The sequence below is a fragment of the Cetorhinus maximus genome, chromosome 24 (genome assembly GCF_964194155.1).
Source record: "Cetorhinus maximus chromosome 24, sCetMax3.hap1.1, whole genome shotgun sequence".
Classification (NCBI taxonomy): Eukaryota; Metazoa; Chordata; class Chondrichthyes; order Lamniformes; family Cetorhinidae; genus Cetorhinus; species Cetorhinus maximus.
Genome location: NC_135902.1, coordinates 23,596,563 through 23,737,795, shown reverse-complemented (window position 1 = coordinate 23,737,795; position 141,233 = coordinate 23,596,563). Strand labels below are relative to the sequence as shown.

Genomic DNA, 141,233 nt, shown 5'->3' with positions numbered 1-141,233 from the left:
TTCAGTTATAGTAGGGCAAGATTCCTGTTCTGAACCATTTTTGTGTAATATTCTAATTGTAACTAGAATTACATTGGTTCGTGTTTTTATCCTCATTATCTGAAATGCCGTTGGAGAGGATACTCGCACACAACATCCGGACATCAGCACAGAGGTGTTATCAACTTGTTTGCGAGTGTGTATCCATTGTTATTTGGCCAATTTTCCCCACCCTTAGTCAAGCATTGACACTGGCTAGGGTACAGATCGACAAGGACCTGATATTCTCTAGTGTACCTCCCCAGGTTACTCTTCGTTTGTGAGCCTGCCCTGAGGATGTGGTAGAATCTTGCACAACAGAAGGAGGCCATTCAAACTATCGTGCTTGTGCTGGCTCTTTGACAGAGCTTTCCAATTAGTCCCACTCCCCTGTCCTTACCCCATATTCCTACATATGTTCCTGTTTTTAGTCAGCAGATTACTTGATTTCTTAGATGGTGAAGAAGGTACTCCCTCCAATCCAGCAACTACCACATAGGCCAGTTGAAGAGGAGAAATTACAATCCCCGAACACACAGTGACCACAGACACTCGGGCTTCCTTTAACCGGTTTTATTCAAGCATATGCAAGGGAGCCACAATCATTCCTAAGAATGAAGACCCAGCTCCCAGACTGATTACATTTCATTACTTTTCTTATCATAATACATTTGAGTACATCCAATCGGTAACCGACACACAGGTACCATGTTAAAACTATCCTATTGAGTACATAAACATGTGATTTTAACCAATTATTCTAAAGGGTGTACGCATAATTATATTATCCAATCAAAATTAAAACACGTACGCAAAGACCTTGGTTCTCACAGCTCAAGACTGTTCGTGTTTCATCAAAGCCCCCTCTTTCTCCATTGTATGTCTTCCCATACCTAAGCTAAAACCATCTGCCCCTTCCCTATGTGAGACGGGAGTACATCTAATCTAATTTATGTCCTTTCTTGTGTCTCTAGTCTGACTCTCAAGGCTGTGCAATGTTCATCTGGTAATCGTCAACTCTTAATATGCTTGGCAGCCATGTCTGCCTGGAGATTTTAGGTGTTCTTCAGTAAATTCTTAGTGTTCTCTTTTAGCATTTTTAATTTTCCCCTAACAGATGGGATTACAGTCTGGCCCAATCCAGCCCTCACCTGACATCAACAAGCTCACTTTTTGGCCTGGTGGCAATCAGGAATGGAAATTCTAACTATAAGCAGGCTCCCTGACTGAAATAAGTTAACTTGACGATGACTGGCAATTGAACTTGGAACCGTCTACTCTGTACATATATGTTCCTTGTATAAACTGAAGCAGTGGTCCACTTTCCTTGTAAGTATGGGTATTGCTTTTTTTAAAATAAGCCCCACCCCCCGCCCCTCCCTCCCTTCCGCCACCCCAATTTTCTCCTCTCCTGAAAGCGCTGATTCACGTTGGGTTGCAGATATGTCAGCAAGCTTTGTTCCACTGTGTGTTCTTCAACTGTGAGCCCAGACAGAGTTCTAGCAAGCTGTTCAGTGTCCATGATGTGTCCGGCCTCTTTCTACTGCCGCCACTCCCCACCCCCCCTCCCAATTATAAGCATATTCATAAGCAGCCAGAGTCTCTGATGCAGTAAAGCCCGCACCCTGATGGAAGCTCCGAGTGTGGTAATGCCAGAGTCTAATGACTCCTTAACCATGAAACATTGCATTAAATACTCACCATAAGCTTCTGTCTCCTCCGAAAGGCATTAAAGACTGTTGCAGACAAACCATTATGTTCAAGTTAAAGCTAACAAGAGTTGGGTAGAAGTAAGATGATTACACAGGAACAGTAAGACGCATTAAAAAGACTAGTACAATACTCATAGAAAATATAAATTGTTTCAAAACAAAAGAATAAGTGAGATTCTCAGTTCTCTGTAGCTTTTGACTGAGTCACTGGATGTCATACTGGTGATCAGCTCCTGTTGTCCCATTCATTTGTTATAAGCAATGCAAAGCAAGAAAGCTGGGACCACAGGGCTACTGGTTATCTATTGCGGATCAAATGAATTCTTTGCACTGGTTGGGTAATTGAGGTGTAGGCCATTTCTAACATTGAAGTCGAAACCCAAAACAAAACGTCTGCTGTTAGATGTGATTTCGTGATTGGTCAGCACTTGCTGAGCAATTTAAAGCTGTAGCTATGAGGTAATGGTTAATGTTACACAGTAAAGTGAAGAGAAGGGAACTGATCTAGTTGTTGGTAGAACGTTTGGACCTCACGTTACCAATGGAGCAGTTAGATATAGAGCACACCAAGACTCCAAATCCCCTCCCCTAGCTAAATTTAAGCTGGAAAAGCTCAGAATTCAGCTAGAATTTGAGAGGAAAAGAGAGGGAGAGAGAGAGAGAAAGGGAAGTTCAGGAGAGAGAAAGAGAGGCTCATGAGAGGGAACAAGAAAGGGAAAGAGAATTCCAGATCCAAAAATTGGAAACGGAGTTAACAATTCAAAAGGAGAGACCAAACAGCTGGAAGCCGCGAGGGAAAATCTCTCTGCCAGGTAGTACCTCCTACCTCCCTAACCCAGAATTACCCTGAGGCCCTCAAGTATGCTAGATTCACTCCCAAATTCGAAGAGTGATGTGGAGAAATTTTTTACCACTTCAGCTAAAATGGCCATCAGATAGCTGGACCTTTTTAATTCAAGGGCAGCTGTCAGGGAGAGCCCAAGAGGTCTACTCCATGCTGACTCTTGATGTGTCCATGAATTATGAGCAGCAAGTCTACCACCCTAAATGCCTACAAATTAGTCCCGGAGGCATATTGGCAGCAATTCCAGAATGTTCGTAAGGAGCCCACACAAACCGACATCAAGTTCAAATGGCTGAAGCAAATTGCATTTGACAGATGGATAGGATTCCTAAGAATCCCACGCATCTATGAGGTGTTCCATGCATTGGTATTGCTGGAGGAATTCAAAAATTGCTTGCCCTCCAACCTGCAGATGCACTTAGAAGAGCAGAGAATCCTCACAGCCAGGGATGCCACAGTCACAGTAGACAGCTACAATATCACCCATGTGCCTGGAAACTCAGGAAGACCCTTTCCAGACCATTCCCATGAACATTGGAAAGATAAGTAGGGCGTTTTCCATCCCCCCACCCCCACCAACCCAGAAAGAAAGCACAAAGAAGGGTGCGAGAAGCCCTCCTGCAGTCCAAAAGAAGACTGGTGTGTTCCCATTGCAACAAAATAGGCCATTCCAGACCCAAATGCTCGAGATTGCAAGGGAACCCTGTAGGGCTAATATGGTTCCATATGAGTAGTCCCCTCAAGGCCGCCCCTATGGGTAGCACAACAGAGCGGGCTGAGATTCTCACTACTGAAACCTACCCTTTGGAGGGCATGGCACTGTGTCCCCAAGCCGGACAAACTCCTAGAGAGCTTCCAGAGTTTTGTCCTTTCAGACAGTGTCCCCATACCCATCCCAGGATGTGAGCAAGTCAGAGCTCACAGGAGACAGGGCCCACTCAGTCCTTGATGTTGGAGGGAAGCCTCCCAGAAGGCTAAAGCACTGATCAGTGGAGAGGGAGGAGGATAGAGTCATTTACAGCACAGAAGGAGGGCAATTGACCCAGAGAGTCCGTGTTGGCTCCATATGGAGCAATCCCCAGTTAGTCCCACTTCCCTGCTCAATCCCCATAACCCTGGCAAGTTAATTTCCTTCAAATGTCCATCCAATTTCCATTAGAAATCATTTGATTGTTTTCGCTTGCATCACTATCATGAACAGTGAGTGCAAGGTCATTACCACTCGCTGCGTAAAAATGTTCTTCCTCACATTTCCCCTTGCATCTCTTGCCCAAAATCTTAAATCTGTGTCCCCTAGTCCTCCTACCATCAGCTAATGGGAAGAATTTTTCCTTGTCTACCTAATCCATAATCTTATACACCTCTATCAAATCTTCTCTCAATCTTCTTTGTTCCAAGAGAACAACTGACATGTGGGGGGCTTTCAAACGTCAGTTGATAAGAATTCAGGACCGGCATATTCCTGCTAGGATGAAGGATAAGTATGGCAAGTTTCAGGAACCTTGGATAACGAAGAATATTGTGAGATTAGTCAAAAAGAAAAGGGAAGCATTTGTAAGGGCTAGAAGGCTGGGAACAGATGAAGCTCGTGGAGAATATAAAGAAAGTAGGAAGAAACTTAAGCAAGGAGTCAGGAGGGCTAAAAGGGGTCATGAAAAGTCATTGGCAACCAGGATTAAGGAAAATCCCAAGGCCTTTTATACATATGTAAAAAGCAAGAGGGTAGCCAGGGAAAGGGTACTCAGGAACAGAAGTGGGAATCTGTGTGTGGAGCCAGAAGAAATGGGAGAGATACTAAATGAGTACTTCTCATCAGTATTCACCAAAGAGAAGGACTTAGCGGTCAATTTGTCTAGGGAAGAGTGTGTAGATAGCCTGGATCATGTTGAGATCAAAAAAGAGGTGTTAAGCGTCTTGAAGAATATTAAAGTGGATAAGTCCCCAGGGCCAGATGGGATCTATCCCAGAGTACTGAGGGAGGCAAGGGAGGAGATTGCTGGGGCCTTGACAGAAATCTTTGTATCCTCACTGACTACAGGTGAGGTCTCAGAGGACAGGGGAATGGCCAATGTTGTTCCATTGTTTAAGAAGGGTAGCAGGGATAATCCAGGAAATTACAGGCCGGTGAGCCTTACATCAGTGGTAGGGAAATTATTGGAGAAGATTCTTCGTGACAGGATTTACTACCATTTGGAAGCAAATGGGCGTATTAGTGAGAGGCAGCATGGTTTTGTGAAGGGGAGGTCGTGTCTCACTAACTTGATCGAGTTTGTCGAGGAAGTGACAAAGTTGATATTCAATGGAAGGGCAGTGGATGTTATCTACATGGATTTCAGTAAGGCATTTGACAAGGTCCCTCATGGCAGACTGGTACAGAAGGTAAAGTCGCACGGGATCAGAGGTGAGCTGGCAAGATGGATACAGAATTGGCTTGGTCATAGAAGACAAAGGGTAGCAGTAGAAGGGTGCTTTTCTGAATAGAGCGCTGTGACTAGTGGTGTTCCGCAGGGATCAGTGCTGGGACCTTTGCTGTTTGTAGTATACGTAAATGATTTGGAGGAAAATGTAACTGGGCTAATTAGTAGGTTTGCAGATGACACTAAGGTTGGAGGAGTTGCAGATAGTGAAGAGGATTGTCAAAGGATACAACGGGATATAGATCGTTTGGAGACTTGGGTGGAGAAATGGCAGATGGAGTTTAATCCGGACAAATGCGAGGTAATGCATTTTGGAAGGTCTAATACAGGTAGGAATTATACAGTAAATGGCAGAACCCTTAAGTGCATCAACGGGCAGAGGGATCTGGGTGTACAGGTCCACAGGTCACTGAAAGTGGCAACGCAGGTGGATAAGGTAGTCAGGAAGGCATATGGCATGCTTGCCTTCATCGGCAGGGGTATTGAGTATAAAAGCTGGGAAGTCATGCTGCAGCTGTATAGAACCTTGGTTAGACCACACTTGGAATATTGCGTGCAATTCTGGTCGCCACATTACCAGAAGGATATGGGGGCATTGGAGAGGGTGCAGAGGAGGTTTACCAGGATGCTGCCTGGTCTGGAGGTTATTAGCTATGAGGAGAGGTTGGAGAAACTTGGATTGTTCTCACTGGAGCGACGGAGATTGAGGGGCGACATGATAGAAGTTTACAAAATTATGAGTGGCATGGACAGAGTAGATAGTCAGAAGCTTTTTCCCAGGGTGGAAGAGTTAATTTACTAGGGGACATAGATTTAAGGTGAGTGGAGAAAACTATGGAGGAGATGTGCAGGGCAAGTTTTTTACACAGGGTAGTGAGTGTCTGGAATTCACTGCCAGAGGAGGTGGTGGAAGCAGGTACGATATTGGTGTTTAAGAGGTAGCTTGACAAATACATGAATAGGATGGGAATAGAGGGATACGGACCCCGGAAGTGCAAAATGTTTTAGTTTGACGGGCAATATGATCGGCGCAGGCTTGGAGGACCAAAAGGCCTGTTCCTGTGCTGTACTTTTCTTTGTTCTTAGAACCACCCCAGCTTCTCCAACATAACCTAGCTAAAATCCCCCATCCCTGCAATCATTGTGGTAAATCTACTCTGCATCCTCTCAAGGACCTTTCTTAAAGTGTAGTGACCAGAACTGAACACACTACCCTAGTTGGGGCCTAACCAAAGCTTTATAAAGGTTCAACATAACATACGGTTGAGATAGAAAGACAAGATGTTTGGTCTCTTGGGGATTCAAGGGACATGGGAAGCGGAGAGAAAAGTGGAGTTGAAGTCGAAGACCAGCCGTGATCGCGCTGAATGGCAGTGTAGACCCAAGTGCCAAATGATCTACTCCTACTCCCATCTTCTATGCTCTAACAATATTTGGCGGTCAATGGACAGTAGATTTGGGAGCATTGTCTCTGACCCATGTGACTACTGATTTAGATGGTAGATGAGTGGCAATGCTGTAGGAACAGATCTGTGTTTGCACCCCTCCATAAGGTCCACCTAGTGTGTGACCTTGTTTCAGGCCCCATTACGGTAGGGGTTGTCCCTGAACTACCAGTAACAGGAATTGATTTCCTCTTTGGAAACAATTTGGCCAGCAGCAAGGTGTTAGCCAGTGGACAAAAAGAGGCCCATATCAGCCAGCAGAAATCTGCAGGAGAGCAGAAAGCTGGGGAAGAGCCAAAGGTCCAAAAGGATGAAATAGCAAGCATAAATATTGAGCAAGAGCTTCTTGAATGTAGCACAGCTGAAGCCAGGCCAGTAAAGTTGAAAGATGAAATGGCTTCACAGAATATCCCCAAATTAAATCTGCACCAGAGAAGTCAGCGAGCAGAGAAGAGATGGTAGGGGTAGCCAAAGAGCCTGAAGGAGGACAAGCTATTAATCTCAGAATCCTTACAGTGCAGAAGGAGGCCATTCAGCCCATTAAGTCTGCACTGGCCCTCTGAAAGAGCATTCTACCTAGTCCCACTCCCCTGCTTTATCCCCATAACCTTGCATATTTTCTCTTTTCAGATAGCAATCCAATTCCTTTTTGAATATCTTGATTGAACCTGCCTCCACACCCTCTCAGGAAGTTTGTTCCAGACTCCATACGCCCTCTGGGTGAAAACATTTTTCCTCGCATCACTTTTACTCCTTTTACCAATTATTTTGAATCTGTGCCCTCGGGTTCTTGATGCTCTCGAGTGGGAACAGTTTTTCACTATTTGCCCTGTCCATATCCCTCAGGATCTTAAATACCTCTATCAAGTCTCCTCAGCCTTCTTCTCTCCAAGGAAAACAGTCCCAACCTCTCCAATCTATCCTCATAGCTACAGTTCTTTATTCCTGGAATCATTCTTGTGAATCTCCTCTGTACTCTCTCCAATGCCTTCACATTCTCCCTCAAGTATGGCACCCAGAACTGGACACAGTCCTCCAGATTAGGCCTAACTAGCATCTTGTACAAGTTCAACAGGATCTCCTTACTCTTGTACTCAATACCCCTATTAATAAAGCCTAAAATACTATTTGCTTTATTAACTGCTCTCCCTTCTTCTTCAATGATTTATATACATATACACTGAGGTCCCTCTGTTCCTGCACCTCCTTTAGAGTTTCTTCCTTTATGCTGTCTCTCCATATTCTTTCTGCCAAAGTGAATCACTTCACACTTCTCTGCATTGAATTTCATCTGTCACTTGTCTGCCCAATCTACCAACACGTATATATCCTTTTGAAGTTCAAGACTATCCTCATCACAGATGACGTTACCAATTTTTGTATCATCTGCAAATTTTGAAATCATGCCCTGAACACAAAAGTCTAGGTTATTAATATATTTCAGGAAGAGCAAGGATCGCAACACTGACCTTTGGGGAATTCCACTACAAACCTTACTCCAATCTGAAAAACAATCATCAGAAAAACAAACATTTATCACCACTCAGTTTCCTGTCACTCAGCCAATTTCTTATCCAAGTGCCTACTTCCCTTTTTATTCCATGACCTAGAATTTTGCTCACAAGTCTGCACTGCATCAAATGCCTTTTGAAAATCCATGTACACTACATCAACAGTATTTCCCTTGTCAACCTTCTCTGTTACCTCCTCCAAAAATTCCAGCAAGTTAAACATGCTTTTCCTTAATGAATCCATGCTGGCTTTCCTTAGTTATCCTGCATTTGTCTAAGTGAGTATTGATTTTGTCCAAACTATAGTTTCCAGAAGTTTCCCTACCACCCCACATTTCCTTCTTTTCCTGTCTCTCCTAAATACCTTGAACCCAGGAATATTTAACGCCCAGTCCTGCCCTTCTTTGAGCCAGGTCTCTTGTTATAGCAATAATAACACAATTCCATTTGTCAACCTGTGTCTGTAGTTCAAAAATCTAATTAACCACACTCGGTGCATTCACATACATGCATATTAACCCTGATTTAGGCTTTACTTTCCCCCTAACTCTGACCCCATCAAATGACTTATTATTGCCTAGTCTAATTCTATCAAACTCTCCCAAGTATTCTATTTACCTTGATACTGCTCTCTGATATATCCTCCTTATCGGTTAATACTTCTCTACTTCCCACTGCCAGTTTTTCTCCTCTCCACTCTGAATTTCAGGTTCTAGGTTCCCTCAGGTTCCCACCCCCCCTGCCAATCTAGTTAAAACCCTCACTAACAGCACTAGTAAACCTTCCGCAAGGACATTAGTCCCAGTCCTGTTAAGGTCTTAACCTGTCGTCCTTGTACACATCCTACCTGCCCCAGATGCAGGCTCAATGCCTCAGAAATCTAAAGCCCTCCCTCGTACTCCATTTCTCAGGTGGAGGTGCAGCTCCAGCTACACTCCCTTCTGGCTTTTAGACTGGGGAAGACATCTCGCTCCCTATCCGCTCATTGGTTTGGGAACTCCCTTTGTCTCTATTTAATATCGGAAAGAAGATTTGTGCCAGCTTCTGGCAATTCCTTAACCTTTGTCTTTCCTGGTTTAATTGTCCCTTGTTTAAAAAAAAAAGAGTAAAGGGTCACGGTCAGTAAGGGAGACACGCCTGAATGAGACAGAGACACAGAGTGAGTACTTGGGAATTTGAATCAAAATGGGAATTCAATGCATGAGGGGAAAGAGGTAAGGTTTATCGCAAGAATTAGAGCTTGCTGAGTTGGGAGTTTGGTGAAGTGGGGGGAGGAGGTGCTCCTTTCTTCTTTTTTTCAGCCTGCAGCATTTGATTTTCACTTTAGTGTTGAATTGCTCAATCTTCCTATTTTTATTCTTACTGGCACATGGCACCGAGAGTAATCCTGAGATTACTGCTCTTGAGGTATTGCTTTTTAATTCCCTTCCTAACTTCCTAAAATCTGCTTTCAGGATCTCATCCCTTTTCTTACATATGACATTGGGCCCAATGTTGACCACGACCTCTTGCTGTTCCCCCAAAAGAATGTCCTACAGCCGCTCTGTAACATCCTTGACTCTGGCACCAGCGAAGCAACATACCATCCTAGAGTCACTTCTATGGCCGCAGAAACATCTGTCTGCTCCCCTAACTATGGAATCTTCTACCGCTATAGCTCTTCCACTTTTTCTCTTCCTTTCCTGTGCAGCTAAGCCACTCACGGTGCCACAAACCTGGCTCTTGCTGCAGTCCTCTGAGGAACCATCTCACTCACCAGTATCCAAAATGGAAAAGCGAGATAGCCTCAGGGATTCCCGCTTGTTTCTCTTAGGTATTCTGGCAGTCATCCATTCCCTTGCTACCTGTGTACTACTTAGCTGCGATATGACCACCTCTCTAAACATGCTATCCATGTGATCCTCAGCCTTGCGGATGCACCAGTAACTCCGCAAACCGGAGCTCAAGTTTCTGCAGCTGGTGACAGTTCCTGCAAATGTAATCATCGAGGGCACTTTGTGCCTGCATGACTTCCCACATCCCACAAGATGCACATTCCACATGGCCAAGCTGCACTGACATACCTTAAACTTTATATAAAGTGTTTACTACAGTATGGTATAATAACTCATCTGTCCCTCATCGATCGTCTCGTCTGTGCCGAGTCTGGGTAGGCCTATACTTACCAACCAATCAACTTACAGGACTCCTGTGATGTCACTTTTAGATTTTATCTGTAAACTCCCGGCTCTATGTCTCTGCTGCTTTAAGCTCTTGGACCTCCCCAGTTAATTACCAGTTACTGATTAACCTACTCCTTCTGCTGCGCCAAAGTGGAAATCAAATGTGGAGGCTGAAAAAAGAGTAGAAGAAAGCAGCACCTCCCCCAAAGTCCCCTTCAGCGAACTCCCAACTTAGCAAAACAAAACAAAAACAGAATTACCTGGAAAAACTCAGCAAGTCTGGCAGCATCGGCGGAGAAGAAATCAGTCAACGTTTCGAGCCTCCATGGCCCTTCGGCAGAACTGCAGCATAGTTTCAACAAGGGAGAAATATAAATTGGTTTAAGGTGGGTGGGGGGGCGGGGGGGGAAGAGACACATTGAGGGTGTGGTGTGAGCAGATAATAATCAAAAGATGTCAGAGACAAAAGGGTCAAAGAGGTGTTGAAGGTGGTGGTCTTTGAGAAAAGTGCTAATTAAGAATGGAAAACAGGATATTCAAAGTACAGCTCTAGTGGGGGTGGGGTGGAAAGACTAAAGGTTTTAGTTTTAGATTTAAAAATAATGGAAATAGGTGGGGAAAGAAGAATCTATATAAATTATTATTATTATTTATTATTATTTTATAAATTATTTTATTAATTATTATTTTATATAGATTCTTCTTTCCCCACCTATTTCCATTATTTTTAAATCTAAAACTAAAACCTTTAGTCTTTCCACCCCACCCCCACTAGAGCTGTACTTTGAATATCCTGTTTTCCATTCTTAATTAGCACTTTTCTCAGACAAAGACCACCACCTTCAACACCTCTTTGACCCTTTTGTCTCTGACATCTTTTGATTATTATCTGCTCACACCACACCCTCAATGTGTCTCTTCCCCCCCCGCCCCCCCACCCACCTTAAACCAATTTATATTTCTCCCTTGTTGAAACTATGCTGCAGTTCTGCCGAAGGGCCATGGAGGCTCGAAACGTTGACTGATTTCTTCTCCGCCGATGCTGCCAGACTTGCTGAGTTTTTCCAGGTAATTCTGTTTTTGTTTTGTTTTGGATTTCCAGCATCCGCAGTAGCTTTTAGCTTTTTGTTTTTATCCCAACTTAGCAAGCTCTACTTCTTGCAATAAACCTTACCTGAAGCACCTCTTTCCCCAATGCACTGAATTCCCATTTTGAATCAAATTCCCAAGTACTCAGTCTCCATCTCACATAGGCAGAGTCTCCCTTACTGACCATGCCCCTTACTCTTTTTTTAAACAAGAAACAATTAAACCAGGAAAGACAAAGGTTAAGGAATTGCCAGAAGTCTGGCTGGCAGAAACCTTCTTTCTGATATTAAATAGGGACAAAGGGAGTGAGCAGATGGGGAGTATGATGACAAGGGAATGTAGCTGGAGCTGCACTTCCACCCGAGAGCAGTGGTGTTTCAGGCGACATGGAACAAGTTAGGAGAGTGCCCCCTCCCAATCCACATGGCTGAGAAGCCATTGACTGGTCTGACCAGTAGCTTTATGGAGAATTTAAATGGGTACCAGGAAAGTTCCCAAATTGACCCAGAATGAGGGTGATGCCTCACTTAATCGAAAAGCCACTAGGAGGTACAGCGAAAGCTGACCATCCACCAGAAGGCAGCAGAGTACCAAAAGACCTGGAGTCTACTACTCAACTGAGTAGCAGCGGGATCACAACCAGATTGGATCCCATACTCACCCACCTTTCATTGTTTCCTCAAATTCTCTATCTCCCTCCTCATACAAGGTTCCCCTATCTTTCCTCCTTGTTGGAATGGACCAAACCTGTACCTGAAAAATCATCTTAAAGATATCACATTACAGTTTTTCCTGTCAGTCTCTGATTCCACTTTACCCTGGTTCAATACCCTCTAATCCAATTGTAGTTAGCCATCTACCAATTTAGAATTCCACTTTAGATTATTCCTTGCTCTTTTCCATTACTAATCAAACCTTATGATACAATAATTACTCTTAACCAAATGTTTCCCACAGACAATTGATTCACTTGGCCCACCTCATGCCCCTGCAGATCCAGCAATGTCTCCTTTCTAGTTAGACAGAGCACATACTGCTCAAGGAGCGTCTGAACACATTTCAGAAATTCCTCCCCTCCTTACCCTTTAGCATCGTCCGCAGTGACTCCAGCTACTCCACAAGCTCAGAAATCCTGAGCTCAAGCTCAAGCAGCTGGAGACACTTCCTCACAAGTGGTGCCCCCAGATACATGCAACTTAGAAAGTTCAATGCTTGAGTTGGGGTGGGTGCTAAGGACATCCACAATGATTGCCGTGAATAAGATCAGGAGACAGGAAATCTCGTCTGTTATGCATTGTCTTTGCCAATTGAGACCAGGCAGAACTCTGGATATGATACAAAAGCCAAACAATATGGAGGCTGGAAATCTGAAATAATGACAGAACATGCTGGAAATACTCATTATCTGTGGAGAGAGGAACAGTCAATATTTCTGGTCAATGAGCCTTCATCAGAACTTCTCCATGTTAGAAACCCTGCTTTACTTGATATGTATTAATGCCCTAGACTGAGGCATGCATGGCACAATTTCAATTTTCAAATGACACAAAACTTGGATGTATTGTGAACTGTGAGGAATATAGTGATGAACTTCTAAAGGACATAGACTGGTGGAATGGGTGGATAAGTGGCAGGTGAAATTTAATGCAGAGAAGTGTTAAGTGATTTATTTTGTTAGGAGGAACAGGATAGGCAATATAAAATAAAAGGTATAGTTCTAAAGGGGGTGCAGCAGTAAAGGGACCTGGGGACTACAGTAGAAAGCTTCAGTTGGACTTTAGTGACTAAGGGAACTTAAGGGTTAAATTTTATCTAAAGTCTAGTCTTTCTTTAATTTAACAATTAACTAAAAGTTGCTGTTAGGGTTGGAAGAAGGTGAGTTTTAGTCCAGCCTTAAAACAGGGCTCATACAAGCTCCGCTTGCAGCTGCAATTAGTTAATTAGATAACCAGCTTAATCAGGTTTTCAGAGCCTAGGTTCAGAGAGCACAGTGATGACTTTGTCTGCACTGGAGTGCTGTTTTGGGCTGCAGTAGAGTACTTCAGTTGGATTCTGGTGACTGAGGGAGTTCGGTGAGGAGGAAGGAGGTGCTCCTTCCCTTCTCTAACTTTCCTCAGAAAGAGGAGCAGCGGCCTTGGTAAGTAGTACCTGCAAAATAACAAAGTCTAATTTTTAAACAAGTTGCTATACTTCGATTTAACTGAGAAGTGCCATGAATAAGGGAAATTTAGGGCCAATATAGTAAAGTAATATAAATAATCCAAAGTAGAATAAAGTTAACATAAGGGAAGTAGACTTAAGACATGGAAGAAACATAGAAACTAGGAGCAAGGAGTAGGCCATTTGGCCCTTCAAGCCTGCTCCGCCATTCAATATGATCATGGCTGATCCTCTAACTCAACACCATATTCCCGCTTTTTCTTCATACCCCTCGATGCCCCTAATATACAAAAATTTATCCATTTCTTTCTTGAATATACTCAGTGACCCAGTCTCCACAGCCATCTATGGTAGAGAATTCCACACGCTTACCACCCTGAGTGAAGAAATCTTTCTTCATCTCAGTCCTAAATGGCCTGCCTCATATCCTGAGATTGTGGCCCCTGGTTCTAGACTTCCCAACCAAGGGAAACATCCTCCCTGCATCCAGTCTGTCTAGCCCTGTTAGAGCCATAGTCATAGAGGTCTACAGCACAGAAAAAGGCCCTTCGGCCCATCGAGTCTGCGCTGGTCAAACAAGTACCTAACTATTCTAATCCCATTTTCCAGCACTAGGCCCATAACCATGGCATCACAAGTGCACATCCAAATACTTCTTAAATGTTATGAGTGTTTCTGCCTCTACCACCCTTTCAGGCAGTGAGTTACAGATTGCCACCACCCTCTGGGTGAAAAAATTCTTCCTCACATCCCCTCTAAACCTCCTGCCCCTTACCTTAAATTTATGCTCCCTGGTTATTGATCCCTCCACCAAGGGGAACTGATCCTTCCTGTCTACCCTATCTATGCCCCTCATAATTTTATACACCTCAATCATGTCCCCCTTCAATCTCCTCTACTCCAGGGAAAATAACCCCAGTCTATCCAACCTCTCATAACTAAAACTCTCCAGCCCAGGCAACATCCTGGTAAATCTCCTCTGCACTCAGTCTAGTGCAATCACATCCTTCCTATAATGTGGATTCCAGAACTGCATGCAATACTCCAGCGTTTTATACAGTTCCAACATAACCTCCCTGCTCTTATATTCTGTGCCTCAGCCAATAAAGGCAAGTACCCCATATGCCGCCTTAACCGTCTTATCTACCTGTCATAAAAACAAAAAGCTACTGCGGATGCTGGAAATCCAAAACAAAAACAGAATTACCTGGAAAAACTCAGCAGGTCTGGCAGCATCGGTGGAGAAGAAAGGAGTAGGGTCATGTGGACTCGAAATGTCAACTCTTTCCTTCTCCACCGATGCTGCCAGACCTGCTGAGTTTTTCAAGGTAATTCTGTTTTTGTTATCTACCTGTCCTGCTACCTTAAGGGACCGGTGGATATGCACACCAAGGTCCCTCTGATCCTTGGTACTTCCCAGGGTCCTACCATTCATCATGTATTCCTTTCCCTTGTTTGTCCTGCCCAAGTGCATCACTTCACACTTATCCGGATTAAATTCCATTTACTACTGATCAGCCCATCTGACCAGCCCGCCTATATCTTTCTGTAATCTAAGGCTATCCTCCTCACTATTTGCCGCCCCATCAATTTTCGTGTCATCCGCGAACTTACTGATCAACCCTCCTACATTCAAGTCTAAATCATTTATATATACCACAAACAGCAAGGGACCCAACACCGATCCCTGTGGAACTTCTGGATACAGGTATCCAGTCACAAAAACACCCCTCGACCATTACCCTCTGCTTCCTGCCACTCAGCCAATTCTGGGTCCAATTTGCCAAACTGCCTTGGATCCCATGCGCACCTACCTTCGTTATTAGTCTCCCATACAGGATCTTATCAAAAGCTTTGCTGAAGTCCAACTGGACTACGTCAACTGCATTGCCCTCATCTACACACCTGGTCTCCTCTTCAAAAAATTCAATCAAATTGGTCACACATGACCTCCCCTTATCAAAACCCTGCTGACTGTCCTTCATTAATCCCTTCCTCTCCAAGTGTAGATTAATTCTGTCCCTCAAAATTGCTTCCAATAGTTTCCCCACAACTGAGGTTAGACTGATTGGCCTGTAGTTCCCTGGTTTATCCCTTCCTCCCTTCTTGAATAACAGTACCACATTGGCTATCCTCCAGTCCTCTGGCACCTCTCCTGTGGCCAGAGAAGCATTGAAAATTATTGCCAGTGCCCCTGCTATCTCCTCCCTTGCCTCACTCAACAGCCTGGGATACATTTCATCTGGGCCTGGAGATTTATCTACTTTTAAGCCTGCCAGACCACTTAGAATCTCCTCCCTTTCTGTACTAATTTCTTTAATTATATCACAGTCCTTCTGCCTGATTTCCATACCCACGCCATCCCTCTCACTTACGAACACCGACACAAAGTATTCATTTGAAACCCTACCTACATCTTCCGGCTCCACACACAAATTACCACTATGGTCCTTAATGGGCCCTACTCTTTCCCTAGTTACCCTCTTACTCTTAATGTACTTGTAAAATAACTTTGGATTTTCCTTGATTTTACCTGCCAATGTTTTTTCACGCCCCCTTTTGCTTTCCTAATTTCCTTTTTAAGCTGCCCCCTACACGTTCTATACTCCTCCTGGGCTTCTGCTGCTTTGAGCCCTCGGTATCTGCCATAAGCCTCCCTTTTTCTCTTTATCCAATCCTGTATATCCCTCGCCATCCAGGGTTCCCTCGATTTGTTGGTCCCACCCTTTATCTTTACTGGAATATGTTGGCCCTGTACACTCCCTATTTCCTTCTTGAATGAGTCCCACTGCTCTAACGCAGATTTATCTAAAAGTAGCTGCTCCCAGTCCATTCTGGAAAAATCACATCTGATCTTATTAAAATCAGCCCTCTCCCAATCTAGAACTCTGATTTCTGGCCCATGCTTACCCTTTTCCATAACAATCTTGAATCTAACGGAGTTATGATCACTGTCTGCAAAATGCTCCCCCACTGTTAGCTCTGCCACTTGCCCACCTTCATTCCCTAAAATTAAGTCCAGGACCTCTGTTGGACCTTCTACTCTCTTGTAGGACCTTCTACGTATTGGCTTAAAAAGCTCCCCTGGATGCGTTTTAAGAATTCCTCTCCCTCTAAACCTATCACACTATGACTAACGCAGTTAATATTGGGGAAGTTGAAATCCCCCACTATTACCACCCTATTATTTTTATACTTCTCTGAAATTTGCCTACATATCTGCTCTTCTATTTCTCTCTGACTGTTTGGGGGCCTATAGTACACTCCCAGCAATGTGATTGCTCCTTTTTTGTTATTAATTTAATTTGAGGGGGCTTCTAAGATGTCATCCTCTTTACTGCTATAATTGATTCCTTGATCAATATTGCGATATCCCCCTCCTCTTTTACCTCCTTCCCTGTCTCGCCTGAAGACCCTATATCCTGGAATATTGAGCTGCCAATCCTGCCCCTCTCTCAATCATGTCTCTGTGACAGCAATGACATCATACTTCCATGTGTTAATTTGTGCCCTCAACTCATTTGCCTTATTCGTCAGACTCCTTGCATTAAAATAAATAGCATCCAACCTTGCCAAACTCCCTTGTGCCTTAACTGGCCTATAACTTCTATGCCTTCCAGACGCACTTGCTCTCTCTTCTAATTTTGGCTGCGCATCTCCCCCTGCTGAACCTCCTCTCAGGATCCCATCCCCCTGCCAAGTTAGTTTAAACGCTCCCCAACAGCACAAGCAAACCTCCCTGCAAGGATGTTGGTCCCATTCCGGTTCAGGTGCAATGCATCCGCCTTGTACAGGTCCCACCACCCCCAGAAATGGTCCCAATGTCCCAGAAATCTAAAGCCCTCCCTCCTGCACCATCTCTCCAGCCACCCATTCATCTGAACCTGAACTAACCTCCTATTTCTATACTCTCTAGCGCGTGGCACCAGAAGTAATCCAGAGATTACTACCTTTGAGGTTCTGTTTTTTAACCTGCTTCTTAGCTCCCTAAATTCTGTTTGCAGGACCTCATCCCTCTTTCTACCTATGTCGTTGGTATCAAAATGTACCACGATCTCTGTCTGTTTGCCCTCCCCCTTTAGAAATTCCTGCAGCCATTCAGTGACATCCTTAACCCTGACACCAGGGAGGCAACATACCATCCTGGAGTCATGTCTATGGCTGCAGAAATGCCTGTCTGTTCCCCTTACTATCAAGTCTCCTACTACTATTGCTCTTCCTTTCTTTTTCCTCCCCCCCCCACCGCCCATGCAGCTGAGCCACTCACAGTGCCATGAGAGGAACCGTCACTCTCACCATTTTCCAACACAGAAAAATGGTTCTTGAGTGAGATGCACCCTGGTGTTTCAATCAGATCCCCTCTCATTCTTCTAAACTCTTGTGAACCCAGTCGAACCAATCTCTCCTGCCATCCCTGGTATCAGCCTAGTGAACCTTCACTGCACTCTCTCTATGGCAAGTATATCATGTGTTTGCCCACACACACAACTTGTCTAAATCACCCTGAAGCCCCCTTGCATCCTCCTCACAACCCCGCTCAGTTTGTGACATCAGTAAACTTGGAAATATTGCATTTGGTTCCCTCAACCAAGTAATTTATATATATATTGTAAATAGCTGGGGCCCTGCAGTACATCACTAGTTATCGCCTACCACCTGGAAAAAGACCCATTTATTCCCACTCTCTGTTTCCGGTCTGCCAACCAATTCTCAATCCATGCCAACATATTACCCCCAATCGCATGTGCTTTAATTTTGCCCACTAGCCTCTTATGTGGGACCTTATCAAAGCCTTCTTGAAATCCAAATACACACATCACTGGTTCTCCCTTGTCTATTCTACTAGTTACATCCTCAAAAAACTCCAGTAGATTAGTTAAGCATAATTTCCCTTTCATAAACCCACTAACTTTGTCTAATCCATTAATGCTTTCCAAGTGTTCTGTTACTACATCTTTTAAATTAGACTCTAGCATTTTCCCCACTACTGATGTTAGGCTGACTGGTCTTTAATTCTCTGTTTATTCTCTCCCTCCTTTTTTAAATAGTGGCGTTACATTTGCCACCCTCCAATCTGTAGGAACTGCTCCGGAGTCTATAGAATTTTGGAAGAGGGCCACCAATGCATCCAATATTTCCAGGGCCACTTCCTTTAGTACTCTGGGATGTAGATTATCAGGCCCTGGGGATTTTTCAACCTTTAACCCCATTAATTTCTCTAGCACCACTTTTTTTTTACTAATACTGATTTTCTTCAATTCCTCTCTCTCACTAGACCCTTGGATCCCTAACATTTCTGGGAAATTATTTGTGTCCTCTTTTGTTAAGACAGAACCAAAATGTGTTCAATTCTTCTGCCATTATAATTTCCCCCGTTTCTGACTGTAAGGGACCTAAATTTGTCTTCGCTAATCTTTTTCTCTTCACATATTTATAGAAGCTTTTATAGTCAGTTTTTATGTTCCTTGCAAGTTTACTCTCATATTTCATTTTCCCCCTCTTGATCAATCTTTTTGTCCACTTTTGTTGAATTCTAAACTGCTCCCAATCCTCAGGCTTGCTGCTTTTCCTGGCAATTTTATATGTCTCCTCTTTAGATCTGAAACTATCGCTAATTTCTTTCATAAGCCATGGTTCAGTCAACTTTTCTGTTTTACTTTTGTGTTAGACAGGATTGAATAATTGTTGTAATTCATGCATACATTCCTTAAATATTAGCCACTGCCTATCCACTGTCAACCATTTTAGTAAGGTTCCCCAATCCATCACTGCCAACTCGCACCTCATACCCTTGTAGTTCCCTTTTATTTAGATTTAGGACCCTTGTTTCAGATTCCACTTCTTCACTCTCCATCCTAATGTACAATTCTATCATTTTATGGTCGCTCTTCCCCCAGGGACCCCGCACAACAAGACTGTTAATTAATCCTTTCTCATTGCACAATAGCCAGTCTAGGATAACCTGCTCTCTAGTTGGTTCCTCAAAGCATTGGTCTAAAAAACCATCATGTACACACTCCAGGAAATAATCCTCCACAGAATTATTGCTAGTTTGGTTTGTCCAATCTATATGTAGATTAAAGTCACCCATGACTACAGTTGTACCCTATTGCATGTGTATCTGATATCCTGTTTAATGCCTTCCCTTACATCTCCATTACTGTTTGGGTGCCTTTAGACAACCTCCGCCATCATTTTCTGCCCCTTGGTGTTTCTTATCTCCACCCAGATTCCACATCATGATTTTCCAAGCCAATATCCTTCCTCACAATTGCATTGAGTTCCTCCTTTACTAACAATGCTACCTCACTTCCTTTCCTTATTTGTCTGTACTTCCTAAATATTGAATACCCCTGGATATTCAGTTCCCATCCTTGGTCACCCTGCAGCTCAGTCAAATGGAATGCATGTCCTGTAATATGTATGAAGTCATGGATGCTACCAGTGTCCTAGATGACCACGTGCAGGAAGTGCTTCCAGCTGCAGAAACTTGAGCTCCAGGTTTCAGAGCTTGAGCGGCGGCTGGAGTCATTGGCGCATCCACGAGACTGAGAGCTACGTGGATGCCTCAGAGGTGGTCACACTGCAGCTTAAGGGCCTGGAGGCAGAGAGAGAATGGGTGACCACCAGGCAGTCCAAGAGAAGTAGGCAGGTAGTGCAGGAGTCCCCTAGGGTCCTGCTCACAAACCAGTTTTCCATTTTGGAAGCTCCTCAGATGAGTGTAGTCAAAGCCAAGTTTGTGGCACCATGAGCAGCTCAGCTGTACAGGAGGGGGGAAGTAAGAAGAAAGGAAGAGCAATAGTGATAGGGGATTCATTGGTTAGGGGAACAGACAAGCATTTCTGTGGCCATAGATGTGACTCCAGGATGGTATGTTGCCACCCTGGTGCCAGGGTCAAGAATTTAGAGTGACTGCAGGACATTCTTCTGGGGAAGGGTGATCAGCCAGAGGTCATGGTCCACATGGTACCAATGACTTGGGTAGGAAGGGGGATGTGGTCCTGCAATCAGAATTTAGGGAGCTGGGAGGAATTTAGCAAGCAGGACCTCAAATGTAGTAATTTCTGGATTACTCCCATTGCCACATTCCAGTGAGTACAGAAATGGGAGGATAAGATAGATGAATGCGTGGCTGGGAAGGTGGTGCAGGAGGTAGGGCTTTAGATTCCTGGGACACTGGGACTGGCTCTGGGGGAGATGGCATCTGTAAAAGCCTGACGGGTTGCACCCGAACAGAGCTGGGACTGAGTTCCTTGCTAGTGGTGTTGGGAGGGCTTTAAACTAACTCGGCAGGGGTGTGGGAACCAAGAGAAAATATTAGAGAGGAATAGCAGGGTGCACAAAATACTGGGAGGGACAGATAGCACTAGTATAGAGAATAGTAATTTAATAGGTAGAATTGGGGTAACGGAGAAAGTAACAAAATCTAAATCAGGGTTACTATGCATGTATGTGAATGCACGGAGTATAGTAAATAAGATTGGGGAGTTACAGGCACAGATTGCCATGTGGAAATGTGACGTTGTGGCGATAACAGAGACCTGGCTCAAGGAAGAGCAGAACTGGGTGTTAAATATTACCAGGTACAAGGTGCTCAGAAAAGATAGGAAAGGAAGGAAAGGAGGTGGGGAGGGGTTGTATTGAATAGATTAAGGAGAGCATTACAGTGCTGGAGAAAGAGGATGTCCCAGAGGGTTCAAGGACAGAATCAATTTGGCTAGAGCTAAGGAACAAAAAAGGTGCAATTACATTGCTCGGTGTTATCCATAGACCACCAAATAGTGAGAAGGATGTAGAAGAAGAAATCTGCAGGGAAATTACAGAGATACAAGCATTATAGAGTAATTATAATTAATTACCCGAATGTAGACTGGTACAGTGGTAGTGTAAAGGGTGGAGAGGGGCAAAAGTTCCTAGATTGTGTTCAGGGAAGTTTTCTACAGCAGTATGTGTCCAATCCAACAAGAAAAGACGCACTGTTAGACCTAGTTCTTAAAAATGAGGTGGGCCAAGTAGATCAAGTGTCAGTAGCGGAACATTTAGGAGACAGTGATCATTATATTGTATGTTTTAAGATGATGATAGGAAAGGACGATAGACAATCCAGAGTAAGCATAATTAACTGGATGAGAGCCAACTTTGATGGGGCAAGAATGGAGCTGGGCCAGATAGACTGGAACAAAAGATTGGCAGGAAAAACTGTAGCAATGGGCTACCTTCAAAAAAGAATTGGTTCAGGCACATTTGAGGAATATTCCACTGAGAGGGAAATGTAGGACAAACAAATCCAGAGTTGCCTGGATGAAAAAGGAGATAGAAATTAAGATAAAGAAGTAAAAGGGCGCTTATGACAAGTGTCAGGTAGAAAATACAATTGAGAACCAAAAGGAACACCAAGGTTTCGAGGGGAGGTGAAAAAACATATTAGAGAAGCGAAGTGGGGTTATGAGAAAAGACTGGCAGCCAACAGAAAGGGGAATCCCAAAGTATTCTGTAGGCATATAAATAGTAAAAGGTGGTAAAAGGAGGGGTAGGGCCAATTAGGGACCTAAAAGGGAGTTTACACATGGATGAAGGGGCCATGGTATTAAATAAATACTTTGCATCCGTATTTACCAAGGAGGTAGATGCTATCCAGGCCATGGTGACAGACGAGGAAACTCTGTCACTAGAAGGGTTCAAAATTGATAAGGAGGAAGTGTTGAACAGACTGTCGGTACTTAAAGTTGACAAAGCACCGGGACCAGATTAGATGTATCCAAGGATATTGAAGGAAGTGAGAGTAGAAATTGCAGGGGCATTGGCCATAATCTTTCAGTCTTCTCTAGACTCAGGGGTAGTGCCAGAGGACTGGAAAATTGCAAACATTACATCCTTGTTCAAAAAAAGGTTGTAAGGATAAACCCAGCAATTATAGACCAGTCAGTTTAACTTCAGTGGTGGGCAAGATTCTAAAAACAATTATTCAGGATAAAATTAATAGTCACATGGAGAAATATGGGTTGGGTTGATGAGGAAGAGCGAGCGTGAATTTCTAAAGGGGAAATCATTTTTAACTAACTTCCTGCAGTTTTTTGAAGACATAACAGAAAATGAAGGTAATGCTGTTGATGTGGTGTACATGCACTTTGGAAAGGCATTTGATACAGTGCCACACAACAGACTTGTGAGGAAAGTTATTGCTCATGGAATAAAAGGGACAGTAGCAACATGGATACAAAATTGGCTGAAAAGTAGGAATGGCCAATGGATATTTTTCGGGCTGGAGGAAGGTTTGTAGTGGAGTTCCCCAGGGGCCAGTATTTGGACCCTTGCTTTTCCTGATATATGTTAATGATCTAGATTTTGGTGTGCAAGGGACAATTTCAAAGTTTACGGATGATTTGAAGCATGGAAGTGTTGTGAACTGCGAGGACGACGATGTGGAACTTCAAGAGGACATAGACAAGTTGGTGGAGGGGGCAAATAGGTGGCAGATGAAGTTCAGTACGGAGAAGTGGGAGGTGATGTATTTTGGTAGGAAGAACATGGAGAGACAATATAAAATAAGGGGTGAAATTTGAAGGGGGTGCAGCAGCAGAAAGACCTGAGTGTATATGTGCATAGATCATAGAAGGTGGCAGGACAGGTGGAGAGAGCAGTTAATAAAGCTTATAGTATTCTGGGCTTTATTAATAGGGGCATAGAGTACAAGAGTAATGAGGTTATCCTGAATTTATAAAAGACACTCGTTAGACCACAGCTGGAGTATTGTGTACAGTTCTGGGCGCCACATTTATAGGAAGGATGTGAACACATTGGAGTGTGTGCAGAAGAGGTTTACAAGAATGGTTCCAGGGACGAGAAACTTCAGCTATGAGGATAGATTGGAGAGGTTGGAACTGTTCTCCTTGGAGAGAAGAAGGCTGAGAAGAGATTTGATAGAGATGCTCAAAATCATGAGGGGGCTGGACAGAGTAGATAGGGAGAAGCTGTTCCCGCTCGTAAAAGAAGCAAATGTGTCTTGAGAAAAAACTTTGTCACACAACGAGTGGTTCGGGTCTGGAATGCATTGCCTGGAAGTGTGATGAAGGCAGGTTCAGCCAAGGCATTCAAGAGGGCATTAGATGGTTACTTGAATAGAAGCAATGTGCAGGGATATGGGGAAAAGGCAGGGCAATGGTAGTAAGTCATACTGCTCATTTGGAGAGCCAGTGCAGACATGATCGGCCAAATAGCCTCCTGTGCTGTTAAAATTCTGATTCTGTGAAATCATTACAGGTTGTAGGGCAGGTTGAAAAAGTGATTAATAAAGCAAACAGACTTTATAAATAGGGACATTGAGTACAAAAGCAAAGAAGTTATGATAAACCTGTATAAAATAGGTTTGGCCTGAACTCCATCGTGCTTTTGGTACCATTAGAGAGGGTGCTGAAAAGCTTCAGTTATGTACTGCACTCAGTATCGACCTCAGTTATGTATTCCACTCAGTATCAGCCTCAGTTAGTTACTCCACCCTGTATCAACCACTGGTTAAATACTCTGACTGAAGTCAGCCATCAGTTATAAATTCTGTTCACCCAGCCTTGCCAAAATTAAGGCTGCTTGCCATCTGGCCTTAATAATGAGACTGATGGGAGGAGTTCAGGGACAGGGGGATGTCCAGCCGGTCACTATGCTTGGGCCTCATGCAGGAAGGTAGGGGGCACCTCCCTCGAGGACCCTCCTCTCACATCAGTCGCAACCCTCCCAGGTGCTTTTGGGTGCTCCCTCTCCTCCAGTTATATACCACTGGTTATATACTCTCCTCAGGATTAATCAGCAATATATACTCCACCCAGTACCATCCGCTGATTATATACTTCACCCAGTATAAGCCGCTGGTTATATACTCCACCCAATATCAGCCGCTGGTCATATACTTAGCTGTTGGTTATATATTCCATCCAGTATATGCCAGTGGTTACATACAAAGACTGAAATCATCTGTCAGTTATATACCCCATCCAGTATTCTCCAACTGAAATCAGCTGCTGGCCATATACTCAGCCCAATATCAGCCACTGGTTACATACTCCAACTGAACTTGTGTCCAGTCTTAGCACCAGTTATGTACTCCACTCAGTATCAGAGCCAATTATGTATTCCACCCAGTATCAGCTGCTGGTTATTTACTCCATCCAGTATGAACCACTGGATGTATACTGCAACCAGTATCAGCCATTGGTTATATATTCCACCCAGTATCAGTCATTGGTTATATACTCCACCTGGTATCCACTGCTGATTATAACTGCATCCAGTATATGCCACTGGTTACAAATTCTTGACTGAAGTCAGCTGTTGGTGATATACTCCACCCAGTATCTGCAATGGTTACATATTCCACCCCACATCAGTGCTGGTTATGTATCACCCAGTATCAGCCACTGGTTGCATATTCCGACTGATGTCAGCCACTGATTATATACTCTGCTCAGTATCATCTGTCAGTTATATACTTCACCCAGTTTCAGCCACTGGTCATTCACTCTGACTGAAATCAGTCGCCAGTTATATACTCCACACAGTTTTCCTTTCCATTTGTTAGAGGATTGGTGCAAGTGTGTGTGTTGCAAACCAGTCCCATTATTAAATGTCACATGTCACACATTTATTAAGCATACGATTATTAATCATGCAGTTGGCAACAGTACAGACAACATGAATTTGTGAGAGTCGTAGCTGTGAATTTTAACAGAGAGTTCTGAGCTCAGTCAAATCGATTAAACATTCATCAAATTCTAAAGTTTCAACACACGTATAAAATGTTTTCTAACCTCATGAATCATGACAGTTTGCATGTTTCATTTTATGGGTCATTTAATACAAATCTGTTTCTAGCTCCCTTTCCTTGATTATACTCACTCACTCTCCAGCACCTGGTCGATGTATTTCTCAGGCTGGTAATCATCTTCAAGGTCTCCAACTTAATCAATGAATAAAGAGAATATATCTGCCTGTCCTTTGTCTGACCCCTTGTTTCTTTCTAAATTTAAAAAAAATATTCATGAATGGGATGTGGACATCACTGGCAAGGCCAGCATTTATTGCCTATCCTGAATTGCCCTTGAGAAGGTGGTGGTAAGCTGCCGCCTTGAACAGTTGCAGTCCATGTGGTGTAGGTACACCCACAGTGCTGTTAGGGAGGGAGTTCCAGGATTTTGACCCAGCGAGAGTTAAGAAACAGTGATATATTTCCAAGTCAGAATGGTTTGTGGCTTGGAGGGGAACTTCCAAGTAGTGGTGTTTCCATGTGTCTGCTGCCCTTGTCCTTCTTGATGGTACTGGTCATTAGTTTGGAAGGTGCTGTTGAGGAGTCTTGGTGAGTTCCTGCAGTGCATCTTGTAGATGGTACACACCGCTGCCAATGTGCATCGGTGAAGGGGTCCATGTCCTAAAGCAGCAAGAAAGGGAGTGAATATTTATGGTGGGGTGCCAATTAAGCGGGCTGCTTTGTCCTGGATGGTGTTGAGCTTCTTGAGTGTTGTAGATGGTGGATAGGCATTGGGGGAGGGGAAGTCAGGAGGTGAGTTACTCACCACAGGATTCCTAGCCTCTGATCTGCTCTTGTAGCCACAGAATTTATATGGCTATCCAGTTCAGTTTCTAGTCAATGGTAACCTCCCCAGGATGTTGAGAGTGTGGGATTCAGCGATGGTAGGGTCATTGAACATCAAGGGGTGATAGTTGGATTCTCTCTTGTTGGAATGGCCAATGCCTAGCACTTGTGAGACACGAATGTTGCTTGCCACTCGTCAGCCCAAGCCTGGATATTGTGCAGGTCTTGCTGCATTCGGACATGGACAGCTTCAGCATCTGCGGAGTTGCAAATGGTGCTGAACATTGTGCAATCATCAGCGAACATCTCCACTTCTGACCTTATGATGGAATGAAGGTCATTGATGAAGCAGCTGAAGATGGTTGGGCCTAGGACACTTCCCTGAGGAACTCCTGCAGTGATGTCCTGGAACTGAGATGATTGACTTCCAACAACCACAACCATCTTCCTTTGTGCTAGGTATGGCTCCAACCAGCAGAGAGGTATCTCCCGGATTCCCATTGACTCCAGTTTTGCTAGGGCTCCTTGTTTCCTATTAACTTTTCTCATCAAGTACAACCTGAGAATTGCTGTAGTTCTCACCATATTAAGTTATTATAAGTTAAGAATCATACTTTGTTATCTTAATAATCTCACTCTTGTTACCATTCTACTAAATGAAACTTCTAATTCTAAATCTGTACCATTCTATATCAATTTCCATCTTCTAAAACATATGACAATTTCCTTCTGCACAACTTGCTATCAACTGATGAATGTTCTCTGCAGTTTGTACAGGAATATCTTTAATGAGGTTTGATATATAAACTGGCCATTGCTTTAAGATCAATCTGAATTGAACAGTTTAGTGATCGCTGCATCTAAATTGACTTATATTTTCCCACTGAACAGGCAACAGCTAAAGGTTACAATTACTACAATATAGCAGAATAGGAACAGGAGGACGCCATTCAGTTCCTCAATACTGTTCCACCACTCAGTTGGCTGATCACGACTGATCTGTATCCCAACTCATCTAGCCTGTCTCAGTTCCATAACCCTTAACATCTTTGCCTAACAACAATCTGCCAGTTTCAGTTTTAGCATATTCAACTGACCTTCAACCTCAACAGCTTTTAGGGGAAAGAGAATTCCAAATTTCCACTACCCTTTGTGTGATGAAGTGCTTCCTCACATCACCCCTGAACAGCCTGGCTCTAATTTTAAGGTTCTGTTCCCTTGTTCTGAATTCCTCCATCAGAAGAAAGTGTTTCTATCTAACCTATAGAATCCTTAACTCTGTTTAAACACCTCAATTAAATTACCCCTTATTGCCTATATTTAAACTGTCTTCATAATTTAACACTTTTTGGGCCTGATTTCATCCTGGTGAAACTGCACTCCAAGACCAGTATGGTGTAGTGTGCAGAACTGAATACTGTACTCTAAATAGGTTTCATCAGAGCTTAGAAACAAAAAGCTAAAAGCTACTGCGGATGCTGGAAATCCAAAACAAAAACAGAATTACCTGGAAAAACTCAGCAGGTCTGGCAGCATCGGTGGAGAAGAAATCAGTTAACATTTCGAGTCTTCATGACCCTTCGGCAGAGCTTTATATAGCTGTAACATTCTTCCACCCCCATTGTATCCCTGCTTCTTAGAAATAAAAGTCAACATTCTATTTGCCTTTTTAATAATTTATGCTCCTGTCTATTTGCTTTTAATGATCCCTGTACTTCAATCCCTCTCTGCTCTTCCACCATTCAGAAAATACTCATCTCACCTACCTTTCTTAGGTCCAAACTGAATTACCCCCAAAGTGAGTCCCTACTCACTTAGTCACTGTTCCTCCTCTGAATGCATTGTGGAAATAAGAGGCGAAAATGAAACTGTCTTGAACAAAGCATTATCACTTTTTCACTAGGATGCCTCCCCAAATTTGCGGATGGAATCCCGAGAGACAGATATGAGTCTGAATGGATCTGATGTATCTGTGTGTATCCACATTGACAAGTGTTCAAAAAGTGTAAGACAATTGAGAGATGTTAGTCAGGATGTTACCACAGTCAGAAAGAGGACCTATTCTGTTTTAATATCAATGCTGTAAGCTTCAGGTTTGTTTTGTTCTGAGGTCAAACCATACTGAGGCAAGCCAACTCAAATGTGAAGTGTTTGTAAATGCAATGTAGCAGTCCCAAAATAACACCTTGGAGTGACAGTGTAATGCCTAAGTGTGCCCATGTATCATCTCAGGGTGCGTGTGCATTTTCTCAGGGTGCCATTGTAGTTTCTCGCAGTGTAAGTATAAAGCCTTGGGGCACCAATGTAGTGTCTCAGGGTGCCAGTGCATCATGGAGGAGTGCCAGTTTAGTGTCTCCGGGCCAATGAACCATTGAGTCGATGCCACTATAGTGTTGCAGTTTGTCAGTGTATCATCTTGAACTGCAAGTATAATGTTTTGGGGCACCAGTGTAGTGTCTCAGGGTGCCTGGGTAGTGCATTGTTTCAGATTGCCAGTTTAGTGCTTCAGAGGTGCCAGCATATTGCCCTAGGTGTTTCACCTCATTGTGTTTTGCACTGTAAGTATAATGTTTTGGGGCATCAATGTAGTGTTCAATGCCTCAGGGAGCCAGGGTAGTGTCCTCGGGATGCCAGTGTAATGTCTCAGGGAGCTAGGGTAGTGTCCTCGGGATGCAAGTGTAATGTCTCAAGGAGCCAGGGTAGTGTCCTAGGGATGCCAGTGTACTATCTTCTGGGTGCCAATGTATTTCTCCTGGTTGACGTGGGGGGGTGGAAAAGCTGCTGTCTGATAATTGGATGTCCGTTCAAGGCTCCTCATTGCTTTATGGGCCTCTCTGCAATAAGGGAAACAATTGATTATTTACATATTATAAATAAGAATCATGTAATAATTTTAAATTCTGAACCAAAACTAAAGATTCTGTGGATTCAATGAATCAAAGAAAGATCTCTACATAAAGACCCCATTGAAATAGATTTATAGAAGGGCTCCCACTAACACCAGGGTTGAATTCTTATTTCAGTTGAGTTTAATATTGGTACAGCCTGCTGCTGGAAACACTTTTAGCTGTTGGATTATAACTTAAAATTATCTGATATTGCTCTTCGTGAATTGAGGTGGCAAAAAAGTAACAGTGTGACGCTCTGCTGCAGTAATGGCACAAGTGTAGACCCTACTCACAATCACTGTTCCCAGTTTCACAGGAGAAAACAGTCTGCGCAGAAAAGCTGTTCCCAACAACAAAAGATCACTGAGGGACAATTAGAGATACCAGAGGCAGCTGAGCAAAATGTACGTTTAAAAGAAGACTTGTTCTTGGGATGTAGGCTGCGAGGTCCATTCCCAGTTGTCGTAAGGGCATCAAGAGCCAACCCCTTAGTGTGAGACTGGAATCACGTGAGAGCCAGACCAGTTGGGACCATCAGTGATCCAGTTGGATTTTCAAAACAACAAAAAATTTACATTTCTATAAAGCCTTTCATGTCTTTAGGATGTCTCCAAGTGCTTCACAGCCAGTGCTTTTTAAAGTGTAATTGCTGCTGTAATGTAAAGTAAAACCTTCACACAGCATCCGACACTCTAGTGATGTTGACTGAGGGATAACTGTTGGCCAGGAAACTGGGAAAACACCACTCCTCTTGCTTAAAATAATACTGTGGAATCTTTTTCTTGCCAATGGGCCTTCAGTTTAATGTCTCATCTGAAATATGACTTCTCTGACAGTGCAATGTCAGCCTAGATTTGGTGCACAAGTGTGGTTTGAAGGCACAATCTTCTGACTTGAGGAGAGTGTTACCAACTGAGTCATAATCCTAATAGCTTCTAATAGGTGATGGCATAGTGATATTGTCATGAACTAATATTCCAGAAATTTGTGAAGGCAGATAGTGAAATTTGAATTCAATAAAAATCTGGAATTAAGAGTTTGATAACCATTGTTGAAAAAACTCATCTGGTTCACTAACATCCTTTAGGGAAGGAAATCTGTTATCCTTACCTGGTCTGGCCTAGATGTGACTCCAGACCCAGTGGACTCTTAAGTGCCCTCTGAACAATTAGGGATGGACAATAAATGCTGGCCTAGCCAGTGACACCCACATCCCATGAATGAATATTAAAAAAATTTCTGGTGCCAACCCAGAAACTTACAGAATTCAATTTCAAACTGTGCCATGGTGGAATTTCAACTCATGACCTTGGGGTTGCAATCATACCAAATCCACTTCAGAAAATTATTTTTTTTTCCTATTCTTTCATGAAATGTGGGTGTCACTGGCTAGGCCAGCATTTATTGCCCATTCCTAATTGCCCTTGAGAAAGTGGTGGTGAGCTGCCTTCTTGAACCTCTGCAGTCCATGTGTTATATGTACACCCACAGTACTGTTAGGGAGGGAGTTCCAGGATTTTGACCCAGCAACAAAGAATAAACAGCGATATATTTTCAAGTCAGGATGACGAGTGGCTTGGAGGGGATTTCCAGGTGGTGGTGTTCCTATGTATTTGCTGCCCTTGTCCTTCTAGATGGTAGTGGTCGTGGGTTTGGAAGGTGCTGTCTAAGGAGCCTTGCTGAGTTCCTGCAGTACATCTTGTAGATGGTACACACTGCTGCCACTATGCGTTGATAGTGGAGAGAGCGAATGTTTGTGGAAGGGGTGCGAATTAGGCAGACTGCTTTGTCCTGGATGATGTCAAGCTTCTTAAGTTGATGGAGCCGCACTCATCCAGGCAAGTGGAAAGTATTCCATCACACTCCTGACTTGTAGATGATGGACAGGCTTTGGAGAGTCAGGAGATGAGTTGCTCACCGCAGGATTCCTAGTCTCTGACCTGCTCTTGTAGCCACAGTATAGCTAGTTCAGTTTAGCTTCTGGTCAATGGTAACCCCCAGGATGTTGATAGTGGGGGATTCAGCAAGGGTAATGCCACTGAATGTTGAGGGGCAATGGTTAAATTCTCTCTTGTTGGAGATGGTCCTTGCCTGGCACTTGTGTAGCACAAATGTTACTTGCTACTTGTCAGCCCAAGCCAGGATATTGTCCAGGTCTTGCTGCATTTGGACATGGACTGTTTCTATACAGGTTTTAGAATTAAGCAGTATGGCTAACACAGGCATCATGGGTAAGTAGTTCACCTGAGAAGTCATGTAGTGTTTGACATCAAACCAGCCACAAAATGGGAAACAATGTTTTTGAGCCAGAACAGAAAGATAAGGTTAAGCAGCAGAGGGCTAATAGAAAATACTAGACAAAGAAAGAAATGAATTCAGTCTCCAATTTTGAAAAAGCTAAGCTTCTTAGCTTCTTGAAACCTCTGCAATAACTATAGATCTACTCTTGTGTTGTTAATAGAGAGCATTGGGCCTCAGCCAGCTGAAGAATGTAACAATGAGAATAGTTGTCATAAAGGAAGAGGCAGATTCCTCACTGACAATCAGAGAGAACAGAATTTAGACTGAGGGGATGAGGTGTCCCAGGCTGTGATTATATAATGGATAGAAAGCTCATTACTTGTCAAATAAGTACATTGCCATCTATGAGTGTGGTGCTTAATAGAGATATATACTGAGATAAGTATCTTGAATCAGCTGATGTGTCATTATTTGTGCCCAACACCCATAAGCTGGTACACAATGCTGACAATGTTTATGGTGACATGTGGGTTTGCCCAACATGATGTCCAATCTTAGCCAATGCCAAGTCTAGAAATGATTAAACAGTTACAATGCTCTTCCCTGGACAATGCTTAGTGCCTGTGGTGCAACTTCTAATGACTGGTTTAGGAGTAGCAGCTCACCAACCTGCTCTCTCATACTGTCTGGTGCAGGGCATGAATAAGCAAAAGGAAAGGAGGGAGAGTGGCATATCTTAAAGGAGAAACAGCCTTTCTCATTTTAGCGTTAACTTTTAATATTCTCTTCTAATTTTTTCTCTTCCTGAGACTGCCAGCACATGCTGGGAGCCCTCTGTTCCCTACAAAGTGGCCATTCCCTGCCCGTGAACCTAGACAGTGAGTAGCTGCTAGTTGTTTGGCCCTGGTGGAGAAAAGGCATGATTTCCAAGCCTGAAAGACCCTGACATGCACACCCAGATACTTCCCAGCAGAACCACTTGATTAGGAGTGGAGACCTGGGCTGATTTCTCCATTCTCTAAGTCAGTGAATGGAAGTGACTCTAGTTGAGATCAGCTAACTTCACACCTACTGGAAAAAGAATCCAGGGTCCTGTTCTCTGCATTCACCAATTAAGCTAGACAGAGTTGAGTCCTTCTTCTGTATGTGACCCTTCAGCTCTTTCCCCCTACAGTACCTGGCCAGTGGTCCCTCTCCAAGCTGTCGATTCAACAAACTACGCTTCACATGCACATTATCCAGATGCAGTCGAGCAAAGGTCCGTATTATCTGCAAGAAATAGGACACAATGTAGAATTCAGGCACAGTGGATTTCAGCTAGCTGCAGGAGGACAGGACAGATTGTGCATGTAAAATCAAAACAAATAAAAGTTAAAGAATGTGCCCAACAGCATGACAGAGCACTTAGCTCTTGCTTCCTTTGACTTCATCAAAGTGGGGGGTATTGGGGTCAGAAAACTGGGCATAAGGTAGGTACATCAAGGGATAGATACAGAGTAAAGCTTCCTCAACAATGTCCCCATCAAACATTCCCAGGGCAGGTAGAGCACAGGTTAGATACAGAATAAAACTCATTCTACACTGTCCCATTTGTGCTGTATAACTCTGAAACACTGACCAGGGCAGGTGCAGCATGAGTTAGATATAGAGTAAAGCTCCATCCACACTGTATCCAACCTCATGATAGTCCCATCTACTGAACCAATATGACATTTTCCCATTTTCCATACAAACCACCCTTTGACCCCCTGTGAATGAGATTTTGTGCAGAATTAGAGGAGGTTTACTGCTGTGCCCCTTGCTCATCGAGAAGCTCACTCCAGCAAGCCACCTCCCCCCTCCTCCACTCAGCCAAACTGACTCCCCAGTCTCCCCCTTGGGGAGGGGACACGGAGGTCAATTGGGACAGTCCAGGGTATGACTCTAGCTAGGATGAACTAACTCAGCATAGGCTCTTTGTAGTTGGAACCACACTGGGAAATGCCTTTCCCAGCTAAGCCACTGGAGCTGAGTTGAGTCCTCATTACAATCAGCTCCATTTATTGGTACAGTCAAAATATCAAAGAAAGCCTATAGCACAAAAACACACAGATACTGCAGCGGTTAGAAATCAGAAATAGAAAATGTTGGAAACATTCAGTAGGTCAGACAGTATCTGTGGAGATAAAAGGTTAAAATATTAGGTACTGGTCTGACTTCTTCATCAAATCACTTGGAGTCTACAGACCATTTGGCCCAACTGATCTATGCTGGTATCTACAGAGCACACAAGCCTCATTCCACCCACTGCCCGTATTCCTATATTCCCATCCTCTCTCATGGCTTTCTCTTCTCCCTCCCTCCATATCAAGCCTCCTCTTAAATGTATCTGCTTCAACCATGTGGCTGCGAGTTTCACACTCTCCCCATACTCTGTGTAAAGAAATTCTTGTTTCTTTATTTGATTTGTTAGTGACTGTGTTTTGTATTTATTCCACCTTGTTCTTGTCTCAGCCATAAGTCAAAACATTTTCTCCACACCCACCCTATTAAATTCCTTGATAATTTCATCATGTTTCCTCTTAGTTTTATCTTTCATAGAGAAAGGTGCCACAGTCTGCTCAGTTTTTCCTAATAACTTTCATCCTGGTAATATCCTTGTAAATCTTTTCTCCACTTACTCTGTATCCTTCTTGCAGTAGAGAACAGAACTGCACACAGTACTCCAAGTGTGGTCTAAACAGAGTTTTATATGAATTGAATCTTACTTCCCTGTGAAGTTCTTGCATAGAGACAGTAAGATTCAGTGAGAAACAGAACTGGTGCCCATGCTGTTAAAATATGGATCCCCTTTAATCTTTTTTCCCTTCCTCTGCTGGTACATGTGAGTATGGCAGCTTCAAGTTGAAAAATGCGCAATGCAATTTTCAATAGCATGTTTCAAAGGTTCGTTTCAAAAAGTGTAAGCAATTAACATAAATTGAATATTCAACTTTACCAGTAATATTACTACATATGAAAACTTACATTAATTTAACAAAGCACTCAGTCATATACAATGAGATGAAAGATTTGTTCACCAACTGAAAATAGTTTGCATCATAAAATAATCACATGGGTATGGTGGACATTTTCTCTTATGAGTAGGATATTCTGACATCAGGTGTGGCCTAATTTCACTCATGTTCTTCATCGGATATGTTGACGTCAGAATCAGATTCCATGCCTATGAATGGTTTAATCGCTGCTTTGAAGAACGACGCGCTACATGTTTTTTTATATTTGTTCATGGGATGAGGGGTAAGTCAGCATTTATTGCCCATCCTTAATTGCTCTTGAGAAGGAGGTGGTGAGCTGCCTTCTTGAACCGCTGCAGTGCATGTGATGTAGGTACACCCACAGTGCTGTTAGGAAGGGAGTTCCAGGATTTTGATACAGCGACAGTGAAGGAACGCTGATATATTTTCAAGTCAGGACCTTGAGTGGCTTGGAGGGGAATTTCCAGGTGGTGGTGTTCCCATGTGATGATTTACAAGCTGCGCTTAGTGATCATTGATCTTTGTGTCGTTCACAACAAATGGCTGGATGTCATAGTGGGGTGCTTGCTTTCCAACATGACCATCATGTTTCACAAGCACCTGGCTCAAGCAGTGTAGCTCAAAATTTCATATTTTGCTCTGCATTTACTTTTGTTTGTTCCTTCTGTCCTTGATCGTGTTCATGTACATGTTGATCTTTAGCTCTGTGGGTAGCTCAAGAAGATACGTGCACATAGGATGTGTAAAGATGAATATACCTGGAAGCTTTCCAGTAGTCGTGATAAGTCACTTTTCAAAGAAAGTGATACAACTCTTGCTTCAAGGACTTTCTCAGTTGTAGCTACATATCATGTTTCTAAAGTTACACATAAATCTCTTGACTTCTCCATTAGCACTTAGCCAACAGGGTGTGATTTTTCAATGAATGAACACAGATAGTTCACAAATATACTGAATTTATCACTGTTGAGTGGGGTCCATTGTCACTTCTCACTGTTTGGAGGACTCCAAACAAAGCAAAAATCTGGTCAAGCTTTGGGATGACTGCTTTCGGTGAAATTGACATAACTATTTCAATGACTGGGAATCTGTCAGTGACAACAAGTAGGTGTTTATCAGTGGGCAAATCTGCAAAATTAACCTCAGTCCATTGTCCTGGAGGTAGTTAAGACATCTTGAGAGGATCACTAAGATTTGACACTGTGGTTACTTGACATGGCAAACACTGATTGATTTTGTTCTCTACTATGCAGTCAATCCCTAGGAACCATAACTTTTCCCAAAGGAGTTATTTGGTTTAACAATTCCTGGTAACCTCCAGGTGCTATATTGACAACACATTCACTCACTGATGGTGGAATGACAATACAGTTATTGCATAACACAAGATCAGATGTGACTGTGATAGTGAGCTCATTTCGAACATTGTGACGACCTTGTACTGTGTGAGCGATTGCATTTGTAGACACTCTATCGATCACATCTTTCCAGTTTCATGATTCTGTAGCAGTCACACATAGTTGCATGCCTCATTTGTTTTGTTGCCACTTTGATCTCAGCTAGTTTTAACAGCTTTGGCACCATACTTAGACACAAGTAGTTAAGATAAAAACAGAATTACCTGGAAAAACTCAGCAGGTCTGGCAGCATTGGCGGAGAAGAAAAGAGTTGATGTTTCGAGTCCTCATGACCCTTCAGCAGAACTGAGTAAAGTTAGGAGAGGGGTGAAATAAAAGCTGGTTTAAGGTTGGGGGGGGCGAGTTGGGGGGGGCGGGGTGGTTGTAGGGACAAGCAAGCAGTGATAGGAGCAGATAATCAAAAGATGTCACAGACAAAGGTACAAAGACGTGTAAAAGGTGGTGATATTATCTAAACGAATGTGCTAATTAAGAATGGATGGCAGGACACTCAAGGTACAGCTCTAGTGGGGGTGGGGTGGAAAGACTGACAGGGCATTACAGTTATAGATTTAAAAATAATGGAAATAGGTGGGAAAAGGAAAATCTATATAGATTATTGGAAAAAACAAAAGGGAGGGGGAAGAAACGGAAAGAGGGTGGGGATGGGGGAGGGAGTTCAAGATCTAAAGTTGTTGAATTCAATATTCAGTCTGGAAGGCTGTAAAGTGCCTAGTCGGAAGATGAGGTGCTGTTCCTCCAGTTTGCATTGGGCTTCACTGGAACAATGCAGCAAGCCAAGGACAGACATGTGGGCAAGAGAGTAGGGTGGAGTGTTAAAATGGCAAGAGACAGGGAGGTTTGGGTCTTTCTTGCGGACAGACTGCAGGTGTTCTGCAAAGCGGTCGCCCAGTTTGCGTTTGGTCTCTCCAATGTAGAGGAGACCGCATTGGGAGCAACGAATGCAGTAGACTAAGTTAGGGGAAATGCAAGTGAAATGCTGCTTCACTTGAAAGGAGTGTTTGGGCCCTTGGACGGTGAGGAGAGAGGAAGTGAAGGGGCAGGTGTTGCATCTTCTGCGTGGGCATGGGGAGGTGCCGTAGGTGGGGGTTGAGGAGTAGGGGGTGATGGAGGAGTGGACCAGGGTGTCCCGGAGGGAACGATCCCTACGGAATGCCGCCGGGGGGGTGAAGGGAAGATGTGTTTGGTGGTGGCATCATGCTGGAGTTGGCGGAAATGGCAGAGGATGATCCTTTGAATGCTAGTGGGGTGATAAGTGAAGACAAGGGGGACCCTATCATGTTTCTAGGAGGGAGGAGAAGGCGTGAGGGCGGATGCGCGGGAGATGGGCCGGACACGGTTGAGGGCCCTGTCAACGACCGTGGGTGGAAAACCTCAGTTAAGGAAGGAGGAGGACATGTCAGAGGAACTGTTTTTGAAGGTAGCATCATCAGAACAGATGCGACGGAGGCGAAGGAACTGAGAGAATGGGATGGAGTCCTTACAGGAAGCGGGGTGTGAGGAGCTGTAGTCGAGGTAGCTGTGGGAGTCGGTAGGCTTGTAATGGATATTGGTGGACAGTCTATCACCAGAAATTGAGACAGAGAGGTCAAGGAAGGGAAGAGAAGTGTCAGAGATGGACCATGTGAAAATGATGGAGGGGTGGAGATTGGAAGCAAAATTAATAAATTTTTCCAGGTCCCGACGAGAGCATGAAGCAGCACCGAAGTAATCATCGATGTACTGGAGAAAGAGTTGTGGGAGGGGGCCAGAGTAGGACTGGAAAAAGGAATGTTCCACATACCCCATAAAGAGACAGGCATAGCTGGGGCCCATGCGGGTACCCATAGCCACACCTTTTATTTGGAGGAAGTGAGAGGAGTTAAAGGAGAAATTGTTCAGTGTGAGAACAAGTTCAGCCAGACGGAGGAGAGTAGTGGTGGATGGGGATTGTTGGGGCCTCTGTTCAAGGAAGAAACTAAGGGCCCTCAGACCATCCTGGTGGGGGATGGAGGTGAAGAGGGATTGGATGTCCATGGTGAAGAGGAAGCGGTTGGGGCCAGGGAACTGGAAATTGTTGCTGTGACGTAAGGTGTCAGAGGAATCACGGATGTAGGCGGGAAGGGACTTGACAAGGGGAGAGAGAAGGGAGTCAAGATAACGAGAAATGAGTTCCATGGGGCAGGAACAGGCTGACACGATCGGTCTGCTGGGACAATTCTGTTTGTGGATTTTGGGTAGGAGGTAGAAGCGGGCCGTCCGAGGTTGGGCGACTATCAGGTTGGAAGCTGTGGGAGCAAGATCTCCAGAGGAGATGAGGTCAGTGACAGTCCTGGAAACAATGGCTTGATGTTCAGTGGTGGGGTCATGGTCCAGGGAGAGGTAGGAGGAAGTGTCTGCAAGTTGACGCTCAGCCTCCGCGAGGTAGAGGTCAGTGCGCCAGACAACAACAGCACCACCCTTGTCAGCGGGTTTGATGACAATGTTGGGGTTGGACCTGAGAGAACGGAGTGCAGTAAGTTCAGAGAGAGACAGATTAGAATGGGTGAGAGGAGCAGAGAAATTGAGACGACTAATATCACGCTGACAGTTCTCAATGAAAAGATCAAGAGAAGGTAAGAATCCAGAGGGAGGGCTCCAGGTGGAGGGAGAATATTGGAGGTGGGTAAAAGGATCCGTTGAACGGGGAGAGGACTCCTGCCCAAAGAAGTGAACACGGAGACGAAGACGGCAGAAGAAGAGTTCAGCATCGTGCCGAGCCCGAAGTTCATTGAGATGAGGGCGTAAGGGTATGGATCTAAGTCCTTTGCTGAGCACTGAACGTTCAGCATCGGAGAGGGGAAGGTCAGGGGGTATAGTGAATACACGGCTGGGGCTGGGATTGGAAGATGGGGTGGTGACGGAGGGACAAGCAGGGGTGGAGGGTCCTAGTAGAAATGCATTGCTCTGCCTCCCAGCCGCCTGTCTCTTTTCACAGCCATATTTCCTTTCTCAGTGACTGTCTCCATCTCCGACTCACCCCACGTGGATTTCAACTGAAATTTCATCCCTCTTGTTTCGAAAAAGGGTGCGGCGGTGCTGCTGGAGGGAGAGGTCGAGTGTGTTCATATGGCGGCGCATGGCACTGAGTGTGGATATCAGAATGCGACAGGAACAGCAGTCCGAGAAACGTTTTATGTCCCGGAGATATCTGTAATCCTGGGTGGGTTCGAAACAAGAGGGATGAAATTTCAGTTGAAATCCACGTGGGGTGAGTCGGAGATGGAGACAGTCACTGAGAAAGGAAATATGGCTGTGAAAGTGGGTTTTAGTAAACACCTTGTCAAACACCAGGAGAGAAATGGAAAGCAATGAAGGTGAACAAGGCAGAAGAGACAGGCGGAAATCCTGTTGGAGAGCAGAGCAATACTTCTTCAAGGTAGGCATTTCTTGCAGAGGAGTGGCAATCAATTAAACATAGAGATAAAAACAAAAAACTACTGCGGATGCTGGAAATCCAAAGCAAAAACAGAATTACCTGGAAAAACTCAGCAGGTCTGGCAGCATCGGCGGAGAAGAAAAGAGTTGACGTTTCGAGTCCTCATGACCCTTCAGCAGAACTGAGTAAAGTTAGGAGCGGGATAGATAGTGGCGGGATACACGTCGTGGCGGAGCCGTAAAATCCTAGCCCATGTGTCGAAACCAGTTGCTGAGTTGACTCCAAAGTATATTGTATCGGAAAAGTCCAATATGAGTGGAGAATACTGTAATACTTGATTCTTCTGCCAGCTCAATTCGATGCTTCGACATCAAGTTTAGCAAAGCTTTTAACACTATTCACTTTCACTATGATATCATCGATTTTTGGTGCCAAGTGTCTTTCTTGTTCTATGGCTTGGTTTGGTGATCAATGCAGATTCTAATCTGGCTCTCACTCTTGGGTTCTTGATAACTAGTATGGGTGAAACCCAAGGGGCTCATTCCCAACTTTCTCAATAGTGTCAAGGTGAAGTAGATGCTGAAGTTCCTTCGCTGTCTGCTTTCTGACATGAAATTATAATCATCATGCAGCTTGCATGTAATACCTTTCAGTTTGCTCTTAGCAGTGAAATGGTCAGCATACAATTTGAGAATGTTGCTGATATGTGTGGGAATCACGTATGTGGCTGTAATCATGTGCAGTGTGGAAACTGATAAATTATTCTCCAGATATGACACAGAATATTTGTTCTAATGACTTTGAACGAGATTGGCATTTCAAAAGTCCTGAGAACTTGCCGTGGTTTGTCGCTGTTGCAGGGAAAATGTTCATATTCCCTGGTTTGCAGAGAATGGGGCAATCCTGAAGTTTGTTCAATCTCTTGTCTCCTATGACATTGACAGATGCTCCTGGTGAGAGCATCTACTTTTGAGCAGCCAATGATGGCTGTCACACGTGGCTGGTTGTCCTGTCCAAAAGACAGAACAAAAGTATATTCAGGGTCATCTGCCTCTATATTGGCTACATTCTCTCACCTTTTTGCTGTGGTACGCATGCACATCACACTTCTGTTGGTATTGGTCTTAGTAGTTGAGTTTGCTGATGAGCAACAAACACGAGCAAAGTAGTTGGGTTTTCTACAGGCTTTACACAGTTTACCAGTAGTATGACATCCTTTCTGGTGTGGGTGAGCACCACCACTGTGGAACCATAGGGCGGAATTCTCCCATCTGGGACTAAGTCCTGGGGCAGAGGCAGGGATGGGGAGTGTTTCCTGCTGCAGAGGCCAAATCCCACAGTATCTTGTGGCCCCAGCATCATTAATCAAGCAGCTGGAAGTTTCTTGACATCTTGCGCGGTGGGGCGGGCTGGATGGCACGCACCACGCCATCATATTTGGGTGTTATATTTAAAAGGCACCTGAACATCCTCACTGTCAAAACGAACCACAGAGATATCTGGAAGGGGAGGTGAAGGTTCAGCACCGAAGTTCAGTGATGCCTCCCTGTGCATCCTCCTAGACTACGTCGAGGGCCTGAGGAGTGTACTGTACCCGACTGATGTGAGGAGGCAGCCAAGCAGGAAAATCAACTCTGCCTAGGCACAGGTGGCCAATGCTGTCAGTGCCCAGGTTGTCCGCAGCAGGTTAGCAATACAATGTCACAAAAGGATGAACAACCCTCATTCACTCTGCCAGGGTAAGTAAAGCTTCAGCTGCTTGCACAAACCACAATGAGACCAATATGTCAGAGTACATGGGTCTCAGTGACAATGGCATAGTCATGCCTCAAAGACGCACTGCAGCGCATCCACTCTGGGGTGGGGTGACCACTGTGCCTCCTTTATCCTTCCACATACAGAGATCACTGTATGGAAGGAGCAGGGTCGGTGGTGGGAGAAATAGACTTAGTCGCAGACAGCACCAGCAACCTCTGCAAATCAGACGCCTGTCTGAGCCTTCTCCTTGCATGTGGATGGGCTCAGTGCTGTGGGGAGAGCTGGCCCCAACCCTTCTGGACAACTTGCAGCGTGGTAATCCATGCCACACAACGCTGGGCTATCTTAAGAGTGGAAGAATGAGAATTGAATGTCAAAATGTAATGTACAAATGGATGCAACATACAACTCCTCTCAAACATATTTTCTGTTGTCTTTGAGCAGGAGAAGATGAGGCACAACTGTTGGGGATGGGAGCCCACATCTGTGGCCTCTCATGGGGTTCGAGGAGAGGGCAGCTCAGCTGGCAGATGTGAAGCAGGACCGGGAAGTTGGCGATGGGTGCTTAGACTTGGGTATCCACCCAGTAAGGATCTATCCATGGTATAGACACCTGAGGGCCAAATGTGCCTCCTTGTTTGAGGCAGCTCATGCTGCCACTTGCTCTCTCCTCTGTCACCAGGAAGAAGCCAAGGCCTGAGGATGAGGAATCCCTGTTAGGTCTTAGCAGAAGCCTTAGCCCAGAGACAAGACAAGAGAGAAGAGAAGAGGAGAGATGTGCACCTATAAAGACGTCACAGCAGACTTGGTGGGTATTAGTTCTAGCCTAGGAAGGGTCTCACAATCTGGTGGTCACTGCACGGACACATGTCTGCAACAGGAGGAGACAGGTTCAGCCAAGCTCACCAGCACTTGGAGGACTGCTGGGGAACAGGCATCTGCGAGGTCTGAGTCTGATGACAAGCCTCTGGAATTGGCCTTACAACAATGGTGGAGAGTCAGCAAGAGGTGGGGGATCAGGCAGAGGTGTTGAAGGCCCTCAACAAAGTGGTTCGCGAGTTGGAGGAGTCTATCTGACTGCTCCCTGATGAAGTGGTGCCGGCCTGTGTGCACAGCGAGGTCTCCATGGGAAGGATGGCAGGCTCCATGGAGATTCTATTCCAGAAGATCCTGCCAAAGATGAGAGCATACCTGCACTCCCCCACGGTAGCCATGAGGAGCATTGGCAGCTTGCACACGAGAGGGAGATGGTGCACCTCAACCTCCCTCCAGGTGCCCCTTCAAGGAGTTAGGCCGGGGCCTTTGGGCCCCTAAGGCAGGAGGAGCAGCAGCTGGACACCCCTGGGTCATCCACTTGGGGATCTCAGAGGTTGTCCGGACCTTCCAAATCCCCTTTGCCTGTGACCCTTCAACCATGTCCTCTGTCATGGCAGAGGGAGCAGCTATCCCACAAGAGGAGAGCCGAAGGAAGCCAGGGCCCTCCAGACTTCAGCTCTCTAGAGGACGGCCGCTTAAGTCATCAAAGGCAACTGGGCAAACTAATGAGCATGCTGCCTCCAATCCTGCTGTGGATGTTGGGGGCACACCAAGAAGAAGTAGTAGGCCACAGAAAATAAGGAAATTTTGATCACAACTGGTTGCACTGTTGGGTGAACAAATCATTGACACAATTCTAACTTCTGTAAATATAATCACTTTCACTGCTATCATGTCTACTGTTTTTTTTCAGTGTGGTTCTTAGGGCTTAGTGAATGACCCAGACCCCAGCACCTCTCCTGCATGCACCTGACCCTCCAAGTGAGTCTGTAGGAAGAAGGGTATGTGGCAGGGCCTTTGCAAGCCATGTGCAAGCACTCACCGTGCACACTGAGCCTTCCTCTGTCAAACTCATATCCCAGATCCCTAGCATTGTCAATACTGCCAGCTGGGGTTCCCTTTCAGCTGACATAACCTGCATCTCTGCCCACCCACTGACCCAACTCCCATGCAGCATCTTGGGCCATCCAACATAAGGTTTTGCTTAGTTTCGACCAGACCAGCATGGTAGTTTTGACCTCTGGCACTGTTTCCCCTCCCCCATGTCACCCACGCCCTTTCCCCCATCACCACTGACCCCCACCTCCCAGCATTACTTTCGACCTCTCACTGTTACCCTCCAACCCAAACCCTTTTCCTTTGATAATGTCCAGTTTCCCTTCCTCCCCAAAAATCCCACCTCTGTACACTTTGACCTGTCTGACCTCCTCCTGCCCACCCTCCCCTAGTCCATGTCTACCTCCATGTCCTTGCTGCCCCTTCATGTGACATTGTCGCACCCTCACCCTCCCACCCTACCGGCTCCCTCTACCCCTTGTAACCTTGACCATTCCCTCCTACCACGCCCACACCGCCACCACATCTTCAGTCCTCCTTGCCTTCTTTAACACCCCCCCACAACACTCCATTGCCACCCAACAGTACCTCCTGCTGCCTTCCATCTTGCAGCTCGAGAATCTGATCCCATGGCGACATCCCTGGATAAGTGTCTGAACCCACTGCAAAGTACCTGGAAGAAGGTCCAAAGCCTGAGCGAGGTTGCTGCGTGGAGAATTCCCATCTTCTGAAAGCCACTTCGCGGAACAGCCATGTGCATGAAGCTCTGCCCAACCTGTGCTGCACCTGGTGCTCCAAGATCTGGTAGCTGGAGGCCTCCCTCTTGTCATCGGATGTCCACAAACTCACCAAGGCCCTTAAGGTAAGTCCTGACTTTTGCACACAACGTTGCTCCGGACGTGTTCTCAACCAGCATATTTTCCTGCTGGTGTCGTGGAGAATCGGAGGTGGGGGGAAGATTCCGCTTGGGCTTCATCTGCATCCCATTAGCGGGATTCAAATCGGTTTCGTGCTGATCTCCAGCGAGAATCATAATCTTCCATGGTGGGCAGTATCCGAAGATCCCGCTGTCATTCCAGAACCAGGTTCTTTCAAAGAAAAACTTCGCTGTAATGATCTGAGATTGACTTTTTTTTTGATTGGATGGTTAAATTGGCGAAATCAGTGTGTGTGTCTAACACAGCCTCTGTCCTGAAATCTCCAACTTAAGATGCTGTCTGCAGAAAGTAGACAAACACCTTCCAAAAGTTTCATATCTAAAAGCAATGTCTTCTATTTTCCACCATCCTCACTATCATTGTGAAGTTGTTGGGTAAAAACAGTAAGATTCAGCTACATTCCAGTAAGAAACAGAACTGCTGCGTGTGTTGTTAAAACATGAATCCTTTTTAATCTCTTTTTACTCCTTCCGCTGATACAGGAATGTATGGTAGCTTCAAGTGGACAAAATGGACAATGAAATTTTCAATACACTACACTATCTGCTCTTATATTCTATTTCTCCAGATATAAGCCCTTTTTGTACTCTTTATTGCTTTATTAATCTATTTACTACTTTAATGATTTATTTATCTGAGTTTCCAGATTTCTTGAATCTTGTACCCCTTTAGTTCATCACTAGTAAAGGACTAAGTAGTCCCTTTATTCCATCCACTCACTCTGCAACCTGATTATGTTATGGAATCATAATATTTTACAGGACAGAAGAAGGCCATTGGCTTATCAGTACTGGCTCTTTGAAAGAGCTATCCAGTTAGCCCCATGTCCCTGGTTAATGCTATAGTCTGCAATTTTCTCCCCTTCAATTATTTATTCAGTTCTCTTTTGAAAGTTCTTACTGAATCTGCTTCCACCACCCTTTCAGACAGTGCATTCCAGATCATAACAATGTGCTGCAGATCACAACAATGTGCTGCATAAAAAGTTCTCCTGATCTCCCATCTATTTATTTTGTCAATTAGCATAAATTCAAATGCTCTCAGTATTTTGGTGCAGTCTTCCATATTATTTGCTATAACTGTTGATTTGGTATCATTTGCAAATTTCAAAACCATACTGATGATTCCTGAGTCTAAATCATTTTGTATGTGGTAAAAAGTGGTAGCTGCTGAGAGGCAGCTGCAGAGTTAGTTAATTAAGTAGCATGTTAGAACTGATTTCCTAGCAAGTAGTAACAGACTCAGCTTACTGGAATCTCATCTAGTATAAATAGAAGAGGTTTAGCAGATGCATGAAGTAAGTAATGTGAAGTGTTGCTTTGTCTGAGTGCAGTGAGGCCGATGCATAACCCTGGGAATTCAATACAGTAAGAGAGGAGGTATTGCCTGGTCTTTGACAAAAATTAAGTGGTCAGAGACAGGGAACCAAAAACAGTGAGACCTGAGAGCTGAAGCTTGGGAGTATTAATTAGGTGAACAGGGAGGTGATTTGAGAGCTTTAACTTTTTTACTTCTCTCTAAACTGGAGCACTAGTTTAAACTGGTACTGGAGAGATATAAGTAGTGTATTAGATTTGTAGCTCCATAACTCCATAACATAGCTACAGGCAATCATTGAGATTATTTCTAAACTTGAAACCTAATTGGTTAAATAAAGATGGCAGGGCAGGGGAGATTTCAGGACACACTGGGAGGTGTCAGCTGTGGCTCAGTTCATAGCACCCTCGCCTTTGAATCAGATGGTTGTGGGTTCATGTCCCACTCCCGGAAAACCAAGAACTGTGATTGTACTCGAAAGAGTTGCAATCTGTGACTGTTGATAACTCGAAAGAGTTTCAGGACACACTGAGGCTGTGTTAGACGCACACACACACTGATTTCATCAATTTAACCATCCAATCAAAAAAAAGTTAATCTCAGATCATTACAGCAAAGTTTTTCTTTGAAAGAACCTGGTCCCGAATCCTTGATCATGCACTATCACTGCATTGCTGACGAATATGGTGTTACCTCTGCTCAATCTACCACTTTTTGATGTGCATACAGTCATCATCTGTATTTCCATATTGGCAAAAGTGGCTGTGATGTTTCGAACACATGTGTTGCAGCTGTAGCATGTGGAAGCTGGTGGACACCAGTGTGATCCACAGCAACTACATCTGCAGTGAGTGTCTCCAGCTTGAGGAACTTCAGCTCAGAGTTGATGAGCTGGAGTCTAAGCTTGGAACATGACGGTGCATCAGAGAGGGGGAAAGTTACCTGGACACTTTGTTCCAGGAGATGGTCACACTCCTTAGGTTGGATACTTGGTCTGTGCTCAGGGACAGGAGGGTGTGACTGCAAGTGAGGCAGGTATGGGGACCCAGAAGGTAGCAATGGAGGAGCCTCAACTATTGTAATAGTCCAACAGGTTTGATGTTCTTGCAGCTTTTGTGGACAAGAGCAGGGAGGGTTAGCAAACTGGCCAGGGCACCATGATGGAGGGGGGCATTCAAGTGGGAGGAGTAAAACACAATGCAGTTGTAGTAGAAGACAGTAAAATTAGGGGTAGATAGATACTGTTCTCTGCAGCTGAGAGGGTGAGTCCCAAAGGCTGTGCTGCCTGCCCGGTGCCAAAGTTAAGGGCATCTCCCTCATGGCTGGAGAGCAACTTGGAGTGGGAGGAGAAGGATCCAGTTGTTGTAGTCCATGTGAGTACCAACAACAGAGGTAGAACTAAGAAAGAGGTTCTGCTGAGGGGGTATGAGCAACTAGGGACTAAATTAAAAAGCAGACCAACAAAAGTAACCTCTGGATTATTCCCTGAGCCACGAGCAAATTGGCATAGGGTAAATAAGATCAGAAAATTGAAAGCATGGCTCAATGATTGACGTGATTTTGATTCATGGGGCACTGGCACCATACTGGGGAGAAAGGGAGCTGTACCGTTAGGACATCATCCACTTGATCTGCACTGGAACCAGTGTTCTGGCAAATCATACAACCAGGATATTAGAGGGGGCTTTAAACTAAATAGTGGGGTGGGGGCGGGGTTCACAAGAGGGGAGATTTAGAAAGAGATTTGAAGAGGAAGAACAATGCCGTTTGGCAATACAGGTTATGATAACCAGAGTGTGACAGGAAGGGGCAAGAGTGTATAAACATAAGAGTGCACCAGCTAATAAGGTCAGAGTAGATAAAACCGGTAAAAAGACAGAATTGAAGGCTGTTTATCTGAATGCACGCAACACTCGTAACAAGATGGATGAATTGATAGCAGAATTAGAAATAAATGAGTATGATTTTACAGCCTTTGCAGAAACATGGTTGCAAAGTGATCACGACTGGGACCTGAATATTTAAGGATGTTTGACATTTCAGATGGACAGGAAGAAAAGGAGGTGGAGTAGCTGTGTTAATAAAGGATGAGATTAGTACAGTATTGACAAAATCTTGGGTCAGAGGATCAAGATGTAGAATCAGATTGTGTGGAGAACAGAAATAGCAAAGGGAAGTAGTCGCTGGTAGGAGTAGTTTATAGGTCCCCTGAAGGTAGCTAATCTGAAAAGCAGAGTATAAATCAAGAAACAATAGGGGTTTGTAAGAAAGGTACTGCAATAATCATTGGAGATTTTAATCATCATGTAGATTAGACAAATTAAATTGGCAAAGGTAGCCTGGAGAATGAGTTTATGGAGTGTATTCAGGATAGTTTCTTAGAACAATACGTTCTGGAACAAACCAGAGAAGATTTTAGGCTATTTTAGACCTGGTAATGTGTAATGAGACAGGATTAATTAATTACTTCAAAGTAAAGGATCCTCTTAGTAAGAGTGATCATAACGGGATAGAATGTCACATTCAGTTTGAGGGTAAGAAAAGTGGGTCTGAAACTACAGTCTTAAACTTAAACTAAAAACAAACAAATACAAGGGTATGAAGACCAATCAGAGTTAATCTGCCTGGTTTGAATTTAAACAAAGCTTGGCAGTTAACTGTCAGTCATCAGTTAACTGGTGCATTCTCCATGGCAATGCCCCTACCAAGCACAGTCCACTTGCCAACCAATTGGCAGTCTCTTCTCATGAAGCATAAATTGTGTTACATTCGTTTACATTTGATATTCTTGCAAGTGTCCTGATGGGTGCAAGAGGAAAAGCTTTGATGTCTCTTTGTTCAGCAATAATCAAGTCCTGCACTACCAAACGACTAAAGGTGTATTCCATTGAGAAAGAAAGGCCATGAGAAGGATGCACCATCCCTTGCTAACTAAGGAAGTTAATGATGGTATCAAATTGAAAGAAAAGGCATACAATGCTGTGAAGATTAGTGGCAGACCAGGCAATTGGGAAAATTTTATAAACCAACAAAGGATGACTAAAAGAACATAGAAAACATAGAAAATTGGAGCAGGAGTCAGTTGGCCATTCGAGACTGCTCCGCCATTTGATGTGACCATGGCAGATCCTCTACCTCAACACCATACACCCGCACTCTCGCCATACCCCTTGGTACCTTCAGAGTCTAGAAATCTATCTATTTCCTTCTTAAATACATTCAGTGACTTGGCCTCCATAGCCTTCTGTGGTAGAGAATTCTACAGGTCCATCACACTCTGAGTGAAGAAGTTTCTCTCATCTCAGTCATAAATGGTCTACCCCATATCCTAACACTGCGACCTTGTTCTAGACCCTCCCTGCATCCAGTCTATCTGACCCAGGCAGAATTTTATATGTTTCAATGAGAACCCCTCTCATTCTTCCAAATTCCACTGAATATAGGCCTAGTCGACTCAATACGGGGTCCTCTCTCCTCATACGACAATCCTGCCATCCCAGGAATCAGTCCAGTGAACCTTCACTGCACTCCCTCTATTTCAAGTATATCCTTCCTTAGGTAAGGAGACCAAAACTGCAACAATACTCCAGGTGTGGTCTCATCCTGGCCCTTTACAGCTGCAGTAAGACATCCTTGCTCCTGTACTCAAGTCCTCTCTCAATGAAGGGCAACATACCATTTGCCTTCCTAACTGCTTGCTGCACCTGCATACTTGCCTTCAGTGACTGGTGTACAAGACCACCCAGGTCCCTTTGAACATCAATATTTCCCAATCTATCACCATTTAAATAATACTCTACCATTCTGTTTTTCCTACCGAAGTGCATAACTTCACACTAATCCATGTTATACTGCATCTGCCATGTATTTACCCACTCACTCAACTTCTCTACATCGTCTTGAAGCCTCTTAACATCCTCCTTACCACTCACATTCCCACCTAGTTTTGTGTTGTCAGGAAACTTGGAAATATTACATTTGGTCCCTCATCCAAATCATTGATATATTGTGAATAGCTGGGGCCCAAGCACTGATCCCTGTCGTACCCGACTAATTACCACTTGCTACTGCGAAAAAGACCCGTTTATTCCTACTCTCTGTTTCTTGTCTGTTAACCAATTCTCACTCCATGCCAGTATATTACCCCCAATCCCATGTGCTTTGATTTTGCACACTAACCTCTCACAGGGACTTTATGAAAAGCTTTCTGAAAATGCAAATACACCACATCCACTGGTTCTCCCTTATCTATTCTGCTAGTTACATCCTCAAAAACTCCAGCAAGTTTGTCAAAAATGATTTCGCTTTCATAAATCCATGTTGACTTTGTCTAATCCTGTTGATATTTTCTAAATGGCAGTTAATTGGCCAGCCAGTGTGAATTCGCGGTCGAGGGCCGATCGTGAGCGGCGGAGCTTTTCCTGGCCTCTCCTGGGTCCGCCCAACAAAGAGAAAATCCTGCCCAAAATCTCTATTTGCTGTTTTCAATCCATTCTGCTACCTGGCCCTGACTCTACACACCAACCTTCATTACGAGCCTCTTATGTGACATCTTATTGACGGCCTTCTGAAAGTCCATAGAACATAAGAAATAGGAACAAGAGTAGACCATTCGGCCCCTTGAGCCTGCTCTGCCATTCAATAAGATCATGGCTGATCTTCTTGTGTTTCGATTTCCACATCCCCATCTAACCCTGATAACCTTTGATTCCCTTGCCTAACAAGAATTTATCTATCTCTGCCTTAAAAATATTCAATGACCCTGCCTCCACCACCTTCTGAGGCAGAGAATTCCAAAGTTGCACAACCCTCAGGAAAAAATTCCCCTCATCTCTGTTCTAAAAGGGCGACCCCTAATTTTAAAACAGTGCCCCTTAGTTCTGGACTCATCCACAAGAGGAAACATCCTTTTGAAGTCCACCTTGTCAAGGCCGTTCAGGATCTTGTATACTTCGATCAAATCACCCCTCACTTTTCTAAACTCCAGTGGAAACAAGCCCAGTCTGTCCAACCTTTTCTCATAAGACAACCCGCTCATTCCAGGTATCAATCTAGTAAACCTCCTTTGAACCACCTCCAATGCATTTACATGCTTCCTCAAATAAGGAGACCAAAACTAAACACAGTATTCGAGGTGCAGTCTCACCAATGCCCTGTAAAACTGAAGCATAACATCCTTACTTTTATGTTCAATTCCTCTCGTAATAAAGGATAGCATTCCATTAGCCTTCTTAATTGCTTGCTGTACCTGCATACTAACTTTTTGTGATTCATGCACTAGAACGCCTAGATCCCTCTGCACCTCAGAATTATGCAGCCATTCTCCATTTAAGTAATACTCTGCTATTTTGTTCTTCCTGCCAAGGTAAGCAACTTTACATGTTCCCATATTAAACTCCATTTGCCAGATCAATGCCCACTCACTCAACTATATCTATCTGCAACCTCATGTCCTCTTCACAACCTTTTTTGCAACAACAATTCTTCAAAGAATTCAATAAAATTGGTTTAACAGGACCTAAAAACTTTATTCCTTTTTGAAATCTATACCAGTTTTAATTATATTTTCTGTCTCTAGCTGGTTTGTCATCTTTTAGTGAAGATTCTAGTATTTTTCCTGCTGCTGATAAGCTAGCAAGCCAATGTTTCCCTGGATTAGTCTGTCTCCCCTTCAGAAGATGGGAATCATGTTTGTTGTCATCTGTTCTCTGGCAATATTCATTCTGCTATTGAATTATTACCTATGGGTACTGGTGCTACTATCTCTCTCCAAGTTTGAGGAGCCTAGGTTTCAATCCATCTGGAGCCAGGGATTTGTTCTGTCCTTTTGGTTTGATGAATATCTTCATCATATTCTATTAACCATCATACTAACCCTCTCAGCTATCTTCTAGTCTTGTCATTTTCTCTTTTTTAGTCTCTTTTGTGAAAACAGAGGCAAATTGTCTTCGGTATCCCTGTCATTTCAGGATTGTCTCCTTTCAGTTTATCTTTCTCACTCCTTAGTAGCTCTGTCCCTATCTAAATTTTCCTTTTAATAATTAGTGCCCGAGAAACACTTTATTGTTTCTTGTTATATTCCTTGATAGTAACATTTCATATTTTCTCTTTGGCATCATAATTACTGAGCTGGAGTGTTTCAAGCCAGAGACTTTTACCACAGATATGATCATCCAGGACATTCTGGAGTCCTGACACACTACCTGTGCTGCCATTCTCTATTCTATAAGTTCATACTTAGATGTTATATGCCCCTTTATCATCCAGCCTTTACTGCAGTATTTCTTATGACCAGGGCTATTGAGGCCCAGGGTGAAGGACTAACCTGGAATCGCACATACTGACTCAAGTCTATCTCCACCATCTCAAGCAGCAAGTGGAGCACTTTGTTGTTAGGTAGTCCAAGGACACTCTGTAAACAAAAAGGTCAAAAGTCACTATTTTCATTTATTTCAGATAAATTATTAAAATTGAAATAATTAATGCAATTAAAAATAGCTAATTAACTAACCAAATAAATAAATTTAGATAGAGATGGAAAGGTAGGTGATTTGCTGTCACTGCAACATGTGGGAGTATGTGGAGAGAATTGTGATCCCAGACAACTATGTATGCATTTGGTGTCCACACCTCAAGGAGCTTTAAACTGGATTTTGAACTGCAGACATTGTGAGCATCAGGGTGGGGGAGAGTTACTTGGACATCCTCAAGTTAAATGGAACTTTAGAGTTGGTCAATGGTCAGTGACGTGAGTCTGTGACTGTGAGTCAGGCAGGAATGCAGATCCAGTATGCAATGATGGAGGAGCCTCAGCCCCTTATTTTGTCCAACAAATACGAGGTGCTTGCTAACTGTGTGGATCAGAACAAGGACTGCAAAGTTGATGGACAAACTGATCTTTGGACAAGAAACCATTCACATGGGGGAATGAAAAGGTATGTAGTGATATGGGGGCAATATAGACTGGGGGATAGATATTGTTCTCCGCAGCTGCGAATGGGAGTTCCAAATGTTGTGTTGCCTGCCTAGTGCCAGGGATGAGGAGATCTGCTCACATCTGAAGACAAACCTGGAGTGGGAGGGTGAGAATCTAATTGTTGTGATCCACATAGGAGACAAAAACATAGGTAGAACTTATTCTGCTAGGAGAATTTCAGGAGCTGGCGTCCAAATTAAAATGCAGAACCTCAAAAGTAATAACCTCTGGATTGTTACCTGAGCCAAGGGCTAACTGGGACAAGGATAAACAGATTAGAAGGTTAAATACCAGCTGAAGGAGTGGTGTGGGGAACAGGGGTTTTGTTTCATGGGCCACTGGACCAGTACTGTGGAAGGGGGGGACCTGCTCTGTTGGTCTCCAGTTAAACCAGGCTGGCACCAATGGCCTGGTCAATTAAATAGTGATTGAAATTAATAACAATGGGTGGGAGGATTCAGGAAAGTGTCAATTCAAAAGCAACACAGGAAATATCAAGGCTCTAGATCAGAGCAGGGATTTAGGTAAAAATAAGCAGAGTGGGTCATGAAGGAACAGTGACTAAGGTGACATCAGAGAAAATTAGAAAAAAGTCAAATCTAAAGGTACTATATCTGAATGTGCAAAGCATTTGCAACAATTAGATGAATTAATAGCACAGATGGAAATGAATTGATTTGGTCTAATAGCCATTATGGAGTTTTGGTTACAAAATGTCCAAGATGGGAACTGAATATTCCATGACATTTAACTTTTAGATCAAGATAGGCAAAATGGAAAAGGAGGAGGGGTAGCCCTGATATTAAAAGATGAGACAAAGACAGTTAAGAGTAAGGTTCTTAGCTGAGAAAATGAAGAAGTAGAATCAGTTTGGGTGGAGCTAAGAAACAGCAAGAGGCAGAAAACATTGGTGGGAGTTGATTATAGGCCTCCCGATAGCAGTTGTAATGTAGGATACAGTATACGTGAGAAAATTAAAGATGTGTGTAAGAAGGGTAATACAGTAATCATGGGAAGGCTTTAATCATCTTATACTGGGCAAACCAAATTCTCATTAATAGTATGGATGATGAGTTCATGGGATGTTTACAAGAGCATTTTCGAGATTTGTATGTTGAGGAACCAACTAGGAAAAGAGCTATTTTGAATTATGCAATGAGAATGGGTTAATTAATTAACCTTGTAATAAAGGAGCTTCTAGGGAAGTGTTCCCATGATGTGATAGAATTTTATATTGAGTTTTGAAGTGATTTACTTAAGTCTGAAACAGGTCTCAGGCAAAGCAGATACTAGGTGTGAAGGATGAGTTGGCTAAGGTAGTTTGGGAAACAACATTAAAAGATATGATGGTAGAGAAGTAATGGTTAGCAGTTATAGAATAAATACACAATTTGTAACAAATATATATGTTCCTTTAAGGCATGAAAAAGATCAGAAAAAGTGGTCCAACAGTGGCTAACTTGAGGACTTAAAGATAGTATTAGATCGAAGGATGAGACTTATAATGTTGCCAAAATGAAGAGTAAGGCTGAGGATTGGGAAGATTTTAGAACTCAGCAAAGGAGGACCAATAAATCAGTAAAGGAGGAGAATATGAGAGTGAACTAACGAGAGACATAAAAACAGAATGTAGCCGTTTCTCGATGTCTGGAAATAGGAAAAAATTAGTGAAAGTAAATGTGGGCCCTTCAGAAGCAGAGATGGATAATAGAGAATAAGAAAATGGCAGAGACATTAAACAAATATTCTGAGCTGAATGTTTTTGGGAGTGTTGTGAACCTGCTGTCAGGTTGATTTCTGGGACCTGACACCACTCCATGAAGCAACACACCTTCCAGTGAAATTTTATGTAAGGCAGCCAATTAATACATCACCTCCGCATTTGTTGTCCAATTAGGGGTGGTGGGTAGGATCAGGAGGCAGGAGGTGCAAAAAACTGGAAGGACAGCCGGCAACCTTCACAGTGCCACCAGTGAGAACACTGCTGAGGGCCAGGCAGCAGGAGCAGCAGGAGCAGCAGTGATGCAATGGAGCCACCATCATTATCAGGGTCAATGCATCAGTCCTAGGACTATCAGAGACATCAGTGTCTAGGGAATCCTCACTCAATGACAATTTTCTGACATGGAAATACATCAGCCTCCCCTGCCTCCAAGGGGCTGCTTAAAATCCCCCATTTCTATCTAGCTTTAGGTAAAAGAGACAAAAAACAATGGGAAACCAGGAGTCTAGCGAGAAAGAGGATTTTAAAAAAATCAGTATAGTTACAGAAATAGAAAAGAAACATGGACTTGGGCCTAAAGGCCTCCTTTTGTGCCCGTATGACTCTATGAAGAAATTAATGGGGTTAAGTGGCGACAAATCCTCTGAACCTGATGATCTGTGACCTTGGTCTGTAGCTGCAGAGATAGTGGATCCGTTAATTTTAATCTTCCAGAATTCCTTACATTCTAGAACAGTTCAAGAATTGGAAGGTAGCAAACATAACCCCACTATTTAAGAGAGGAGGAAAAGAGAAAATGGGGAACTTTAGGTTGGTTAGCCGAATGCCAGCATTGCCAAAATGCTAGAATTTACTTTAAGAGACATTGTAACAGAGCACTTAGAAAATTACAAAGTAATTAAGCAGCATCGACACGGATTTATGAAAGGGAAATCATAGTTGCCGAATCTTTTAGAATTTTTTGAGGATGGATAAGGGGGAAGCAGTGGAGGTAGTGTATTTGGATTTGCAAAAAGCATTTGATAAGGTGAAACAAAAGAGGTTATTACACAAAATTAGGATTTTGGGCATAATAATATGTGCATGGATTGGGATTAGTTAATGGAGAAAAACAGAGAGAAGGAATAAATGGGATAATTTTGGGTTGGCAGACTATAACTAGCAATATCGCAAGGATCAGAACTTAGTCCTCAGCTATTTACAATCTATATTAATGATTACAAAAGGATTGGAATCTAACAGTAACAAAGTCTTACTACAGCTATATGGACATTGGTAAGGCCAAATCTAGAATATGGTGTGCAGTTCTGGTCTCCCTACCTCAGAAAGGACATACTTCCCCAGAGCGAGAGCAGCTAAGGTTCACTAGGCTGGTTCCTGAGCTGAGGGGATTGCCCTATGACCACAGATTGAATAGACCAGGCCTAGTCTAGATAAAATGAGAGGTGATCTAATTGAAACATGTAAAATTCTTAAGGGGCTTGATAGGATCGATGCTGAGAAAATGTTTCCCCTGGCTGGGGAAGCTAGAACATGGGCAGAGTCTCAGAATAAGGGATCAGCCATCTAAGGCTGAGGTGAGGAGAAATTTCTTCAATGGTTATGAATCTTTGGAAATCTGTATGCCAGAGAGCTGTGGATGTTCAGTTGATGTGTATATTCAAGAGAGAGGTTGACAGATTTATGGGTATTAAAGGAATTAAGGAATACAAGGATCATACAGCAACGTAGAGTTGAGGTCGACTTCTAATTGAATGGCAGAGCAGGCTTCAAAGGCTAAATGACGTGCTACAGCCTCAATTTCTTATGTTCAGTCTTATGTCTACTTTTTGTCACGCCAGACAACATGGTTGCCACCTATCCAGTATGGCTGTGAAAATTTCTAAAATACAAACTTGCCTTAAAAATCTGCTTTTTCATTATCAAATCCATGTCTCAGGTTGTGGAGACTAATGTTTTAATTTTATTTCAATCATTGGCAGAATCAAGGACTCTTGTCCTGCTGTACCCCAAACCAGGACCCCCCACCATATCCCATTCTAAATCCCCCACACCTTATCCCACCCTCTGAACCCTCAGTACATACCATCCCTGAACCCCCATATACCCCACCCCATTAACTCCACACATATCCCACCCCCAAAATTCCACACATTTCCCACACCTTGAAGACAGCCACCTGCTCCATAATGTAGCTTCACTCTGCATATAATCTGTGCTATACCTGCCCTGGGAGTATTTGATGGGACAGTGTAGAAGGAGCTTTACTCTGTACCTAACCTGTGCTGATCCTGAGCTACGAGTGTTTGATGCTGACATTGGGAGTTATAATCCCAGCACAATCATCTCTCACCTTCACTAGCATAGTGTAAAACTAAAGTAATCTCCATGAAAACAGATTGAAGAAATGTTGCCTTACCAGTGACATGACTGCCCTGCCTCTGAGTTCTGCATCATTATCTTTCAGCTGTCTATCAAACAGAAAGAAAATATATCATTCTGCTGGCAAGAGGGTGACATTTGTTGGCTGTCCTCTGAGGTGTCTGTTTTCTTTTCTTTTATTCATTCTTGGGTTGTGAGCTTTTCTGGCAAGATAGACATTTATTGTCCAACCCTAATTGTCCTTCACAAGGTGGAGGTGAGCTGCCTTCTTGAATCACTGCAGTGCAGTGGTATAGGTACACCCACGGAACTGTTAGAGAAGGGTTTCCAGGATTTTGACCCTAGTGATAGTGACCACAACATGGTACAGTTTAAGTTTGTTATGGACAAAGAAATTGACAAATTGCAAAAAAATGTTTTGGATTGGGGAAGAGTGGATTTTAGTAAAATAAGGCAGGATCTGGCCAAGGTAGACTGGGAACAGTTACTTGTGGGAAAATCTACAGGGCAGAAGTGGGGGGTGTTCAAAAAGGAAATGGGGAGGGTACAGGCTCAACATGTTCCTTCTTAGGTGATAGGAAGGAGTAACAAGCCCAGAGAACCATGGATGACCAGAGATATTCAGATTATGATGAGAAGGAAAAGAGAGGCTTTTAGCAGGTACAAGGGAAGCAAATCAGCAGAGGCATTAGTGGAGTACAGAAAGTGCAGGGTGGAGCTTAAGAAAGCAATTAGGAGATCAAAGAGGGGATATGAGAAAGCTCTGGCTGGTAAAAGTAGGGAAAATCCCAAGATATTCTATAAGTATATCAATGGGAAGAGGATAACCAGGGAAAGAGTAGGGCCCATAAGGGACCAAGGGGGCAATCTATGGGTGGAGCCAGAGGACATCGCTAGAGTGTTGAATGAATACTTCACATCTGTCTTCACCCAACAGAATGAGGATGAAGGTATCGAACTTGGGGAGAGAGACTGCAAGGTTCTTAAGCAAATTGATATAGGGAGTGACAAGGTATTGGAGGTGTTGGCAGGCTTAAAAGTGGACAAATCTCCAGGTCCAGATGATTTGTGTCCCAGACTGCTGAGGGAGGCAAGGGAGGAGATCGCAGGGGCTCTGACCCAAATTTTTAATTCCTCTCTGGCCACGGGGGAGGTGCCAGAGGACTGGAGAACAGCTAATGTGGTTCCGCTATTTAAGAAGGGTTGTAGAGAGAAGCCAGGGAACTACAGGCCAGTGAGTCTCACGTCAGTGGTAGAGAAACTATTGGAGAAAGTTCTGAAGGAGAGTATCTATCTCCACTTGGAGAGGCAAGGTTTGATCAGGGATAGTCAGCATGGCTTTGTCAGAGGGAGGTCATGCCTAACAAATTAGATTGAATTTTTTGAGGAGGTGACCAGGTGTGTAGATGAGGGTAGTGCAGTTGATGTAGTTTATATGGATTTCAGCAAAGCCTTTGATAAGGTCCCAGATGGGAGACTTATAAAGAAGGCAATTGCTCATGGGATACAGGGTAATTTGATAAGGTGGATTCAAAATTGGCTTAGTTGTCGGAGGTAGAAGGTGATGACAGAAGGATGCTTTAGTGACTGGAAGCCAGTGTCCAGTGGTGTACCACAGGGATGTGTTCTGGGTCCCCTATTATTTGTCCTTTATATAAATTATATAGATGACTATGTGGGGGGTAGGATTAGTAAGTTTGCGGATGAAACAAAGATTGGTTGGGTGGTTAACAGTGAAGTTGAGTGTCTTGGGCTACAGGAAGATATAGACGGGATGGTCAAATGGGCAGACAAGTGGGAGATGGAATTTAACCCTGAAAAGTGTGAGGTGATACACTTTGGAAGGAGTAATTTGACAAAGAAGTATTTAATGAATGGCATGACACTAGGAAGTCCTGAGGAACAAAGGGGTCTTGGCGTGTGTGTCCATGGATCTCTGAAGGTGGAGGGGCATGTTAATGGGGTGGTGAAAAAGACAGATGGGACACTTGCCTTTATCAATCGAGGCATAGATTACAAAAGTAGGGAGGTCATGTTGGAGTTGTATAGAACCTTAGTGAGGCCACAACTGGAGTACTGTGTGCAATTCTGGTCACCACATTATAGGAAGGATGTGATTGCACTGGAGGGGGTGCAGAGGAGATTCACCAGGATGTTGCCTGGGATGAAACATTTAAGTTATGAAGAGAGGTTGGATAGACTTGGGTTGTTTTCGTTGGAGCAGAGAAGACTGAGGGGCGACTTGATCGAGGTGTACAAGATTATGAGGGGCATGGACAGGGTGGATAGGGAGCAGCTGTTCCCCTTAGTTGAAGGGTCAGTCATAAGGGGACATAAGTTCAAGGTGAGGGGCAGGAGGTTTAGCGGGGATGTGAGGAAAAACATTTTTACCCAGAGGGTGGTGACGGTCTGGAATGCACTGCCTGAGAGGGTGGTGGAGGCGGGTTGCCTCACACCCTTTAAAAAGTACCTGGATGAGCACTTGGCACGTCACAACATTCAAGGCTATGAGCCAAGTGCTGGTAAATGGGATTAGAGAGGTAGGTCAGGTGTTTCTCACGTGTTGGTGCAGACTCAATGGGGCGGAGGGCCTCTTCTGCACTGTGATTCTATGACAGTGAAGGAACGACAATATAGTTCAAAATCAGAATGCTGTGTGACTTAGAATGGAAATTGCAAGTGCTGGTGTTCCTGTGCATCTGCTGCTTTTGTCCTTCTAGATGGTAGAGGTCGCAGGGTTGTTAGGTGCTGTCGAAGGAGGCTTGGTGAGTTGCTGCAGAGCATTTTGTAGATGGTACACACTGCTGTCACTGTGCACTGGTGGTGGAGGAATGAATATTTAAGGTGGTGGATGGGATCAAACAGGCTGCTTTGTCCTGGATGGTGTTGAGCTTCATGAGTGTTTTTGGAGCTGCACTCATCCAGTCAAGTGGAGAGTATTCCTTCATACTCCTGACTTGTGCCTTGTAGATGGCGGACAGGCTTTGGGGAGTTGGGAAGTGAGTTACTTGCCGCAGAATTCCCAGCCTTTGACCTGCTCTTGTAACCACAGTATTTATATGGCTGCTTCAGTTCAGTTTCAGATCTATGGGTAACTACTGGTACTTGATGGTAGGGGATTCTGTGATGGTAATGCCGTTGTATGTCATGGGGAGATGGCTAGATTCTCTCCTGCTGCCTGGCCATTGCTTGGCACCCATGTGGTGGGATGGCAGACCACAACATTGTGACCTGTGTCCTGTAGAGATGAGAATCTTTGTTTTTTCACATGTTGTATTGAAAGGTCTACTGGATTGATGGGTAAACATTTTTTGGTGATCAGTCTGTCTTTTTAAAAATTGGCAACACAGCTTCCAAAGCATTCTGAGAGTTACATTCCACCAATCAGAGCCAGAAAAGACCCTACTAAGATGCAACTTAACAGCAACAACAACAGCAGCTTGTATTTATATAGCACTTTTAACATATTAAAACATTAGAAGGCACTTGAAAGAAGAATTATCAAAGAAAATTGACATCAAGCTGCAGGAGATATTAGGACAGGTGAGCAAAATCTTTAGGAAGGGAATTCTGAGAAACTTGGCAGCTGAAGGCATTAAATCTGAATTAAATCATTAAATCCACTAACTCTGGAACCATAGAAAGCCATGGCGAGCACCTGGAGAGGATCTTACATCTGCAAGTTTCAGCCTATGCCATAACTCGCTAACCTGTGAAATAGCAAACCAACAACTTAACCTTGTTAGCAAGAGATGCCTAAGTTATCAAGAAAAAAGAAGGAAAGACTTGCATGACCTCTGGACATATCAATGTGTTTTACAGCATATGAAGTACTTTTGAAGTGCAGTCACTGTTTTAATGTAGAAAACATGGCAACAAATATGTATACAGTAGGATCCCACAAACACCCCAGTATCCTGACCAATATATTTTCCTTAATCAACAGTACCAAAAGGGAGATCTGTTCATTGATCTCATTGTTGTTTTTTAGGGATCTTGCTGTGTGTAATTTGACTGCTGCACTTCCCTACATCACAACAGTGGCTACACTTCAAAAATATTTTATTGGCTTTAAAGTACTTTGGAAGGACACGATAGCATGAAAGCTGCTATAGAAATGCAAGGCTTTCTTTTATCTTTTTTATACAGCTAGGGTGATTGGTTCCAGTGTCCTTCAAAAGAGTGGTGGAGGAGGTAACAGCCTGTCAAATAACTGGGTTCAAGTACGATCTGGGAAAATTCCAACTGGCTGACGCAAGCACTTTATCACATTCTCAGAGTGTCTCAACGTGCTTTACAATCAACTTCAAAAGTCTGAAATGCTACTACAGTATACGGTAGGACACTTAGAATTTACATTTATAGAATTTAAAATTTACACTCAGTTAACAAAATAAAATATCTGGAATGAAAAAACAGTCTCAGTAATGGTAACCGTAAAAACTCATCTGGTTCACTGATGACAGAATTGGTAGGAGTAACCACAGCATGGTCCTTGTGGATACCAAGTTCCATCTTCATTCTAAGGACATCCTCCATCATGTTGTGTGGCATTACCACCATGCCAAATGGGATAGGTTCAGAAGAGATCTAGCAACTGAAACTGAGCATCCATGAGGTACAGTGGGCCATTGGAGGTGGTGGGGTAGCAGTTAGCTCAGTTGGCTGGGTGGCTTGAATGCAGTGCAGAATGAAGCCACAGAGCAGGTTCAATCCTCATACTGGCTGTGGTAGTTCAAGGAGGCTGCCTCCTTGCCTTGCCCCATGCTTGATGGGATGTGGTGCCCCTCAAGCTATGTCACCACTTGTCTCTCTAAGAGAGAGAGATGCCTATGGTCCCTTGTATACTTCAGTTTACCTGTGGGCCATCATCAGCAGAATTGTATTCAACTACATTTGTCCTGGTGAATCATATAACTAGGTTATAGATAGGACTTTAAACTAATTAGTAGGGGGGAAGGTTCAATTGAAGGGAAGTTTAAAAAAGAAACCAGGGAGCAAAGGTGCAGGGTAGTGAAGAGGCAAATGATAATCAAAGTGTGACAGGAAGGGGCAGAAAATATAAGCAGCAGAGTGCAGCAGAAATTAGAACTAGAGTGAGTAGTAATGGAAAAAAGTCAAAGCTTAGGGCTTTTTATCTGAATGCACGCAGCATTGTAACAAGATAGATGAGTTGACGGCATGAATTGAAATATATAGATATGACTTGATAGCTATTACAGAGATATGGTTGCAGGGTGACCAAGACTGGGAACTCAATATTCAGGGGCATTCGACACTCTGGAAAAATAGGCAAAAAGGAAAAGGAGGTGGGGTAGCTTTGGTAATACAGGAAGGTATCAGTGTGGTGGTGAGTAGTGTTATAGGTACCATTGATCGTGATGTAGAATCAGTTTGGGTAGAAATAAGGAATAGCAAGGGGAAGAAGTCACGGGTGGGAGTGGTCAATAGGCCCCCGAAGAGTTGCCTCACTGTAGGACAGAGTATAAATTGGGAAATAATGGAGGCGTGTAAGAAGGGTGCGACAATTATCACGGGTGATTTTAATCTGCGTATTGACTGGACACATCTGATTGGCAGGGGGTAACATGGAAGACAAATTTGTAGAGTGCATCAGGGATTGTTTCTTAGAGCAATACAATGCAGAACCTACCTTGGGAACAGGCTATTTTAGATCTAGTAATGTATAATGATGTAGGATTAATAAGAGATCTCTTAGTTAAGGATCCTCTAGGGGGTAGCGATCACAACATGGTAGAATTTCAAATTCAGTTTGAGGGCGAGCAACTCGGGTCTCAAAGCTGTGTCCTCAACTTAAATAAGGGCAATTACAGAGGCATGAAGAAAGAATTGTCTAAAACGGGCTGGGAAAATAGACTAAGGGGAAGGTCAGTGGATGAGCAGTGGCAGACATTTAAGCAGATAACTGGAGAACTGATAACCGGGAACAGGGAAATGGCACATAATTTAAACCAATATTTTTCATTGATTCTTCACGGTGAAGGACACTGTAAACATCCCAAAGATATCAGATAAGCAAGGAGCTAATGGGAGAAAGATCTTATAACAGTCTCTATCACGAGGGACAAAGTTTTTGACAAACTAATGGGGCTAAGGACAGACAAGTCACCAGGACCTGATGGCCTGCATCCAAGGATTTTTTAAGGAAGTGGCTGCAGAGATAGTGGAGGCATTGATCGAAAGCTCACTGGATTCTGGGAGGGTCCCAGAGGATTGGAAACCCGCTAATGTGACGCCCCTGTTCAAGAAGGGAGACAAAAAGCAGGAGACTATAGGCCAGTCGGCCTAACATCTGTCATTGGGAAAATGCTAGAGCCCATTATTAAGGAAGAAATAGCAGGACGTTTAGAAAAGCTTAGCGCAATCAAACACAGTCAATGTGATTTTGTGAAAGGGAAATCACATTTGGCAAATTTGCTAGAGTTCTTTGAGGATATAAAAGGCAGAGTTGATAAAGGCAGATGTTGCGTATTTGGATTTCCAGAAGGCATTCGATAAGGTGCCACATAAAAGGTTATTGCACAAGACGGGAGCTCACAGTATTGGGTGTAATATATTAGCATGGATTGAGGATTGGTTAACACACAGGTCAGGATTAATGGGTCTTTTTCAGGTTGGAAAGATGTAACTAGTGGAGTGCCACAATGATCAATCCTGGGGCCTCAATTATTTACTATCTATATTAATGACTTGGAGAAGGGGGCACAGTGTAATATTTCCAAATTTGCTGATGATACAAAAATAGGTGGGAGGGCATTTTGTGATGAGGACATAAGGAATCTGCAAGGGAATATAGATAGGTTGAGTAAGTGGGCAAAAACTTGGCAGATGGGAGTTTAACATAGGAAAGTGTGAGGTCATGCACTTTGGTAGGAAGAATCAAAAGACAGACTATTATTTAAATGGAGTCAGACTCCAAAAAAATGCAGCACAGAAGGATCTGCGTGATTCCTGGGATGAAGGGGCTGATTTAACATGAACGGCTAAACAGCTTAGGCCTTTATTCATTAGCGTTTAGAAGAATAAGGGGCGATCTTATTGAAACGTACAAGATTCTGAGAGGACTTGACAGGATTGATGTTGAGAAGATGTTTCCACTAGTGGGGGAATCTCAAACTAGGGGACATAGTTACAGAATAAGGGGCCATTAATTTAAAACTGAAATGCGAAGGAATTTCTTCTGTCAGAGGGTAGTGAATGTCTGGAATTCTCTACCCCAGGGAGTTGTGGAGACTTGATCACTGAAAGTATTTAAAGAGAAGGTAGATAGATTTTTGAAATATAGTGGAGTTGAGGGCTGGGGCAGATCAGCCATGATCTTATTGAACGGCAGGGCAGGCTTGAGGGGCTGAATGGCCTACTCCTGCTCCTATTTCTTATGTTCTTACATGAGCCGGCAAATCCCTCAATCTACCAATTCCATCAAGCCAGGTGATCAAACCTGGTCCAATAAGGAGTGCAGGAGAGCATGTAGGGAGCAGCACCAGGCATAAACATGGGATGCCAATCTGGTGAGCTACAACACAGGACTACATTTAAGCTAAACAGCAGAAGCAGCATGCAAAGACAGAGCTAAGAGATCCCGCAACCAATGGATCAAATCAAAGTTCTACGCTCCTGTCACATCTAGTTGTGAATGTTGGTGGACAATTAAATAACTAACTAGGGCAGCTCCACAAACATGGCTATTCTCAATGATGAGGAGCCCACTCGTCAGCAAGCAGTGCCAGGTAGGCGATCCATCTTGGTCTTCTCCTGAGATCCCCAAAAGGTAACAAGTGACACTTTGTCACCAAAAGCCTGCACACTGTTGCTCGATTTGGGTTCTGCCAGGGCCACTCAACTCCAGACCTCATTAGGTCCAAACATGGATAAAAGAACTGAATTCAAGAGGAGAGACAGAAAGTGTCTTTGGCATCAAGGCAACATTTGACTGAGTGTGTGATCAGGGAATCTTAGCAAAATTGAAGAAATCAGGGGCAAAGTTCTCCACAAGTTTGGAGTCATACCAAGCACCAATGAAAAATGGTTGTGATTGTTGGAGGCCAATCATCTCAGTCCCAGGGTATCAATGCAGTGTGGTGTCCTAGGCTCAACCACCATTAGTTGCCTCCATCAATGATCTCCCTGCATCCTAAGATCAGAAGTGGGGATATTCACCGATAATTGCACAGCAGTGTTCAGTTCCATGTTATGATATGAAGTGCATGTACCATCAAGGGCACTTGCCTTAAACCCCTGTCAATCACTACCACCTCAACAGGATGTGATGTATTAATCCCATGACTTGTATTCAGTCTACAAGCAGCAGACAGTAGGAGTCAGACATGTACAGTTAGCCTCCTAATTAAAATTATTTGTATATAGTTATATCTTCAAATAAAGAATCCATGATATTGTTTCACCAATCCTTGTTGTGTAATTCGTATGTTTGTCGAATAAAAAATGTAACATGGTGGCAGTGTGGTTTTGAAGATTTGATTGAGAACTAAATAAGCCTTAACCCATCATATGTCATGGAAGAACTGGTGTGAAAGAGAAACAACTATCAAGAACTAACTGTGTACACGTGATTCTGCAACTCTGTATGGATCCTACACATCGGACCTTCGTTCTGGGATCACACTCCGCTGCAGCCAGCAGGCACCAGGTCCCAGTAAGATTATTCGAAATTTGGAGAGCTTAATTAGTATATATCTACCTGCTATAAAGTTTAAGCAGGAACAGAAATTAAATATTGCTGAAAAAAGAGACATGCTATTGAAGTTTTTCATCTTGCACTCATCAGGACAGCTACACAGAATAAACCAACAGTAAAGAGTACAACAATTTATACTGCATAAGAAAAAAGTGCTGATTGATTGGCAAGTGAACTCTAATTGGTAGCAGTGTTGCCATGGGGAATGCAGCAGGGAGCATTTAACTATTAACCGCCAAGCTTTTATTTCAAATTCAAACCAGGCAGGTCAACACTGATTGGTCAAGGCATTGCCATAGGGAATGAACTTGGCTGTATCGCAAGCTTTTGTTTAGGTGGAAGAGGCGAAACACGCTTCTTCTGTCTGCAAAAGACAGGGCCCATTCTGTGAACACATGTGGCATGCCTAAGTACATCACACTGTGAACCCGACTGATAATCTTAAATTAGTTTTCAATGTAATTCTTAGCACAATCAGGATTGTTTAGCAAGTGTTGTTCAATCATGGAATCAGATCTAATGTTGCAAATTATATTTTGAGTTTTCCAAGCATAGGCTGTTTGGATACGGTCAGTACTTTGCCTGTTGCGAACAGCCGACGGGATGTGCTGTTTGGTATGATCCTCCAGTTGTTGGGACATATGGCCTACATACCTGGCATTATACTGGCACTAAAATTCATATACCACATTACCCATTTGTGCGATAGGCAAAACATCTTTTTGGCTTGACGGCAACATCCTCTTGGTGGAGAATACTACTGCATAGTAACAGCACGTAATGGTTAGCTTCACTCGTTGCTCAAATTTTTGAGATACCTTACCCTCCTTCCAAAGTAATCGGAGGTAGACTGAGCACTTTTCAGGGCTGAAATTTGCAGTCTTAGGCCTTTTCATGAGTTTGCGCAATATACAGCAAACAATGATCCGATAGGGGTAGCCATTATCCCGCAGGATGTCTTTGATGCATCCTATTTCACCTATTTGGTGAGCAAATGGCTCGGGCCCTATTTATGAGGTTGCCGATAAGGCCAACCAAGAGTCCATACCAACATTGTCAAAATAAGATCCATTAAATGTCTAGCCAAGTGACATGGTCAGATGATGATGACGACGAGACCATTGATACACAAAGTGAGCAGACATTCAGCACAGTGAACATCAAAGAATGTATTGGTACAGTGTGCCAACTGAAGCCTTTGCCACCGTCCAGATTATATTCCCACAGATGCAGGATATCTTTTATGCAAAACAGGATACCAGTGTAGGTGCAAACAGCCTTCCACTTCGTACACTGAAATGTTCCCACAGAAGTGGCAAGTGATGGTTCAACCAACCAATGTCAAACTAACAGCATACAATGACTTGGAGATTCCATGCCTGGGATCCATCACACTTAAATATCGCTACCCTGGTTCCCCCAGATTTTTTATGTTGTGGACAATAGTGATCGCAACCCTACATTGGTCACCATTCATGGTATCATCAAGACAATGATGAAGAACACAGACCGCACACAACGCCATTGTAAACTACATGTTTACACTGGGAGAAGAACACCTAACTCGTAATGCAGATCATTAATCAACAGGCTGCGAGCATAGTATGAAACAAATTTGTACATCCATTCTGAATGTGTGCCTTTCACTGCACTGTAGAATCAATGCAGAATTACTATTAGGCAGCCAAGCTCAGTCAACACTCCCCAATCATCATTCATCGGTACTCACAGGGGAAAAGAAAGATACCCAAGTCCGGCATGCGGGTAACGATTTAACGAACCTAAACATCAAACAGAAAGTTCAAGTACAACACCCAACAGATGGCACATAGAATCCAGCAGAAATGGTCAACATATTCCCAGAACCAAGACTGTATTAAGTACAACCACCAAATGGCATGACAATGTGATGAAACAGGTGCCAAATCAGTAAATGCCACAACCAGAAACATGAGCAATCCTATCTGACATGTATTTGCCCACTCACTCAACCTGTCTAAATCGCCTTGAAGCCTCCAAACATCCTCCTCACCGCTCACATTCCCACCAAGTTTCGTGTCGTCAACAAACTTGGAAATATTACATTTGCCTCTCTCATCCAAATCATTGATAAAAATTGTGAATAGCTGGGACCAAAGCACTGATCCCTGGGGTACCCCATTAGTCACCGCATGCCACTCTGAAAAAGATCCATTTATTCCTACTCTCTGTTTTCTGTCTGATAACCAATTCTCAATCCATGCCAATATATTACCCCCAATCCCAAGAGTTTTAATTTTACACACTAACCTCTTTGGTGGGACTTTATCAAAAGCTTTCTGAAAATCCAAATACACCACATCGACTGGTTCTCCCTTATCTATTCTGCTAGTTACATCCTCAAAAAACTCCAGTAGGTTTGTCAAACATGATTTCCTTTTTATAAATCCATGTTGACTTTGTGTAATCTCGTTGATATGTTCGAAGTGTCCTGTTATCACATCCTTTATAATAGACTCTTAGCATTTTCCCTACTACTGATGTTAGGCTAACCGGTCTATAATTTGCTGTTTTCTCCTTCCCTCCATTTTTTAAATAGTGGGGTTACATTTGCCACCCTCCAATCTGCAGGGACTGTTCCAGAATCTACAGAATTTTGGAAGATGACAACCAATGCATCCACTTTTCCCATGGCCACCTCCTTCAGTACCCTGGGTGGTTGATTATCAGGTTCTGGGAGTTTATTGGTTTTCAGTCCCAATAATTTCTCTAGCACTATTGTTTTAGTAACACTAATTTCCTTCTATTCCTCCTTCTCACACGGCCCTTGGTTCCCTAGTCTTTCTGGGAAATTATTTGTGTCTTTCTCTGTGAGAACAGAGCTAAAGTAGTTATTTAATTACTCTGCCATTTCCTTGTTCTCTATTTTCAATTCTCCTGTTTCAGACTGCAAGGGATTTACATTTGTCTTCACTAATCTTTTTCTTATTACATACTTATAGAAGCTTTGACAGTCCACTTTTATGTTCCTTGCATGATTACTCTCCTACTCTATTTTTCCCCTCAATCAAATTCTTGGTCCTCCTTTGCTGAATTTTAAACTGCTCCTAATCCTTAGGCTTGCTACTTTTTCCAGCAACTTAATATGACTCCTCTTTGGATCTAATACTATCCTTAACATCTTTTGTTAGCAGCTTTTGGGTTGGGCAGCTTTTCCTGTAGTGTTTTTGTGCCAGAAGGAAATGTTTAACTGTTGCAATGCATACATTCATTCCTTAAATATAAGCCATTGTTTATCCACCGTCAAGCCTTTTAATTCCCCAATTTATCTTAGCCAACTTACACCTCATACCTTTGTAGTTTCCTTAGATTAGATTTAGGACCGTAGTTTCAGATTGGACTACTTCATCCTAATGAAGAATTCTATCATGTTATGGTCACTGTTCCCTAAAGGACCCAGCACAACAAGATTATTAATTAGCCCCTTAACATTGCACAATACCAAATCTAGGATAGCCTGTTCTCTAGTTGGTTCCTCAACATACTGGTCTAAATAACCATCTCTTACACACTCCAGGAATTTATCCGCCGCAGTATTATTGCTAATTTAGTTTGCCCAGTCTATATGTAGACTAAAGTCACCCATGATTACTGTAGCACTCTTGTTACATGCATCTCTAATTTCCTGTTTAATGCTGCCCCCCTACCTTATCACTACTGTTTGGAGGCCTATAGACAACTCCCACTAATGTTTTCTGCCCCTTGTTGCTTCTTAGCTCCACCCAGACTAATTCTACATCTAGATTTGCTGAGCCAACATCCTCTTTCACTATCCCATTGATTTCATCCTTAACTAACAATGCCACGGTGCATCCTTTTCTTTTTTGCCTGTCCATCTAAAATATCGAGTACTCTTGGATATTCAGTTCCCAGCCTTGGTCACCCTGCAGCCATGTCTCCGTAATCACAATCATATTGTACCCATTTACATCTATTTACGCTGTTAATTTGTCTACCTTATTGCGAATACTCTGCGCATTCAGATAGTGCCTTTAGGCTTGTCTTTTTAACATTTTTCTACATTTTTTTGTACTATGGCCCTATTTGCTGCTAGTCCTTGTTTCCTCTGCCTTCCACTTTTGCTTTCTACTTTTCTGTCTTTAAATCCTATCTTTGTTTCCCTCTCTTGTGTCTCCCCGCTCAGGTTTTCATCTCCCTGCCAATCTAGTTTAAATCCTCCCCCACAGTACTAGCGAATACCTCTGTGAGAATATTGGTCCCATTCCTGCTGGGGTGCAATCCGTCTAGCTTGTGCAGGTCCCATCTTCCCCAGAATCAGTCCTAATGCCTCAGGAATCTAAATCCCTCTCTGCTACACCATCTCTCCAACCATGCATTCACCTGGCCTATTCTCCTATTCCTGAACTCGTTAGCACGTGGCACTGGGAGTAATCCTGAGATTACCACCTTTGAGGTCCTGCATTTTAATTTATTTCCTAGCTCCCTATATTCTGCCTTCAGGACCTCATCCCTCATTTTAGCTATGTTGTTGGTACCGATATGGACCACAAATGCCGTTCACCCTCCCCCTTCAGAATGTTCTGCAGCTGCTTAGTGACATCCTTCACCCTGGCACCAGGGAGGCAACATACCATCCTGATGTCACGTCTGTGGCTGCAGAAACGTCTATCTGTTCCCGTTACGATAGAAACCCCTATCGCTATTGCTCTTCTACTCTATTTTTCTCTGCCCCTGTGCAGCTGGGCCACTCGTGGTGCCACGGACTTGGCTCTTGCTGCATTCCCCTGAGAAACCATCTCCCCCAGCAGTATCCAAAATGGAAAATCTCTAAGAGAGGGGGATGGATCCAGGGGACTCCTGCACTACCTGCCCAGTGCTTTATTCAGTCTGGCGGTCACCCATTCCCTTTCTGCCTAAGCACTCTTAACCTGAGTTGTGACCACTTCACTGTATGTGCTATCTATGAAGATCTCATCCTTGCCGATGCTCCACAGTGACTCCAGCCCCAGCTTCAGCTCCGAAACACGGATATTCGAGTAGCTGCAGCTGGAGGCACTTGCTGTACACGTGGTCGCCCTGGACACTAGAAATGTCCCTGATTTCCCACATCGCACAGGAGAAGCATTCCACTTGGCTGAGCTGCCCTGCCATGACTTTCCCTTAAATTACTCCCTTTACTTAGCTGTAGTTTAGAGAATATTAAGGACAGAAAAAATACTCATTAGGTCTTACTTACCACTCTTCTTACTGAGGAAAGGTAGAAAATGAAAGGATCACCACCTTCCCTCTTCAGACAACTCCCTCTCTCACCAAACTCCAACTGAAGCACTCTAATGCAGCCCAAGGCAGCACTCCAGTGCAGACAAAAGCAGCACCGTAGATGGCTTGCTTTTATGATGTCTTAATCTAGCTTCTGAAAACCTGTTTAAGCCAGTTAACTAATTTACTAGCTGCTGCTGCAAGCAAAGCTTATATAACCCTTGTTTTAAAGCTGGAGTAAAACTCACCTTCTCCCAATTTAAAGAGCGACTTTTACTGTTAGTTGTTAAATTAAAGATTAGACTATAGATAGAAATTAACCTTAAAACTCCTTCTTTCACCAAATGCCAACTGAAGCACTCTAATGCAGCCCAAAGCAGCATTCCAGTGCAGACAAACATTGCTTTGTATAATGGTTTATTGAGACACAATCTTATTTTTCTTTGCCGTCATGTAAATAGTTTGATTCTTTAAAGGTAAACTTTTAGTTTAGAAAAAAATGAATGTTGTGATATGTTGCACATGTATCTTAAACTGCTGTCAATCACTACCACCTGCAACAGGATGACGTATTAGCCCATCACTTGTATTCAGTCTACAAGCAGTAGATGGTAGGAGTCAGACATGTATACTTAGCCTTCTAGTTAACACTATTTGCATATAGTCTTATCTTCAAATAAAGAACTCACATTATTGTTGTGTGATTGGTACGTTTACATCGAACAGGAGAATGTAATATTCTGTTCACAAATCTTCAGATAATGAAGCAGTCCATGCCAGCATGCAGCAAGATCTGAACAGTACTCAGGCTTGAGTTGATAAATGGCAAGTAACATTTGTGCCACACAAATGCCAGCCAATGGTCATCTCCAACAAGAGAAAAGTAACCATACCCCCAACATTCAACAACATTACTATCGCTGAATGTTCCACCAAAGTTCTGGGGCTTACCATTAACCAGAAACTTAACTCGACCTACCATATAAATAGTATAGTTACAAGCATATGTCAGAGGCTGGGAATTCTGCAGTAAGTGACCTCCTGTTTCCCCAGTGCCTGTCCACTATCCACAAGGCACCTCTCAGGAGTGTGATGGAATTCTCTCCCCTTGCCTGGATGAGTGCAGCTTCAACAACAGTTAAGAAACTGGACAACCTCCATGAAAAAGCAGCTCGCTTGACTGGCACCCCATCCACCACCTTAAACATTCTCTCCCTCCATCATTGATGCACCACTGATGCACAATGGCAACAGTGTACCATCTACATATTTGCACTGCAGCAACTCACCAAGGATTCTTCAACAGCACCTTCCAAACCCACAATTTCTACCATCTAGAAGAACAAGGATAGCAGATGGATGGGGACACCGCCACCTGCAAGGTCCCCTCCAAGCCACACACCATTCTGACTTGGAACTATATTGCCATTCCTTCACTGTTTCTGGGTCAAAATCCTGGAACTCCCTCCGTGACAGCACTGTGTGTGTACCTGCACCACATGGGTTGCAGCAGTGCAAAAATACAGCTCCTCACCACCTTCTCAAGGGAATTTAGGGATGGGCAACAAATGCTGGCCTTACCCGCAACGCTCACATCCCATGAGCGAATAAAAAATTGCAGCTAACTATGCACAACAGGATCCCACTAACAATGAATAAATGTTAATTTGTTCTGTTTCTTTTACTTTTGGCATTGTTGGTTGAGGGTAACTATTGGAAAAGATAGAGTGAACTCCTGTGTTCATTAAATAGGCTGCAAGATCCATTACATCTACTGGTACTCTCAGCTGTGGAAAGCAAAATCAACCAATCATTACTATGAATCCTAATGACATACCTGTAGATTTTGGTTGGGATCAGGCTTGTGCTTGGCAGTGATGTCACAGTCAAACAGCAAGCCGACTTTCAGCAGCTCCATGCATACATAAAACTTCTGCAAAGTGTCAATCAGCAGCTGGGGGTTGCTGGGGTGATGGGGGTGGCAGGGAGGAGACAGAAGGCAGCAATATCTAGTGTGGGGTGGTTGGCTGGGAGGTAAAACTGGGAGTAATCTTCACCTTCACAGCCTGGGCAGTATTCTGGCAGAGCATATGATTCACACATTGTAGAACCTGCCTGCTTTCAGTGGGATGGGATTCGGGTAGCTTCTGCAACAGGTGGGTGCTCTGCTCAGTTAAAAAATAAGCCAGGCTGGGAGGGGAAAATAACTGAGATTAGTTTGACTCTGATGAGTCAGTTAGGGACTCACTGTTCCACCTCCTTCCACACTGTCCTCTTCATATTCAGCAAATTCACAACCAGGGCCGCCCGTTGACGCACAGCCTGAAGGTCAGGAAGGAAAGGATTAACTTGTAAATCATCATCATCAGAGAAAGTAGTGCTTTACAGGCTTCGATATAACCAGTGTTGTCCAATAGAAATCAGTGACTAGTCACAGCTATGACTACAGTGACATTGTTTTAACCACATTAACTAATTTTAGTGGAAAATACCTTACACATGCTTCATAATACAGGTAAACATTTATTTAACAAACATCTGCGACCACTGACATCAGTCCTATATGGTGTGGTGCTTCCCTGGTGCCAGGGTAGAGATCAACACAGAGGGTGCAGAACATCCATCAGGGCAAAGGTAAACAGTCAGGATTGTGCTCATTGTAGAAACCAATGATATAGGAAGGAAAAGGGTTGAGATCCTGCAGTCAGATTTTAGGCGCTTGGGAAGAAGTTAAAGCGCAGTACCTCAAAGGTTGTAATCTTTGGATTGTTCTTAGTGCTACATGCTCATGAGTCTCAGAGCTGTAAAACAAGATGGATTAAAGCATACTTGGAGAAATGGTGCTGAGGATGGGTTTCAGATTCCTGGGGCAGTGGGATGAGTTCTGGGACAGGAGGGGCATGTTCAAGAGAGACACCTCAACAGAACTAAGGCCAATGAGGGGTGTTAATCAGTGCTATAAAGAAAGTTTTAAATTAATTAATGGAACATTAGACAGGAGAAACAAGATGCACAGAGAACTGGTGGGGGGGAGACAAATAGCACCAGAGTGAAAAATATTTCAGAAATAGGAAGCATCAGGCAGGGAACAAATGCAATGTGGAGTAGAATGGATTTAGAGTGCTTATCTGTAAATACAAGGAGCATGGTCAATAAGGTCGGGCGTAAGTTGCCACACGGGACTATGATAATAACAACAGCCTATCTGAGAAAAGAGAATTGAGAACTTGATATTCCTGGCGTAAAGGTATTCAGAAAAGATAAGGAATGGGGAAAAAAGGAAGGGTGGTGGCAAGATTAGTCAAAGAAAGTACATTGGCACTGGAGAGGGATGATATCATTGAGGGGCCAAAGACAGAATCAATTGGTCAGAATTAAGGAAGAATAGAGGAGCCGTTACACCACTGAGTGTTTAATGTAGGCTGCCAAAGAATGGGAAGCAGATGGCAAAGCAAACTACAGAAAGATGCAAGACCCACATATTATTAATAATGTGGGATTTCAATTATCCTAATATTGGATGAGATAGTGACAATGTAAAGAACAAGGAGGACGAAGAATTCCTGAATGTTTATGAGTAAACTTTCCTGATCAGTGTATTTCTAGCCCAATGAACAATGAAACAAAAACAGAAAATGTTGGAAGCACTCAGCAGGTCTGGCAGCCATGGAAAGAAAACCAAAGTTCATGGGCTGAATTTTAAAACAGCCACAACGGTCAGATTAGAGGATAGACAGGCCTGCAATATCCCAGCAGCACATGCTCCTGCCTCCTAGCCATTTTAGAAATGGATGGTTGGGGGGTTTACGGGGTGGGGAGGTTGGAGGGGGAATGGGAGGAGGAGTTACCAGCTACCGACTGCTTACAAGTCCACTCCATAGTAGCAGTCTAGCAGCTAAAAATTTCACCTTTGCTAAAAACTCTCCAGAGGCATCCTCTTTGTCTTATCTACATCGGCAGATCTCACCTCCAAAGGTGGGGCTGTCAATCTGTCAGGGTGAGAGTGCCAATAGGAGAGAGTCTGCATGCCATCGCAAATTGAGTGGTGGGCACACATCCTGGCCACTGATTGGCTTGCTGGTCAACAATGGCATCGGACCTCAGGCACCGACAGGATGTGCAATCTGGACCCAGAAATTCACCTGACATTGGGATCCCGACCCCAGTCCAATGTTTCAGGCTGATGATCTTTCATCAGGACTGGAAAAAGTTGAAGAAATAACAGGTTTTAAGCAAGTATAGGGCAATGAAAGAGGGGGAAGAGGGGAGAAAAGAACAAAAATGAAGTTTGGTGTTAGGTAGGAGGAGGGATTGAGTAATAAAAGGAATGATGGTGCAAAATAAAAGGAGATGGTAACGGGACAAGTAAAGGAACAAATGATGTATCTAGAAAAATTGTACATGGGAAAAGCAGAATCACTACCAGCTGCTGCTGCCCCAAAACATTGAGAGCAGAAGTTATGATCTGAAATTATTAAACTAGAAGGCTGTAAAGTGCCTAATTAGAAGTTAAGGTGCTATTCCTCCAACTTACCCTGTTACAATGAAGCACAATGTAAGACATCAAAGACAGAGAGATCAGAATGGGAGTGGGCTGGAGAATTAAAATGACAGGCAGCTAGGAGTTTGGGTCAGGCTTGTGAACTGAATGGGAGGTGTTCCACAAAGCGATCACCCAATTTGCATTTGGTCTCCCCAAGCTACAGGACAGCATATCATGGGCAGCAAATGTATACCAAATTGAAAGTAGTACAAGTAAATCGCTGTTTCACCTGGAAGAAGCGTTTGGGGCCTTGGACAGTGAGAGGGAGGAGGTAAAAGGACAGATGTTGCATCTCCTACGTTTGCATGGATGGTGCTGCGGGAAGACAAGGGAATGTTGGGCGTGATTCAGGAGTGGACCAGGGTGCTGTGGTTGAAATGGTTCCTTCAAAATGTTGAAAGGGGAGGGGAGGGGAAGGTGTGTTTGGAGATGGTGTCATGCTGGAGTGGCAGAAATGGCAGACATTGATCCATTGAATTCAGAAGCTGGTAAGGTGGAAGATGAGGGAAGAGGGACCCTATCCTGGTTCCAGGAGGCAGCGGAAGTAGTGAGAGCAGAAGTATGGGAAATGGGACAGACACAGCCCAAGGGTCCTACCAGCCACAGCTGAGGAAAAAGGAAGACATATTAGAAATACTGAGATGGAAGTGGCATCATCAGAATAGATATAATAGAGGGAGAAACTGCAGGAAAGGTATAGAGGCCTTAAAGGAAGCGGAGGGAAGTGTAGTCATGGAAGGAAGGTAGCAGTGCTAGATCTAGTTCTGGGGAATGAAGTGGGGTGAGTGGAACAGGTTTCAGTGGGGAAGCAATTGGGGAAAATGCTTGAGTGAATTGAAACGGCATCTGGTATAGGTGGATTGGTATCAAGGATTGGTCATCAAACAGTAATTGAACAATGGGAGGCCTTGAGGAGAAGATGGTTTGGATACGATCCCACAAGTGTGGGTGGGGGTGGTGGAGAAAAGATAGACATCCAAAGCTAGAAGACTCTGAATCATGAAAGATGTGAAGAGTAAAATGAAACAGAAAGAGGGGTTTAGAGAACCAAGTCAGAGGACAGCTGAAAAAGAAAATAAGAGGGGCTAACCGAGAGTATCAGAATAGATTAACAGATAACATAAAAGGGGACACAAAAGTCTTTTATAGACATACAAACAATGAAAGGGTAGTCAAAGAAAGTCTGGGGATTCTTAGGGATCATGAGATCTCCTTGTGAAGGCAGAGGGCATGGTCAAGGTACTACTTCAACTGCTGACATCAGTGAAGAAGAATCTGCCACCTGGCAGTAAAGGAAGAGGCTGTAGCAATATTGGATAGGAGAAAAGTAAAAAGGAGGTAGTTAAAAGGTTGACTGTCCTCTTAACTAGAAAAGCCTCCAGGTCTGGATGGAATGTATTGTCAAGAAAACAAGAAATTGTAATATTTTTCTTCTGGTAATAACCCTGGCATACTTCCTTACGTAGTGGAAGTCAGGTGTAATTGGGTTAACAGCTAGAACGACGGCAAGGGTCTAAAGTCAGTGGTAAGAAATGGTTTAGATATGTTAATGAACCAAAAGGAACTTCAATCAGAGCTTTACATAAAGCAATAACAGAAATTGTTTGAACTGAGCTGTTTTAATTTAAAGGGGGATATATGGAGGTTGTAAAAAGGTGTCAAGAAGTGAGGTAAAGATAGGGCAAATTTATTTTTACAAGTCTAAGAGCTAAAGTAAAGAACGATTCAATCAATTCTGAGAAGAAAGCATTTCTGAAGAGACTGGTTGAAACAATAGAGAGATCAAAGGGAAGGAACACATTTAAGGAAATACTGAAGCCTGTGAGAGGGGGTAGCTGCTTAGATCTCACAGAAGACAGCAGGGTAGCTGGTCAGAACTCCCAGAAGACCGTGTGAACAAGGCCAGACTGAAAGAACTAGTTGCTGTCAGCCTCAGAGGACACCCCAAGGGAAATGCATTGTGTGGTAAAATTACTGGACTTCTATAGATTTTAAAATCTATAAGGGATAGTTGCTGAACAGAAAAGGGAAAGGTTAGCTCTGAGGGTAGTTAAGATTTGTGAAACTGTTTTAAAGTACTGTTTACTGTATGAAGCCATTCTTGAGTTTAAATGTAATTGTGTTTTTTTTCCTTTATTCTTTTAATAAATGTTTACTTTACTATAAAATCATCACAAGTAGTCGGGGAAATCATTTCCTGATTTCAGAACCGCTCCTCATACTATACAAATTGCAAAAACCATTTTAGTTTCTAGTTTCCCTCTGGGATTTGAGCAGCTTGGCATTTACCATCCGCCGGGCCATAACAGTACCCTCAGATACTGAGGGAAATTACAGAGGCGCTGGTCATGTTTTCCGATCCATCCTCCTTGGATACAGGGGTGGTGTCAGAGGCTGGAGGATTGCAAATATTACACACTTATTCAAAAAAGGGGAGGGATAAACTTAGGAACGAGAGGTCAATCCGTTTAATGAGGTGCTGAGGACAAGATTAATTGGCACTTAGAAGCATATGGGCTAATAAGTAAATCAGCATAGATTTGCAAAAGGCAAATCATATTTGACTCAAATCTTCCACTATTGCTGCCATCTCCAGCATGATGCCACCACCGACAAATCTTTCCCTCTTGTCCCCTTTCAGCTTTAGAAAGGGACTGTTACCTTTGCGACATCATGGTCCATTGTTCAATCACTCCCAACAGCCCCTTCGCACCTTCCTGAGCTCTTTTACCTCCTTGCCTCCCACCACCCACGGCCCCAAACATTCCTTCACAGTGAAACAGTGATTTGCTCGGATTCTTTCTTTTTAGTTGTACTGTATTTGCTGCTCACAATGAGGCCTCCTCTATATTGAGGAGACCAAATGCAGGTTTTGGTGATCACTTTGTGGAACACCTCCATTCAGTCTGCAATCTTCCATTCACTTGTCATTTTAATTCTCTGCCCCACTCCCACTCAGACCTGTCCTGGCCTCCTACACTGCTCTAATGAAGCTCAATGTAAGCTCAAGAAACAGCACCTCATCTTCTGATCACTTTCCAGTTTTCCAGTCTTCACATTGATTTCAATAATTTCAGATTATACTCTCTTCCCTCACTTTTCAGGACAGGTGATTCTGCTAATTCCATTCATGCTTCCTCTAGGCCCATCTTAAGTTTCTTTACTTGCCCAATTACCACCCCATTTTTTGCTTTGCATCCTCTCCATTTTCTTAATCTCTCCTGCCTTCCAATGTCACAAAAATTTTGTTCTTTTCCCCACTCCCCCCTTCCCCCTTTTCCTCCCCCTTTTCCTCCCTCTGTTTTTCTGTTACATCTCTTTTTCCAGTTCTGATGAAAGGTCATTGACCTGAATGTTGTAAGGGTTTGTTCAGCAGGTCTCACAAAGAGGTTCAGAGGTTTGTAAGGTTGAACAGCAGTGTTTACTGGTAACACATAATTATATACATATGTACAAAGTATAGCCCAGACTAGGAGCTAACTCCATGTTGATTTCTCCTTAACTCTCTCTATACGACTCTGTCTCCTGTCTACTGTCATGTGTTCCTCTACATTGTTATGTAGGTGATACTATTATCCAGTCCCACATTAAGCCTTGCTATGCCAAACACCCTTATACTACATCCCCTCCCCCCCGCCCCCGCCAAAGTCTTTGCCCAGTATATTTACAATACAATCTTTCTTTACATCCTTCTCCCCTCAAGTCTTTGACTTTATAAATTCAGGCGGTCCGGAGGTTTGACAATTCTTCCGGATCTTGTTCTGGTCACACTTGGAGGAGTGGTAGCCTCAGTCACTTTGGGCAACCTTTGTTGACTTGGAGTTGAAATTGTAGTATTCTATGTTTCTGGCATTTGGTTGTCTCCATCTGATTCACTTTTGGTGCTCATTGGAGTTGAACTTCTCCTTATCAACAACCCATCTGCTTTGTTTGGACACCATAGGTTTGTCCCATTCCTTCTGGAGGGAGTGCTCACTCTGTTCCTTCATTGTATTAACACGGGTTTTCTTTTTCGTGGGGCCCACCATGATCTTTCTGGGAGTCGATAGTATATCTCCAGTCCATTTGAATGTTCCTCCTCTATGAGCTCAACCTGCAGTTTGCCTTTCATCACCACACTGTTTTTTCCTGTACCCTTGTACCTCACTGAGGTGTGCTCTAGTAAGTTGATGATCGCTACTCTCCTGCTCCAGCATCGCCTTGCTGCTGTGCGCTTCTGCTGGAAATTGCAATTTGTTGCTACGGTGTTCCCAGATTGTGTACAAGCAATCACTGTAGCCTGAGGTTGGGGCTCATCATTCTGTTGCTGGTCATTCTCATGTGTATCTTCCGCTCGAAGTATGGTGGCATTTATCTGAAGGTTTGGCTGGTCTGACTAAAGAGGAGCTTCTGCTACTTGCAAGGGAGTTGGACAAACCGGTTCTGCAAAGAGTGAAGGCAATTCAGAACTGAAGTCCCATTCTTCACTGGTGGACCTCTCAGGAACTTGCAGCTCCATGTACTTGATGACAGAGGTTGTTTTGACATCTTTGGCTGTTTTGAGGAGGTTAAGGGCAACACAAGCATCCCTGCTTAAGAGAGAAAAGGATTGGTTTCGGATGATGTACAAAATTTCAAATATTTGTCACTGTACTGGAGTGATTCTAGGATCATGCCTAAAATCCTCCCTCCGAGAGTTGGATTCTTCCACGGCCATAGAGTGGTGTGAATCATTTGTAGCCAGAGGACTTTCAGCCACAGTTCCTTATCAGAGAGGACTGTAACACCGACTCCCATGTCTAATTTGAGACTGGTGAGGTGGCTGTTTACAGAGATGTCAACATTCCAAAAGGAGAATCTGGGATCCTTGATCACACTGCTATCATCATGTTGTAAGGGTTTATTCAGTAGGGATCACAAAGAGATTCAGAGGCTTGTAATGTTGAACAGTTGTGTTGATTGGTAACACCAATCTATACACATATATACAAAGTATAGTCCAAACTAGCAGCTAACTCCATGTTGATTCTCCTTGACTCTCTCCATCCAACTCTGACTCCTGACTACTGTGATGTGTCTCTACATCATACTGTGGGTGGTACTGTTCTCCAGTCCCACATTAAACCTTGCTTTGCCGAACACTCTTATACTACACTGAAGCATTAACTCTGTTTCTCCTGCCCCGATACTGCCAGACTTGATGAATCTTTCCAGCATTTTCTGTTTTTATTTCATGCTTGACTAACTTGATTGTGTTTTTCTGCAGTAACGCAGAAGGTGATGAGGATAGTCTGGTTGATTTGCATATGAAATTTCAAAAAATTCAAATAAAATTTCAAAAAGTTCAATAAAGTACCACACAATAGATTTGTTAACAAAATTAAAGCTAAAGTGACTTGACAGATACAAAATGGACTGAAGGACAGAAAGTAGAGAGTAGTGGTGAAGAGTTGTTTTTCAGATTGGAGGGGAGTATACAATAGTGTTCCCCAGAGACTGTTCATTTTGATATATACCGATGACTTGGACTTGAGTATACAGGGCACAATTTTGAAGTTTGCACATGACACAAAACTTAGAGATGTAGTAAACAGTGAGGAGGATAGTCACAGACTTCAAGAGGACATGCACAGTCCGGTGAAATGGCAGACACATGGCCGATGTAAATTAATGCAGAGAAATGTGAAGTGATATATTTTAATAAGGCAATATGTTAGCGAGACAGCATTAACTAAACAGTACAATTTTAACATGAGGGCAGAAACTGAGGGATACGGGGGATATCTTTGAAGGTGGCAGGACAAGTTAAGAAGGCTGTTAAAGTCTTTAAACTTTATTAATAGAGGCACAGACTACAAAAGCAAAGAAGTTATGCTAAACCTTTATGAATCACTAGTTAGGCCTCGGATCGTGTATTGTGTTCAAATGAGGTGCTGCACTTTGGGAAGAATGTCAAGGCCTTGAAGAGGGTGCAGAGTAGATTTACTGGAATGATACCATGGATGAGGGAATTCAGTTACGTGGGGAGACTGGAGAAGCTGGGATTGTCCAAGCAAAGAAGGTTAAGGGGAGGTTTAATAGAGATGTTCAAAATCATTAACTGTTTTGATGGCATTAATAAGGAGAAACTGTTTCTAGTGGTAGGAGGGTCGGTAACCTGCTGGAAATCGGAAATAAAAACAGAAAATACTGGAAACACTCAGCAGCTCTGGCAGTATCTGTGGAGAGTGAAACAGAGTTAACGTTTCAGGTTGGCAGCTTCTCGGCAGAAGGTGTAGGGGGGACATGAGGAAGAACTTTTTTACGCAGAGGGTAGTGGGTGTCTGGAATTCGCTGCCCAAGTTGGTGGTAGAGGCAGAAACTTTAAACTCTTTTAAAAAGTACCTGGATCTGCACCTAAAGTGCTGTAAGCTGCAGGGCTATGGGTCGGGTACAGGAAGGTGGGATTAGAAAGGGCACCTGGGTGTCCTCGGGCTGGCATGGACAAGATAGGCCGAATGGCCTCCTTCTGTGCTGTAACTTTTCTATGGTTCTATGGTCCTAATTTAAGATTTAAGGTAATTGACAAAAGAAACAGGTGAGATGAGGAAAATGTTTTTTACACAACAAGTTGTTATGCTCTGAAATATGCTGGCTGAAAGGGCGGTAGAAGCAGATTTGATATTAACTTTCAAAAGGGAATTGGGTAACCGCCTGAAGGAAAGAATTGTGGGCCCATTGGGAAAGAGAGTGTGTGAGTGTGGGGTGGGGGCGGGGGGCAGTGGGACCAATTGGAAAGCACTTTCAAAGAGCCGGTGTCCTTCTGTGCAATATTATTCTATGATTCTTGCATCTACAGCCATTCAGGAACGGAGAAAATAAAGTACTCACAGCAATCAAAAAACACGCACTCTGCTTTTCAACCTGCCATTTTACCAACAAACCCATGAAATTCACTCGCATACACCATGTGATTGTGTGTATTGAGTTCACAGGCCCAATAACTATGTCAATATTGAGAATTAATAAACAGCTAGGATAGTTAGCATTATGAAGATGGTTAGGTGTCAGAGTAGTAATAAGGGTTAAATGGGTTCAGTTCAGTCTCTGGACACAGTGATGCTGGGATCAGCAGTTAAGTGTGGGATGATGGGAGCGTGGGACTTCAATTGCTGACAAGCAGCAGCGCTAACTGTCCCATCCTTCACCAAACTTCTTGCCCAGTGCACACACTGGGGGCTAATCTTGCCAATGCCCTCCCTGTCGAATTCATACAATCAAAGATTGGTTACTACTCAGAAGGATGCTATTTAGCCTATCGTGTCTGTGCTGGCTCTCTTAAGAAGTAATTCACTTAGTGTCACTCTCTGTAGCCTTGCACATTCACCTTTTCAGGTAAGAATCCAATTCCCCCTTGAATGCCCTAATTAAAATTGCCTCCACCCTACTCTCAGGCAGTGCATTCCAGATGCTGCATGAAAAAGTTTCTCGTGTTTCCAATGCTTCTTTGGCCAATTACCTTAAATTTGTGCCCTCTGGTTCTCCATCCTTTCAACAAAAGGGAACAGTCCCTCCCTATGTAATCTGTCCAAACCTCTCATGACTTTGAATACCTCTATCAAATGTCCTCTCGACCTTCTCTTCTCCAAGGAAAACAATTCCAACTTCTCCAATCTATCTTCATAACTGAAGTTCCTAATCCCTGGAACCATTCTTGTGAATCTTTTCACCCTGACCATGTGGACTGCCAGTGGATCAGCTCTCATCATCCTTTTCTGCATCTCCCTCCAGGATGTCCGTTTATTTGTGAACAAGGCTGTCACCATCCAATGACCCTATTGTGGATGATTGCATCAACATCATGGCCTCCACAGAAACCTGGCTGAGGGGTGATAACACCTCTTCCCCAAGTGAAGCTTCCCCTCTTGAATATCGCTTTTACCACTTGTTCTGTCAAGGCCATCGCGGTGGCAGTGTGGCACTTATCACCAAATCACACTTTGGCCTGACCCCCTACTCCTCTGGCATTATTTCTGAACATCTCACCTTGTTCCACCCTCTTGTAACTCTTTCAAAATTCTCTTTTTCTATCATCCTCCCAAGTATGATTAAAAAATCAACTCACCATGATATCTTCATTGCTTTCTTCCCTTAGCTTCTGCAACGAATGACTTGGTGATTTTAACTTCATTTCATCTCATCATGCTTTTTCCTAGCTCACTTCCTTCTTATCCTCCCTTTAATCTCTCCTTCCATGTAAACTCCCCAACCCATATTCAGTCACCACCTTGACCCTGTCATCTCATATGGCCTTGCTACTCCCATTGTGTCAATCACAGAAAAGGCCATCTTTGATTACTTCCCTGTATCACTCTCCAATCATGCCCCCCACCCCCTCAACCCCTCCACCTCCCAACCCTGCTCCTTCAGTGTCCACCCCTGGAGAAACTATCCTCCAATTCATAGGATTGCATAGAATATACGGCACAAAAAGAGCCATTCAGCCCAACCAATCCATGCCAGTGTTTATGCTCCACTCAAACCTCCTCCCATCTTTCCTCATCTAAATCGACCATCATAACCCTCTATTCCCTTCTCCCTTGTATGCTTATGTAGTTTTCCCTTAAATGCATCTATACTATTCACTTCAGCCACTCCCTGTGATTGCAAGGTCCACATTCTCAACACTCATTAGTGAAAGAAGTTTCTTCTGAATTCCCTACTGGATTTTTGGGGACCATCTTATGCTGATGGCCTCTAATTATGCCTTTTCCCCACAAGAAGAAATATTCTCTCTTATCCACTCTATCAAAACCTTTCAGAATTTTAAAGATCTCTGTTAGGTCACCCCTCAGCCTTCTTTTTTCCAAGAGAAAAGGGAACCAGCCTATTAATGCTTTCCTGATTGTAAACTCACATAATTCTGGTAACATCCTTGTAAATCTTCTCTGCACCCTCTCCAGTGCCCCTATATATATATATTTTATAATACGGCGAGCAGAACAGCATGTAGTTCTCCAAGTGTGGTCTAAGCAAGGTTTGATACAGGTTTAGTACAACACTTCCAATTTTCAATTCTTGGAATGTTTGGATTGCTTTTCTTTTATGGCCTTGCTATCCTGGGGCGTAACTTTTAGTGAAATTCACTTATAATTGAGCTTTCAAAATCCCAATTGTCCAGCCTTAGGTTTTCCATTCACCACAACATTGCTGCAGCTACTGATTTTCTCAAGTGCACTCTCACCTCCACCTTTAATGCCTTAGTCTTTCACCCTAGCCATTCCCTGCTATGGCCCTCATCACTGCTCCCTTAAGTCGAAGGAATGCAAACTTGAAAGGATATGGCAAGCAACTGGTTTAACCATTCACCACTATATCTAACTGAACCACATAAAGCACTACTGGGTCCTGCTTTCGTCTGCTGAAACTGCTCAGGATCATCCTCAAAGGCAAAGATAATTCCCAGCTTCTTTTCTCTACTGGAAAATGTCTTCTTAAACTCTTTGGCCAGAACTTTCCATTTGTCGGTCGGACGGGCCCGACCAACTCAGTGGCCGGCTGATTGCCGCTGGAGAAACAGGCTGTGCCACCATTTTCCGCAGGCGGGCCAATTAAGGCCCGCCCCGCGGGTAAGTGACTCCCGTGGAGAACGGGAAAATAGTCGTGGGGCGGGCGGCCTCAGACTGCCGGTTCCAATGGGGAACCTGCAGCCTGTATAAAGAATGGCCAGGCAGCCTGCTTGAGGCAGTGCACCATGGCGAGGGAGGGAGGGAGGTCCGACTGGACAGCAGCATGAGCAGGAGGAGGGGGGGCAGGCTGCAGGAGAGGCCAGCAGGGGGCCACTGTGCCCCCTGATTTTCAGATGCATGCCTTGCTGTCCTCCTGCAAGAGGTGGCCATCCGTTGGCACCTTCTGTATACTGAGGATGGGAGGAGGAGGGCCCCCCATGTCACCAGCCAGGCGTGGGAACAGGTGGGTGACGCTGTGAGCGCCCATGATGATGTGCGGCACACTGGCACCCAGTGCAGGAAAAGATTCAATGATTTGCTGCACTCTGGACGGGTAAGTACCATGTCTGTCTTGGCCATTTGACCCAGAAGGGAGCCTTAGCCTTTGAGCCCCCCTACCATGTCTTGCTGTCGTTACTGCAGAGGGCATCTGTCGCACGCTGGGTGGGCAAATGGGTACTGACCATGCTTACATCAGCCTTAGTGGTTGAGGAGAAGATGGGTTCTCCCCGCAGCATATGTTGGTGTTTGTGGCATTTGAGTAGTCTGGGAGCAACCTGCAGGGGAGGCCGCTAGACACATACTCAGAACTCCAACACATGTCATATTGATGGTAATGAGATGGTGCAAGGGGTGCCTCAAGGTGTTTTGGGCAAGTGCCATCTGCTGGCATCAGCGCCGCACCTAGTTGCACCTCCTTGCCATGCGCGCTAAGACCCGTGTGATATTCAAAGTGATGGACGCCGAATGTGTCCAAGGTGGCCGTTGGGGGAGGGGGTTGGGACCAGCCGTACTATCTTCTGGGGGCTGATCACCAGTAGTGTGGACAGGAGCCGCTGGAGGCCTCAGATGGGCCACTGTGGTTGGGGTGCGGCATGTGCGTGCAGAGTAGATGAGCGATCAGCCCCAATGAATCCTCTTCCCTGTTTTGCAGGCAAAAAGTCACCACAACGCCCAGGAGCACCAGAGGACAGGAGGTGCGCCCTCTTGCATCGCCTCACACCTTTTGAGGAGCAGGCCATGGAGCTGGGCAGGAGTCAGGAGGCCAGGGCAGCCGGGGGTGGCGAGGCTGGGGTCCAGCAGCCAGGTATTTGAGGTCCACAGTCCCATCCACTCTGTCTGCCCACCATCCAAACCACCAATGGTTGCTGCAACCGTTAATGCTGCAACACTGCTCATTCACAGACTGAGACACTCTGACATGTGGGTCATACAGAAGGGACCCTCGTCCCCTTGAGGAATTGCGCCTCCACCATCTTCCAAAGTCACCTTATCCCATTTGTGACCACTATCACCATGGTCTAACATGCCACTGGATCGCTGCTGCACAGCCAAAGACTTATTTCATCTGAGGGGTTTGGGACCTCCACCACCCTTTCAGCCAGTGCGTCCCACATTACTCTGTCCAAAGGGTCCTCAGCACCTCAGCTGTGAATCTCATGGCATTCAACTTAAATAAATGCCACCATGTTACACATCCCTGCGCCAAGGAGAAATGTTGCCTTCTGCCCCACCCGGTCTATGCCCCTCCTTACGGAATGAAGGCCAATAATTTGACCTTTCAATCTCCTGTGATCAACGGCAAATGTCGCTACTGTTTGTGATGTTTCCTCAGCCCTGCAACTATCCAGGCCACAATGCATCCAGGTCAGGTACCTCTGCACTCTCCCCACTCCTATGGTTCATAACATGCCATGTGGCATTCCTGAGGCCATCTAACCAGCCTGTCTGCATGTGCATTTAATGGTTGGGGCTCATCTTGACTCTTTTCCACCTCACCAATGTTCTTCTCCTTAGGGTCTTGAAGAGTGAGCGACTTATGAGGCTGGGGGGAAAGGGATGAAAGGTTGAACTGAATGTTCGCTAACTGGTGCACTGTCCTTGTTGTTAATTTCAGCATCACCACCAGAGCGACCCGCACGTCGACCCCGCAACCCCCCCTCCGCACCTGAGGGGCAACATGTGCAACTTACGCCACATCATTTCAGCCAGCCAGGCACCAGCGCAGGCACACACACCTCGGTGGGGACTTTACCGTCGGTGAGTGTCCCAGGTCACAGTGGAGAGGGCACATCACGATCGCTGGAGGAGATGGTAGGGGCAGAGAGTGCCGATGGCGCCAGCAGCCGGAGGGCTGCAGGGGACCAGGCACATGCTGAGTCCGGCACTGTCGACGTGCCTCTGGAGTTGTCCCCATTGCAGCAGCTGCAAGACAGGTGGCAGGAAGTGCGTTTGCATCTGGCAGGGTTGCATGAGGGTGTGCTTCAGTTGCTCTCTGCAATGGAGGAGTCCAGGCAGAGTGCACGTGAAGGTTTGGCCCTCAGGGCAGAGCTTCAGGCTTCCTCCAATGAGAGATTGGCATCTCTCATAGAGAGGGGCTTCAATTGAATGGAACATTTTATGATTGGGTTACGCTCTGACCTGCAAGCCCTCACAGCCATTCTGGCCACAGGTGGTGTTTTCCATTGTGGGAGATGTTGTGGACACCAAGCGTCGGCGCTCAGTGCTAATGCATCTGCAGTGAGCAGGGAGGTCGAAAGGGACCTCACATCGGCGCAGCAGCTGCCTGTCGTCGCTGCGAGCTCCTCTCAGGCCGCTCCGGATGAGGGCAGCAGCTCCTCCACCCCTCTGCCAGTCAACGTTTCTTCCGTTGAGGCTGCGACAACTGGGGAGGTGCTGGTTCTGGAACTGGCCACTCCCTCCCAGGCAGGGCCATCATAGGCTCCACGGGCCAGAGGACGCCCGCCAAGGTCATCGAGGCCAATAGGACAGCAGAGTCAGCAGGCTGTCTCTTAAGCCACTCCGAGCGATGGGGCGTCACCTAGACGTAGCACCTGAAAACGTAAGCATAAAGCACCTTAGGCACTCCACAGGTATGTCACTGGTGATTTTGTGTTGGCCTTAGAATAGGGACCCATATTTTTGTGATCGCAAAAAAGTGCTGTGTGCTTTTCTTTTGGACAAAATAAAGTCCACCCTTGTAACAATGGCTGAGGGTCTTTTGTTTGTGGTGCATTTTTCTTATTCACATATTTATCATGAGTGTTTGAGTGGACATTGATGTTTCTGTACTAAACCCTTATTTGCAGCTGAACAGGTGGAAGATGTAGCACCTAATTGCCACGTTTGGAAGCGCCAGGCAATGCTGCTCCTGCTGATCCATGGGTGGTGGAGCTACCTGAAGGTTCTTTGGATTAAATTGTCCCGGGTGTCCCTGCCTCCTTGGTGTAAATGCGGGTCATCGTTCTGCCCCTCATCATCGCCCTGTGCTTCCTCATCCTCTGAGGCACTGCTGGATTCATCATGTGCAGCCTCATTCACGGCGTCAAAGTCTTCATCGCCAACTGCATCCCCCCTTTCCAGTGCAAGATTGTGCACAGCGCAGCATGCTACCACTATCACAGAGACGGGATCTGGGGTGTACTGGAGTGCGCCCTCTGAGCGGTCCAGGCAACGGAAGCGCATCTTGAGAAGACCGATGGCTCTCTCCACCACAGCCCTTGTGGTGTCCTGGCTCCTATTGTACCGCTGCTCAGCTTCTGTTCTTGGATGGCGGAGTGGTGTCATGACCAACTTCGCAGGGGATAGCCCTTGTCACCCAGCAGCCAACCATTCAGCCGAGCTGGAGCACTGAAGAGCCCCGGCACCTGGGAGTGTCTGAGGATGTAGGCATCGTGGGAGCTGCCTGGGTACCTTGCACAGACTTGTAGAATCTGCATCCGGTGATCACACACTATCTGCACGTTCATGGAGTGGAAGCCCTTCCTGTTGACGAAGGCACCGGGCTCACCTGCTGGCGCCTTGATGTCCACATGTGTACAGTCTATTGCACCCTGGACGCGGGGGAAGCCAGCAATGGCCGCGAAGCCTCTGGCTCGCTGTATCTGACTTGCCTGGTCACAGCGGAAGTGGATGAAGGTGGATACCCGTTTGAACAGAGCGTCTGTAACCTGCTTGTCACAAGTGTGGACAGCTGATTGGGAGACACCGCAAAGATCACCCACCGAGCCCTAGAAGGAGCCAGAGGCATAGACGTGGAGGGCAACTGTGACCTGCAGAGCCCCTGGCATGGGGTGTCCACCCAGACAGTTAGGAGAGATCTCAGGGCCAATCATCTGACAGATATAGTTGACGGTCTCCCTTGAGAGTTGGAGCCTCCTTCGGCACTGCATCTCAGTCATATTGAGGTAGCTGCTTCGCCGCCTGTAAACCCTGGCAGCAGGATAGTGGCGTCTTCTGCGGCCCCTTGCACCTTGGACAACCTCTTGGCCCTGCGCTCCTTGTGCCTGCGCCTGGCCTCCCAAAGGTGGCTCCCCTGGAGGCTGATTGTCCTGTCCTGGCCTCCTTATTCCTCTTATCCTCCCTTCCTCCTCAGGGGAGCTGCCTTCAGTGGAGAGGTCAGAACCCATATCCCCAGGCTCCGGAAAGCTGCAGGCCCGAGAAAGATTACTGTCTGCAGACTGGTTTCAAAGTACACAAGAAGCTCTTGGAAATCGATGTGAACTGCTAACAATCAAACAGGCAACTTTAAAACACTTTCTGCAATTAAAACTTCATGTAAAACATGAACAACCCCTCTGAGTCCACATATCCCGACATTGCATGAGTTTTCTTTAAAAATCTCCTACCCGCCTGCCCATTGGGCCCGTGCTCTGACCCGAAGTTCGCACGGGCCCCTCAAAATCCTGGACAATTGGCAAGTTAAGGGCCTTAACGAGCCCTTCAATTAATGGTGGGTGAACGCCCCCCACTGCTGAGCGCGCCCGCTGACCGAAATATCGCGATGCCGTGCGCTGACGTCGGGACGCTCGCGCGACATCAGCGCACGACATTTTAAGCGCTGACGTTTGGGCTCCGCCACCCGCACGTCAGCCGGAAAATTCTGGCCTTTATTCCGATCCCCTCCATTCTCATTTCCAACAATAAGTGTGAGGAGTTCATGGGTTTCTTTGGCGCTAAGTTCGAGACCATCCTATCAGCTGTCTCTGCTGCTTCTCTCTCTTCCACTAGCTCAGCTGGTCAAACTTCCTCCAAGGTCCCTTCCTGTCCCAACTCTGAACTTGCATCTTAATCTAGTTTCTCTCCTATAACCCCTCATCTTGTCCACGAGATCCACCTCCTGCTCCCTCAACCCTATTCTGACTAAACTGCTGACCAACCCTAGTTTCCTTTCCAGCTCCCAAATTAGCAGATTGTTAGTGGTTCTCTCTCATCAGGTGTTGTCCCTCTCTTCTTCAGGTGTTTAGGCGTTGGCTCCTCTCTCCTTTCTGCCATCATCACCCCTCTCCTCAAAAAACTGACCCTTGACACCACCATCCTTGCCAGCTACCGTCCCATCTCCAACCTCCCTTTCCTCTACAAATTCCCCGAATGTGCTGTCACTTCCCAAATCCATTTCTATCTTTCTTGGATCTCCATATTTTAATTCCTCCAATCAGGGTTCTGCCCCTGCCAGAATACCGAAACAGATCTTAGAGTCACAAATGACATCCTTTGTGATGTAACAAAGGTAAACTTTCCCCCTTTGTCCTTCTCAGCCTGTCTACAGCCTTTGAGGTGGTTGACCACACGATCCTCCTCCAATGCCTCTGCTGTTGTTCAGCTGGGTGGGACTGCTCCCACCTGGTTTCATTCTTATCTATCTAACTGCAGCCAGAGAATCATCTGCAGTGACTTTTCTTCCTGCTTCTGCACCATTACCTCTGGTGACCCCCAAGGATTGATCCTTGGCCTCCTCCAATTTCTCATCTACATGTTGCCCCTCAGCGACATCATCCAAAAGGACATTTATTTTCACATGTACCCCAGCGACACCCAGCTCTATCTCACCACCCACTCTCCTAATCCCTCCACTTTCTCTAAATTTCCAAACTGCTTATCCGACATTCAGTACTTATTGAGCATGAATTTCTTCCAATTAAATATTGGGAAGACTGAAGTTATGTCTTAGGGTCCTGCTCCAAATGCCTAACTACTGACTCCATCTAACTCTCTGGAAACTCTGAGGCTGAACCAGTCTGTTTGTAACCTTGGTGTCATATTTGACCCCGAGATGAGCCTCTGACCACCATGATCGCCTATTTTCAACTCCATAGCATCATCCAACTTTACCCCGTCTTCAACTCATCTGCTGCTGAAACTCTCAGCCTTGGATACCTCCACACTTAATTATTCCAACACACTTCTGGCTGGTCCATCCTCCTTTAACTGCTGTCCATGTCCTAGCTCGCATCAAGTCCTGTTTGCCCATCACACCTGTGCTTGCTGACCTGCTGAAGTAACACCTTGATTTTAAAATTCTCATCCTTGTTTTCAAATCCCTCCGTGGCCTCGTCCTTCCCTATCTCTGTAATTTCCTCCAGGCCCAAACCCTCCAAGACACCTGCATTCCTTTAATTCTGCCCTCTTGCTCATTCTTGTTTTTAATTGCTCCATCATTGGCAGCTATGCCTTCAGGCCCCAAGTTCTGAAATTCTCTTCCATAAACCTCTCTGCCTCTCTTTCCTCCTTTAAGACACTCCTTACAACCTACAACTTTGACCAAACTTTTGGTCATCTGTCTAATATCTCCTTATTTGACCTGGTGGAAAACTTTGTTTGATATTGCTCCTGTAAAGCACCTTGGGACAGATCCAACACATTAAGGATGTTATACAAATACATGTTGTTGTTGGACCAGTGCCAAGGTGTCTGGGAATCAAGAGGGAGGATGAAAGTAGAATTTTGAGAGAGAAGTCCCAGACTGTTCTGCCTTTCTCTGGGGTAAAGTTCCACAAATACCAGACTATTCTCCCATGCGCCAGCAGTTCATTGCTTATCAACCTTGGCAGCGAGTGCCAGGAGGACATTGAAATATGCAGGTATCAGAGTGGAGCCCAATCCCATTAATCCAAATTCCATTTTTTCCCAGCGGGATTCCAATGAAGAGCAGGAAGCCTGGCTGTGTTTCTCCTCCCTCCATAGCCTAATCACATTGAGGTGAAATATAATCCCACACCATACTGAACCTGGGATCTCCAGGTCCATACTGCTCAACATTACACCGTGTAGTGTGGTCACATACTGAGCAATTGGGGAATCAATGTGTGGAGCTTTTGAAGTTCCTTACCAGAACTGGGTCGTCCCACAGTTTTTCCTTCAGTGCCTCAAGCACAGTCTGATGCAGGCCGGCCTTTGTGATGTGCGATGGTCCAACATTGGCTAATAAATCCAATGCCTTCAACCGGTGCTGGGGGCATTAAACATGGATCTGGATTAGTGAGGCAGACCCAAGAATAGAATTCATCAGGCAGGAGCATTTTGCAGCACACCAGGTTTGGTTTGAGTTCATGTGCTAGGAACAGGACCAGGCTGTTCAGCCTCAAACCCATTCGTCATTTTATCTGTATCTCAAAATCACAGAGTTTTAACAGCACAGGAGGAGGCCGTTCGGCCCATTGTGTCTGCACCAGCTCTCTAAATGAGCATTATGACCTAGTGCCATTGCCCTGCCTTTTCCCCGTACCCTGCACATTATTTGAATAAAAACAATCACCTAATGCCCTCTTGAATGCCTCGATTGAACCTGCGTCCAACACACTTCCAGGCAGTGCATTCCAGACCCGAACTATGTATTGTGTTATGAAGTTTTTTCTCACGTCACATTTGCTTCTTTTGCAAATCATTTTAAACCTGTGCCCTCTCATTCTTGATCCTTTTAGGAGTGGGAACAGCTTCTCCCTATCTAATCTGGCCAGCCCCCTCATGATTCTGAACATCTCCATCAAATCCAATCTATCTTCGTAACTGAAGTTTCTCATCCCTGGAACCATTCTTGTAAACCTCTTATGCACTCTTTCCAATGTGTTCACATCCTTCCTATAATGTGGCGCCCAGAACTGTACACAATACTCCAGCTGTGGTCTAACGAGTGTCTTATATAAATTCAGCATAACCTCCTTGCTCTTGTACTCTATGCCCCTATTAATAAAGCCAAGGATACTATATGCTTTATTAACTGCTCTCTTCACCTGTCTTGCCCCCTTTAATGATCTATGCACACATACACCCAGTTCTTTCTGCTCCTGCACCCCCTTCAAAATTTCACCCCTTATTTTATATTGTCTGTCCATGTTCTTCCTACCAAAATGCATCACCTCACACTTCTCCGCAGTGAACTTCATCTGCCACCTATCTGCTCACTCCACCAACTTGTCTATGTCCTTTTGAAGTTCTACACTGTCCTCACAGTTTACAACACTCCCAAGCTTCGTATCTTCCGCAAACTTTGAAATTGTCCCCTACACACCAAAATCTAGATCATTAATATATGTCAGGAAAAGCAATACTGACCCCTGGGGAACTCCACTATAAACCCGAAAAATATCCATTGACCATCACTCTCTGTTTCCTATTTTTCAGCCAATTTTGTATCCACGTTGCTACTGTTCCTTTTATTCCATGAGCAATAATTTTTCTCACAAGTCTGTTGTGTGGCACTGTATCAAATGCCTTTTGAAAGTTCATGTACACCACATCAACAGCATTACTCTTATCGACCTTCTCTGTCACCTCTTCAAAAAAATTCCAGCAAGTTAGTTAAACACGATTTCCCCTTTAGAAATCCATGCTGGCTCTTCCCTATCAACCCATATTTTTCCATGTGACTACTAATTCTATCCTGAATAATTGTTTCCAGAATCTTGCCCACCATTGCAGCTAAATCTCAATTCCATTTACCCAGATCACTCAACTTCCATATCCCTTGAAACACTTACCCCAAAAAAATCTATTCCCAAAACTCCAAGTGACCCCAGTATCCATAGCCTTTTGAGAGGAGAGATTTTGAGATTTCCATCACCGTCTGTGAGAAAATGCTTCCCGATTTACCTCCCGATTGGTCTAGTCCTAATTTTAAGGTTATACATCCTTGATATGGACTGTGCCACCAGAGGAAATGCTTTCTCTCTATCTACCCTATTGAATTGTTTTAATACTTTAGACACCTTGATTAGATAATGTCTTAATCTTCTATAGAGAATACAAATCTCATCTATACAACCTGTTCTTAAAACCTAATCTTCTTTTCCCTTATATCAATCTGCAGTGCATCTCTTCAAAGGCCAATATTTCCTTCTTGAGGTACAGTGCACAGAGCTGGACACAATGCTCTAAATGGGTCCAACCAGAGCTCTGCATAGCAGGTATATAACTTCCAATCCCCTTGAAATAAAGAGCACCATTGCAGTAGCCTTTTAAATTATTTTTTATACCAGCCTTTAGTGATTTCTCTACTTGGATTCCTAAATCTGTCAGCTCCTCACAGTTCTTATCTTCTCGTCATTTAGAAAACACTCTAGCCTATCTTTCCTAGGTCCACTTTTCATTTCCCTCCAATGAGTTCCATCAGCCATTGTTTTGTCCACGCACATAACCGATCACTGTCTCTTTGTATCTTTCTGTTCCCATCTATTTGACTTGCTGGGTGTAATGTGGACTTGGTGAGAGTTTAAAATGAGTGCAAATGAATCAGCAGTCCATTTGACATCTCTCCTGACTTCATTGATTGCCAACTATCGCAGAAGTCAAAATTACCCCCACTGTGCCTCCTAGATAAGGACGAGTCTTTTTAAGTTGTGATTGAATGAATCTATGTCAAGGGATGTGCTTGGGGATCTCCAGGTGAAATTCCACCCTTTACGACCCTGAGAACCCTCAGTGGAATTCATAGCAGCTGAGAGCCAAGAGCTCGTGTGGGTCACTTTTGAGATCTTTTGTTAGGTCCCAAACTTTTACAGGAGCAAGGAAATATCTTGGAGATACACCAAATGACTGTGCTCCTGGGATGTAGAGCATAGTGTCTGGATGTGTATAAAGCAGCTGAGATTCTGCTCCCTGCAGTCACAGCAGTGGAGAGCAGCCCACAAAATTTCAAGATCTTTGAGTTTTACAGCAAAATAGGAGGTCATTCAGCACATTATCTGTGCTGGATCTCTGAAAGGGCTTTCTACTTAGTCCTATCCCTCTGTCCTTTCCCCAAAGCCATCAAAATCTCTCCTTTTCAAGAATTTCGGACTTCCCAATATGGATCCTGTTTCTAGTTGGACATTCCACCCCCTCTCCTATTCATTCTCGGGATGACAAGACTGACATTTATTTTCAATATTTAGTTGCCCTGAGAAGCTGGTGCTGGGCCTTGTTCTTGAACCACTGCAGCTGTTAGGCCAATTCAGGGGGCAGCTAAGAGTCAAGCTTCCAAAGAAGATTCTGCTCTCTTTGTTCTTCTGAATCTGATTAATATTATCATTCTAGTTACTGACTCACTGCCTCATTTGAAGAGTTAATATTGATTTATCTCATTATCGATTATCGATTCCTCAGTGAACCCTCAGTTCACACAAGGCAGCCTGGATTGTCAGTCCTGCTGTATTCAGATGATCAAAATCATCTGATCAAGAAACAGGACCTCACACATCATTAGAGCCATCACTAGAAAGACTGATTACCCAGCCATTCATAAAGAAATATTAACCCAGTTCCTGCGAACAAATCAGGGAAGATTTTGGATGTTTGCAATGTGTTATAGAGACATTGGAAGGATGGAATGTTTTCACAATTTCTTTAGACATAGTGATGGAAGATAATCTTCTTGCTGCACTTGCAATGGCCCCGGAAATCCACAGGGCAGCCATCACAGCATCAACACTGTATGTGATCAGACTGGCCTGCCAGAGCCAGCAGCAGGAAGCTGCAGACCTGGTCATCAACACAGCAGGAAGGGGGAGGCAAGTGGAGGGGGGAGCGGGAGTGAGGATGGGGAAGGAGGGAAAGAGGAGGGGGACGGGGAGGGGCAGGGGACAGAAAAGAGGGGGAATCAGGGCATATTAATGCTGGGAATGCATGACGTCTAGTCAGTAGGGGTGCAAGGTATTGCCCAGACCTCTATACCATCGTATCTTGATCCAAACTGACATGAACCTTATTTCAACCTGGTCACTTGCACTGAAGAAGAAGAGTGATGGAATCTGACACAAACCTCGTAGACAGAGGAAGTTCGGAACTGCTGCAGAAGAGCTTGGATTGAGAATGGTTCATGTATCCCGAGGTATTTCACCACCACTTCCAGAGCCTGTGGGAGGGAAAATGTGGCTAAATCCTTGACTTCTTCTACATTTTCTCTTTCATAAAAGTAAAATTAGCAAAGCTGTTACCCTGAGTTTCTTGACTGCACTGACACTGTCTGCCTCATGCCTCTTCCCTGGAAACCTATCACATCATGGTGACTTTCTAGAAGTTAGGATATGGTCCCCCAGACCACCAGACTGAATTCAAAGCCAGTTCCAAATTGAGAAATGCAAATAAATCTGGTGATCTGTCAGCTAGCACCAGATTGATAATTGTGGATATTGTCTGAAGGTCAAAAAAGACTGGTTCACCAGAGTCCTGCTAGAATTGACTTTCATCTGAAATGATCAATTGAAGGAGGCGGTTGAGTGGTGCAGTGGCTCTCATAGAATTGTACAGTATAGGAGGAGGCTATTTGGCCCATTGCGTCTGTGCCAACACTTTGGTAGGCCTATCCAATTAGCCCCACCTCCCCTCCCCCACCATCCACCCAGCTCTTTCACCATGGTCCTGTAAAATTTATCCAATTCCCTTTTTGAAAGCTACTATTAAATCTGTTGCCACTGCCCTTTCAGGTAGCACATTCCAGATCAAAACCAGCTCTGAAGAAGGGCCATGCAGACTCAAAGTGTTAACTCTGTTTTTCTCTCCACAGATGCTGTCAGGCCTGCTGAGTTTTTCCAGCATTTTCTGTTTTTATTCCAGATTTCCAGCATCCGCAGTATTTTGCTTTTAACAGATCACAACCAATTGCTGCGTAAAGAAAATTTTCTTATCTCCCACAGTTATTTTGCCAATGACATGACAGTGTGTCCCCCTGTCACTGACCTTCCTGCCCGTGGAGGCACTTTTTTATTTACTCTGTCAAGAGCTGGGGGGTGATGGGGAACATCAGAAACAGCCCAGCTGCCACCGACAACTCACCACCTGTGGACAAAAGTCAACTCTACCCATTAAATAAAGACATGAACTGATAGAGTTTATCCATATTACAATTTGGGTTTCGTCTGGAAAAAGCTGGGGCCTATCACCCAGCATCCAGGTGACTATGCTCGCTTGCAGCTGATAGTCACTACAAGCAGCAGAGATCATCCAAACGGACCCTCATGAACAGAACACTTGAGCTAAGTTCATGCAATCCTTCTTTACAGAACTCTTTAGCAATTTGATTACCATTGTTCACCTTCAGATAAACACATTATGATCTTGTTTCTTGATTTAATCACTGAAATTGTTTGAAGAGTCACTTTAATCTACACTTCTTCATAACTTGCTTCCTGTTTGGGCAAACCTCCAGATAACATGCCTGCCCTCTCTAGGGTCTGAGGCCTAGTTCGATCTTTTCCACAAAAAAAAACAATAAGACAGGGCCTGTACCTGATTCTTCTGGTAGGAGTTGCCATCATGAAGGTAGCTTATTAGATAGTCAATGGCTTCTTCGTCATTTCTGTTGAGGTAACACAGGCAGGCCGCAGCCTCAACAGGAATCATGTCTTTGGAGCGTAGAACTGTTATGAATGATCTTAATAGGAAAATCAACTTTTCTTTAGCTTTGATCTCGGGCCTCTGAAAGGACAGTAGACACAATTGGTTGTGTGTGTCATTCAGGAACAAGTAGGAAGGTGATACCACCTTGTTCAAGAAAAAGTATAAAGACATTCCCATAACTACAGGCTGGTCAGTTTAACATCAGTGGTGGGCAAGGTTTTGGATTTGAATAATTAGAAATAATTAGAAAAAAAATTAATAGGCACTTGGAGAGATTTGATTTAATAGGTGAGACCATATCTGGAGTACTGTGTACAGTATCGGTCTCCTTACTTAAGGATGTAAATGCATCGGAAGCAGTTCAGAGAAGGTTTACTAGACTAATACCTGGAATGGGAGGGTTGTCTTATGAAGAAAGGTTGGACAGACTAGGCTTGTATCTGCTGGAGTTTAGAAGAGTGAGAGGTGACTTGATTGAAACATAAAAGATCCTGAGGGATCTTGACAGGGTGGATATGGAAAGCATGTTTCCTCTTGTGGGAGAATCTTGAACTAGGGGTCAAGGTAAGGAGTCAGAGATGAGGAGAAATTTTTTCTCTCAGAGGACTGAGTGTCTTTGAAATTCTCTTCCTCAAAAGGCGTTGGAAGCTGAGTTTTTGAACACTTTTAAGGCAGAGCTAGATAGATTATTGACAACCAAGGGGGTGAAGGGTTATCGGGGGGATGTGGAGTTGAGGTTACAATCAGACCAGCCATGATCTTATTAAATGGCAGAGCAGGCTTGAAGGGCCGAGTGGCCTACTCTTGCTCCTTAACTCGCATGTTCGTATGTAATTAGGAGAGTGCATGGATTTGTAAAAGGTAAATCATGCTAATCTAATTGAATTTTTTGATGAAGTAACAGAGAAGGCTGCTGAAGGGAATGTGATGGATGTTGTCTAAATGGATTTTAAGAAAGCATTTGATAAAGTACCACATAAAAGGCTGGTTAACAAAGTTGAGGCTCATGGACTAGGAGGGTCAGTGACAGCTTGGACAAAAATTTGGCTAAAGGACAAAAAACAGTGAATCATGATCAATGGTTGTTTTTCAGCCTGGAGGATGATAGACAGTGGTGTTCTCCAACAATCAGTGCTAGGACAACTTAGCTTTATTGCAAATATATAAATGACTTGGAAATCAGGATACAGAGTAAAATTAATGACCACTTAAGGCCTCATCCCAGTGCTGTTGTGACTTAACCAGCAGCAGAGGACATCCATGACAAGCGTCCAGCCTGGCAGCTTTCACTGTGTGTCTGGTGGTGTGCAAGATGACATGGGGATGCCTCTTTTAACGGCCCCCCCACACCAGGTTTCTTCCCCTACCCGATTCTCCTCCCCCTCTGGCCTGTCTACCTTGGCCACCCAACCCCCTCGCCTCAGCCCGCCAACTGGTCCCAACGATACCCCACCCCCACACTTACCTTTCACTTCGGTTCCTCGTGGTTGGGGACTAGATGCAATCCCAGTAGTGGCCACTGCTCCTGATGGCACAGCTGCAACAGGAGAGCTGCCAGCCATTTGACTTGCTGCCAAGATGGGAACGGAAATCTCATCTGAATGTTAAATGCCTGTGGGGCGAGCTGCTGGAGTGGGACGAGCTGCTGGAGTGGGACAGCTTTTTCACCACGCGGTTGGGGGCAGGGACTCTGGCACCCTGTAAAACATAGCCTTATGACAGATTGAGATAAGGAAGACAAAGAAAAACTGTTCTCATGACTCTTGGACTTTGGGCCCTTCAGGCACTGAAGAACAATGCTCTCTGCAGGACGAGTAGAGGCCAAGGTATCAGGAGGGCAGAGAAGAGGGATGAGGATCAGGAAGGACACAATGGCAATACCTCAGAATAAGATAGGCCACTGAAGATGGAGCTACCTGGAGGTGACCGAGAACCAATCCCACAGGAGACTACGACTCTCCAGGCAGATGGTCACAGACAGCTGTGCCCTCGTCACCATACCTCATAGTACTACTTGCCATGCCCTGCCAGTAGCCATGCATTTCACGTGGCCTTGAACCTCTTTGCCTCTGGCTCCTTTCAAAGATGTGCTGCAGACCTTGGAGGCATCTGGTAGATGGCTGCACACCACTACATCTCGCTGGTCACTGATGTCCTGTTTCCCAGAGCTGGACAGCACATCCAATTCACAAGGCTTGTCACCTCACAGACATAGGGGGTTTCACCGGCATCCCTGGCGAGCCCCAGTTTCAGGGTATTATCGATTGGAACTATGTAACACAAGCACAGACAACCTATTATTTCAAAATGAAATTGGATGGGCACTTGAGGGAAATAAACCTGCAATGCTATGGGGATAGAGTGGCGGAATGGGACTGACTAGGTTGTTCTATAGAGAGCTGGCATGGACTCGATGGGCCGAATGGCCTTCTTCTGTGCTGTAATGAGTCTATGACTTTATGGTGAAATATACAATGGATTATTCAAAGAGTCATAGGGCAGGATTTTACGCGTCGAGCGTAAAATGACATGGGATGACGTCTGGGGGAACTCCCGACGTCACCGCGCTCCATTTAAATTTTCAGGAAGGCGGGAGTGCAGCGAAATCAGCTGCGCGCCCGCCGACCTGTCAATGGCCAATTGAGGCCATTGACAGAGTCAATTATGTAATTAAAGGACCTGCCCGTCCAACCTTAAGGTTGGCGGGCAGGCCAAGAGCCCCGGCGCGAGCTAGAAAAAGCATGAAACCTTAACCACAGGCGGGATGAGGGGTCATGTAGGTTTTAAAAAATTTTAATAAAAGTTTTTGTGAAAATTATGGACATTGTCACATGAGAGGGCATGTTAGGGAAATTTTATTTTTCTTATTTTTATCTTTTTGACATTTACAGCCGATCTCCCTGAGGCTGCACTTAGACTCAGGGAGATGAGTGCGCTCTTTTGTGCACATGCGCGACCACCTGCACAGGAAGCGCATAGCGCTTCTGCGCAGACGTCATGCTGGGCGGGCTTTAATTGGCCCACCCACGTAAAATGACACCGCGCCCCCAATCGGGGGCACCGATCGGAAATGCGCCTGTGCGTGCCCACCATTCAATTTCCCCCACAACGGGGGGGAAAATTCAGCCCATATAATCTAATATCATAGAAAGGGCTCATCATGCCTACATTGGGTCTTTGAAAGAACTATCCCTTAGCTTCCTCTTAGCTCTGCAAGTTTTTCCTTTTTCATGTATTTAACCAATCTCCTTTTGAAAGTTACTGCTGATTCTTCTTCCACCATCTTTTCAGGCATCACATTCCAGATCATAACATCTCATCGTGTAAGTAAATTTATTCCCATATCCCCCACAAGCATGCCCCCACCCCCAGGTTCTTTTAATGTTCTTTAATGTGTTATTGTTCTTTTAATGTCCTCCGTGTCCTCTGGTTACCAAGCCTCCTCCCACTGGAAACAGTTCCTTCCATTTATGGAAAGCAATGCCACTCCTAATTTTCAATATCTCTATCTGATTTCCCCTTAACCATAGGTAAAAACAAAATACTGCTGATGCCAGAAATCTGAAATAAAATCAGAAAATGCTGGAAAAACTTAGCAGGTCTGACAGCATCTATGGAGAGAAACAGAGTTAACGTTTCAAGCCCGTATGACTTTTCTTCAGAGCTCTGAAAAAGTCATACAGACTCAAAATGTTAACTCTGTTTCTCTCTCCACAGAGGCTGTCAGACCTGCTGAGTTTTTCCAGCATTTTCTGTTTTTACTCCCCTTAACCATCTTGGCTATAAGAAGAGCAATCCCAGCTTCTCCAATCACTTCACATAACTGAAGGCCTTCACGCCTGGTACCATTCCAATAAATCTCCTCGGCAGCATTTCCTGGGCCTGGTTTACTGAGAAGTTGGAGCTGTGGCCTTTTTCAAGCGATTTAGCTTAATTGCTCTAAATAACAATATAACTGAGCAAAATTAAAGGAAACTTGTATCTGCATAGATTGGTGGGTGCTTGTAAGTCCCTGGCTACTTACAAAGTTCAGGAAAAACTAGTGGGAAATGGCTGACTGACTTTATTTTATGCGTTGATTCCATAATAAAGTGTAATAATTTTAAACATGCATAAAACAAAGGAGTTATTGGGAAAAGTGAGGAGGAAGTACAAAAGGGAAAAAACAATTAGGGTGATTAAAATAAACCTGTGCAGTCCCAGAGATTAAAATAAGTCCCAGAAATTAAAATAACCCCTACAGTCCCAGAAAATAACATAATAGATATACGTACAGATACACTAACGGTCCCACTATATTGCTCAATGTGGTCTATAGGCCAACAACCATGAGGATCGATGTAGAGGAACAAATTTGCAAGGAAATTACAGAGAAGTGCAAGAATTATAGAGTGGATTATCAGTCACGCTTGCAATGTAGCTCACATGCTTGCAAGAAGCTACATATATTGATATTCCGGGACCTGTCCTATGCAGGCAAAAGGAATATGTCCAGATATTGCACCTTTTTTGAATAAACAAAAGCATGGGGGAACAATAGCTCCCTGCTGCATTTGCCATGGCAGCGTTTCAACCAGGGTGGACATGCCAACCAATCAGCACCCCTTTGCTCATGCAGTATAAACTCTTGTTCCCTTTAAAATTTGGAATTGTTGCATCTGTCCTGATGAGTGCAAGGTGAAAAGCTTCGACAGCATGTACTCAAATTATAGAGTAGTTATAATGGAGGACTTTAATTATCCCAAAATAGACTGGGATAGTAGTAGTGAAAAGAGCAGAGTGGGTGGGGGTGGGGTGGGGGAAAGAGTTCCTAGAGTGTGTTCAGGATAAATTTCTACATCGGTATGTTTTCAGTCCAATAAGAAAGGTGGCATTGCTGGATCTGGTTCTTGGGAATGAGGTGGGCTAAATAGATCAAGTGTCAATAGTTGAACATTTAGGGGACAGTGATTGTTGTATCACAAGATTTAGATTGGCTCTGGAAAAGGGCAAGGAGCAATACAAATTAAGAATAATTAACTGGTGGAGGGCAAACTTCAAGAGGGTGAGAATGAATCTGGCCCCACTAAATTGGAATCAAAGATTGGCAGACATTACTGTAGCTGAATGATGGGCTGCTTTAAAGAGCAGATAGTTTGGGTATAATCAAGGTACATGCCCATGAGGAGGACAGGTTGGGCAAACAAACTAGGAGCTTCCCAGATGACTAAAGAGATCGAGAGTCAGATGAAGCAGGAAAAGGGTGCATACGATACACGTCAATTGAGAATCATTCGGCCCATCGTGTCCACGCCGGTCAAGGACCTGACTACACTAATCCCATTTTCCCGCGCTTGGCGCATAGCCCTGGAGGCTATAGCAACGCAAGTGAATATCTAAATACTTCTTAAATGTTATGAGAGCTTCTGACTCAACCACCCTTTCAGGCTGTGAGTTCCAGTCTCCCACCACTCCCTGGGTGAAAACATTTCTCCTCAATTCCCCTCTTAGCCTTCTACCTCTCACCTTAAATCTATGCCCCTGGTTATTGTTCCCTCTACAAATGGAAAAAGTGCCTTCCTATCCACCCTATCTGTGCCCCTCATAATCTTATACACCTCTATCAAGTCCCCTCTCAACCTTTGCTGCTCCAAGGAAAACAATCCCAGCCTATCCAATCTTTCCTCATAGTTCAGACCTTCCAGCCCAGGCAACATCCTGACAAATCTCCTCTGCACCCTCTCCAGTGCAATCACATCCTTCCTATAATGTGGTGACCAGAACTGCACACAGTTGTGGCCTAACCAGCATTTTATACAGTTCCAGCATAACCTCCCTGTTCTTGTATTCTATGCCTCGGCTAATAAAGGCTATATGCCATATTGAAGCTTGTTAGAAAGGCAATGGATAATTGTGGTGGCCTGGACAATTCAAATTGGCAAAAGTAGACCGGAAGATGTGTTTGTGGAATAGTTTTGTGACAGTTTCCTAAAATAATACCTTGTGGAACCAGCTAGGCTTAAAGTTATTTGGGATCTAGCATTGTGTAATGCAGTAAACCCAAAGTAAAACATCCACTGGGAAAAAGTGATCTTAAGACAACTGAATTCCTTCTTAAGTTTGAAAGTGACACACTCCAGTCCCAAACAAGAATCTTAAACCTGAACAAAGCCAATTACATAGGTATGAGGAGAGAGCTGGCTAAGGTTGATTGGGTAAATAGATTAAAAGATATGGCAATAAATAAACAGCGGGAAGCATTTAACCAAGCAATTCAAAATGTTCCGCTGAAAAACAAAAACTCAGCAAGAATTATCCATCCGTGGATTATTAGGATAGTTTTAGATTAAAAGAAAAGCTTATAATGTTGCAAATAATTGTAAGCCTGAAGATTGGGAATATTTTAGAAACTAGCAAAAGGCAAAAAGATTGATTTAAAAAAAACAAGATTAAACAGGTATGGGAGAAATTGTAATGGGGAATGAGAAAATGGCAGAGATGCTGAAAAATATTTTATGTCATACGAGTAGAATTAATTGCAACACTAGATAAGGTGCTGATAAGAGTGAATAACTTAAGATAATTAATATCCGCAGAGAAAAAAATATTGCAGAAATGTAAGACCTAAAAGCTGACAAACCCCAGGATCTGATGGGCTATGTCCTAGGTCCTAACAAAAGGTAGCTGCAGAGATAGTGGATGCATTGGTTATAATTTTCCAAAATCTCCAAGATTTGAGAATGGTCCCAGCAGATTGGAAGTTAAGACATGTAACAATATCATTCGAGAAAGGATGGAGAGAGAAAACAGGGAGCTACTTGCCAGTTAGCCTGACATCAGTCATCTGAAATCAAGGAAGTTTTAACAATGCACTTAGAAAATGATAGTATGATCAGGCAAAGTCAACGTGGTTTTAGAAAAGAGAAATCTTGGTTTAACAACTTTTTTGGAGTTTTGAGGATGTAACTAGTAGGGTAGATAAATGGGAAACCAGTAGATGTAGCATATTTAGATTTTCAAAGGGCATTCAATGAGGGGCCACAGAAAAAGTTAATACGCAAGATAAGGGTTCATGGAGATAATATATTAGCATGGATGGAGAATTGGTTAATGGACAGGAAGCAAAGAGTAGGGATAAAAGGGGTATTTTCGATTTGGCAGGCTGTGACTAGTGGACTGCAGCAGTGCTGGGACCTCAGCTATTTACAATCTATATTGATGAATTGGATGAAGAGACTGAGAATAACGTATCTAAGTTTGTTGACCATACAAGTTAGGTGGGAATGTAAGCTGTGAGGAGGACGCAGGCATCAGGTAAAAACAGTTTAGAGAAGTTGCTGGGGTAGGAGTGTATTTCTATAGCACCTTTCCCAATATCAGTGCACCCCAAAGTGCTTTACACCCAATGAAGTAATTTTGAAGTGTAGACACTGTTGTGATATAGACAACACAACAGCCCATTTGCACACAGCAAGGTCCCATAAACAGAAATGTGGTAATCTGTTTTTGTGATGTTGATTAAAGGATAAATATTGGCCAGGACGCTAGAAGTTCACCCCTGCCCTTCTTTGAAATAGTGGCATGGGAGCTTTTACATCCACCTGAGAGGGAACACAGGGCCTCCGTTTCATATCTCAACTGAAAGACAGCACTGCTGATAGTACACTTTCAAGTACACACTTACTGAGGTAGCGCTGCACTGAGTGTCAATTTAGATATTTCTGTTGAAGTTTTTGGATGGGGACTCAAACCCACAACCTTCTGATGGAGGTGAGAATGCTACTCACTGAGCCATGCTTGACCTCAGTATGGACTGTGATGTGTACTATACCTGGTGGCTGGGTTTAATTGCCCAATCCTGCAGTGACTTCCTCAAAGTTATAATTATGTCTTCCAGAAGCTTTTGCGTAGATTCAGTCATAACTTGAATTAACTTCAGCACCACCTCCTCCTCCCAGTAACCTGAAAGAAAATCAAGTTCAAGATAAGTCAACATATTTCATTAACTATTTGTGAGTTCCTTCCTTTTCTCGCTTCACCTCATTCAATAGAGGGGGAGGAGAGAAGGTGCTGCCATTTCCTGGATTACTCTTCCAATGACACCAGCCGAAACTCAGTAGCTCAGTCAACAAGAACTTGTAGTTATAAAGTAGCTTTAATGTTGTAACTTTTCTCGACATTATCAAACAAAAAGACACTGAGCCACATAAGGAAATATTAGGACAAATGGCCAAAAGCTGGCTCAAAGTGATAGGTTTTGAAGAGAGTCTTAAAAGAATAAAGAAGTAGAGAACCTCTCCTCCTTAAAACCAATTTCCTGACCAATATTTTGATCCTCTCCTAATATCACCTTGTGTGTGTTGGTGAACCTTATATTTCTGAGTGCACCTCCGTGCTGGACCTTGGGACATTGCTATACTTTAAAGATGCTGTAAATGCAATTTGTTGCTGTAGTTAAGGAGGCACCAAAACAAGGTGAAACCCAGGCCTGAAGCTGGCATTGTTCAGGAAGTTCAAATTGGCTTTGGCTAGTTTTTTCTCCCTGTGAACTGTCTATCCTGTGTTGGGAATGAAATCCATGGACACTCTGCACCTTCCCCTGCCTTACCCACAAGCATCTGTCTTCAGCTGTAAGGTGTATGTCAGCCTGAGCCTATGCCCCACATTTACACTTGGCAGCAGTGGTCACTGTAGACCCTCTACCAGTTCCTTAGCAGATTGTTTTAAAGGTCATTGTTCTTTATAATATGAATCAATTTCAAATCAGTGATATCTTGGCATAGTTAGCTTAGACTTCTCACAATCCAAAAGTGTCAGTCCTCTCACCACCCCACCTCCCATCTCTCAACTCTCACCTTCCTCATTGCTCATCTAATACCTAACACTCACCTAGTGTGACCAGAGCCTTGGCAGCTTCATATCTCACCACAGAATCCTCATCCATCTGTAACTAAAGGAAACAAACCAGCTATAGATCAATCAGTTCACAATGTGCACAATAATAACCTACACAATAGTTACGGCTGTGTTTGATTTTTCACTCGCGGTTGCTGCTGGGCGTAGAGTTTCACTCTGCAGTTACTATGTTAAAAGTGCTATACAAATGCAACCTGATATTGTTGCTGTTGAACCCACCTCTCAATTAGATGCCAGCCTGAAGCTCACTGCTGGTTATCTATTATTCTACACATAAACCATCCAAAACCCTCAATTAGATTGCAGCCTTGAATCCCTCAATTAAATTCCAGCCTGTAACTCACTCCCTGGGTGTCTGTTATTCTATATCAAAACCACCCGAATCCCTCAATTAGATTCCAGCCTGTAGCTCACTCCCTTGTATCTTATTCTACATCTAAACCACGCGAACCCCTCAATTAGATACCATCTTGTAACTGGTAGTGTAAGTGTCTGGCCCATAAAGTGTTAACATGGGACTGAGTACAGTACCCAACACACAGTGATCTAAGAGAACACATGACCTGCACCTAAGGGGTAGTGAAGTGTTGGACAGGCCCGTGTGAAGAAGAAAGCATGGAGACAGCTCCGAGCTTGGACCTTTACTGTACCTATGTATATAGATTCTAGTAGTTAATAAATAGTTACTGTTGAACTACCTAGGACCATGAATACCTTAATAAGACCTACTAAAGCACACCCAACACCTTACAACATAACTCCTTTCCCTGGTATCTTTTATTCTATATATAAATACCCAAAACCACTTGACTCCTCATTTAGATTCCAGACTGTAACTCACTCCCTTATGATGGGCACAGATAGGGTAGACAGGAAGGAACTTTTCCCCTTGGTGGAGAGATCAATAACCAAGGGGCATAGATTTAAGGTAAGGGGCAGGAGGTTTAGAAGGGATGTGAGAAAGAATATTTTCACCCAGAGGGTGGTGGGAATCTGGAACTCACTGCCTGAAAGGGTGGTAGAGGCAGAAACTTCATAATATTTAAGAAGTATTTGGATGTGCACTTGCGATGCCATGGCATACAAGGCTATGGGCCTAGTGCTGGAAAATGGGATTAGAATAATTAGGTACTTGTTTGACTGGCACAGACTCAATGGGCCGAAAGGCCTTTTTCTGTGCTGTAGACCTTCTATGACTCCCATGTATCTCTTAGTCTATATATAAATTACCCAACCCCTTGATTAGATTCCAGTCTATTACTCACTTCCTGGTATCTGTAATTCTATATGCAAATTGTTATGTTTGTATAATGATATAAAGGGACTAATTGCTCATAAGGGATTATGCAAACATGTTGTGGGTTCACTTACTAAGAGTAGGCACATGGGAACATTTATACAGAGGCATAAAGATTGAAAATATCAGAGCTGCATGTGTGTAATCTGCTGAAAAACAAAGGTGAAACTAAAGCTGGATTGCATGACACACTTCCTTTCCAGTGATGTCACGCTCCTATCCCTTAAAGGTATATTACAACATAAACCAGCCCGAACTCCTCAATTAGATTCCAGCCTGTAACCCACTCCTGGACATGTCATTCTGTAGAAACACTCCAACAAACCCTTTGATTAGTTTCCATCCTGTAGCCCACACCTGGGTATCTGTTATTCTATATATAAACAGCACAAACCTCTTGATTAGCTTTCAGCCTGTAGCTTTGGCAGTATCTTTCTGAATCTCACTCTAAAATGTCCATTAACTGTGAGTGGTCCCTCTACTTTCTTGAGATGTTAAGAATTTGGCCCTCAAACTGTTTTGTTACTCTGCCCCATTGTCTCAAATTGAATGATCGGAAAACAATTTATCATCAAGGAAAGCAATTGGAAAATGATAGCAATCTAGGAAATAAAAAACTAAAGTTTAGTTTGCTGCTGATTTGAATACATACTGTGGTATAAAGAGCAGAAACAACTTCCTCATTGGTGCTTTGAAGACACTGCAGAGCCTGTCAGGAAAACCACAAGCATTTGTAAAATAGACTCATTACAGGGCTGAACAGAGTGAGAGGCGGGGCGGGGGTTCCAGGGAGAAGCGGGGCTGGCATACCAGGGAGAGGCAGGGTTAGGTGCCCCTGCTAGAGTTCGGAAACCGAAATTGAGATGTGACATCACAGGAAAATCATAACTTGATTGGCTGGTGAGTAGTGTTGCTTAGGAACTGAGTCTCAACAACTGGAAGATTAAAAATGATAATACTATTAAGTATTAATGATAAGGAACAAGTGAGTAGCTGGTGAGTATTATCTTTTATTTTTAAAGTAATGCTTATTACAACTAGTATGTTAAGTATTAGTAGGATTTACCAGTACTCACTCACTCACTTTTCCAGAACTGCTTTGTCCAATTCAGGGTCACAGGAAGTCAGAGCCTATCACAACAGGCAATGGGCGCCAGGTGGGGTACATCCAATCCATCACAAGGCACACACTTACATGCACACACACTAAGGGGTAATTTAACCGTAGCCAATCCACCTAACCAGCACGTCTTTGGATGGTGGGAGGAAACCGGAGCACCCGGCGGAAACCCACACGGACACGGGGAGAACATGCAAACTCCACGCAGGCAGACACCCGAGGTCAGAATCAAACCCGGGTCTTTGGAGCTGTGAGGCAGTAGCACCATTTATCAGTACTAGTAAGGTTTATTAATAGTAGTAAAGTGTATTAGGATTGGTAAGGTTTTTATTTTGGCTGTAGCAAGGGTAACTAATAAATAAAGAAATGGCAGGGCTGCTCCAACTTCGAGAGTGCCCATCACGTGCTTTGTGGGAATTCCAGGATGCTTCCCTTATCCTGAAAACCATTTGTACAGGAAGTATCATCAGTTGCAGCCGCTTGAGCTGTTATGTTTTGGAACTTGAGAAGCAGCTGGCATTTACTGTGGTGGATCTGTAAGGCTGAGAGCTATGTGGATAGCTCATTTATAGATGTGATCACCCCACAGCTTAACAGTGTGCAGGGAGAGAGGGAATAGTTGATCTCCAGACTCAAAAAGGAACAGGCAGGAAGTGCAGGAGTCCCTGGAGTGCATCCCACTCTCCAGCCTGTATTCAATTCTGAATACTGATGACAGTGATGATTCATCTGGGGAGCGCAACCAGACCCAAGTCCGTGGCAGCACAGGCAGCTCAGCTGCACAGCGGGGATACAAGGAAGTCTGGAAGAGCAATAGTGATAAATGATTCAATGGTTAGGGAAAAAGATAGTCCGTGGCCACAGACATGAACCCAGGATCAAAAATTATAGAGTACTTATAATGGGGGACTTTAATTATCCAAATATAGACTGGGATAGTAGATAAAAGGCAGAGAGAGGCAAGAGTTCCTGATGTGTTCAGGAAAAAAATCTTCAGCAGTATGTTTCCAGTCCAACAAGAAAAGAGGCATTGCTAGATCTGGTTCTTGGAAATGAGGTGCGCCAAGTAGATGAAGTGTCAGTGGAGAATGTTTAGGGGACAGTGATCATCGTATCATAAGGTTTAGGCTGACTATGGAAAAGGACAAAGAACAGTACAGAGTAGGAAAAATTAACTGGCAGAAAGCCAATATCAATGGGATAAGATCAGATCTGGACCGAATAAATTTGGATTCAAAGGTTGGCAGGAAAACCGGTAGCTCATTAATGGGCTACCCTCAAAGAAGAGATAATTCAGGCGCAGTCAAGATACATTCGCTTGAAAGGGAAAGGTAGGGCAAACAAATCCAGAGTTCCCTGGATGACAAAGGAGATAGAAATTAAGATAAAGAGAAAGTGCACTTATGACAGATGTCCGGTAGAAACTACAATTGAGAAATCAGGCTGAACATTGAAGGTTCAGAGGGGAGGTGAAGAAACAAATAAGAGAAGCAAAGAGGAAGTGTGAAAAGAGACTTGCAGTTAACATAAAAGGAAATTACACATGGAGGCTGGGGGCATAGCTGAGATATTAAATGAATACTTTGCATCTGTCTTTACCAAGGAAAATGATGCTACCCAGACTATGGTAAAAGATGAGGTATTCAGACACTAGATGGGTTTAAAATTGAAAAGGAGGTGTTATTGGATAGGCTATCTGTACTTAAAGTTGATAATGCACCCAAGGGTACTGTAAGAAGTGAGAGTGGAAATTGCGGAGGCACTGGCCATAATTTTTCAGTCTTTCTTGGACTCAGGGTGGTGCCAGAGGACTGGAGAATTGCAAATGTTACAACCTTGTTCAAAAAAGGGTGTAAGGATAAGCCCAGCAACTATAGGCCAGTCAGTTTAATTTCGGTGGTGGGGAAACTTCTAGAAACAATAATTCAGGACAAAATGAATAGTCTCATGGACAAATGCAAGTTAATTAAGGAAAGCCAGCACGGATTTCTTAAAGGAAAATCATGTTTAACTAACTTGGAGTTTTTTGAGGAGGTGACAGAGCAGGTTGATGAGGGCAACGTTATTGATGTGGTGTACATGGACTTCCAAAAGCCGTTTGATACTGTGCTGCACAACAGACTTGTGAGCAAAGTTACAGCTCATGGAATAAAAGGGACAGTGGTAACCTGGATATGGAATTGGCTGAGTGACAGGAAACAGAGACTAATGGTTAATGGATGTTTTTCAGCCCGAAGGAAGGTTTGTAGTGGAGTTCCCCAGGAGTCAGTGTTGGGACCCTTGCTTTTTCTGAGATATATTTTCAAAACCTAGACCTTGGTGTACAGGGCACAATTTCAAAGTTTGCATATTATACAAAACTCGGAAGCATTGTGATATGTGAGGAGGATAGTGTAGAACTTCAAAAGGACATAGACAAGTTGGTGGAATGGGCAGACAGGTGGGCAGATGAAGTTCAATGAAGAGAAATGTGAAGTGATTCATTTTGGTAGAATGAAAATGAAGAGACAACACACATAGGGAGTACAATTCTAAAAGGAGTGCAGGAGCAAGGGGCCTGGGTGTATATGTGCATAAGTCATTGAAGGTGGCAGGAAAGGTTGATAGAGTGGTTAATAAAGCATACAGTATCCTGGGCTTTATTAATAACGTCATAAAGTACAAAAACAAGGAGGTTATATTGAACTTGCATAAGTCACTAGTTTGGCCTTGGCTGGAGTACTGCATCCAGTTCTGGGCACCATGCTTTAGGAAGGACACAAAGGCATTGGAGAGAGTGCAGAAAAGATTCACACGAATGGCTCCTAGGATGAGGGACCTAAGTAATGAAGTTAGATTGGAGAAGTTAAGATTGTTTTCCTTCAAGAAAAGAAGGCTGAGAGGGGATTTGATAAAGGTATGTAAAATCATGAGGGGTCTGGACAGAGTAGATGGGGAGAAACTGTTCCCACTCGTGAATGGATTGAGAATGAGAGAGCACAAATTTAAAATAATTAGTGAAAAAGCAATAGTGATATGAGGGAAGCCTTTTCATGCAGTGAGTGGCTAAGGTCTGGAATGCTCTGCCTGAGAGTGTGGTGGAGGCACGTACAATTGAAGTATTCAAAAGGGAATTAGACTGTTATCTGAAAAGGAAGAATGTGCAGGATTACGGGGAGAAGGTGAGGGAATGGAACTGGTTGAGTTGCTCATTCGGAAAGCCAGTGCAGATACGATGCGCCAAATGGCCTCCTTCTGCAGCATAACAATTCTGACATCGAAGGTAGGGCAAAGGTCGGCAAGAGCAGGGGACAGGTTAGAGATGGAAGGGGATGGGATAGAGAGACATGTGTGTGCAGCATAAAGCTCCATCTTCACTGTCCCATCAATGTGACACAGCTGAAATGCTACTTATAGTGCCAGAATTTCCCATTCCCGCAACCCACGTAAACTGTTGTGTATTTCGGGTCAAATGTATTTTCTGTGCATTACTCCTGTATCCAGCAGATTGAGGAGACTTTTCATTCATTAGTATTTGAACCTAAACATCAGAGGTGAAAGTGACTAATCCATAAAAACGCACTTCTTGGAAGAGTTTAATCTCCAATAATCTTTTCAGATATTGAATTTATTCCATTTCAATAAGAGTAGAAAATGTGGGACTTGCCTTGGCAGCTTCTTTTCTCTCAAGCAGAACAGCAGAATTTAAACTCTTTACAAGATGCTAAAATTGAAAACAAGGAAACGCCTATGTCAGTAAGATGTGGGCAAGTTTCTTTGTACTTAGAAATGAATCAAGGCCTCTAGAAATGGGGCAAGAAAACACTAATTAGTCCATCAGCCGAATTTCCCAAATAGCTAATGTACCCACCCCTATCACAGACTCCAGCAACCTAGTTAATCTCCTCCCACAGGCCATATTTTGGCTTATACCATAGCGTAATGGTTACAATATTAGACTCGTAATCCAGGTATCTGGCGTAAAGCTCCAGTGAGAGTTCAAAATCCACCATGGCATTTGGCCATTACAAATTACAGCAGTGTCGCTCAGTTGGTAGCACACTCGCTACAGAATCAGCGTCGGCGTCAACCCCAGCATTGGCGTCAACCCCAGCAAATATAAAAGCAGTGAGGTTATGCTTCAGTTATACAGAGCACTACCGAGACCACATCTGGAGTACTGTGTACAGTATTGGTCACCTTATTTAAGGAAGGATGTAAATGCGTTGGAAGCAGTTCAGAGAAGCTTTACCAAACTAACACCTGGGATGGGTGGGTTGTCTTATGAGGAATGGTTGGACTGGCTAGGCTTGTATCCCTTGGAGTTTAGAAGAGTAAGAGGCGATTTGATTGAAACATATAAGATCCTGAGGGGTTTTGACAAGGTGGATGTGGAGAGGATGTTTCCCCTTGCGGGAGAATCTAGAACTAGGTGTCACTGATTAAAAATAAAGGGGCGCCCATTTAAAATGGAAATGAGGCAAAATGTTTTCTTTCAGAGGGTCGTGAGACTTTGGAACTCTCTTCCTGAAAAGGTGGTGGAAGCAGCGTCTTTGAATATTTTTAAGGCAGAGGTGGATAGATTCTTAGTAAGCAAGGGAGTGATAGGTTATCAGGGGTAGGCAGGATGCAGGTTTCAGGTTACTATCAGATCAGCTATGATCTTATTAAATGGCAGAGCAGGCTTGAGGGGAAGAATGGCCGACTCCTGCTCCTTGTTCATATCACTGTCAAACCCAGCATCACTGTCACACCAGCATCACCGTCAACATCTCCATCATTGTCAGATCCCGCATCCCTGTCAAACCCACATTGCATTCAAACCCCACATCTCCATCAGCCCCAGCATCGCCATCGACATCTGGCTCATCATTAACGCCAGCATCACCGTCACCCTCCGCATCATGCTCAGCCCCCTATTATTTGTCATTTATATAAACGACATAGATGACTATGTGGGGGGTAGGATTAGTAAGTTTACAGATGACACAAAGATTGGCCAGGTGGTTAACAGTGAAGTTGAGTGTCTTGGGCTACAGGAAAATATAGATGGGATGGTCAAATGGGCAGATAAGTGGCAGATGGAATTTAACCCTGAAAAGTGTGAGGTGATACACTTTGGAAGGAGTATTTTGACAAGGAAGTATTCAATGAACGGCATGGCACTAGGAAGTTCTGAGGAACAAAGGGACCTTGGCGTGTGTGTCCATAGATCTCTGAAGGCGGAGGGGCATGTTAGTGGGGTGGTGAAAAAGGCATATGGGACACTTGCCTTTATCAATCAAGGCATAGATTACAAAAGTAGGGAGGTCATGTTGGAGTTGTATAGAAACTTAGTGAGGCCACAGCTGGGGTACTGTGTGCAGTTCTGGTCGCCACATTATAGGAAGGATGTGATTGCACTGGAGGGGGTGCAGAGAAGATTCATCAGGATGTTACCTGGGGTGAAACATTTAAGTTATGAAGAGAGGTTGGATAGACTTGGGTTGTTTTCGTTTGAGCAGAGAAGACTGAGGGGCAACCTGATCGAGGTGTACAAGATTATGAGGGGCATGGACAGGGTGGATAGGGAGCAGCTGTTGAAGGGTCAGTCACAAGGCAGCCTAAGTTCAAGGTGAGGGGCAGGAGGTTTAGGGGGGATGTGAGGAAAAGCTTTTTTACCCAGAGGGTGGTGACGGTCTGGAATGCACTGCATGGGAGGGTGGTTGAGGCGGGTTGCCTCACATCCTTTAAAAAGTACCTGGATGAGCACTTGGCACGTCATAACATTCAAGGCTATGGGCCAAGTGCTGGTAAATGGGATTAGGTAGATAGGTCAGGTGTTTCTCACGTGTCGGTGCAGACTCGATGGGCCGAAGGGCCTCTTCTACACTGTGATTCTGTGATCACCATCACCCTCCGCATCAACCGTCAGCCCCTGCATCTGTCAACCCCCACATCACCATTTATGTCACACTGACCTTCAACCTCTGCCACTTCAAGGGTTCCTCCTGTGGGTTGATAGTTCTTGGTTTTTTATCTACTTTTGAAACGCTTAGAAGGACAGCATAAGATTTTATACGGAACTGCTGCATATAGTATTCATGCCTGTAGGGGAACAGAGCTACTGTCACAGAGGAATGCTAATGATCCCAAACCCCGTCATCCCAAAAACACAGACAAACGGCCTAAAGATGTTGACAGGATCAACTTTCTCTACATGCATTTCCATCCCCTCCTTTGGTGCTCTACTCCCAAACCCAGCCCACCAACAGAATCCCCCCGTCCATCAGAGAGTGGGCTACCCTCTCTGGCTGGACATTTACCTGGACATGCTATCACATGGCTCATGTGACCCACTGTCACACCTTCACATTCCTGCCATTGATCACCTGATGCATCAACCCTCATGAAGCTCTGCCTTCCCACATCAACTGAACAGACTGTTATCCAATTGGATGATTCTTCACTGTCAGTCAAATAGTCGTTTCTCCCGCTACATCTGATATTATTACAACGAATAAGCAACAAGAAAATAAAAGGAACACAATTCTTCTTAATGTCCAAAGATTCTCCTGCTGAAGCTGCTCACAGTTTTGGAAATTAATCTTTAACGCCTCAAGGCTCTAGGACAAACCCTCAGGATTGACAGTCCTTCTCAGGGTGACCCTGGTGAAAGAGAGAAAGGTATAGAAAATGGCTGCCACAGGCATCAGGCTCGATGGCTGCTTCCTTCTGTAACCTGTACAGTGCAATTATTGGGCAGACTGGGAACGACCCTTTAAATTTTAACACATCGCCACCTTCGCTACCATAGCAACCAATACTTATTTTGTTCATTTACAGGATGTGGGCGTCGCTAGCTAGGCCAGCATTTTTGCCCATCCTTAATTGCCCTTGAGAAGGTGGTGGTGAGCTGCCTTCTTGAACTGCTGCAGCCCCTATGGTGTAGGTACACCCACAGTGCTGTTGGGGAGGCAGTTCCAGAATTTTGACCCAGCGACAGTGAAGGAACAGTGATATATTTCCAGGTCAGGATGGTAAGTGGCTTGGAGGGGAACTTCCAGGTGGTGGTGTTCCTGTCTATCTGCTGCCCGTGTCCTTCTCAGTGGGTTTGGAAGGTGCTGCCTTGGTGAGCTCCTGCAGTGCGTCTTGAAGATGGTACACACTGCTGCCACTGTTCATCAGCGGTGGAGGGAGTGAATGTTTGTGGAAGGGGTGCCAATCAAGTGGGCTGCTTTGTCCTGAATGATGTCAAGCTTCTTGAGTGTTGTTGGTGCTACACTCATCCAGGCAAGTGGGGAATATTCCATCACACTCCTGACTTGTGCCTTGTAGATAGTGGACAGGCTTTGGGGAGTCAGAAGGTGAGTTACTTGTCACAGGATTCCTAGCCTCTGACCTGCTATTGTAGCCACAGTATTTATATGGCTCATCCAGTTCAGTTTCTGGTCAATGGTAACCCCCAGGAAATTGACAATGGGGGATTCAGTACCATAAGGGCACAAATGACCAAAAGTATGTCAACAGGCATTTCATCAAACCACACATTTGCATCAAATTTTCAATACACTTGCTGAAAAGGGATACATTTTATGCTCCGTAACATCTGGAGAGGAATTCCAGAAACATCCGGGCAGAGCAGCTCCCAAAACAATTTCTCAATTCGGTCTGCTGGAGCTAGGGTTGAGGGGCAGTGTAAATCCACCAGATCAGCCTGGGAGTATTTGATGGGACAGTGTAGAAGGAGCTTTACTCTGTATCTAACCCCTGTGGGCTGTATCTGCCCCGGGAGTGTTTGATGGGGACAGTGTAGAGGGAGCTTTCTTCAATATCTAATCCTGTGCTGCACCTGCCCTTGGAGTATTTTATTGGGGCAGGTTAGAGGGAGCTTTACTGTACCTAAACCATGCTGTACCTATCCTGGGGGTGTCTGATGAATACTGGGCACAGTAAGCCAGAATGTGGCGTAATCCCAAGTGGCGATTTGGTTTTTAACCAACTAGTTGGATTTGCTCTTACTTGAGTTTCTTATTTTTCTTTTCCTCAGCTTGTTGTCTGCTATTCCTGGTCTGACGGATCACAGTCTTCTGGCTGATTATGTGGGGCTGTTGTTTGATGGACTCTGGGTTCTCTCCTGACCACCTGGTTGGCAGTGGTGGAAGTACCTGTTTCAGAGTTGTAAGAACAGTCCTTAGACACAAAACTAATGGAATAAAATATCCTTGAGTGAGTGTGCATTCATGGCTCCTTCACCTCTTTCATTTAAGAGCGAAATTAATAAACATTTCAACGGGTAAGTTGCTAATGGTGATATAGCAGTGAAATTGAATTCCAGTAAAGTGTGAACCAATTGCACTCATTTCCAACTTGGCCTGAGCACATTTCTGAGCTTATCGGTCTCTGATCTTACTTGAAGAAACAGGCAAGCTGCAGTCACCAGTCAGGTTGATCCTGGGGTTTAGAGGAGATGAGTTGGGGAGGGGATGGTCTCCATAGAACAACAAATTAGGGAGGAGGTTTCATGTTCCGCCCCACTTTTTAACTAATGTAGCACTGGGCAACACTTGGACATCAATTTGCATATAGAGGTTACCTGTTTCCAATTACGTAGCCAGTGAAGCGACGTGGCAGGTCTAGACCCAAAATTGGTCTCCTTAATCTCCATTTTCAATCCAAAACTGCAAAATGAGATTGGATTTCTTACCCTTTAATTTCACCCAAAACTCTGATGCCTGTGTCATAACCTGCACTTTAAGGTCCATTCACCTATCACCACTGTGCTCGCTGACCTACATTGGCTACCATTCAAGCAACATCTCCATTTTAAAATTCTCATCCTGCTGGATTTAAAAAGGAGAGGCTGGCCCCTCTCTATCTCTAATCTCCTCAACCTCACAGCCCTCTGAGATATCTGCGTTTATCTAATCCTGTTCCCTTGAGCATCTCCAATTTTAATCGCTCCACCATTGGTGGCCATGCCTTCAGCTGTCAAGGTCCAAGCTCTGGAATACCCTCTCTGCCTCTCTAACCCCCTTTCTCCTTTAAGGCCATTTAAAGTCACCTGCCCTTATTACTCCTTATTTGGTTCAGTGTCAATCTTTGTCTGATAACGGTCCCTCCAATCCCCTTGCAACATTTTATTAAATTAAAAATAATTGCAAGTTGTTGTTGGCGCGAAAAAGGAACTGACCCTTAACCTTTCTAGAAGTCAAAAGCAAGCTGATGGCCACAGAATTTCAGTAAACCCTGGCAGTGAAGGCAACAGATCCCCATCATCAGTGAGTCCCTGGATCATTCATAGTCAATGAATTAATTCATTCTGAGGCCGGGCAGATCACCCAGGTTAAAGCTACATTACCTCTTTATAAAATTGAGGTTCCTTTTTCTTCTCAAACAAGGAGACCATTTGATACTCAGATATTGCTGCTGACTCTGGCAGCAATTCTTCCTCACTCATCTTGGAAGGCTATGAGAAAGTAGCAACACATCAGCTCAAAAACCAGACAATTATTACCCTCAATATAGTAATTTACTTAGATGCAGAGTAAAGTTCCCACTACACTATCCCATCAAACACTCCCAGAACAGGTGCCGCATGGGTTAGATACAGATTAAAGCTTCCTCTACATTGCCCATCAAACACTCCCAGGACAGGTACAGCACGGTTTAGATATAAGATCCCCATCAAACACTCCCAGGGCAGGTAAACATGGGTTAGATACACAGTAAATTTCCCTCTAACCTGTACATCAAACATTCCCAGCGCAGGTACAGCATGGCTTAGATACAGAGTAAAGCTCTTTCCACACTGTCCATCAAATACTCCCTGGGCAGGGACAGCACAGGATAGATGCAGAGTAAATCAAATTGTCATATGTAAAGATCACACACTAACCTTTTTAATCTTCAGGACATTGATTTTTGAAGAAATGGGCTGTTAACAGAGAATTAGAGAGGCATTGAAAGTATTTGGAACAATAACAAGACCAATAGATCCCCTAAAGGGCTGAAGTTCCAATTGTACAGTCAAGTAGCCTTGGCAATATATGAGGTAAAATGCAGTATGAAGCTACAACATTGAGTTAAACAAATGCTAAGAAAAGTGATAATTCAGAGCACAAAGAGAAATATAGAAAGCAACAAAAGGCACAGAACAAAGCTGTAAGAAGGAAATCCAATAATCCTCCAAGTAACATGGAAGTTAATAAATGATTTTCATAAATATATTAAGTAAGAAATTAGTTAAGGGAAATGTGGGCACATTAAAGTAAACCACAGGTAATATTGTAATAGATATAAAGTTAATGACAGATTTATTGAACAAAGGCTTTGTATCTATTTTCACAATATAGGAGGAAGAGGTAAAACACCAGAAATAAAAGGGAAACTAAAAATAAATGATGGTAAGGACTTACTGTTTATTAGTAAAAATTGGTAATTATTTTTCAAAGTTCTCTTGGTTTAGTAATTGTGCCTTTGAGTTGGAAATGTGCTAACGTCTTTCCATATTTAAACGAGAGAAATCAGGACCTCAGTTTTACAGAGCGGCCCGGTCCCCGGCTCAAAGACCCTTTCCTCCGGAAGAAGTGCTAGCCAATCAGCGAGCAGCTCTGTCGACTCAGCAGCGCTGCGACGACAGGTAGTCCCAGTGCACCGAGCAGCCCAGGTAAGTCCGGGGGGGCCTGGGTCTTAACAAGGAGAGTGAGGCGAGTGGGGTGCCCGTGTTCACCAGGCCGGGGTTGTTAAAGGAACAATGATCGCGGGGGGCGCGGGGCGGCGCCTCCAGTGGTTCAGGGGACTCGCAAAGGAGGTTCACCCCCGACACCAGCCCACGCAACTGAGAGCTGCCAGACTTCTCGCATGGCGTTGGTGACGGGGGTGGGATAAGGTCCTGGTCCTCAATAGGTCTCAGGACAGGCGGGCCCGACACCCCCGGGGACGGGTAGGCTGGCATTTGGAAGGACGCCTCCAGGATTTTACATGTACCTGCTTTGGAACCCGCTGGCAAGAGTAAAATCCAGCCCGAGACAACTATAGGTCTGTCAATTTAACGTTAGTTGGGGCAATGTTACTGGAAGCTGTGATAAAGGACAAAAAAGTTGAGAATTTGGACAAATATAGGCTGATCAGAGAGAGCCAGCATAACTTTGTAAAGGCTTGTTGTGTCTGACTAATCTTGTTGAATTTGTTTTGAGGTCACTGATGAAGTAGACAAAGGAGTGTCCACGGATAGACTTCCAGAAGGAATTAGATAGAGATTAGCAAAAAACGCCAGCTCACAAAATTGGAGCTAAACTAGGCTGCGATAAGTGATGTTTCCCGGGGATTTGTTCTCAGGCATCAGCTTTTCACTATATATATATCAATGACTTGGATAAAGGAATAGCGAGTTGAATATCCAAGTTTGTAGATAACACCAAGTTTGGAGTAATTAGTGTGGAAGAGAACAGGATTGGACAATGTTCCAATGAGTTGACAAGGGTAATTCACCTGATGTTAACTCAGTTTCTTATTCCACAGATACTGCCAGATCTGCTGAGTACTTCCAACAGTTTCTAATTTTATTTCAAGTACAGCGTGGGGTGCGATACAGAGCAAAACCCTCTACACTGTCCCATCAAACACTCCCAGGGCCGGAAGAGATAGGAAAAAGGAGATAGAAATTAAGATAAAAGATGAAAAAGTGTGCTTATGACAGGTGTCAGGTAGAAAATAAAATTGAGAAGCAAGTTTAAAACAGAAGGTTCAGAGGAGAGGTGGAGAAGCAAATAAGAGAAGTGAAGAGGGATCATGAGAAGAGACTGGCAGTTAACATAAAGGGGAATCCCAAAGTCTTCCATCGGCATATAAATAGTAAAAGCGTGGTTAAAAGGAGGAGTAGGATTAGGGATCAAAAAGGGGAACTACACATGGAGGCAGGAGCATGGCTGAGGTGTTAAATGAATAATTTGCATCTGTCTTTACCAAGGAAGCAGATGCTATCCAGGCCATGGTGACAGAGGAGAAGGCCTGGAGAAGAGTCGTACAGACTCGAAACTTTAACTCTTTCTCTCTCCACAGATGCTACCACACCTGCTGAGTTTTTTCCAGCATTTTTTGTTTTTATTTCAGATTTCCAGCATCTACAGTATTGTGCTTTTATTTTATGATGAGGTGATATTGGATAAACTATCGGTACTTAAAGTTGACAAGGACCGATGGGATGCATCCAAGGATGTTGAAGGAAGTGAGAATGGAAATTGCAGGGGCATTGGCCATAATCTTTCAGCCTTCCCTAGACTCAGGGGAGGTGCTAGAGGACTGGAGAAGTGCAAACATTATGCCCTTGTTCAAAAAAGTTATAAGGATAAGCCCAGCAATTACAGACCAGTCAGTTTAACTTCGGTGGTGGGGAAGCTTCTAGAAACAATTATTGGGATGGAATTAATGGAAAAATGTGGGTTGATTAGGAAGAGCCAGGATGGATTTCTTAAGGGAAAATCATGTTTAACTAACTTGCTGGATTTTTTGATGAGGTAACAGAGAGGGTTGATGAAGGTAATGCTGTTGATGTTGTTTTCATGGACTTCCAAAAGGCATTTGATACAGTGCCGCACAACAGACTTGTGAGAAAAGTTATAGTTCATAGAATAAAAGGGACAGTAGCAACCTGGATGCAAAATTAGCGAATAATGGTTAATGGATATCTTTTGGGCTGGAGGAAGGTTTGTAGTGGAGTTCCCCAAAGGACAGTATTGGGACCTTTGCCTTTCCTGATATATATTGATGATCTAGATCTTGGTGTGCAGGCGACAGTTTCAAAGTTCGTAGATGATACAAAACTTGGAAGTATTGTAAACTATGAGGGGGACAGTGTAGAACTTCAAAGGAACATAGGCAAGTTGGTGGAGTGGGCAGGTAGGTGGTAGATGAAGTTCAATACAGAGAAGTGTGAGGTGATTCATCTTGGTAAGAAGAACATGGAGAGACATTGTAAAATAAGGGCTACAACTCTAAAGGGTGTTCAGGAGCAGAGGTGACCTGGGTATATGTGTATAAGTCATTAAAGGTGCCAGGACAGGTGAAGAGAGCAGTTAATAAAGCATAGAGTATCCTAGACTTTATTAATAGGGGCATAGAATACCAGAACATGGAGGTAATGCTGAACTTGTGTGGGACATTAGTTAGACCTCAGCTGGAGTATTGTGTACAGTTCTGGATGCCACACTTTAGGAAGGATGTGAACGCATTGGAGAGAGTGTTAACAAAAATGGTTCCAGGGATGAGAAAATTCAGTTATGAAGATAGATTGGAAAAGTTGGGACTGTTCTCCTTGGAGAGGAGAAGGCTAAGAGGAGAATTAATAGAGGTGTTAAAAATCATGAGAGGGCTGGGTAGAGTAGATAGGGAGAAACTGTTCCCACTTGTAAAAGGATCGAGAATGAGAGGGCACAGATTTAAAGTGATTTGCAAAAGAATCAAATGCGATGTGAGAAAAAACTTTTTCACACAGTGAGTGTTCAGGTCTGGATTGCACTGCCTGAGAGTGTGGTGGAGTCAGGTTCAACCCAGGCAATCAAGAGGGCAGTAGATTATTATTTAAATAGAAACAATATGCAGGGTTGCGAGGAAAAGGCAGGAGAATGGCACTGAGTCATAATGCTGCTTTGAAGAGGGTGCAGACACAATGGGCTGAATGGCTTCCTTCTGCACTGTAACAAATCTGTGACTCTCTGTAGACATTATAATGGTTGAGATATGCAGCCCAATGCTGAACATGCTGCTGACTGGTTCCATGCTCAGCTGGAGGGGCCAGGTGCTTATGTGGCTAACATAATGCACAGCTAGCCTGTACTACTTAAAGGCAGACTTCCTCTCTTAAATGGGAGGTGCCTTCAGTCTGCAGGTCAGATGAAGCTGTTTGAGAAAGGTTTGTTGAAAAGCAGGAGACTAACAGCTCAGAGGTTCTTGGATGCAGCACTGAAGGCCTTAATCCAGAACGTCAAAAGAAGCAGAGGGCAGGGTGCCAGGAGGACCTTAAAGCATACACTGCGAAAGGAATGGGAAACAGCTTAAGAAAAGATATAATTGCATTAGAAGCAGTTCAGTGAAGGTTCACATGGCTGATTCCTGGAACGAAGGGGTTATCTTATGAGGAAAAGTTTAGTAGGTTGGGTCTGTGCCCATTGGAGTTTAGAAAAATGAGAAGTGATCTTATTGAAGCATATAAGATCCTGAGGGGACTTGACAGGGTGGATGCTCAGAAGATGTTTCCTTTGTGGGGTTTGTCTAGAACTAGGGGGCAGTTTAAAAATTAGGGATGTTCCATTTAAGACTCAGATGAGAATTTTTTTTTTCTCTGTGGGTCGTTAGTCTGGAATTCCCAAGAGGGCAGTGGAGGCTGGGTCATTGAATATATTCAAGACTAAGTTAGACCGAATTTTTGATTGACAACAGAGTCAAGGGTTATGGGGGAGAGGCAGGAAAGTGGAGTTGAGGCCACAGTCAGATCAGCCACAATCTTATCCAATGGCAGAGCAAGCTCGAGGGGCCGAAAGGCCTACTCCTGCTCTTAATTCTTGTGTTCGAGTGAGGGAATTCCTGGAGTCTAGTTCCAAGGAACTGGTTGCAGTGATGGAGAAAGTTTAATAACCTCATGTGGTTGTTCAGGGTCAATAATGCAATAATCAAAGGACATCTCCTACCACCACATAATCAACCTCTCGTGCTGCTCAGTGAAACACACCCCCATCACCCACCAATCAGCAGTCTCTAGCATTCAGAACTGGGGCCTAACTTTCAGCCACTTGGGAAGGTGGTCTGTATTATAGAGCTGGGAGTGAGTGAAGCAGTAGCACCTGCTGTTGCTGAGAATATTCAGGATAATGGTATGTTCCTGCCTTATGCCCCTTCTCAAATCCCATATCACCCTCATTATGCTACCTGGCATGAAGGAAAATCGCAAATGGTGTGGCTGTGGAACACCTTTCCGTCTAATGTGACTTTCCTCATACAAACCCTGCCCTTTTGTATTTTCTTTTCAGATATCCAAGACCTGCTCCTTGACCAGCCAGTGCAGTCTTACCATGAACCCAAGCAAGGAACAGACAACTGAGGAAGAAGCACAGAGATAGAAGCACCATCACTTGATCTGACACTTGTGGCCACCAGCTCAGATTATGCCTTATGCGTATCTTGGGAGTAGTCTGGAATTGGGATATGCACATGATGAGTCACTGGGCATCAGTGGGCTTCAGCCAGGCCAGGGGAAAGGATAGCAAATGTGCCAGCTCTCCAGAGGGCAAGGTCACAGATGAGTTCTGCTACAGATGCCTCAAACGAGGACTTTAAAGGGGTAACATATAGGAGAACAAAGTTTGGTGCATTGGCAGGCCTGACTATCAATCTGTTCTCACTGTCAAGGAGCTGGAGGAGTCTGGCTCCAACTAGGCACAGGGCTTCATGCAGAACTTGGAGTCTATCCTTTCCAGCGTAGAAGTGGTAGACAACTCCATGACAACATTTCTGGAATTACAACCATGATGCAGCATCTAGTGGTTGAAATCTCAGCTTCCATTGCAGCAGAGGCGGAAACCACCCAAAATCTAATTGCGGTACAGGAAGCTCAGACTGAGGTCGTGCATGATTGTTGTCATGCAGGCTCAGGTTGCCGTGAGCATTGCTGCGGACGCCACTATTTTAAAGGACAGTGTTTGCGGGCATCCTGCAAGGCCATCTGCACTGCCCCCAAACCTCAAGCAATGCACAATATGTTCAAGAGGATATATGGTCCTAGACTGGTCTTGCTCCTATTTCTTGTGCTCTTATGTGCAGTAGATGGCTCTCTCCAACATTGGGAATCTCACTACCTAAGCAAAATATTGCTAGTGGAGGGAACCCTTGTACTCCTGAACCCATCATCTAAGAGTGTTTAAGAGAGGTTATTAACAGGATCTGTGAAGTCCAAAATGGCAAGGTTGGCACCAAATCAGCATTTGACACCGTTTGATGTCATGATCTGCCGAATTCTGCAACCATCACCTGTTCATTTGCCTCATTGCTGTTTGAGAGAATTTTCTGTGTCCAAATTGACTGCTGCAATTCCTTAAATTACAACAGTGACTTCAGTAATGATTAGTTTGCTGTGAAGTATTTTGGGATGTCATGAGGTTGCTATCTAATAGAATCGCAGAATAATACAGAACAAAATGAGGTAATTCAACGCAATTGCACCTGTGTCAACTCTCTTTTCCCATAGCCCGGCAAATCCAATTTCCTTCGAAAGTTACTACTTGTTTGCTTCCATCACCCTGACAGGTACAAAAATAATCAAAAAGGCTAATGGAATGCTGGCCTTTATAACTAGGGGACTAGAATACAAGGGAATAGAAGTCATGCTTCAGTTATAGAAGGCCCTGATTAGACCACACCTAGAGTACTGTGAGCTGTTCTGGATACTACATCTTGGAAAGTGTACAGTTTATATTTACTCGAATGACAACCAAATGTTAGATTATGAAGAGAGATTACATAAACTAGGCTTTTATTCTCTGGAATTTTGAAGGTAAATGGTGATTTGATTTAGGCTTTTAGGATTGTGAAAGGAATTGGCAGGATAGATAGCATTTTCCACTAGTGGGGAAGTAACAGTAAAATCAGAGCCAGACAATTTATGAGAGAAGTTAAGAAACACTTCCACATGTAAAAGTGTGGTAAGGAGTGTGGAACTCTCCACACTAAAAGTAGTAGGAGCTCATTCAGTTAATAATTTTAAATCTGATGTTGATAGATTTTTGCTCCTCCTTCAGATACCGTGTCCGAAGAGGGCATTGGCATCCATGGACTTCCACTCGATGGTCCTTGATTATCCTCCGCAAAGTTATGCAGTGGTTTGCCATTGCCGCCTTCAGTATGGCTGACCAGGAAACTCTTCTGCCCTTACCATCTGCCATCAGGTGTATCGGAGGGATTTACAGGCTGACAATCACCTTCTTTGGCCATGTTATGAATACATCTTCCATGGTCATCAAGTCCTGAAGTGGGACTTAAACCTGGAGCTTCTGGCCCAAAAGTAGGGATGCCACCACTGTGCCACAAGTCTTAGATTTTTGCTAGACAAGAATATAAAGGCATAAGGAGCCAAGGCAGGTGGATAGGGTTATGATAAACATCAACTATAGAAACATAGAAAATGGGAGCAGGAGTAGGTCATTTGGCCCTTCAAGCCTGCTTCCATAGGCTCACCACCCTCTGACTGAAGAAGCTTCCTCATCTCAGTCCTAAATGGTCTACCCCATATCCTGAGACTGTGACCCCTTGTTCTAGAACCCCCAGCCAGAGGAAATATCATCCCTGCATCCAGTCTGTCTATCCCAGTCTTTCAATGAGATCCCCCTCATTCTCCTAAACTCCAGCGAATACAGGCCTAGTCGGCTCAATCTCTCCTCATACTGCCATCCCAGGAATCAGTCTGGTGAACCTTCGCTGCACTCCCTCTATGGCAAGTATATCCTTTCTTAGGTAAGAAGACCAAAACTGCGCGCACATACTCCAGGTGTGGTCTGACCAAAGCCCTGTACAGCTGCAGTAAGACATCCTTGCTCCTGTACGCAAAGTCCTCTCCCAATGAAGGCCAACATACCGTTCGCCATCTGAACTACTTGTTGCACCTGCAAGCTTGCATTCAGTGATTGGTGTACAAGGACATTCGGATCCCTTTGTACATCAACATTTCCCAATCTATCACCATTTAAATAATACCCTGCCATTCTGTTTCCCCTACTAAAGGGATAACTTCAACTTATCCATGTTATACTGCATCTGCCGTATATTTGCCCACTCACTCACCCTGGTGAAATCACCTTGAAGCCTCTTAACACCCTCCTCATTGCTTACATTCCCACCAAGTTTCGTGTCATCAGCAAACTTGGAAATATTACGTTTGATTCCTTCATCCAAATCATTGATATATATTGTGAAAACTGGAACCAAGCACTGATCCCTGTGGTACCTCACTAGTCACCGCCTGCCACTCTGAAAAAGACCCATTTATTCCTACTGTCTGTTTCCTGTCTGCTAAGCAATTCTCAATCCATGCCAATATATTGCTCCCAATCCCATGTGCTTTAATTTTACCTCTTATGTGGAACTTTATCAAAAGCTTTCTGAAAATCCAAATACACCACATCCACTGGTTCTCCATTATCTGTTCTGCTAGTTATGTTCTCATTAAAAAAAACTCCAGTAGGTTTGTCAAACATAATTTCCCTTTCATAAATCCACGTTGCCTTTGTCTAATCCCATTAATATTTTCTAAGTGTCCTGTTATCACATCCTTTATAATAGACACTAGCATTTTTCCTTACTGCTGATGTTAGGCTAACCGGTCTGTAATTGCCCATTTTCTCCCTTTTTTAAATAGTGGGGTTACATTTGCGACCCTCCAATCTGCCAGGACTGTTCCAGAATTCACAGAATTTTGGAAGATGACAACCGATGCATCCTCTATTTCCATGGCCACCTCCTTTAGTACCCTGAGATGTAGTTTATCAGGCCCTGGAGATTTATCAGCTTTCAGTCTCATTAATTTCTCCAGCACTATTGTTTAGTAAACTCCGTGAAGACAAAACTAAAGCAGTAGTTTAAGTGCTCTGCCATTTCCTTGTTCTCAATTATAAATTCTCCCATTTCAGAATGTAAGGGACCTACATTTGTCTTCATTAATCTTTTTCTTTTTGCATACTTATAGAAGCTTTTACAGTTCGCTTTTATGTTCCTTGTAAGTTTACTCTCATACTCTCTTCCCCTTTTAATCAATCACTTGGCCCTCCTTTGCTGAATTCTAAACTGCTCCCAATCCTCAGGCTTACTACTTTTTCTAGCAACTTTATATGATTCCTCTTTGAATCTCATCCTATCCTTAATTTCTTTCGTTAGCCATAGTTGGACGACTTTTCCTGTTGTGTTTTTGCACCAGAAATGAATGTATAACTGTTGGGATGCATACATTTGTTCCTTAAGTATTAGCCATTTATCCACTGACATGCCTTTTAATGAAGTTCCCCAATCTATCTTAGCCAATTCACGCCTCATACTTTTGTAGCCTCTGTTAAGATTTAGGACCCTATTTTCAGATTAGACCACTTTACTTTCCATCCTAATGAAGAATTCTATCATGTTATGGTCACTGTTCCCTAAAGGACCCCGCACAACAAGATTATTAATTAACCCCTTATCATTGCACAATACCAAATCTAGGATAGCCTGTTCCCTAGTCGGTTCCTCATCATGCTGGTCTACAAAAACACTCGTACACACTCCAGGAATTCATCCGCCAAATTGCTAATTTGGATTGCCCAGTCTATATGTAGATTAAAGTCACCCATGATTACTGTAGCACCCTTGTTGCATGCATCTCTAATTTCCTGTTTAATGCTGTCTCTATCTTACCGCTACTGTTTGGAGGCCTATAGACAATTCCCACTAATGTTTTCTGTCTCTTGTTGCTTCTTAGCTCCACCCAAACTGATTCTACATCTAGATTTTCTGATCCAATATCCTATCTCACTATTGTACTGACTTCATCCTTAACTAACAACGCCACCCCACCCCCTTTTCCTTTTTACCTGTCGATCCTAAATATCGAGTACCCTTGGATATTCAGTTCCCAGCTTTGGTCACCCTGCAGCCATGTCTCCGTAATCGCAATCATATCGTACCTGTTTACATCTGTTTACACTGTTAATTTGCCCACCTTATTGCAAATGCTCCATGCATTCAGAAACAGTGCCTTTAAATTTGTCATTTTAACATTTTTACACATTTTTTTGTACTATGGCCCTCCTTGCTGCTAGCCCTTGTTTCCTCTGCCTTCCACTTTTGCTTTCTACTTTTCTATCTTTCATTCCTATCTTTGTTTCCCTCTCTTGTGTCTCCTCGCTCAGGTTCCCATCCCCCTGCCAATCTAGTTTAAACCCTCCCCCACAGTACTAGTGAATACCCCTGCCAGGATATTGGTCCAGGTCCTGTTGGGGTGCAATCCATCCAGCTTGTACAGGTCCCATCTTCCCCAGAATCAGTCTCAGTGCCTCAGGAATCTAAATACCTCCCTCCTACACCATTCTCCAGCCATGCATTCATCTGGTCTATTCTCCTATTCCTGATCTCACTCGCACGTGGCACTGGGAGTAAATCCTGAGATTACTACCTTTGAGGTCCTGCATTTTAATTTATTTTCTAGCTTCCTATAATCTGCTTTCATGACTTCATCCCTCTTTTTACCTATGTCGTTGGTATGGATATGGACCACAACCTCTGGCTGTTCACCCTTCCCCTTCAGAATATCTAGCAGCTTCTCAGTGATATCCTTGACCCTGGCACCAGGGAGGCAACATACCATCCTGGTGCCATGTCTGCAGCCGCAGAAACATCTATCTGTTCCTGTTATGATGGAATCCCCTATCACTATTGCCCTCCCACTCTATTTCCCGCCCTCTGTGCAGCTGAGCCACTCGTGGTGCCACGGACTTGGCTCTTGCTGCATTCCCCTAAGAAACCATCTGCCCCAGCAGTATCCAAAATGGAAAATCTGCTGGAGAGGCAGATGGACCCAGGGGACTGCTGCACTACCTGCCTCGTGCTTTTACTCTGTCTGGCGGTCACCCACTCTCTTTCTGTCTGTGCGCTCTTTACCTGCGGTGTGACCACCTCGCTGTACATGCTATCCGTGAAGATCTCATCCTTGCAGTTGCTCCACAGTGACTCCACGTGCAGCTCCAGCTCCGAAACATGGATTTCAAGTAGCTGCAGCTGGAGACACTTACTGCACACATTGTCGCCCTGGACACTGGAAGTGTCCCTGACTTCCCACATCACAAAGGAGAAGCATTCCACTTGCCTGAGTTGCCATGCTGTGACTTACCCTTAAATTACTCCCTTTACCTTTACTTCCTCTAGTTTAGAGAATATTAAGGACAGAAGAAATGCTCACAGGTCCTACTTACCGAGGCTGCCGCTCTTCTTACTGAGGAAAGGTAGAAAATGAAAGGGTTGCCTCCTTTCAGAGGGAGTTCCCTCTCTCGCCAAACTCCAACTGAAGCACTCTACTGCAGCTCTCCAGTGCAGACAAAAGCAGCACTGTAGATGGTTTGCTTTTATGCTCTCTGAATCTAGCTTCTGAAAATCTGTTTAAGCCAGTTAACTAATTTACTGGCTGCAGCTGCAAGCAGAGCCTGTATAACCCTTGTTTTAAAGCTGGACTAAAACTCACCTTCTCCCAACCCAAAGAGTTAGTTGCTAAATTAAGGAAAGATTAGACTTTAGATAAAATTAACCCCCAAAAGCCCCTCGCTTACCAAACTCCAACTGGAGCACTCTACTGCAGCCCAAAGCAGCACTCCTGTGCATACCTCACTGCATGGAAAAACAAGCTGGAGAGCTGAATGGCCTTTTCCTGTACCAAACTGCGAGCAGAGTCGCCTTCACTTCAGGGTATTTAGGGATGGGCAATAAATGTGGCCTTGCCAGTGACACCCATGTCTCAAGAATGCATTTGTAAAAATGTGAGCAACCCTGCAGTGTTCGAAGTTGTGAGCAAGTGAAGGTCCTGGAGGTTACAGTAACTGAAGACCCATGACCAGTCCCGTGGGTTTATTGCGAAAGATAATTAGTTCTCGACAGGGGAAGTAACTGGAAAAGAAGTCATCCTTTTCTGTACCTGTACAAAGCCTTGGTCAAGTTGCCCCTAAAATGCTTGGGTTAGATTGTTGCCTTCCCTGTTTGCCCTCAATGGGCTGATGAGAGTCGAACTATACAATCAGAAAGCTTACAGCACAGAAAGAGGCCACTCAGCCCGTCGTGCCTGCACCTGCCAAAAATCGAGCCACCCAGCCTAAACCCACTGTCCAGCATTTGGTCCATAGCCCTCCAGGTTATGGCACTTGAGGTGCAACTATTTCTCATTGCATCGATTTCATTAGAATGAAAGCTGAAGATCTACCTCACTGATCACTGTCCGTGATGATCATGGCACAGAAGGAGGCCAATCTGCCCAGCCAGTTAATGTTGCCTTTCTTCAGAGCAATCTAGTCACTCCCATATTCAAGTTTATCCCTGTAGCCCTACAAGTTTATTTCCCTCAAGTTCCCTGCCAATTTCCTTTTGAAATAATTTATCATCCCTGCTTCCGCTACCCCCATTGTCAACGAGTTCCAGGACATTACTACTCACTGCATGAAAAAGTTCTTCCTCACATCCCCCTTGTATCTCTTGCCCAGAACCTTAAATCTGTAATCACTAGCCTTGTATATCAATTAATGGGGACAGCTTTTCTTTGTCTGCTGTATCTAAACCCGTCATAATTATGTACACCTCTATCAAATCTCCCCTCACTCTCGTTTATTCCAAGAAGAACAACCCCAGTTTCTCCGACCTTATCCTGCAGCTAAATTTCCTTATCCCTGGAACCATTCTGGTAAATCTCTGCACCCTCTCAAGGACCTACACTTCTTTCCTAAAGTGTGGTGATCAAAACTGGACACAATACCCTAGTTACATCGTTAGAAGAGCTTTATGTAAGGTCAAGCATAATTTCCATGCTTTCGTACTCAATACTTCGATTTGTGATGCCCAAGATCCCATATGCTTTGCTAATTACTCTCTCATTGGCCTGTAACTCCCAGTTGAGTTGGATTGCCACTCCACTCCCAACTCCTTACCTCAAAATGAAGCTGCTCTACCTTCTGACTCAGGGCGGGTAAGATCATTCCAGCACAGTGGGTTCCAGAGGCCCACAGTTGAGGGCAACTCAGTCGAAGGTAAGTAAGCCACGCCGCCTTTTTTAAAGGTCCAGCCACTTTGACAAGCCAGGGAGAAGCTAAGTGCATAAGGTAAGTGGGTAAGATTTGGGGGGCAGCGGATGGGGTGTGAGCCTGGTCGGGCTTTGGGGAGTTTGTGTCAGGTCAGGCCTAGGGGTGGGGGGTCAGGCCTGTTGAGTTCGGATCAGGTTGGGGATTTGTCCCGGGGATGGGGTCAGGTTGGATTGGGCCGGGCATGGAGCAGGTGTCGGGTCAGGCCGGGCATTGTGTGTGGTGGGGGTGTGGGGGAGTCGGCATGTTGAGGGGGGCTGGTCGGGTTGGGCTGGCAGGTGGAGAGGGTATCGGGTTGGGCGGATTGGGGGGAGGGTCAGGCCGGTGCAGGAGTTGGGTGGGGGTCAGGTTGGGTGGGGAGGGTCTGGTTGAGGGGGAAGGGTAGCTGGGATTGGGGAGGGGTGGGGGGAGTCCTGAGGGAGGTTGGAATGGAAGGGTAGGGTGAGTCCTGTGGGGAGTCGGGATAGCCGTGGGGTGGTAGTGGCAAGATGGCAGGAGTCCTGTGGCGGAGTTGGAGGGGTGGGAGGAAATCCCGAGTGGGGTTGGGGTTAGTGGCGGGATGGAGCAGGTTCCGTTGGCTATCGGTGGGGGGCCGTGGTGGGATGGGTCAGTGCTACAGTTAAGCAGAAGCTAGAAGGGTTTTAATTCTTCTAACTTTTGGTAACTGTTGCTGTATGACAGTCAGAACTATCTGATGGTTGCCAGTGCAGGGAATTCAATTGCCCAACAGAAGTTTGAACTTCCTAGGCAATTGCTGTGCAATCCTTACTTGGGAACTTCCGGTGGGAAGGAATGGGGGGGGTGGGAGTGGGCTCCCCAGTGCATCTTTGGGTACTCCCCAGATGCACTGCCCCGGAGCTCAGAAGTTATAGGCCGATATGTCCTATCACCTTCAAAGATCTGTGCACCTGAAATCCAAGGTCCCTCAGTCTCTGCACACCCTTTAGAACTGTGCCATTGAGCCTAGATTGCCTCTCCCTATCCTTTCTGCCAAAATGCACCATATCAAACTTCTCCATATTAATTTCCATCTGCCACTTGTCTGCCCATTCTGCTAGCCTATCTATGTCATGTTGCAGTCAATTGGTGTCATCCTTGCTGCCAGCCACACTTCCAAGGTTGGTATCGTGAAATTTTGAAATTTTACTCTATTCCAATATTCAAATTATTTATATATAAATCTCAAAAAAGCAGTTGTCCCATGGGGGAACACAGCTGTCTGTCATCCTCGAATTTGAAAAATAACCATTTGCTCACTGCTTTCTGTTCTTAAACCATATTTTTTTGACAAGGCTGACAGTGATCGTCCTATTCCTTTCCTTTCTCTTTCAGCTTTTCCCATGTTATGTGAGGTCGCTACAATGCTGGTTGATCACTCCTTCATATCAACCATCATTTTTGGATTTGGCAGGTTGTTCTAACAGCCGGATGAATGACCCTTCTATTCCATACGTCTCAATTTTGTTAACCAGCCTTTTATGTGGTACTTTGTCAAATACTTTCTTAAAATCGATAAAGATAACATCCACTGCATTCCCTTCAAATTTCTCAAGATACTTAATCAAAAAATTCAATTAGACTATTAAAGCACAATCAGCCTTTTACAAATTTGTGCTGGCTATCGTTAATGCTAACTTGCCTCTAGCTATTAAGAATGTCCTTGCACCCTCTCTTGAACAAGGGTGTCACATTTGCCACTGTCCAATTTTCCAGTCCCTCCACCTGTTTAATTGGAAGGTAATGGCAAGCCCCTCTGCTATCTCTATCTCCAATTCCCTTAGCAACCAAGCCATCTGGACCAGGTGACTTAATGCACTCTAAGGGCTTGATTTTACAAGTGGGGTGTATTGCTCACCCCTCCCGGTAGAGAAGTCGGTCATGAGCTGACCGACTTTAAAAATAGCAGCACTGCAGCGAGAATACGCTGGGGGGCAATCTTAATGAGCTAACAGTAGGACATCTGCCCCTCAGGGACAGGAACCCTGCCCTCAAGAACTGCCAGGCAATCTGATTGGCCAGCAGCTGAATAGTGCCAGAACTTAGTACAAGCAGTCCCAAAAAGATTATGATGACCCGACTCAAAGGTGAGTCTGAGTTTTTGGATGGAAAGGGACCATAGACCCTAAGGAAGCATGGGGGTAAATGGAGTGGGTGAGGGGGGTGAGGGTTTAGGAGGCCAGGAGTGAGTCACAAGGGTGAGGGTATACTATCTTTGGTGGGGTGGGGCGATGTCCCCGATGCACAAAGGACACTTCCCAAAAGAGGTAATCCCTTACCGCTTTTCCCCCTCAGATGGTGAGAAAGGAGCTGGTCTCTTTCCTTCCATATTCTGCCCACTGTATTATGGGTGACAGGTGGACAGTAAGGTGGTGGGCTAGCCACCCATCCTATTTTATGTGCCCTTTGCCTCAAACATGCCCAGTGGTGGGCTGTAAAATTCTCCCCTATGTATAGCCAACCTTTCCAGTACATGCTCTCGATAAATTTTCACCCCGTCCATTACCTTTATCATCTATGCTTCTACTGATATTTTGTCAGCATCCTCCTTAGTAAACACTGACACAAAGTACTCATTAAGTGTTCCAGCCTTGTCCTGTGCCTCTCAGCATACATCACCTTCTTTGTCATTAATAGGCTCCGCCCTGCCTCTTACTGCCCACACACTTTATATGTCAGTAGAAGAGATATAGGTTACTTTTATGTTAACTGCCATTCTATTCTCATATTCTCTATTTGCCAGTCCTGTTTTCCTCTTCGCTTCCCCTCTCAACTTATTGCATTAAGCCTGGTTCTTGTTTGGGTAAGTCACCTGACATACATCATACACCCCCCCCTTCCTGTTTCAACATATTGTCTGGTTCATCATCCAAGGAGTCCTGGCTTTGATTCCCCTACCCATCCTTGTTGAAACGTACCCAACCTGTACCTGAAACATCTCTTTCTTAAAGATCATCCATTGATCTATTACACATTTTCCTGTCAATCTCTGGTTCCATTTTACCCTGGCTAGATTCCTTCTCACCCCATTCAATGTTATGCTTTAGATTATTCCTTGCTCTTCTCCATTACAATGACACAAAGATCACTCTTACCCAAGTGTTACCTCCACAGACACTTGGCTCATCTCATTCCCCAGCACCAGATCAAGCAATACCTTCTTCCTGGTTGGACCAAGGAGGTTTTCCTGAATACATTTCAGAAATTCCTCCCCCTCCTTCCCTTTTACTTTAACATTATCCCAATCGATATTCGGGTAATTAAAGTTTCCCCAAATCACCTCTCTATAGTGCTTGCACTTCTCTCTGATTTCCTAGCAGGTTTGGTCCTCTATCTTTCTCTCATTATTTGCCCGCCAATTGTGTGATCATATATTTTTGTTCCTAAACTTCAACCAAATGGATTCTGTCCTTGCCCTGTTTCGGGCATCCTCTCTTTGCAACAGTCAGTGTGTTTTCTAATCAGCACTGCCATCCCACCCCCCATTTTTTCTCTTTTCTGAACACTTTGTATTATTAAGCACTCAGTCCTCACCATTTCTAAGTCAAGTTTCTGTTATTGCCACTACATCATATTCCCACATGACTATTTCTACTTGTAGTTCACCAACATTATTAACCACACGGTGCGCATTTACATAAATGCATTCTAAACCTACCTTTGTATTCCTCATTGTCCTTCTTAGTCTCTTTCTATTTAATGTGGTACTATTTCCTTCTCTAGTACTATCCAATAGCCTCACTCCTTCTTGCATCTTATTCCTCCTATATACTGGTGCCCACCCCCCTGCCAATTTAGTTTAAACCCTCCCCAACTGCACTAATGGACATTCCCATGAGCAGAGTTTAGGCCCCAGTCTTGTTGAGATGCAACCCATCCCTTTTGAATAGGTGCCTTCTATTCCATAACTAGCCCCAATGCCCCAAGAATGTGAAGCTCCCCTGCACTATACCTCAAGCATTGCATTGGTCCTATTTTCCTATTTCTAATCTCACTATTGTGTAGCACTGGGAGTAATTTTCACCCTAGCTTCTGAACGTCTGTAGGACCTCAATATTTGCCCCCTCTTACGTTGATGGTACTGACTTGTACTACAAATTCTGGCTCACTCCGTTTCCTTTGCAGAATATCCTGCACCCCGTACAGGATGTCACACCATGGAGGCAACACGCAATGCGGGACTCTCAACGGTGGTTGCATAAGTGCCACTCGTCCCCTGGCTATGGAATCTCCTATAACAACTGTATTTCTACTTTTTGATGATTTCCCCTGTGTAGACCTTTGCCCATTTGTGCCATGGTCTGGACTGTACTCTTTCAAGGTTTTGACACTCCCAGTAGTCTTCAGAGCTGCTTACCAGTTTGAGAGTAGCACACACCACGAAGACTCGTGTACTTACTACCTCTCCCTGATGGCTACCCACCTCCTACTATCCTGGACCTGGGAACAACACGAATTGGGATCAACACGGACCACGATCAACGCACTGTAAATACAACCCTGCTAGTGTCACCTCTCACTATTCAGACTTTAACCCATTCAGATGCTTCAAGCTAAAAACTTCGTTAAGTCCCTAGCTGGAAGTTAAACAGCTGATCCTTCATTCATACTCACCATTTATTATGGAGCCCATACATTTCTGGAGTTAAAGGACTGGCACAGCCTGTTGCAGTTGCTGCTCCATTGTGATATCACGGAGCCTCCAGGTCACGATGATGTTTGAGGTGCAATTTTAAAGTGTTGTACCTGGGGATTGTGCACCATCTAATGTCCCCTTCCCTCACCTTGCGTTTATGCTGGATATTTTCCAGGATAATTTCACCTTCAGCTCCTTTTTTCTCTTAACCTAGCTTGCATTTAGTAAAGAACCTGAATGGTGTCCTTGTCTGTTTATCTTTAGTGATTTAGTAATTATTTTTCATTTCAATCATTCAACCTCAACTCCTCTGAGGGATCTTCTCCAAACAGGGACTGTTTGGCCTACATGCCCAGGTGGAGGGAAGATGAGGATAGGATTTTGTCACAGAATTTTACAAATGGTGAAGTGCACGTAAGCTAAGTGACTATATTCCATTAAGTGCTTAGGCCAACTGAAGAAGGTTTTGTCTTATAGGAGTTGTGGGCCTGAGAGATTAATACTGTCAACCAGTTCCAATTCAACAACAACCTTGTTGCCTCTAACACCGAGGGAACCAGAGATGCCTCTTAAATCCAAATCCTCCCCCTCAGCTAGGCGTTCTATTCCAGATAACCAGGCAGTGCAGGATAGAACTTGAGCTTCATCTTTTCACACTTAAAAACTTATGTTACAGAGGCACACATTCTAAACATACACTTCCAAACACAATAACCACTGTTTCACAGTGGTAATGTCAGTGGACATGTAATGCAGAGGCCTGTGCTAATGCTCAGGTGATATGGATTCAAATCCCACCACTGAGGCTGGTGAAATTTAAATTCAATTGATAAAAATCTGGAATTAAAAGCTTGTCTCAGGAATAGTGACCATGAAACTATAGGTTTGTCATAAAAACCCATATTGTGACTCCAGACATACACAGCATGGTTGACTCATAACTGCCCTCTGAAATGGCATAGCAAGCCACTCAGTTATAAAATCATAGAAAGCTTACAGCAAAGAAGGAGGCCACCCAGCCTATCGTGTCTACGCCGGCCAAGAAATGGGCCACCCAGCCTAATCCCACTTTCCAGCATTTGGCCTTAGCCCTGCAGGTTCCGGCACTTGTGGAGCATATGCAGACACCTTTTAAATGAGTTGAGGGTTTTTGCCTCCACTTCAGATAGTGAGTTCCAGACCCCACAACCTTCTGGGTGCAAAAATGTTTTCGCATCTCCCCTCTAATCCTACCAAATATTTTAAATCTATGCCCCTTAGTCACTGACCTCTCTGCTAATGTAAATAAGCCCTTCCCATCCACTCTACCCAGGCCCCTCACAATTATGTACATCTCAATCAAATATCCCCTCAGCCTCCTCTGTACAACCCCAGCCTATCCAATCTTTCCTCAAAGTTGCAATTTTCCATTCCTGGCAAAGTCCTTGTAAACCTCCTCTGCACCCTCTCCAGTGCAATTACATCCTTTCTGTGATGAGGTGACCAGAACTGCAGAGAGTACTCAAGTTGTGGCCTAACTAATGTTTTATATACTTCCAGCATAAACCTCCCTGCTGTTATATTCTATGCCTCAGCTAATAAATGAAAGGATTCCATATGCTTTCTTAGCCACATTATCAACCTGTCCTGCTACCTTCAGGTATCTGTGGACATTCACTCCAAAGCCTCTCATTTCCTCTACACCTCTCAGTATCCTCCCACTTATTGTGTAATCCTTTGACTTCCCCAAATGCATTACCTCACACATCTCTGGGTTGAATTCCATTTGCTACTTTTCTGCCTACCTGACCAGTCCATTGATGTCTACAGCAATCCTCCTCACTATCTACCACACGGCCAATTTTTGTGTCGCCGGCACACTTCTTGATCATTCCACCTACATTCCCGTCCAAATCATTAATATATTCACAAAAAGCAGGGAACCTAGTGCTGAGCACTGCGGAATTCCATTGGAAATAGCCTTCCAGTCACAAAAACACCCATCAATCTTTGTTTCCCTCCACAGAGCCAATTTTGTATTCAACTTGCTACATTCCCTTGATCCCATGGGCTTTCATTTTTTTTAACCAGTCTGCCATGTGGAATCTTGTTAAAAGCCTTGCTAAAAATCCATATAGACCACATCAACTGCACTACCCTCATCAATCCTCCTTGTTCCTCAAAAAATTTAATCAAATTAGTCAGACACAACCTTCTCTTAACAAATCCATGTTGACTGTCCTTGATTAATCCCTGCCTTTTTAAATGACGGTATATCCTGTCCCTCAGAATGGATTCCAATAATTTGCCCACCACAGACTGACTGGCCTGTAATTATTCGGTCTATCCCTCACTCCCTTTTTAAATAAAGGTAAAACATTAGCAGGCCTCCAATCCTCTGGCACCTCACCTGTGTCCAGTGAGTATTGGAAAATGATAGTCTGCTATTTCCTCCCTGGCTTTTCCCTGGTGTTGTACTATGCTGATAGCACTGATATCCCACCACTGCCAACCATGTTGTAATATGGTGTTGGCTGTGGTAGCTCATTGCTGAGATCCTGCAGTGTTATATATTTAAACATGAATCCTTTATTGTTAACCTTTCACTATTTACCAGGTTTACCAGATCCCAGGTTACTGGCATGCATGGTGTTGTTACCTCCACGCAGGCTGGTTCCAGAGTGTTCTCTCTAGACTGTTCTCTCAGTCTATTACCATGTGACTCTATGCATCGTACCGTGGGCAGTGCTAATCTCCAGTCCCACATTAATCCTTGCTCTGCCGAGCACCTTTACATTACAATGGCATGCAGGCCCATACAACATCATACACTCTCCAATGAAAACTTTCCTTCCTTTCAACAGAGTATTACAAGACAATCTTCACTTGCTATCCCTTCTGCCGCACCTCAAGTTTTTATAAATTCGGACAGTCTTGAGGCTTGACAGTTCTTCCACATCTCGAATCTTGATCTGCCACGTTTGGAGGAGTGATAGTGATACTCTGTGTTTCTGGTACTTGGTTATCTCCTTTTTGCACTTCTTCAAGTTTGTTTCTCTTTATTAACAACTTGTCTGCCTTTTTTGGACACTGTGGGTTTGTCTCATTCCTTCAGCGAGGAATGTGCATTCCTAGAATGGACTTGAATTTTTTTTTCCATGATGTCCGCCATGTTCTTGCTGGATGTATGTTTCACAGATGAAACCTTCATTTCCACTTGTTTCACAATTTCAGCCAAACACTTGTTTGCTGTTTTATTTTCAAATCCTTTTGCAAGCATATGAATCTTCATTCAGCTCTGCTTTTTCTTCTTCTAGTGCCTTGCACTTCAGTGTCAGAGTTACATTTTTTGATCTAATTTCTGTCTTTTCTTTCCCTGTTTGTAACAGAACTTTGTCCTTCATTTTGATTTCACTGTTGGCCAGGACTGTCTCTGGCGAAGTCTCTGAACTTGTTTCAGATCTGCAATTGTGCCACTCATGGCTTCATTATCCGCTCGCAGTTTGGAAAGTTCTGTGGCTTTTCCTTTGAATGCCCCCTCTTTGCCATTCAACTGCTTCTTCAGCTCGGCAGTCTGTTGCATGTAGTTTTCAGCTTCCCCCTGGAATATAGAACATTGCTGAATCTTCTCTGCCAGCTGGTTCTTCAGTTTGTTCAGAGTGACGTGAAATCCATTTTCCTTCCCTTCATAATTTTCCAGAGGAATAAACTTTGTTTTAAGGAAGTCTTGGAATGTGTGAACATAGGAACAGGAGAAGGCCATTCAGCCTGTCGAGCCTGCTCTGCCACTCAATACGATCATGGCTGATTGAACACGTCAATGCCTTTTACCCACACTATCCCCTTTATGTTATTGTTAATAAGAAATCTATCAATCTCCACCTTAAACATACTCAATGACTGAGCTACCACGGCCTTCTGGGGCAGAGAATTCCAAAGATTCATAACCCTCTAAAGAGCTTTCTCCTCATCTCGGTCCTAAGTGGCTTCCCCCTTATTTTGAAATTGTCTCCCCTGGTTCAAGACTTCCCAACCAGGGGAAACATTCTGCCATCTATTCCTTTGAGCATTTTGTAAGCTTCAATGAGATCACGCTTCATTCTTGGAAACTCTAGAGAATACAAGCCCAGTTTGCACAATTTCTCTTCATAAGACAGTCCTGCTATCCCCGGAACAAGTCTGGTGAACCTTTGTTGCACTTCCTCTATGGCAATAATATCCTTTCTAAGGTAAGGGGACCAAAACTGCACACAGTACTCCAGGTGCGGCCTAACCAAGCTTCTATACAATTGAAGCAAGACTACTCTTGTACTCAAATCCTCTTGTGATAAAGGCTAACATTTCATTAGCCTTCCTAATTGCCTGCTGCACCTGCATGTTAGCTTTCAGTGACTTTGAAGGTTTGTCAACAGTTTTCCTTCTCTTTGCTTCATCATGAGCTTTTCTGTAATTCAGCATAGTCTCCTCAGGTTTCTTCTGCTGTGCTTCCATTCTGCTGTCTGAGACAGTCTTCATTCCGTCATGTTCCTCAATGATTATGCATTCCTTTTGCATTTGATCTTGAAGAGCATGCAGTTGTTCTTTCAACTGTTCATTTTCTTGTTGACCTCTTGTCAACTCACTCTGGGCTTCAGTGCATTGTTTCGTTGCTACTGATAATTCCAAAGCAGCTTTTTCCGAAGCAATATTCAAGATCCTCTGCAGCTCCTCATGTCTTTCCATGGTTACATATTGATTCTTCAAGGAGTCTTTCAGGGATGCAACTTCTTGGTGTGCCTGTTCTGTAATTCAGCATAGTCTCCTTGAGTCTCTTCTGCTGTGCTGTTTTGCTTGGCTGCATATCTGGTTAAGTTTTCCAAACTTTGATTTTCCAACTGTGGAATTGAGAGTCGTTACCTCCGCCTGACACCTTTGTGACATCTCTGAAATTTGTTTGTTCAGATCACGAGCAGCTTGGTTTATTGAAGACTTCAGTTTATTGTGTGTTTTCAAAGGTAAATCTTGCTTGAATCTTGCACTTCAAATCTTCCAGTTCAGTTCTGATGCAAACATTTTCCTGAAGAACAGCTTCATATACTTTTTGCACATTTTGCTTCTTATGAGTTACCTCAGATAGCTTACCTTCATTCATAGCCATCCGCTCACTCTTCACTGCCATCTGTCTCTCTCGCTCTGGGGTATTTTAGCTCCCTCTCTCTGGGGTTTTCTATCGCCCTCTCTCTGGGGTCTTCTGTTGCCCTTCCTCTGGAGCCTTTTGTTGCCCTCTGTCTGGGGTTGTTAGTTACTCTCAGCACTTTATTGGGATTTGCCCTCTCTCTGGGTCTGTTGTTGCCCTCGACACTTTATTAGGAGTTGCACTCCTCCATGGCTGGCTTTTCCTTTTGTAGTTACTGCTTTAAATGTTGTTACTGCTTTAAGAACTGTCAGAGCAGTAATGTTTTTTTTCCCTCTCGGATTGCTTCTGCAGCTGTCGGCTTCTCTGTTTACATTCCCACGCTTTTCCCAATTTTGGCGGGCTCCCTGGCAATCATAGACCTTTTTTCTAAACTGTTTTAATCTTTTAAGGTGAGAGCCTTTCTTTTCTGGGTAATTCTTTCTTTTTTTTAAACTTCTGATGGCTTTTTGAACTGCTCCCACAACGGGAGCACTTCAATTGGGGTCTTTTTCTAAACTTGAAGTGACAGAACTTTGTTCTTAAAATCTGCAGGTCTCTTTTTTTTAAACTCTGAAGGTTCTGCTTAAACCTTTGACTGCACCAGTCAATTTTTACAGGTTTGTTTTTTTTAAACCTTTGTTTTTTACTTGAAGCTCTCTTTCAGTTGCCCTCTGGTTGCTAGGCCC

The 141,233-nt window shown here is 44.1% G+C and overlaps 2 protein-coding genes across 2 annotated transcripts; both read right to left on the bottom strand.

Annotated features, from left to right (window-relative positions):
• Positions 1-27,523: 27,523 nt before the first annotated feature.
• LOC144699720 (protein HEATR9-like) lies at positions 27,524-107,553 on the bottom strand. The gene is made up of 11 exons (XM_078570874.1): positions 107,508-107,553; positions 105,532-105,592; positions 104,474-104,604; positions 96,553-96,741; positions 95,087-95,179; positions 91,181-91,300; positions 72,092-72,165; positions 55,903-55,954; positions 51,110-51,196; positions 32,245-32,336; positions 27,524-28,772 (listed from the first exon to the last, which is right to left on the bottom strand). The coding sequence occupies exons 2-11, from the start codon at positions 105,584-105,586 to the stop codon at positions 28,646-28,648; spliced, it is 1,020 nt and encodes a 339-aa protein (XP_078427000.1). The 5' UTR covers positions 105,587-105,592; positions 107,508-107,553; the 3' UTR covers positions 27,524-28,645.
• A 4,029-nt stretch (positions 107,554-111,582) lies between these two features.
• On the bottom strand, positions 111,583-118,737 carry LOC144667651 (uncharacterized). The gene is made up of 5 exons (XM_078529126.1): positions 118,352-118,737; positions 117,295-117,402; positions 115,956-116,101; positions 113,915-114,041; positions 111,583-111,678 (listed from the first exon to the last, which is right to left on the bottom strand). The coding sequence occupies exons 2-5, from the start codon at positions 117,391-117,393 to the stop codon at positions 111,583-111,585; spliced, it is 468 nt and encodes a 155-aa protein (XP_078385252.1). The 5' UTR covers positions 117,394-117,402; positions 118,352-118,737.
• Positions 118,738-141,233: the final 22,496 nt, after the last annotated feature.

What these genes read in the sequence shown, in the direction of transcription:
- LOC144699720 (XM_078570874.1), bottom strand. Translation starts at nt 105,586, where the DNA reads ATGGATGAGGATTCTGTGGTGAGATATGAAGCTGCCAAGGCTCTGGTC. An exon ending in CAAGGCTCTGGTCACACTAG is followed by an intron (nt 104,605 to 105,531) that starts GTGAGTGTTAGG and finishes ATTTTCTTTCAG; the next exon opens with GTTACTGGGAGGAGGAGGTG. An exon ending in GTGTGGAAGGAGGTGGAACA is followed by an intron (nt 55,955 to 72,091) that starts GTGAGTCCCTAA and finishes TCTGTTTGATAG; the next exon opens with ACAGCTGAAAGATAATGATG.
- LOC144667651 (XM_078529126.1), bottom strand. Translation starts at nt 117,393, where the DNA reads ATGAGTGAGGAAGAATTGCTGCCAGAGTCAGCAGCAATATCTGAGTAT. An exon ending in AACCTCAATTTTATAAAGAG is followed by an intron (nt 116,102 to 117,294) that starts GTAATGTAGCTT and finishes ACTCTGAAACAG; the next exon opens with GTACTTCCACCACTGCCAAC. An exon ending in TGAAGTGGCAGAGGTTGAAG is followed by an intron (nt 111,679 to 113,914) that starts GTCAGTGTGACA and finishes TTTCAATTTTAG; the next exon opens with CATCTTGTAAAGAGTTTAAA.